This window comes from Tachyglossus aculeatus, chromosome 22 (genome assembly GCF_015852505.1).
Source record: "Tachyglossus aculeatus isolate mTacAcu1 chromosome 22, mTacAcu1.pri, whole genome shotgun sequence".
NCBI classification, from domain to species: Eukaryota; Metazoa; Chordata; class Mammalia; order Monotremata; family Tachyglossidae; genus Tachyglossus; species Tachyglossus aculeatus.
In genome coordinates, this window is record NC_052087.1 from 42,985,524 (window position 1) to 43,129,702 (window position 144,179).

The window sequence follows — 144,179 nt, forward strand, 5'->3', positions numbered from 1 at the left end:
CAGAGACCCCCTCGTGAGACGCCACCTGCATTATTTTGGACTTAATTGCAACACTTTGGTAGTTATTTGTACTTACTTGCCCTGGGGGGTAGAGAATTTCCCCTTTGTGCTTTCTCTCTCAGAGCCGGCTGCCATACCCCAAAAGCACAGGGATGGAGGCCGTGGGATTGAAAGCTTTCGGCGTTCATTCTTCAAGTACGGTACATAATCTCCCGAGATTAGCTCTATGACAAAATTGAAATGTAAACTTAATTTGGTACCTTCTACTTAACTGGTTCCTAGCCCGTGAAAACTGCTTCCTTCAGCTAAGTACTTAAGATGACATTTAATTGGGCCCGAGTATGATTTCACTCGATGTAGAATCGTAGCGCGCCTTAAAAACTTTAATCACCGTTCTTCAAAAAGGAGCATGCGTTTCTATCCCTGGGCTCATGTGTGCAGGCCCGGAAAAGCCATAAACTGGATCTGACCCAAGGACTTGCTTCCGACTATGCGGATGACCTCACGGGGGTCTCGAGAAGGCCTGATTAGAAGCCGCCTTCTCATTTGGAAGGAGTTAGAAGCAACTATCGAGAAATTCTTGCTTTCTAATTAGTTGGTGGGGGAGAGGCGCTCTGCAAATGAACATCTGGAGGAAATAAGGAGTTAGCTCAGTCTTCAAATGGGACCCATTAAAACCGAGGACTGGGTTTTCTCTCCTTCTCTTCAGTGTTGAGCTTGCAAGAGTTCACTGGGGCTGGTGCTCTAACAACAGAAAGAGAGGAGAGCCTTCTTTCCAAGACGTTGTTTAAGAAATAATCTATACTTTACGATTAGTCATTCCGTGGCACTAGATCTTTGAGCCACAATTCAAGAGAGCTTCTCCTCTTCTGCAATCTTGGCAGCCGCGGCCTCCCCGTAACAGTATTTCAGAGCTAGCTGTTGATGGGAAGCTATATTTTACCCATATAATGTTTAATTTGATGAGCCAAAGTATGATTATTTGAATTAATTAAGGGATGTGGAAGAGCTCTGGGTGTAATGCACTTTTGATATTCACCTTTAAATGCACATTTATATCTATTGATCTATAAATATTTGACGCATATTTATGCAGATTTGATCTACTGGCAATGCAGGGCATTATAGGAAATCTGCAAGGGTGTTATGTGTGAATCTCCATTTAGAGCATCAAGCCGCACCCACGACATAAAGATGCGGGTTTTAGGCTGTAAGCTAAGGGGGTGGGGGGGAAAGATGGGTAGTAAGCAGGTTGTAAAATACAGCCCCCCTGCAGGCTTCCAGCCCAGCTCAGCAAAAAGGTGAATCTACTGTCAATCAGCTCTGTGTCCCAGCCCACGCATGCTCGCATTTCCAACAGATGGCTTTCTCTGACTGTGGGTTTCTCCAGTTTTTCCCCCCCGGGGGGTGGGGAGAGAAGGGGATCTGGGCAATGGCAGCTCTAGCAGGGAGCTGTTGAGGTCGGGGTGGGGGTTGGGGACAGGGGCTGCAGGCCCCAGGGACTGTCATGTCCTAAGGAGGCAGACACATCCAAAGTTGTGACAGTGAAAGGGATGCCCCCTCTCCTACTCTGTGGGGGTTGGGTGATGAATAGGGCTTTGGAAATTAAACTTGCTTCTTCTCTCCCCTCCTTGCTCCGGAGGCTTGGAAGGGTTACCCAAATCATTTTAAGGCTGCAGGGTTGAAGGGATTAAGTGAGGTGGACTGCTTTCTCTCTCTCGTTAGGTGAGTTGGGGCTACAGAATAATAATGAGTGGTAGTTGTTAAGGGTGTAGTATGTGCCAAGTGCTGAAGTAGAGACCGAGTCCCACAGTTGAAAATCCCACAAGGGGGGAGTGGAGAATTTGAGAGCAACCAAGTTAATTCCCATTTTACAGATGAGGAAACTGAGGCACAGTAAAGCAAAGTGACTTGCCCAAGGTCCCACAGCAGACAAGCGGTGGAGCCAGGATTAGAAGTCTCCTGAATGCAAGGCCCATCCTGTATCCAGTAGGCCATGCTGTTTCACACAGGTAGGACACCCACACACCTGATGAAATCCTGTCAACAGTCTCAGGAGGGATAGGGCTTTATTGTTTCTTTCTTCTTAAAATCTAGGGGAGCAGCCACTGGCCCAAACTTCGGGTAGCAACGAGACTTGAAGACCCTACGACTTTGACTCTTCCTCTCCCCGCCTCCTGTGGGTGCTCTTGGGATTCCAGAACATTCACTCGAATTTATTGAGCACTTACTGTGTGCAAAGCACCGTACTAAGCACTTGGGAGAGTACAATATAACAACAGATACGTTCCCTGCCCACAACAAGCTCACAGTCTGGAGGGGAAGACAGATATTAATAAAAATAAATACATAAATAAGTAAATTATGGATATATACATATGTGCTGTGGAGATGGGAGGAAGGATGAATGAAGGAACAAGTAAGAGTGGAGTGGAAGGGAGCGGGAGAAGAGGAGAGGAGGGCTTAGTTAGGAAGGCTTCTTGGAGGAGATGTGCCTTCAATGAGACTTTGAAGTGGGAGGACATAGAGGCCAACCACCCCACCCCCCAAACACGCGTGCGTGCGCGCGCGCGCGCGCGCGCGCACACACACACACACACACACACACACACACACACACACACACACACACACACACACACACACACACACACTCTCTTCCAGGAATGGTCCCAGTGCATCCCTGATGGATAGTTTGGGCTCAAAGTTCGGGCCAGTGAGTCATTGGCTGAACAAGATTTTAAGCCACTGAACTGGATCAATCAATCAGCTGTATTTATTGAGTGCTTACTTTGTGCCAAACATTGAACTAAGCACTTGGGAGAGTACAATATACTAATACAACACACACATTTCCTGACTACAGTGAGCTTATAGTCTAGAGGAGGAGACAGACATTAATATAAATTATGGATCTGTACATAGAGAAGCAGTGAGGTTCAGTGGAAAGAGCATGGGCTTGGGAGTCACAGGTCATGGGTTCTAATCCTGGCTCCACTGCTTTTCAGCTGTGTGACTTTGGGCAAGTCACTTCACTTCTTTGTGCCTCAGTTACCTCATCTGTAAAATGGGGATTAAGATTGTGAGCCCCACATGGGACAACCTGATCACCTTGTATCCCCTCCAGTGCTTAGAACAGTGCTTCGCACATAGTAAGCACTTAACAAATGCCATCATTATTATTATTATCATTATTAAGTGCTGTGGGGCTGGGAGGGGGGATAAATAAAGGGAGTGAGTCAGGGTGACACAGAAGGAAGTGGAAGAAAAAGAGAAGATGGCTTAGTCAGGAAAGGCCTCTTAGAGGAGACGTGCCTTCAGTAAGGCTTTGAAGTGGGGGAGAGAAACAGTCTGTTGGATATGAAGAAGAAGGAAGATATAGGCCAGAGTCAGAACGTGGGGGAGAGGTCTGCAGCCAGATAGACAAGATTGTAAACTCTTTAAGGGTAGGGGTCAAGTCTACTAAGACTGTTGTACTTTTCCAAGTAGTAGTACAATGTTCCACACCAGGGAACAAAAGTAGCCAGGTCTGGAGGGCAGGGAGTGCTCTGCACACTGTAAGCGCTCAATAAATATTATTGATTGGTTGACTGATAGGGAGGTCTCTGCCTCTGAAGGAGCCAGGGTGGTGGGAAGGCCCTCTAACTTGGACTGGCTGACAGGGGGCTGGAGAAGCACAAAAGGAAGGGGAGGAGCAGGCTGCAGCCCGAAGAGATGAAAATGTTCCGGAGAGGAGCCGGCTCCTGGGATAAAACCGCTTTCCAAAAGAACTTCCCACACAGACCTCAATCACCATTATCCTCATCTGATTGCACCTATTTTTCATTAGGAAAAGTTGGCAGGGTTTGTGTCGTAATCCTGGTTCTGCAAATGGGAACAGAGGGACCCCGGGCCTTTCCCCCGCCCCCTGTCTCCAGGCAGTCCTGACCTCCCCCAAACCCACCTCCAGTGCCAATGGCTGGGGGCAGTGGTGGGCGGGGGGTGCTGGAGAGGGAGGGAAACATGCCCAGGAAAGGATGCTTGGGCTGTATGGGGATTTTAAGTGGCTGGATAGACAGGAAGGCTTGTGTGACAGTGGGTGATGGGAGTGCTGAAGCCTCAGCACTCAGATAAGCCTCAGATAAGCAGTGTGGCCTAATGGGTAGAGCCCAGGCCTGGGAGTCAGAAGGACCTGGGTTCTAATCCCAGCTCTCCAACCTGTCTTCTGCGTGACCTTGGGCAAGTCACTTCACTTTTCTGGGCCTCAGGTCCCTCATCTATAAAATGGGGATTAAAATGTGGGACAGAGACTGTGTCCAACCTGATTAGCTAGTATTCATTCATTCATTCAATCGTATTTATTGAGCACTTTCTGTGTGCAGAGTACTGTACTAAGCGCTTGTACCTACCCCACTGTTTGCCTGACACACAGTAAGCACTTAACAAATACCATTATGAACACTACTATTTATTACAAACAAATAACCACATGTGTTAGCTTCTGGTCTCTGGCCGAGAAGGCAAAAGCCAGTGGCTTATCCTGGGGACCGCTGGGTAGACCTCGGGAAAACTGTGATTGAATTTCTTGACTTCCTTAAAACCTCATCTCAAGGACCACCTCCTCCAGAAAGCCTTCTCTCCCTTAATCAATCAATCAATCAATCGTATATATTGAACGCTTACTGTGTGCAGAGCACTGTACTAAGCACTTGGGAAGTACAAGTTGGCAACATATAGAGACAGTCCCTACCCAACAGTGGTCTCACAGTCTAGTCTAGTCACAGTCTAGTTATTAACCTTCTTCAATCTGCCAGCTCCTTCCCCTCACTTCTTCACTTATGGTTCTTACTATGTGCCAAACACTGAAACAGATTCAGGATAGTCATCTTATTATTTTAATTACTCATCTCTATGTATCAATATATTCGTCTACAAATTCCCTGTCTATAGTCTACCTTAATGTCTGCTTCCCCCGTAGACTTGTGTGGTCCGGAGGGCAGGGACCTTGGATAACGACTCTGTTATAGTTTCCTTTCCCACGTGCTTGGTACAGTGCTCTGCACATAGTATGTACTCAATAAATGCACTAATTATGCTGATTGGGTGCTGATGTGGTTCCCCTTTTTAGAACGTGAGTTCTTTGAAGGCAAGAGCCATGCTACCTTGTACAGCCCTTCTGGAACAGTTATTAAAGATTTGTTGATTGATGGACATTGATTGACAATTTGGAGGGAAAGCCAGAGGACACATTTAGACTCTTAAGCCAAGATTTCTCTCTTGTTTGGGCATGTCAGAAATCAGCATTCAATCTCCCCAAGCCACATCCATCCCTCTTGGAACAAAGCATTTTTCAGCCCCTCTTCACATCCCTCTTGCTGCAGATTAGAGAAGCAGTGTGGCTCAGTAGAAAGAGCCCGGGCTTTGGAGTCAGAGGTCAGGGGTTCAAATCCTGGCTTCGCTAGTTGTCAGCTGTGTGACTTTGGGTAAGTCACTTCACTTCTCTGGGCCTCAGTTACCTCATCTGTAAAATGGGGATTAAGACTGTGAGCCCCCCGTGGGACAACCTGATCACCTTGTAACCTCACTAGTGCTTAGAACAGTGCTTTGCATATAGTAAGCACTTAATAAATGCCATCATTATTATTACTGGGAGAAGACATGCTTTCCGTGGTCACCAACTGTAGTGTGGGTGAGGGAAAGAACACAGGGGCCTGTCTGAAAGCTCCCTCTGGGTGAAGGGCTGAGAATATAGAAGATCTTTGCTTAATCCCGGTCCTCTCCCATGGCCAATGTCAAGCAAAGTGAAAGTAGGGAGAAAGGACACTTAGCTGCTGCAGGGTCCCTGATCTTCCCACGTGCGTGTGATGAACAAGTGGGCACAGGCAAAATGGGTACTGGACCTCGAAGCTTTAATCAGGCAGTATTGGAGCAGTTCCCTGAGGGACAAAGGGGAATGAGGCCGGAGTTGTGAGGTATAGGGGAGGGGATCAGAATTTTTTTTTATTTGGCATCAAACAATCAATCGTATTTATTAAGTGCTTACTGTGTGCAGAGCACTGGTACTAAGGGCGTGGGAGAGCACACTATAATAAAGCTGGTAGACATGTTCCCTGCATGCTCAATCAATCAATCAATCAATGGTATTTACTGAGCATGTCCTGTGTGCAGAGCACTGTAGTAAACACTTGGGAGAGTATACTATAACAAAATTGGTAGACACATTCTCCGTCCATGGTGGAGATCTTGGCGAGTTAATAATAATGGTATCTGTTAGGTGCTTATTATGTGCTGAACATTGTGGTGGATACAAGCTAATCAGGTTGGACACGGTCCCTGTCCCATACGGGGCTACAGTCTTAATCCCCATTTTATAGATGAGGAAACTGAAGCACAGAGTGCTTTGCACATAGTAAGTGCTTAACAAATACCATTAAAAAAAAAAGTGACTTGTCTGAGGTCACACAGCAGACATGTGGCAGAGTCAGGATTAGAATCCAGGTCCTTCTGACTGCCAGGCACGTGCTCTATCCACTAGGCCATGCTGTTTCTAACTCATGCTTGGCACATAGTAAGCACGTAGCCAATTCTGTTACTATCATCATCTTTAGTATTACACATTTCCCAGATCTCCCCCTTCCTCTCCAACCATATGATCACACCCTGGTCCAGGCCCTCACTATGCCCCAGCTAGAGACCTGTTTGAATACTGCCCTTTGCACTCACACACTATTCATCTAGATCCAGTTCAAATCCACAAAGAAGTTGTACTTCCCTGACACGCATCTGTGAACCACTGACCTGACTTGAGCCTTCGAAGCTCCTAAAAGGAACAATCTATAAATCTATTGTATTTATTGAGTGCTTACTGTATGCAGAGCTCCATACTAAGCGCTTGGGAGAGTGCAATGTAACAGAGTTGGTAGACACGTATCCTGCCCAAATAGGGACCTTCCTTTCCCGAGCCCTCCGGGGAAAAACCTGCACACTTTGGGAACGGGATTTGCTGCTGCTGGGAGACCAGCTGTAGCTTAGAAATTCACAAAGGCCAGAAGCTCACAGCTGGCCTCGCCTCATCTGTGTCCAATGGCCCAGTGTGGGGAAAATGCATCCTGCGGATCTTTAGAAAAGTCATGTTGACTTTGCTCGGGGAGACCTTGAAAGCTACAAACCCTGGGGAGAGTCAAACAAGGGGAAGATCCAGGATTGGCCAAGTTTCTGCTGCCTTGACTCGGGCCTCGGTTGGCCAGTGAGGAGGAAAGTGTTCTGACAAAGCCCTGCCCAAGAACCCCCGCACTTAAATCTGAAAGAGCTCCCTCTTTGCGGTGAAATGATCTTTCTAAGATTACTCTGCCTACACACTTGGAGGATATTAGGGTAATGGAGGACTCGAGGGATTACTTTAGATTCCACAGATTAGACAGACACATGAATGCTGTGTGAGAGAGAAATTTTAAAACATTATTTATAACGTTCTGGGTCCCGTGGCTTAGGCATCTGGGCATAGAAAGAACATGGCATCGGTGGGCTGGATGTCTTGTGCATTCACTTGCCCGGGAGACCCTGAAGTAGCGTGGCTTAATGGATAGAACACGGGCCCGGTGTGTCAGAAGGACCTGGGTTCTAATCCTGACTCTGCCACTTGCCTGCTGGGCAATCTTGAGCAAGTCACTTCACTTCTCTGGGCCTCAGTTAACTCATTTGTAAAACTGGAATTATGACTGTGAGCCCTATGTGGGACAGAGACTGTCCGAACTGATTAACTTGTGTCTACTCCAGCGATTAAAACACTGCTTGGAACTTAGTAATTGCTTAACAAGTACCATAATTATTATAAAGCCCAGTGGGAGCCAAGTCTAGCCCAGCCCAAACCAAGCCCCGATAGGTCTTTATCTAGTCCAACATTTATTTTGGGGAGGGCCTGATCTGGCTCCCAGGGTGAAGGCCAGCAGTCAATCTGTCAGTTGTATTTATTGAGTGCTTACAGTGTGCAGAGCACTGGAATAAGCTCTTGGGAGGGTACAGTCAAACAATAAACAGACACATTCCCTGCCCACAGTGAGCATCCAGTCTAGAGGGGGAGACAGACATTATAGAAATAAATAAATTACAGTTATGTACCTGAGTACCGTGAGGCTGGGAAGGGGGATGAACAGGAGCAAGTCAGGGTGACGCAGAAGGGAGTGGTGGAAGAGGAAAGGGGGACTTAGGGAAGGCCTCTTGGAGGAGATGTGCTTCGAATAAGGCTCTGAAGGAGGGGAGAGTAATTGTCTGTCAGATATGAGGAGGGAGTGGCGTTCCAGGCCAGAGGCAGGATGTGGAAGAAGGGTCGGCAGCGAGTTGATCAAAATAGAGGTACAAGTGAGAAGGCTGGCATTAGAGAGGCAAAGTGTGCAGGCTGAGTTGTAGAAGGAAAGTAGTGAGGTGAGGTAGGAGGGGGCAAAGTGCAGCAGGGTTGTGAGCCTGGGAGATGAGGTCTGGTTCTCTCTAAGCTCTGCTGAAATACAGAAGAGAGGTCACAGAAGTGAAGTGATTGGAGCCAGGATATTTATTGAAAGTCCACTGAGAGCCACACACTGTACTAGGTGTTTCAGGAAATCACAACAGAAGCCAAAGATACAGTCCCTGCTTATGTGGAGTGCAATGTAACCTATAGAAAGTCAAAACTGTATTAGGGTCTGAGAAAATCCCTCAGATGAGTCTCAAATCTTTCTATCACAGTCCATCAGTGGTATTTGTTGAGTGCTTACTGTTTGCAGAGCACAGTACTGTTTGGGAGAGTACAATAAAATAGAGTTGGTAGACACAAATCTCTGCCCTCAAGGAACTTACAGTCTAGTGTGGGAGATGGACATTAAAATCAAGAAGAACCTGGGTTCTAATCCCAGCTCTGGCACTTGCCTCCTGTGTGACCTTGGGCAAGTCACTTAACTTCTCTATGCCTCAGCTACCCTACATCCAAGATGGGGATTAAGACTCTGCACCCCACGTGGGACGTGGACTGTGTCTAACCTGATTAGTTTGTATCATCGCCAGCACCTAGTACAGTGTCTAACATCTAATAAATGCTTAACAGATACCACAAAAAGGTTACAGATAGGGCAACCAACAGAGTATGAGGAGATGTGCACAAGTGCTGTGAGAATGGGATGAATATCAAAGAGCTCAGGTCTCTAAGCTCTATACCCAAGCAGAGTCCTTTTTACAGGCCATGGTTGCCTATGTTGGGCATCAGGCTAAGTCCAAGCCCAGATTCCATGAGAAGCTGCATGGCCTAGTGGAAAGAGCACAAGCCTGACATTCATTCATTCATTCATTCAATCGTATTTATTGAGCACTTACTGTGTGCAGAGCACTGTACTAAGAGCTTGGGAAGTACAAGTTGGCAACATATAGAGATGGTCCCTACCCAACAGTGGGCTCACAGTCTAGAAGGGAGGACCTGGGTTCTAATCCCAACTCCGCCACTTGTTTGCTGTGTGACTTTGGGCAAATCACTTCACTTCTCTGTGCCTCCATTCCCTCATCTGAAAAATAGGGATTCAGTACCCGTCCTCCCTTCTACTTAGACTGTGAGCCCCATGTGGGACAGAGACTGTGCCTGATCTGATAAACTGGTATTTACCCCAGTGCTTAGAACATAATTATTATTCCCACCATTCTCTAGGAGTGATCCCTGCAGACTCGGCCAGAATCAAGAAGCACCACGGACTGGATGACTGGTTTTGTTCCACCAGTTTCTCCACTGCCACCCCTTCTCTGTCAGCTCATCGGTGGCTGTGGCTTAGTGGCTTAGTGAGCCTCATTCATTCATTCATTCAATCGTATTTATTGAGTGCTTGCAGAGCTAGCCGTTCTGGGCACTAAGAAGAGTCACCCAGGACAAGCTATGACCCTCGTCCTGGCCCCCACCACCTCTACCTTCCTCTGCCAGGGGGTGTAGGGTCCTCCTGTTCCCCCTCAATTCCCCCCTCCCATGCCTTTTACCCCCTTGATAATACCTAGAATCGAAGGGCACTTTTATTTTCCTGGAGCATTTTTGCACTGGTTATTGTGCCGTATCTTCTTATTGTTATATTATACTCTCCCAAGCACTTAGTACAGTGTTCTGCACACAAAGCACTCAATAAGCGTTATTGATATTTCCTGAGAAGTTTCCTCGGTTGCTTACTGGGGAAACCGAGGCACAATGAGGCCACATAATTTGTCCAAGATCAAGGAACAGCTCAGTGGCAAAATTGGGACTTAATCCTTGGACTTTAAGGTCCTGGTGAGCAGGTAGTGTGAACTCTACTTCTGTGGTACTCTCCCAAGCAATTAGGACTGTGCTTTGCACCTGATTAGCGTCTATCTACCCCAGCACTCAGTACAATGCCTGGCACGCAGTAAACTCTTAACAAATGCCATATTAATAGCTGCTCCATAAATACTACCAACTGATAGCCCTACCTAGGGCTTTTGTCCAATCAGACCCTTGTGTTTGCCCATTGACTCCACTGTGTCTTTAGGAAGGATTAGGGCAAATTAATGGCAGGCCCTGGTTCAGAACTCTTTTGACCCCTGCGTAGCAAAATACTTTCCCACTCCCCCTCAATCAATCAATCAATCGTTTTTATTGAGCACTTACTGTGTGCAGAGCACCTCCCCACCTCCCTTCCTTTCCTCTGGTCCTGCTTCTCCTGAAAACTGAAATTCACAATTCTCGGGGCGGGGGAGGCGAGGGGCTTGATGAAACAGGTCCCGGTGGGTACAGCACGGGCTGTAAACTCGAAATGAAAAACTGGAAATGAACAGGGCTTGCTACAGTGCAAAGCCAAAAGCCTCTTCATTCTCCTCCCCATCTGCCCCCTTCCCACCCCCAGATACACACACACAAACACAAACACACACACACACACCAACCCCCAGCCCCCAGATTCACCGTAAGGACCTTTTCTGTTCCAATGGACACCACGTCACATTCTGTTTACCTGCAAGAAGGGCGCCTGACCATGGGTTTGCATGGCCGCAGAGGAAGCTCTTTGGGGCCCCTATCTGGAACAGTGCACACCCGAGATCTACTCTGAAGATAATGGAGGAAGAGTTGCCAACCGCACCAGTTTTAATCATGGTAGCTGCAATCTAAACATGAGTCAGTCCAGAGGGTAGGATATGATACATGAATAAAAGCCATGTCGAAGGTTTGACTTCTTCTTTGACTGCACCCAATCTGCTCCCCCAATTCTCCAAACACCAGAAATTGCAACTGCTTTCCACCCTGGGAGGAGACAAGCTGGAAAAGTCATCAATTTATTTTCTTTTTGGACGATGGGGTTGGGTGGGTAGGGTGGCTTGGGGTCAAAATATAAATAAATAAAGCGAGTATGAAAAGAACTAATATTAGTTTCCTGATCTATAAAACCAAATGAATTAATGGATCGGCTCATTCACTGCCTGACGAAACAAAAAAGCAAACCTTCAATACCTTTATGCACATTGAGAAAGGGAACAATAAGGGTCTTTAGAAAGCAGAAACCTAATTTGGGGAAATCAATTTCTCGGGTGAGTGTGTGTGCGCGTGAGTGCGTGTGTGTGTGGGTGTGTGTGTATACGATGGAGGCATCTCCTCTCTCCCCTCGAACCAGAAGGCAAAACTGGGGGACTTTCTCAGTCTAGACACGGAGTGATGGTTGGGGGAGGGAGGTTATTGGAGGATGAAGGGGAGAGAGAGAGAGAGAAAGAGAGAGAGAGAGAGAGAGTGTGTGTGTGTGTGTGTGTGTGTGTAGGGAGGGTGTCTTCAGATTTCCGTTCAGCCTTGTCAGTCCAGTTTGATGATGTAGCTCTGAGGGGTGACTGGGGGTGTGTGTGAAAATGCGGGGGGCGGGAACCTGACCCCTTGAACACCACCCTCTCAACCCGCCTCTCAGCATTTTCAGAAGTGCTGAAATGGGATGGTTAACCCCCCCACAAAAAAGGCTCCCCAAAAACCAGGAGCCCATGGTCAGTACTTTCCCCTACCCTGCTCCCCAACATACATGTATGTCTTCAAGGCAGTTACAACGCCCCCGCCCCGCCGGCCTCCTCCCTTCAACAGTCCTCTTTACAGCCCCCCAAAACGCACGCACACACACACACACACACACACACACACACACACACAGAGCTCCATCCTTTGGCAAAGTTTGAGCGTGGGGGCCGAATGAGATAACTGAATCAGAAAAGACGGGTTGGGGGTGTTTTTTGGGGGGGTTATTTAGAGTTACACGACTGTGTGCTCCGCGCCTGGCTCTCCCCCCCCCCCACTTTCACACACACACACACAGACACACACACACACACGCACGCACACACTAGCTGTGCTTTTGTGTTTTGTCAGAATTAATGAGAAAAGTTCCCTTGCCCTAGGGGTAATTAGTGTCCTTGGAGTTAAATAAGCTAATACTTAGGCACCTCTGGCACAGGCAATTATGTTTGTGTATTGAATAATTGATTCAAAGGGGGGGGGGGAGGGCTGCTAATCAGATCTGAGCATAATGAATTGATTTAATTAACAGGGGAATCTGCGGGTCCCTGGGAAATGCGGGCATTTATTCAGCAGTCGGAGAGTGCAGAGGCACATAAATTGCGAGGGAGCGCGGCGTTGAGGGCGCAGATTCCGCGTCCTGGGGCCGGACTCGGGCTCTCTTCTGCCCACCGCCGCTGCCCCGGCTCTGGCCCCGGTCCTTGCCCGTTTTTTTCTTGCCCCTTTTCTTGCCCAGGTCCCTGCCCCCTCCCCGTCCCCATCGCCAAGCTCTCCGGGCAAGGCGCAGGGGCTCCTTCTCGGGGTCGTCCCCTCCTGGGTGGACGCGGCCGGACCCCCCTCCGGACCCCCCTCCGGACCCCCTGCCCCGCTCCCCGCATCCTTCGGGCATTGAACTCCTTATTGCCCCCCTTTCCCGGGTCGCCCTCTCCTCCCTCCCGCTTTCCTTGGGCGGTCCAGGCGGGGAGGGCCGGGGGCCGGAGCGACCCTCCGAGCCGGGCAGAGCCGGGCAGAGCCGGGCAGAGGGGCCGGGCCGGACTCCGGCAGGGGTCCCAGGAGGGCCGGGCTCCCCGCGGCGTCGAGCCAGCCGGTGTGAGGTGGCACGGGCCGCGCTGCCCAGCTGGAGGAGCCGCGGCCGGCTGAGCTTCCCGGACCCGGCTCTTCTTCCTCCTCCTCCTCCTTTCCCCTTTCTCCTCCTCCTCCTCCTCCTCTCCTCCTCCTCCCTCTCCTCCTCCTCCTCCTCCTCCCCGGAGCGGCTTGAGCGGCTGGACAATGGTTCTGGACAAGGAGGACGGTAGGTGTCCGCTCCCTCCCCCTCCCGGGGCTGGGGGCGGCGGGCGAGGGTCAGCCGGGGTCCGGGGGGCCCCCCGGCGTCCCGGGCCTCCAGTCTCCGCGCCGGGCGGGGCGGCAGGACCGGCTCCGGCTTGGGGGGCCCCCCGGAGGAGGCGGCGGGCGGGGGGCGCGGGGAAGGGGACCCCAAAGTTTGAGCGCGGCCGGACCCGGGCGGGGGGCTGGAGCCATCCCCTCCCCCCCCAACCCCGCAGCCCCCCGGCCCGCCTGAACGCGGGGTCCCCGCGGCGCTGAGCGGTTCCACAAAGGGGACCCCTGGCTGGTCGGGGGCGCAGGGGGGAGAAGGCGGCGGGGGTCCCCTCCTCCCCCCCTTCCCTCCCTTCTCAGGGGCGCGGGTCCCAGGGAACCCCCCCCATCCCAAGGGGGCCGAGCCTTGGCGGGGAGAAAGCTTGGGATCCTGGCCAAATGCGACCACCTGCTGCCCAGGCCAGGGTGGGACCCTTCCTCTCCCCCTCCCCCATCCCTCCACCACACACACAAACCCCTTAACCACCCCCCTCCCACCTCCCCAAATCCCACCCAACCTTCCCCTCCGGCCCACCCGGCCAGTCCCCTGCCAGGTTTGGCCCAGTCCCCCCCTATCCGATCCTCCGGGTCGAACCGTCTGGGTGAGGGATGGAGGGGTAAGGATGCCACCCTTCCTTTCGCCCTTTCTCTCCGAAATCGCCCTTCGTGTGTTCTGGTCTGGGGCTTGGAGATGTTGTGGAGGGGCTCGGGTAACACTTCTGAGCTTTGGGGATGCAAATAGGCAGCTCCAAGCCCTCCGGAGTGGGAGAATTCAGGAGAGAGATGGCCCTACCGGTGGGCTCAGCTCCCAGGCAGAACTCCTGGGGTGTTTGAGGGGTTCAGAAGACGTTCCCCTTCCCCTTCCCCTTGCCTTGCCCCTTCTCTTTTCCCCTTTCCCCTTCCCCTTCCCTTCCCTCTTCTCCTTTCCCCTTCCCCTTGCCTTCCCCTTCTCCTTTCCCCCTTTCCCCTTCCCCTTACCTTCCCCCTTCTCCTTTCCTTTCCCGTTTCCCGTTTCCCCTTCCCCTTCCCCTTTCCCTTACCTTCCCCCTTCTCCTTTCCCCTTTCCCCTTCCCCTTCCCCTTCCCTTCCCTTCCCAGGTATTTTCTCAGTTTGGGCCTTCCTCCCACCCATCAGCCTTGGAAGACTTTGAATACTCTCTGTCTTCCCTAACTCTTGCAAAGTCATGGGCTGGGAATGCATCTGTCACATTGTCCTCTCCCAAACGCTTAGTGCCGTGCTCTGCACACAAGTGAGCGCTCAATAATACGATCGATTGATTGACATTCACTTCTCTCCGTTCCTCTTCTCCCTACTCCCGGGCCACGAAACGGAGCCACGGTTCCCCATTCTATCCTGGAAGGATGGCTCAAGTGCCGGGTCTCAAAAGTGGACAGCCGTGTTCCAGCCCTCGGGATATGGGGTAGAGCAGTACTTTATTTTAGTGCCGGCCTCTCCTGCTAAATGGTAAGATCCTACTCCCCCAAGCACTTAGTACAGTGCGCCACACCTAGCAGGCATCCAATAAATGCCTTTGAAGGATTGTCGGTGAGTGCTATCAGTGTGACATTGGTGGTGGATCGCTGGTAATAGCCATCTACCCCTGCAAACAATTCCTTAATCAATCAATCCATCGTATTTATTGAGCACTTACTGTGCGCAGAGCACTGTGCCAAGCGCTTGGGCGAGTACAATGCAATAATATAACGGAATTGGTAGTTGCATTCCCTTCCTGTTGGAGCTAAAGTGACCGAGTGTTCTGGCCGTGAGAGATTTCACCGCGAGTTTCCCTTGGAGCTCGCTGAGATCCGGGACCTCCGAGCCATGGGGAGTCGGAGAGGGGTCCCGGGAAGCTCGTGACCCTTGGAAATTGTCGCCTCACTGTCGCGATGCAGGAGACATGGGGGGGGCGGGGAGAGGGAAGTAAGGTGGTCCTCAGTTGCTCAAAGTAAGAGCCGGTCCAGCAGCAGGCGGGATCTGGGGCTGACGGGTGTCTGAGACCAGAGGGGCAGAAGCACTGAGCGGGCAGTAGCCTGAGCCTGCAGGTGCCCAAAGATAAGAAATCATCTATGCATGTTCTTTGGAGGTTCCCCCTTCCCTGGGATTAGCTGTGTGTGCATGTGTGTGTGCGTGTGTGCGTGTGTGTGAGTTTGTGCACTCCTAAGAGGGCCTTTCCTTCCTTCCTCTGATATCTATAATTCTATTTATTTATATTGATGCTATTGATGCCTGTCCACTTGTTTTTTTCTGTTGTCTGGCTCCCCACTTCTAGACTGTGAGCCCGTTGTTGGGTAGGGATGGTCTCTAGTTGTTGCCGAATTGTACTTTCCAAGCGCTTAGTACAGAGCTCTGAACACAGTAAGCACTCAATAAATACGATTGAATGAATGAATGAATGAATTAATGAATTGTGCCCTGGGGAGGGGAGGAGATATGTGAAGGGTTAAATGGCAGGGGGATGTAGAAACATTAAAACCTTCTTTCTTATGATGCAGAAACAGGAGGCCGGCAGATATCTACTCCAGCCTCCTGTTTTCTTTTTCTTCTTCTTCTTTTTCTTTCTTTCTTTTATTTTCCTTCCCCTTTCCGACTTTTGGATCAGAAATGAGCTCCGGACCAGACGTGGTGGTTGAAGAGGGTGCCCTCTGAGGTCTGAGCTTTCTACTCGCTCTGAGTGATTTATAATGATAATAATAATGATGGTATTTGTTAAGCGCTTACTATGTGCCAAGCGCTGTTCTAAGCGCTGGAGTAGATACAACGTAATCAGGTTGCCCCAGGTGGGATTCACAGTCTTAATCCCCATTTTACAGATGAGATAACAGGCACAGAGAAGTTAAGTGACTTGCCCAAAGTCACACAGCTGATAAGTGGTGGAGCCGGCATTAGAACCCACGACCTCTGACTCCCAAGCCCGTGCTCTGTCCACTAAGCCACACTGCTTCCCTCTCTCAGGCCGTTTAATAAATGCGCGTTGGGATGCGCCCTATTTATCTTTCCCCCTCCCCTAACTTTTTTTTTTAACCAAAGTGCTTTCCCCCCTGTGCCAGCCCTCCCACAGCTGTTTAAACGAGACTCGATGGGAGGTCGTCTCTGTGGCTGGAGGGAGCAGAGCTCTGAGGGAGGGCGGAGAGCCAAGTGGGGAGGGGGAGCTGCTTTGGGGGCGTTTGGACTTGCTGAAGGATGGCAGATGTGCTCAGTACACGGGTCCGATGAGGGAGGGAAACGCTAACGCCTAGACTGTACAGGCCGTTCTGTCAGCCAGCGCCCCACCGACCCATGGGAATGATTCGGGTGTGTGTTTTTGTGTACGTGGGTGTCTATGTATGTGTGTGGGAGATTTAAAAAGCCCAAGTGAAGAACGCATTGAAATGAGAGCCCACTCAAAAGATGGAGAGACAGGTCCCTTGGAACAGGATGCAGGGTGGAGGGAAGGTGACATTTCACTCCTAAAAGCAGAGAAAAGAAAATCAGGGGCCCAGGGATTATTGGTTAGGCCTGCTAAATAATAATTATGGCATTTACATGCTTGCTATGTGCTAAGCATTATCCCAAGTGCTGGGTTAGAGACAAAATGATCAAATCAGATTATCTCTGCCCCATTATGAGCTTGCACATCAATGGAGAGGGAGAAGAGGGTTTTAATCCCCATTTTACAGATGAGGAGACTGTGGCATAGAGAATTTAAGGCACCTGACCTTGGTCACAGAGCAGGCAGGTAGCGGAGACAGGACTAGAACTCAGGTTTTCTGACTTCCAGTACTGTGCTCTTTAATAATTATGGTATTTGTTAAGTGCATACTGTGTGCCAGGCATTGTACTAAGCACTGGAGTGGATGCAAGCAAATTGGGTTGGACACAGTCCATGTCCCATGTGGGGCTCACAATCTCAATCCCCATTTTACAGATGAGGTAACTGAGGCACAGGAAAGTTAAGTGACTTGCCCAAGGTGACACAGCAGACAAGTGGTGGGGCATCCTACCAGATTAGTTTATGTCTACCCCAGCACTTGTACAGTGCCTGGAACATAATAAGCGCATAACAAATACCATGAAAAAAAAAGGGAGCGAGAGAGAAATGGGGGAGCTTTCCCCATCTTGGGGTACTGGCTATGGTGCCATCTGTGAGGGCCTGAGGTTGTGAGGATGGATCAGGAAGCCTTCAATTAATCAATCAATGGCATCTACTGAGCACATACTTTGTGTAGAACTCTCTACTAATCCCTTGGGAGAGTACAACACAGTGGAGTTGATAGATACGATCCCTGCCCACACGGAACTTACAGTCTATATTGGACCCACATCAATCAATCAATCAGTGGTATTTATTGTGTGCTTAATATGTGCAGAGCACTGTCCTCAGTGTTTAGAGAGTACAATACAATACAGTTGGTAGACACGATCCCTGCCCACAAGGAGCTTTCAATCTATATGGAACCCTTGTCAATCAATCCATGCTATTTATTAAGCACTTACTGTGTGCAGAGCTCTGTTGTCAGCCCTTGGGGAAGTACAATACAGTACAGTTGGTAGGAGAAGCAGGATTTTATTGTGGATAGAGCACGGGCTTGGGAGTCTGGAGGTCATGGGTTCAAATTCCAGCTCTGCGATTTGTCTGCTGGGTGACTTTAGCTAAGTCACTTCTCTTCTCTGGGACTCAGTTACCTCATCTATAAAATGGGGATTGAGACCGTGAGCCCCACGTGGGACAGGGACTGTGTCATTCACCCCAGTGCTCAGTACAGTGCCTGGAACATAATAAGCACTTAACAAATACCACAGAAGCAGCATGGCTAAGTGGAAAGAACGTGGACTTGGGAGTCAGAGGACATGGGTTCTAATCCCGATGCTGCCACTTGTCAGCTGTGTGACCTTGGGCAAGCCATTTCACTTCTCTGTGCCTCAGTTACCTCGTCTGTATAATGGGGATTAAGACTGTGAGCCCCACGAGGGACAACCTGATCACCTTGTATTTATCCCAGCTCTTAGAACAGTGCTTGGCATATAATAAGCTCTTAACAAATGCCATTATTATAACTATTATTACGATCCCTGTCCACAAAGAGCTTAGAGTCTGTATTGGATCCGCCTGTCTCTTGGGGAAAGTTTCTAGGCCAAGCTCCTTTTCATCCAAAGAGCATCGATGACCCAGACCTGGGTTTCTGAAAATGTACTCATGTCTCGGGTCCAGGGGAAGGAAGAAAGGGCCGGAAGAGCCTGTCGGCTGGCTGAATTATGTATTGTGGCACCGTGACGTCAGCTTATGTAAGTAGAGCAGTATCATTTCATGTGCCTGCAGTGACACCAAACAACTCATCTGATGTAACCTAATCATCATCATCATCAATCATATTTATTGAGCGCTTACTATGTGCAGAGCACTGTACTAAGCACTTGGGAAGTACAAATTGGCAACATATAGAGACAGTCCCTACCCAACAGTGGGCTCACAGTCTAAAAGGGGGAGACAGAGAACAAAACCAAACATACTAACAAAATAAAATAAATAGAATAGATATGTACAAGTAAAATAAATAAATAAATAGAGTAACAAATATGTACAAACATATATACAGATATACAGGTGCTGTGGGGAAGGGAAGGAGGTAAGATGGGGGGGATGGAGAGGGGGACGAGTGGGAGAGGAAGGAAGGGGCTCAGTCTGGGAAGGCCTTCTGGAGGAGGTGAGCTCTCAGCAGGGCCTTGAAGGGAGGAAGAGAGCTAGCTTGGCGAATGGGCAGAGAGAGGGCATTCCAGGCCCGGGGGATGACGTGGGCCGGGGGTCGATGGCGGGACAGGCGAGAATGAGGTACGGTGAGGAGATTAGCAGCGGAGGAGCGGAGGGTGTGGGCTGGGCTGTAGAAGGAGAGAAGGGAGGTGAGGTAGGAGGGGGTGAGGTGATGTAGAGCCTTGAAGCCCAGGGTGAGGAGTTTCTGCCTGATGTGCAGATTGATTGATTAGGTCACATTGTAACCTAATGTGGTCATCGGAAATATCAATCCACATCCGAAACTTGCTCCAAGACCCTCTCCCCTCTCCACCAACCCCCTCTCCACACCATCAGAGCTAGGGGAGCTTGGGTGGGAACACGCTCACAGGTGTGCCCACACAGACAGGCCATGAGGCTGAGCACCATCCCAGCAGAGAACCCGCCCCATCTCTGGCAAAAGGAGATGGGCTGTAACCCTTCCTGCCACCACGTATGTTACAACCAGCAAATGAGAACAAACAGGATTTCTGCTCAGAGGGAATCATGAGCGCTCAGATATTCTGCCCAGTTTCGATAGATTAATTATTTTAAATCTAGCTGTTTAACTGCTAATTAGGTGTCTTAAAGATTCTAAGGAAATCTGGGGTGGGAACTCAGTCGTGGAAAGTTGAGTGTGGGAGAAGAATTGAAGGCAAGGAAAGTGAAAGCAGACCAAAATTGAACGATATTTTGTTGAAAGAGGGACCTGCCGTAAAAGGGGAGCAGATGTGCCCGTCTGGGTCTTAATGGGCCTTTGAGACTGTGAGCTTATTGTGGTCAGGGAACGTTTCTACTCTATTGTATTATACTCTCTCAAGCGCTTAGTACAGTGTTCTGCACATGACAAGCACTCAATAAATATGATTTATCGATTGAATAATGAGAATAAAGGGGATTCACTATCGACTGGACATCATTTCATCCTGAAAATCTGAAATTTCTCTCCTTATCCAACTTGCTATGTGCATATCTTTGTACCCTCACCAACTCCGGAGGGGATGGAGTGATGATCTCCAGGAGCAGAGGATACATGCTATGGGGGTGGGTGAGTGAGAGGGGAGGTGTCGGCCTAGTATACTCATTTGAGTGAATATTTCATTTTAAATTATATTTTTTTCAAAGTTTCTATAGATTTCCTAGCTTCATAATTATTTAAAAATGGTATTTGTTGAACACTTACTATGTGCCAAGTACTGTACTAAATGCTGGGATAGATACAGGGTAATTGGGGGGTCCCACGTAGGGTTTACAGTCTTAACCTCTCTTTTCAGATGAGGTAACTGAAGCCCAGAGAAGTGAAGTGACGTGCCCAAGTTCACACAGCAAACAAGTGGTGGAGCTGGGATTAGAACCCACGTCCTTTGACTCTCAGGCCCGTGCTCTTGCCAGAAAATCATGCTGCTTCTCATAATAATGGTCTCATAATAATATTTTCTTCCAGAGTAACAAATTTCAAATAAGTGATTCAGAATAAACCCATCTCCCACTTGACTTTGGCCCCAAGCTTCCATTGACAGGAACCCTCTAGGCTCTAAACTCACTGTGGTCAGGGAATGTATCTGTTTATTGTTATATTGTACTCTCCCAAGCACATAATACAGTGCTGTGCACACCTTAAGCACTCATTAGATGTGAATGGATGAATGAACTCTCGGGTAACATTTGAACTCTCTGGTGACACTTACCGTCTTCTGCAACAACAGGATTCCTGGGGCTTCTTCCAGTCCACATTCAAAATTCTGCCACAGACGGTCTTAAGAAGTAGAACAGGAAGTGAAATCCGTGAAATCCTCTGAAATTCTGGCCCCCACCCTCCCAGGAAATGAAAACTTCCCTGATCTAAGGCAAGAACTCTAGACTGTATGCTCCTTGTGGGCAGGGAACTTGTCTAACAACTCTGTTATCTTATACTCTCCCAAGCACTTTGCACAGTGCTCTGCACACAGTAAGCACTCAATACATATGACTAATTGTCTGCTTAATTGAAGGGCAAATTGTAGAGAGAGAGAGAGAGAGTGTGTGTGTGTGTGTGTATACATTCATATGCCCATGTGTGCTGACATTTTCAGAGCTAAGAACTTTCAAAATAGTGGTAGATCTCAATGGGCTTGTGGAATTATTAAGACAAAAGTTGACTCTGAACAAATGGGATGGTATACAGATGATCGTAAAACTTATGAACCCTGTACTCACTAAGGTGTTAGCTTTTCTGGGGCCTAAACACACTATTACAGTTTGGAGGCCCTATTCATCGGTCGGTTCAAATGCCACTTTAGCATGGTGACGATCTTCACTTCAGAAAAACTTTGGGGTTTCGGGTCTGTTTCAGGATGGTCAGGGAAGGGTGCCTGCAGGCCCTGGGAGGGAAGGAAGCCAGAGACATTGAGTCCTGGATGAAAGCGATTTTGTGCAAAATGATATATTTAACATCAGATATGTTCAAGGACTATTAAGATTAAGCATTCAAAATGAAGGAAAGAAGAAAAGCCGTCTGAGCGGTGGATAAGGAATCTAATTAAAAATCGGTATTAACGATATGTATCCTAAGCCTCCCATCATGGTTTCCAAAAGTCCTGTTTCCCACTGGCCATCGCCGAGGAGATAGGACCCATTAGCAGGGGAACAGAATGTTTCCCTGAATTGGATTATGTGATGATGAGCCTGCAAAAGTCTCATGAGAGAGAGAGAGAGAGAGAGAGAGAGAGAGAGAGAGAGAGAGAGAGAGCGCCATGGCTTTCTTCTCTATAGATCCCCAAGAATAGCCATTTGAGCCTGGAACAGGCCTGAACCATCAGAGTAAAATTATCTCCCTCCACTCTGTGTAGAAAGGGGGTTCTCAGGAAGTAGCATAGAGTAGTAGATAGAACACAGGTCCGGGAATCAGAAGCTTGTGGGTTCTAATCCCAGCTCTGAGACTTGTCTGCTGTGTGGCTTTGGGCAAGTTAATTCCCTTCTCTGTGCCTCAGTTCCCTCATCTGTTAAATAGGGAATAAAACTGTGAGCCTCATGTGGGACAGGGACTGTGTCCAACCTGAGTAGCTCACAGATGAAAGCCTGGGCTTTCAGTGTCTGGCACATAGTAAGCACTCAACAAATATCACAGTTATTGTGATTATCATTATTAGTCAGACTGGGAGTAATGCACAGGGTGATCCCTGACAGCCCTTGTGAATACTGGGCAAGGAGACACATGTGACATCACTCCTCCAGGGGAGCACGCAGGATAATGCAATGATGTCACATGCCATTTTGTGGAATTGCACTGATTTTGTGTGATCCTAGAGTTGTTCTTCAGCGAGGACTCCTGAGCCCCCACACTCGTTCCGGAATCTTTGCATTCTCCTCCCAGGTGTGTATGAACTCTGCTGGCAGGAGGTTTAGTGCCTCAAAAATTCATGCGGGAGTAATCAGTCAGCAGTCAATCGTATTTATTGAGCATTTGCTATGTGCAGAGCACTGTACTTAGTGCTTGGGAGTGTACAGTATAACAATAAACAGACACCTTCCCTGCTTACCATGAGCTTACATTGTTACCAAACAGGGGACAAACCCACTGAAGGCAAACCGTCCTACCTAGACTTTGAGCCCCATGTGGACAGGGACTGTATCTGACCTGATAACCTTGTACCAAACCCCAGCACTTAGAACAGTGCTTGGCACATAATAAGCCCTTAATAAATACCATTAAATAAAAGGGCAAGACTATCCTGTAGAAAACAGAATGAATTGTCACGGGTTCAAATCCTGGCTCTGCTAATTGTCAGCTGTGTGACTATGGGCTAGTCACTTAACTTCTCTGTGCCTCAGTTCCCTCATCTGGAAAATGGGGATTAAGACTGTGAGCCCCACATGGGACAATCTGATCACCTTGTAACCTCCCCAGTGCTTAGAACAGTGCTTTGCACATAGTAAGCACTTAACAAATACCATCATTATTATTATTATAGTAATGAGGGAGAAGGACCTGTGCCTCAGTTACCTCATCTGTAAAATGGGGATTAAGCCTGTCAGCCCTTTGTGGGATAAGGACTGTGTTTAACACGATTATCTCAGATCTACCCCATTGCTGAGCACAATACCTAGTACAAAGTAAGTGCTTAACAAATGGCATTTAAAAAAAAAACGCTGGGGAAAAGCCCTAAAGGACTGGTCTAAGCCACTGATACGGGGAAAGTTGTTTGAACTGTTTGTGAAGAAAACTGAAATTGCCTTTCAGACCATCCTTGTGGCCATGAATGCCGTTCAAGGAGGAAATGGGATGAGAGCAAGGGATGGAAATTCCTTCCAGATGAAGGAAGACCCAATTGAATGCAAGTGGGACAGTACAGAGACAACACAGCACCGGCCCAACTACCATAACGCTTCCAGTTTTCAGGGATCCAGGGTCGTGGGAAGGGGATTTGGGAATAGAAGATGCTTCCTCCTCCCATACTCTAGTGTACAACTTTAACCACAGTGAAGGTGTGGAAGCAACTGAGTGTCATCTGCCCGATCCGTGGGGTTAAAATCACTCCCCTTGAAGGTCACCGACAGGGGTACCCCAGTGAACCTCTTCAAGTTCAAGTTGCCAACTTGTACTTCAAGCGCTTAGTACAGTGCTGTGCATACAGTAAGTGCTCAGTAAATACGATTGAATGAATGAATGAATGAAAGTAAGAGCTGGAGTTGGTTGGGGAGCATGGTTGTTGATTGTATGTATTTGTAGGAATCAGCCTCCCTAAATCAAGAAACGATTATCGAGAAGCAGCGTGGCTCAGTGGCAAGAGCACGGGTATGGGAGTAAGAGGCCATGGGTTCTAATCCCGGCCCCGCTGCTTGTCAGCTCTGTGACTTTGGGCAAGTCACTTAACTTCTTTGGGTCTCAGTTCCCTCATCTGTCAAATGGAGATTAAGACTGTGAGCCCCACGTGCGACAACCTGATCGCCTTGTATCCCCCTCCAGCGCTTAGAACAGTGCTTGGCACATAGTAAGCGCTTAACAAATACTACTATTATTATTATTAAATAGGTTCTGAAATAAAATTTTTAAAAAAACTCATATAGAGTTCCTGAAGGTGGTGCTGGAGAGCCAGGCACATTTCAATTTCCCCATTAAACTCTGTCGAAAGAGAAAGAAAGAGAGAGATAGAGTGTGTATGCATGTGTGCGTTTGCGCGCGTGTTGAAGGAGGGGGGGTCTGTGGGAAATGTGCGCATTTATTCAGTAGCAAGAGTGCAAACCTCATAAATTGAGAGAGAAAGACTGCGGTAGCCAGGCTCAGATATTCTCTCCCCCCCGCCTCCCTTCCGTCTCCCAACTCTTTGAATATAATTTTAGATTTCGATTCAGCTTCAATCCAAGGGGAAAACACTTTATAAGGCTGAAAGCTGTGTAGTTGCAAGAGCCGGGGTTATGAGCTATCAAATGCAATTACATTAAGACAGATTATACTGGGCAAATTGAGCCATTTAGAAGGTGAGAATCAAAGAAACAGCTCTGATCCTGTCTCTTCCCTCCCACCCACCCCCTCTTTTTTTTTCTTTCTAAATTACAGTTCCTAGTTCCTTGCCATTCTGAAGCACAAAAGTAGGTGAGACTGCTTTTGTATCCGCAAAGTGCTTCGCTTCTGAATGTAATTCTAGCTGAGTGCAATCTAGGTTAAAAGCTGGACAACTGGGTAATTAGAGCTCTCTCGCCGCCCAAGGCCCGTCAGCCGCGCCGTAGCTCATCCTCCGAGGGCTCAGAGCCGAGCTGAGCTCTTCTCCCCGGGGTGGCAGCTGCGGGACCCGGCCGGGCAGCCCCCCGGACGCTTCTCACGCTCCCTGAGATGATGGTCTTGGACAAGGAAGACGGTAGGTGTGCAGGGGTCCCGTCACCCCCTTCCAATTCCTCCCTCCCCTCCTGCCCCCGAAGATGCTGGTCCCGGAGCGTTTTGGAGGCCGGAACGGGTGGGACAAAGCTGTGGGTGGGTCTGGGGGCTCGCCCTTCTCGGCTTTAGGGAAAAGTCAGCGAGTCCAAGAGCGGTTTTTACCCCGGGCTTCCTCGACTCCAAGACGCCCCAGCAGAAACCATTTCTCCCCGTTTGAATCTTCTAGCAGGATGACTCACATTTCACCCGCGCGTTATCCGAGATGCTTTTTATAGTGGTGTCTTTTTCACACACCCCCGCCCCCATCTCCTGGAACCCCGGACCTGCCGGGGAGCCCCCCTCCCCTTTCCCCTCCCCCCGGTTTCGGATTATTGTCGTCGTCGCCGTCGTTCGGATTGCAATGTTTTTCTTTTTGCTGCGGCTGTCCGCCTACCGCAGCCATAAAGCGAACGGCGCTGGCTTAATAGGCGCTCTAAACGGCTTCAGCAAATCATGGGCTTGTTGGGGAATTTGAGTCTTGAAAGGGTCGGGGGTGAGCCGGGACGGAGGGGGGACCGTGTCTGCCGGGCCGGGCCGGGGTCGTCTGGGCCCGGGTCTGGGGGTCCGGCCGGAATGGTGGATGGGTCCCAGGTCGGATGCGGACTTGGAGAAACCCGGCAGGGCAGCCTCTCGGGGGGATGGAGGGTCGGGGGGCTGCATGGCACCCATCCCCTTGGCGGGAGCGCTACACTCTGGATCCCACCTCTCTGGTCCCCCTCCACCCGGGTCCCCCCACTCTCTCCACTCCAGGGTCCCCCCCTCCCCCACTGTCTCCCTTCCTGAGTTCCCTCCCTGTCTCCACTCTCGAGTTCCCCCACTCTCTCTCTTCCAGGATCCCCCCACTGTCTCCCCTCCAGAGTCCCCCCCACTCTCTCCCCTCCAGGGTCTCCCCACACTCTCCCCTCCAGGGTCTCCCCACTCTCTCCCCTCCAGGTCCCCCGCACTCTCTCCCCTCTCGAGTTCCCCCCACTGTCTCCCTTCAGGGTCCGTCCCCCCCAACACTATCTCCCCTCCAGGGTCCCCCCAACTCTCTTCCCTGTCGAGTTACCCCCACTCTCTTCCCTCTCAAGTTCCCCCCACTGTCTCCCTTCCCGAGTCCCCCCCCCCCCCCACCTTTCTCTCTCGGCTCCCCCTCTCTTCTCTCCTCCCGGGTTCCCCCACCCCTTTCCCTCTGCTCTTCATTTGGCCTCTGCCCTCCTGCCCTCCCGGGGCGCATCTCTCTCTCTCTCTCTCTCTCTCTCTCTCTCTCTCTCTCTCTCTCTCCACCAGCTCTGGCCGGTAGGTAGGTGGGCAGAGGTCCCGTCACCCCCTTCCATCCTCCCTCTCCCTTTCTGCCCCCAAAGCTGATCATACTATAGCCCTTAAGAGGCGGGACCGTGTGATGCACACCTCTAGGCAGTGGGTGTGTGGGTGAGTGTGAGCGGTCAGGCCGGGATTTCGAGGCGGGGGTCGTTTTAGAGGAGACCCGTCGCCCGCTGACGGAATGGCTCCCAGCTGGCCAAGGGCACAGGGGGTCCCGCACCGCACCGCAACTCACAACACCGTACCGCCAATGGCTGGTTGGGGAAGTTTGCCCCGGACGGCTTTGGGGGCGTAGGGACAGCCAGGCGAGAGTGCCAGCGGGGCCCGAGGACCCGGGCGTCCGAACTCCCAGCCCGGGCCTGGCGGGGAAGGGGCAACCGGCAGATCTGGTGATGCCCAGGCTGGGAGAGTCCGGAGAGGGCTGCTCTCGGGGAGGTTGGAAGGGTTGTTGGTGGAGGAGAGGTGCGAGGGGGCTCTTGCTACCCCCTGCAGCCCCTCCCCGGGCTCTTTTCTGCTTTTACCACAAGTGACCTTACCCAGAGGTGCTTCCCTAGTCCCCCCTCTCACCCCCTTCTCCGTGCCCACCTCCATGGCCAGCCTTGCCAGTTCTTCTGACTTCACACTGACCTTTCTGGGGAATGCCAAGAGGGGCAAAGTCTTAGGTTTTGGGCTCCCTCCTCTTCCCACTTGGATATTCACCCCACCTCCAGTCCCACAGCTCTTCTGTACATATCCATCTGTGATTGATTTATTTTAATGTCTGTCTCCCCCTCTAGTCTGCAGATCCTTGTGGCCAGGGATCGTTTATACCCACTCCTTGGATTCGGAGTTTCCCTAGCACTCAGTACAGTGCTCTGCAAACAGAAAAAGCTCAGTAAATACCACTGAACAGTTGACTAATCTGTCCAGTTCCCAGCCAAACACATCCCCTCTTTGGGGCACGGCAGCAGAGAAGAATAGCCCTAGACTGTGGAGCCCGCTTCCCTTGGAATGCAGTCTGGATTCTAAAGATGCTCTCCAAGGTGTTACAGCTTACTGTATGACAAGCTTTTTTCCTAAGCCCCTTTGTAACTGGGTCTTCTTGACAGTTGCCTCCGGAGTAGCCAGCTCTGCACATAGTAAGCACTCAATAAGTACAATTGACTGACTCTCTGGGTGCCATGGAGCTGCTTAAAAACTGGTCCCAGCAGCGACAATCCTCCCAGCCCTGGAGAGGGAGGGAGTCAGATTGTGAGCCGGTTGTTGGGTAAGGATTGTCTCTATTTGTTGCTGAATTGTACTTTCCAAATGCTTAGTACAGTGCTATGCACACAGTAAGTGCTCAATATGATTTAATTGATGTATGTAAGACAAGGCTCTAAGTGCTGGGTTAGATACAAGTTAATCAGGTTGGGTAAAGTCCATGTCCCACATGGAGCTCACAGTCTTAATCCCCACTTTACAGATGAGGTAACTGAAGCAGAGAAGTGAAGTGACTTGCCTAAGGTCACACAGCAGACAGGCAGTGGAGCTGGAACTAGAGCCCAAGTCCTCCGACTTGCAGGCTAGTGCTCTCTCCTCTAGGCCATGTTGCTTCTCTCAGGGTGTTGTCTGTGTCAGTGCGTCTATGGACCTGTGACCTTTGACATAGCCTAAATTCCCTTTGACTTCAAACCTGGTAATGGCTTTAGTGCGTTCTTCCCTCAGAGAGAGAGAGAAAGAGAGAGAGAGAGAGAGAGAGAGAGAGAGAGAGTGTGTTTGTGTCTAAGCATATGTGACAGAGTACAGGGCATCAGGTAGGCTGCTTCTCACACCCGAAGTCCACCACAGGTTTTTCCGGCCCAGACTCCAGTCTCCAGTTTTGCTGGCAACCCTCAGATCCAGGATAGCTTGACCCAGAACACAGCAATTGGGCTTCACTTCTCCAGGGAAGCCTGGTTCAGCGCCCACCCCGTGTTCAGTCAGTGCCGGAGCTCAGAAAGCACTTCTCTGGCTCCAGCATCAACTTTACAGTTGACTAGACTTTGGAGAAAGGGAGGGAGGGAGGGAAGGCGGTGCGGGCAGGAAAATCAAACTGATCTCACCGACTTCCTAGAACTCTGAGTCGGCGTTCCTCTCCAAGGCGTTTGGCCGCCTTCCTGGGCCCTGCACTCCCGAGCGAGCCAGTTGATTTTTATTAGAGGGTTCGGGCTGCCCTCCCCATGTTTCCTAGGCGGGGCTGGGTTTGCTGACAGCATCTGTCTCTGGACCACACACAGCGTCTGAATGTATTTGGGGTTTGTTCTGTGGCTTTCTAGACGGGCGAGGTCTCCCATGGAGTTAGCACGGGCTCTGCTCGGCTCATCCGCACCGTGTTGCCAGGAGCCTTCTGTGAACGAAAGCGCCGGAGCAAAGTCGAACCCAGTGGCAGTGGCTTTTCTCCTGGGCAAACTGCCAATGAGGCTCTACACTTTTTGACATTTTACCTGAGACCTTCAAGGGCAGGTGCCCTTCCCATATTGGCCTTGCCCCATAAGGCTCATGGGCAGTGAGTAACACTATTCCCTGGCCACTGCTGAGAGAACTCAGAAGTGCAGGGAGATTTATGGTATTCGTTAAGCTCTTACTTTATGCCAGGCACTGAACTAAGCACAGGGGCAGGTACAGGCTAATCAGGTTGGACACAGTACCTGTTCCAATTAGGGCTCACAGTCTCAATCCCCATTTTACAGATAAGATAACTGAGGCCCAGAGAAGTGAAGTGGTCACACATGCGACAAGTGGTGGAGCTGAGATTAGAACCCAGGTCCTCTGACTCCCAGGTCCATGCTCTTTCCACTAGGCCGCCGGTAGTCCACCCAAAGTCACACAGCACAACAGTGACAGTTAGGGAGAGCAAAGGTGTGGATGAAGCACTATGCTAAGTGCTGAGGAAAATGGGAAGAAAACTAATTGGAAACAATCCCCGTTCCACTTGTGGCTCACAGCCCAAATGGGGGTAAACAGGCAGATCAGATTCTAATAGTAGAAAACAAGTCAACAATCAATAAGACACTGATGACGGTGTTCCAGTTTTTCGGCCTTGAGGGTGAGAGTGTCTTGATCTCGAACATATTCGCTGCCTCTTGGAGCATCAGCACGTAACACAACTCGTGCTTTTATCCAGTGGGTAGAGTAGTTTCGAAATAAAGTACCATTTATTACAGGATGTTTCATTCCCCATTCTGGGATGAGAGGTGAGGAAGAAATTGCTGCAACCTCTAAGGCCCCTTTCCCTCTTGCCACCAAAGAGGCCCCTGGGTAGGTGGATATGGGAGGGTAGAGACGTGCAGCATGGGAAAGCGAAACTGTGGCCTGAACACTGGAATTTGTTTTGGTTTGGAGTGCTGTCTATAAAATGGATCTTGAATACAATTTGTGCTGTTAAATATGTCAGTCAATCATATTTATTGAGTGTTTACTGCATGCAGAGCACTGTACTAAGCTTGGGAGAGTGCTAAAACCACACATTCTTTCAAAATAATTTCTAGAACATTTTTTCCTGAGGCAGAGCCGGGTGGAATGGTGCTAACAAGCTAGGCTCAGAGTTCAGCAGCAGGTGGGCTGGGGAAGGACCATCGTGTGGAGTGGGGTGTGGTGACAGGATAACAGCATCAGAGGCGAAGTCCTTAGCTTTAAATATAAAACCATTCCCCCCATGTTTGAAGATGCTGCTGCTGGTGAGCATTCATCTGTGCGCATGAGAGACTGAGCCCAGAAGGATGGTTTTTTCTGCCCTGGGCGGATTAAGAGAGAGAGCACCCTTATCTGACTGAAGAGAATGTGAGCCTTTCTGAATGAGGAAGCGCAGGCCAAGGGTATGCTCTGAAGGGAATCGATGAAGAGGCCCGTGGCTCTGCGTGCCATCTTGGCACAGCCCACACACTCTCTGAAATCCAATCCAAATGTGGGCAGATGAGCAGCGATAACTAGAGAAGATGGTGAAGCAAGGGAGACTGTGACCAACAAGGTGGTCCAGAGAACACAATACAGATCTCTGGTGGTCCACAGAGCAGGCCTTGTGGAGACTGGGAAAGACAGAGAGATAGCCCTCCAAAGGGAAGGAACAACAAAATAATAAAATAGTAATAATTATGGTACTTGTTAAGCACTTACAATATCCCAAGCATTGTTCTAAGCACTGGAGTAGATACAAGTTAATCAGGTTGGACACAGTCCCTGTCCCACATGGGGCTCACACTCTTATCCCCATTTTACAGATGAGGTAACTGAGAAGTGAAGTGTCTGACCCAAGGTCACGCAGCAGACATGAGGCGGAGCTGGGATTAGAACCCAGGTCCTTCTGACTCCCAGGCCCATGCTCTATCCACAAGTCATGCTTCTTCTCGATCAAGACGAGCTAGGTGGGATTGGAGCCCGAGGCAGGGATACTGAAAGCCCAGAATGGCCAGTGTCAAATAGCATCTGGGGCTCTAATGGTTCTGGCCATGGACTGATAATGAGGAGGGGTCTGGGGTGGTCCCCAAATCATTTGAGCCCCTTGCCCTTGGGCCTGACACAGGTGAGGCAGGGGCTGCAGTACCAATAGGGAAGCAGAGTGGCCTAATGAAAAGAGCTCGGACATGGGAGTCAGAGAACCTGAGCTCAAAAGGGCAGGGAAAGTGACAGTGAACTTTGTTATATTGTACTGTCCCAAGCTCTTATTACAGGGTTCTGCACACAGTAAATGTTCAGTATATATGATTGTTTAATCCCAGCCTAGCCACTTTCCTGCTCTGTGTCCTTGGTCAAATCAAGGTCTCTGTACCTTGATTTCCTCATCTGTAGAATGGGGATTCAATAGCAGTCCTCCCCCTACTTAGACCATGAGCCCCATGTGGGACAGGGAATGTATCCAACCTGATTATCTTGTATTTACCCCTTTGCTTAGAAAGCACTTAACAAATACCACTATTATTATTAGACCCAAATACTTTGCCCCGAGAGATGAGTCATGACAGCAAAAATCATCTTTCTCCTGGGCACGCCCAGCACCTAAGTTATCTCCCCAAATAGAACTTGAGTCCCCTGACTGGGGAGGAGGGTAAGAAACCACAAAAATCTCTCTCCCCAGGTGGCCAAGGGGCTTGAGGGAAGCCAGAGAGCTGTACTGTGCTGTCTCCAAGACCACATCCCTCTTTCTCCCACTCTGGCCAACACCCCAGAGTTCCAGTTCGTTCCCAGAGTTTGGCAGCTGCCAGGAGGAAGACCTAAATATGAACAGTTTGATTTCCCTGAGCTTTTCTGTCACAACTGCCCGGTATTTATTGAGTGCTTATTGTAAGCAAAGCACCACTGAACTGAGTGCTTGGGACAGTATAAAAGTTAGTAGAAGTGATTCCTGCCCTCAAGGATCTTACTACCTAGTGGGGAGACAGACAGTAATTTAAAGAGAGGAGGGGAAAAGGGAGATTTGTATTTGAAAGTGCCTCAGTAAGTGGGTATGAAGATAAATTTATAATGGTATTAGTGGTGTTGAAGTGGCACTCGCAGGAGGATATAAACCATGAGAAGCAGCATGGCCTAGTGGATAGAGCGCGAGCCTGGGAGTCCGAAGATCATGACTTCTAATCTCGTCTCTGTCACTTGTCTGCTGTGTGACCTTGGGCAAGTCACTTCACTTCTCTTTGCTTCAGTTACTTCATCTTTAAAGTGGGGATTAAGACTGTGAGCCCCATGTGGGACAGGGAGTGTGTCCAACCTGATTACCTTATATCTACCCCAGTGCTTGGCACGTAGTAAGCACTTAACAAATACCACAATTATTATTATTATCAGAGATGGAGAGATCTGAGACAGTTCAGTCCCACATGGGGCTCACAGTCTTAATACACATTTTACAGATGAAGTAACTGAAGCTCAGAGAAGTGAAGTGACTTGCCCAAGGTCACACAGCAGACAAGTGGCAGAGTTAGGATTAGAACCCAGGTCCTTCCAAGTCGCAGTCTGTGCTCTCCTCACAAGACCACGTGGCTTTTCGATAAATGCCACTGATTGATTGCCGGGTTTACATTCCTGATTACGAGTGATGGGAGTCTATCACTCAGGGGCACCAATATATATTTTCTAGAAAAAACTGGATCGCTTTTTTCATTTTCCTGGTTGGCAAAGAGAGAAGTGATTCTTTTGAAAGATTTTCACATTAGTTTAAGTACAGTTGGCCAGAGGCTCAGAACGTAGGAGGACCAAAGCTGGGGATGCACTGGTGTTGAGCTTTCATGTTGCACTTCTGAGAGATAATAAAATATCAATCAGTTTGCCTGAGCAACAGTTTTAAGAGACTCTTTCTGAAGTATTGAATCTTCAAAAAAAATGGGGCTTTTAAGAGCAGTGCATTATTAATAAAATAATCTATTGCTTGTGAATATTTCAATCGATTGGTCATTTTTATTGAGTGCTTACCATGTGCAGAGCACTGTACTAAGCGCTTGGAGGAGTACAGTTTAACAGAATTGAAAGGCACTTTCTCTGGCCACAGTGTCTGCAGGTCAATCAATCGTATTTATTGAGCACTTACTGTGTGCAATGCACTGTATTCGTCACTTGGGAGAGTACTGTGTAACAGGGCTGGTAGACACATCCTCTGCTCACAAGGAGCTCACAGTCTAGAGGGGGAGGCAAACAGTAAAAGAAATTATTGATATGGACATAAGTGCTATGGGGCTGAGGGTTGGGTGAATGAAGGGTACAGATGATGATTATGGTATTTGTTAAGCGCTTACTATGTGCCAAGCACTGTTCTAAGTGCTGGGATAAATACAAAGTAATCAGGTTGTCCCATGTGGGGCTCACAATCTTCATCCCCATTTTACAGATTCAAGGGTGATGTAGAAAGGGAGGGGAGTAGGGGAAGAAGCGCTTAGTCAGGGAAGGCTTCTTGGAGGAGATGTGATCTTAATAAGGCTTTTCAGGTTGGGAGAGCAGTGATCTGTCCAATATGAAGAGGGTTGGAGCTCCAAGCCAGAATCAGGGCATGGAACAGGGGCCGGCAGAGAAATAGATGAGATCGAGAAACGGTGAATAGGTTGGTGTTAGAGGAGTGAACTGAGGGTGCTGGATTGTAGTAGTCTTTCCCATCAGAATGGAAACTTCTTGGGTCAGGGAACATGCTTTGTGTTTCTGCCATATTTTTCAAGCACTAAGTACCATGCATTGCATTCAGTAGACACTCAATAAACACCACTACAATATTTGTTCTGTAAAGCCTAGAAGTAGAGATCATAGCGGAGATACAGATCTGTTTCTGAAATGGTTAAGCTCTGTGGTTTGTATTAATTATTTTCTAGAACTTCCCACCCCAAATTTACTGGAACTTGGTGTTCAGTGCTTATAAATGTTGTTTGCTTTTTCCATTCAAAAGGTGTGTTTCATTGAGCTCCAGCAGTCAACTTAAATATAACAGACTCCCCACAACACCACCCCTCCCTGACACATACACATATACACCCTTCCTTTTTACCCCAAATCCCCTTCCTCAGGACAGGAACCTCTTACCAAATGGTCCAAGGCACTGAACTTTTAGGATGGGACAGGTCAGGTCTGGGTCACTAAATCTGGGCCACCTAGGGTGAGAAAAGGCTAATCAACATTTAACATTATGAACATATCTATAAATTACATATTAAATTATTTATATTATTGTCGGTCTCCCCCCCTATTCTGTAGGCTCGTGGGCAGAGAACGTATCTACCCCTCTTGAATTATACTCTACCAAGCACTTAGTAGAGTGCTCTAGACTGAGCTCACTGTGGGCAGGGAATGTGTCTGTTTACTGTTGTGTAGTAATAATAGTAGTAATAATGATGGTATTTGTTCAGTGCTTACTGTGTGCCAGGCACTGTACTAAGTGCTGGGGTGGATACAAGCAAATGGAGTTGGACCCAGTGTCTGACCCACAAGGGGCTTCACAGTCTTAAATCACATTTTACAGATGAGGGAACTGAGGTCCAGAAAAGTGAAGTGACTTGCCCCAGGTCACACAGCAGACAAGTGGCAGAATCAAGCTTCGAACCCTTGACCTTCTGACTCCCAGGCCTGTGTTCTATCCAGTCTGCCATGCTGCTCTCCCAAGCTGTTAATACATTGCTTCACACCCAATAAGAGCTCAATAAATATGAATAAACGTTCAGTAAGTGCTCAGGGATGGTCTCTATTGCTGAATTGTACTTTCCAAGCGCTTAGTATGGTGCTCTGTGCACAGTAAGCGCTCAATAAATACGATTGAATGAATGAATAAATACCATCGATGATGATGGGGAAGTTTGGGGAAGGTCTGAGGAAGCTCCCAAAAGCAGAACCCTCGAGAGCCCAGGTTAACTGTCAGCATGGAGGTGTGACCTCACCAGCGGGGGGCGGGGGGGGGGCTGATTTGGGATTGTGGGGATCCCCTTCGAGCTGCAGTCACGTGGTCTTTCCCTTCCCCGGGGCCCTCGGATAACCAAGGCTCTGCTCATTACCTATTTAAAGGCAAGTTGCAGAGAGTGTGAATCCAAATTAAACAAGGTTTGAAAACCGAGCCCAGGCAGTTTAATGGGCCCGGGCCAGAAAGAGTTGCGTGCGAGCAGGCTCGCTCTCATTATGGATTTGAGGTCCCGAAATGTATTCCGGAGTATTTTTAATAAATAAAAAAGCAGAACGAGAATGTAGCTGGGAAGGAAGACAAAAGCAGCCAAGCTGTAAATTGTTAATGATAGCGCCCGTGGCGCCGGCTCTGCCCCAGCTGTTTAAATTGATCTGCGAGGGAAAGTGTTTTGTTTCGGCGCTTCCCCGCGTGGGTGTCTCCTGTTCCTTCCTGCTCCCGACAATTCAGTCAGTCGATCGGATTGATTGAGCGTTTACTGTGTGCTGAGCACTGTACTGAGCGCTTGGGAGAGCACGATAGAGCAGGCGCGCCTTCCCTGCCCACAATGAGAGCAGTGAACCCCCGGAGGAAGCTCCTGGATTTTGGGTGGGAGAGGGGGCACCCAAACAGGGGCTAATAATGATAGTATTTGTTAAGCGCTTACTATGTGCCCAGCACTGCTCTAAGCGCAGGAGCACTGATCTGTGCCTGGTGCCCTCCCCAGGCTCTATCCAGACCCCGGGCCTGGTGTGCATCATTCATTAAATCACATTTACTGAGCCACATCTGTGTGCAGAGTACTGTACTAAGCGCTTGGGAGAGTACAATACAACAATAAACGGACACAATCCCTGCCCACAACGAGCTTGGGATGACCCCCTCCAGCTGAGGCCGGGCCTGCAGGTGGCTTCGTGGCCCAAGGTGAGATGAGTCAGAAGGAGGTCACCCTGGGCCCGCAGCGAGGTGGGAAGCTAGTAGTTATCCAGACACCCCATTTCGGTCCCCAAGCTTGGCCTCTGCCTGATTATGTCGTCATCCAAACTTTTGTTGTTGTTGCTAGACTGTGAGCCCATTGTTGGGTAGGGACCGTCTCTATATGTCGCCAACTTGTACTTCCCAAGTGCTTAGTACAGTGCTCTGCACACAGTAAGCACTCAATAAATGCAATTGAATGAATAAATGAATGCTTGTTTTAGGTATTTGATAAGCGCTTACTATATGTTAAACACTGTTCTAAGCCCTGGGGTAGGTACAGACTCATTCAGTTGTACTTACTGAGTGCTTACTGTGTGCAAAGGACTGTACCAAGGGCTTGAGAGTATGATAGAACAATAAGCAGACATTTTCCCTGCCCACGACGCAGTCACTGTCCTACACGGGGCTCACATTCTAAATAGGAGGGAGAACAGGTACCAAATCCCCAGTTTACAGTTAAGGAGATTGAGGCTCAGAGAAGCGAAGTCACTTGCCCAAGGTCAGACAGCAAGCAAGTGGCAGAGATGGGATTAGAACCCGGTTCCTCCTGACTCCCAGGCATGTACTCTCTCCACGGGGCCTTGCTACTTTTCAGAAATGGCTAGGAGTAGGTCTACGTTTCTTTCTCCCAACTCCTCAAACCAACATAGGTTCCCATAGCCTGTTTTCCATCTGCAAATTTGCTGAATGGGGGTGAAACCCCGGGGTGATGAGGCCTGGGGAATCACGAGGCTGGGAGAGGGACCACCTTTCTGGACCCCAGCACTTTGGGGAATGCTACCCCCGTGGGGAAGGGGAAGGGCCAATCACCACCGGTTAGTAAGACTTAAGCAGTGCCGATAAAGCCCTTATTTCAACCTCCCTCTCCCTTTCAGCAGCTGCCTTACACCCACCAACCTCTGGCTGGAGGTTTAGGAGCGAGAACCTTTCCCTCTCCCTCTCCCTCTTTTTTTTTTCTTCACTCGTGCCCCCTCCATTCATTTGCCTATACAAAGCAATAAAGGATAAAACTAAAGTAACATAAATTGGTCTGTCTTCCTGAATCCATGTCTCACTAATGTACCCAGATTAACTCAACTGTAAATTGTCTCCTTTGGATGTCGTGTCTTGCTAAAAGTTTCCTATATGATTCATGATTTGGATTGCTTTTAACAGCTATTGGCTAAGCAATATGGTAAATGTACAAGGTGATGCAATTGGCATTAGTGAGAGGATGCACAGGAGCGTGTAATGCAGTCAATACTACATTAACTACTGATGCCCAATTACAGAAACTGGGAGAGAGTGGCTTTTAGGAGCATTAGAGGGCTTTGTAGAAAAGCTGAGATCACCTGCTGTTCCATCCCTAAAAGCTTCACCCTTTGTGCGCTGGGTTCAGAGCAAACATTTCAGTTGTTGTTTTTTTGTCGAGGGTGGGGGGGGTGTTTTTTGGAGGTGGGGGGGGAAGTTAGGTGTCACCCCAAAGATGCTTTTAGTGCATGCAAATGTGGAGCACCAGAGGTACAGAGCCTTGTCTCCTGGGGCGAGGCTGTCTTTGAATCGAGAAACGAAACCACCTTTAGACATACTGGCTTTGTAACATCAGGCTGCCTTAGCCAATTCCATTTCATTTAAAGAAGCATTTTAAGTGTAGTTTAGAGTGTCCTATTTGTGTACCCGGCAGAAAGGAATTCTATTTTGGTCTCTCACCCTCCTCTAATCAGAATATGATTGTTTAGGACCCCAGCTGGGAGAAAGTGGAGTAAAATATAGCCAGACGCTGAAGAGAACAGGATATTTGAGAGTCTGACCTCTTAGCAGTTCATGTTCAAATTAAACACACATTGTTCTGCCGGAGCCTATAAAAGCCAAAAGCAATAGTTCTGAATACTGAAGAGAGGCCACATTAGCATAGGCTGAGTGAGGTGCTTGCTTCGAGCAGGGAGTAAAAATCATCTCAGCAAAAAATGACCACATCGGCTGCCCTGGCCGAGGTCCACCTAAATCTACACGCTCAAAAGTCCTTGAGTTAGTCGAGAATGCCGACCGTCATTGAGACATTTGGATTTGATTTTTACTGAGCCTTCCTGATGGATGAGGCAGGGTGTCAATCCCAACTGGAGAATCCTTTGCCTCATAATTTTGGTCTAAATAGACAAAACATATAGGCCACAAAGGGTGCACAGTATTGGACGTGGGGGCGGGGGTTGGGGGTTGGGGAGGCGTAGGAGGTAGGGAGGGGCTACAGATGTCAGGCTACAGATGTCATCAGCAGGCCCTCCACCAGCCTCTCTCCCCACAGATTGGGTTGGAAAGAAGTGCAGAAACTGATGGGATGAGAGGCGAGAGACCCCCAAGGGTTCGGGTTAGTGAGGGAAATGGCAGGGATGGAGAGTTGATCCCATGATTAAGGGAGGGGCAGCCTAGGAATTGTGGGAAAAGCAAGCACCTGACTTCTCCGACAGTGAAGACACCAGATGTCGTCCCACTCAGCCACTCCTGTTGATGTATTTCAGGTCCCCACCTGCCTCTTTTTGGGCAGTTTGCCACTTGAGGCATCTTTGACCCCATGGCCTTGGCCACCTTTCTGAGAGAGCAGGACTAGCTGGAATTCATTACAGCATGTGACTCCCCCATCAAAGTATAAGCTCTCTCGGGGCAGGGGTCATGTCTGCTAACTCTACCATACTCTCCCTAGCTCTTAGTTCAGTGCTTGGCTAAGAGTAACTGCTCCATAAACACATAGAAATTTTGATGGGGCGAGGGTCTCGTTTTGTTCAGGTGGTCACTGGTCGTGGTTCCTGGAACTTTGATGTTGGGGGAGAATAGCAGGTTCTGGACCACCTGAGCCAGAGGTGGATTTGAGAAAGGAGGAGGAGGACCCCTCCTTTCATGCTCAAGAGGAGATGAAGACTGATCAGTGCTCCATTATAGCCTGGGGGGCTCACGATATCCACCTCATGCAGCCCAGCCCTCTTCTCACCTCCTTATCTTCTCCTTCCACCTCCCCAATTCCGTTGTGTGGACACTGAGCCCATGGGCAGGACATCTCTTTCGCAATTTTGGGGGGTGGTCTGGTGGGACCAGTGGATGGGGTGGGGAACTAGGCTGGATTGAGTCACCTAGGCTATTTTGCATTTTAACTTTCCTCTCTCTCCCCTCACCCATCCCTCTTTGAAGAAAATCCCAGTTTAGTTAAAGTGAAAGTACCGGGCGATATGGCATTACCAGAACTGACTTAAAGCACATTAAAAAAGGTATCTATCTGGGTGTAATCAATTCATTGGTTAGCCTTTTGTTTTGTAAATGTGCACCCTTTAAGTGGGCTGCTCAGGGAAATTTGTACATTCATAAAATAGCTGATTGAAAAGCAATATTTCGGATAAATACAAGCCAGCGATCTATCAGCAGTTGTAATAAAACCTGGGCTTCAGGCAGTGATTTTATTTTGAAATAATAAGAATTGCTTTATTCTTTTTACTTGAGTTACCATGGTAATTCTGTCGTGTAGCAGTGTTATATTGATTTAGAAAGTGGACAGTAATATTTCTTTTGTGTTATTCTGTTTCTAGGGGTTGATTTCTAATTTCCACTTGGAGATTACTTTTATAAATTTCTTAAGTCCTTCCACTTTTTTTCTCTAGCAGTGTAATTTTCCTCTCGCACATTGCTATTTTCTGAGCTTATTGGTTTGCTCTTATTTTAAATTAAACTTGCTGGTTTCAAATATTGAAATGACATCTTTGTCTGTGTCTGTACTTCGGTTTAGCAAAATATTACAGTCTGATGTTTTATGCTTAATAATTTAAGGGAGGCGTTATGTCTGTCATCAGTGGCTGTTGGTAACTTATGATTAAACCAACACGGAGCTTAAACTCCTGACATTTTAATATTGTAAGACTGCTGCTTCCACCCCCTCCCACCCCCGACTTGAATCCACTTTTTTTACAGGAGGAAAAATCTACTTGGTCTCCGAGAATATGAGTTTTAATAATTAAACTTGCCAGGTTGGGGCCAACTTACTGGTGGGCAAAAGGTGGAAGACCTGGGTCTTGTGGTGGCCCGGGAGGGGCAGAGCTGGCTCCAGACTTAGGGCAGGTGGGAAGGTGACTGCTCCTCCGCCCTCTAGTTCTCTGCTTCCTCCTCTCTGGAGAAGTCATGCAAACCTTCGGATTTCGAACTCCTGCTCCTCGAATTCTTTGCAAAGCCAAATAGATCGAGAAGCAGTGTGGCCTAATAGATAAAGTCTGGGCCTGGGAGTTAGTAGGACCTGGGTTCTAATCCCCGCTCTGCCAGTTGTCTGCTGTGTGACCTCAGGTGAGTCATTTAACTTCTCCATACTCAGTTACCTCATTCGCAAAATGGGGATTAAGACTGTGAGCTCCATGTGGGACATGGACTGGGTCCAACCTGATGAGCTTGTATCTACCTGCACTTAACAGAGTACCTGACACATAGTAAGTACTTAACAAATACCATTAAAAATGGTAGTCAGTCACCGACTCTCTCTGGTGCCCCCCTGCCAGAACCCTCCTTCTGGAAAGAGGCTGATCCTGAAGCCCTGGGCCTGGGCAGGTGGCGTTTCAGTTGAGCAGGGCACTTCCCAACACAGGGAACCAGTCTCAAACCCTGTTTCCCATATTAACCATCATTCCAGAAAGATGGCTTAGCCCGGGCCCTCTGCCACAGCTCAGTGTCCTGGACTTGGTTCCACTTTCTTCCTATTAATAAAAATAATAATGATAATTATGGCATTTGTTAAGCGCTAACTTTGTGCCAAACACTGTTCAAAGCACTGGGGTGGATACAAGGTAATCAGGTTGTCCTGTGTGGGGCTCATAGTCTTAATCACCATTTTACAGATGAGGTAACCAAGGCCAAGTGAAATGACTTGCCCAGGGTCACACAACAGACCAGTGGTGGAGCTGGGATTAGAACCCACATCCTCTAACTCACAAACCCAACTTCCAGGAGGTGGTGGGCTGGGCCTCTTGACATCTCTATGCCTGAATTTCCTTCCCTGAAGCAGCTCCTCAATGGACGGAGGCCACAATATCTGAGCACCATGCAAGGAAGAGTTCTGGAGGCCGACGCTCTGGTCTGGTTCCCAGCCATGTCTCCAGCCACTGCCCCCTCACCACTTCCCCACCACCCCCGGGCTGTTTACCCACAAGCCAGACCTGCTTTCAGCCTTCTGGGGGACCAGAAGCCCAACAGCTGTCCAGGGCATGGACAGTGGGAGCCCATTGCTCAGCTGACTTTTCAGCCTGACCTGGCTCCCTCCCAACCCTGTTTCTCCCAGACTCCCCAATCCTTCACTTCATCACCAGGCACTTCTTCTCCATAGAGAAGTAATGGCTGCATCCTACTCTTTTCCTGGAAGCCCTTCGCCAAGAGTGGTGATGCAGATGAATCTTGATCCCAGACTCCACATGGAAGACCCGCTTTCAGGTGGGATACACTCTGCCCTCGATCTTACTTATTTTTTAGGGTTTTTTTTGTTTTGTTTTATTTTTATGGCATTTGTTAAGGGCTTACGAGAGCTGTTCTAAGCTCTGGGGTAGAACTGAGTTAATCAGGCCAAATCCATTCATTCAATCATATTTATTGAGTGCTTACTGTGTGCAGAGCACTGTACTAACAACAGGTACAACAGGTAGAGACAATCCCTAAATACAGTCCCTGTCCCACATGGGGCTCACAGTCTTAATCCCCATTTTACAGATGAGGAAACTGAGGCCCAGATAAGTGAAATGAGTTGCCCAAGTTCCCACAGCAGACATGAGAAGCAACATAGCGTAGTAGATAGAGTACGGGCTTGGGAGTCAAGGTCACGGGTTCTAATCCTGTCTCCGCCACTTTTTTGCTGTGTGACCTTGGGCAAGTCACTTCACTTCTCTGGGCCTCAATTTACTATGAACCTCTTGGAGGAGATGTAATTTTAATAAGGGAAGGTGGGGAGAGAGGTGGCCTGTCATATCTGAAAATAGCAGGAGTTTCAGCCTCGAAGAAGGTCTCGGGCAAGGGGTCGGTAGTGAGACAGAAGTACAGTGAGTAGGTTGGTGTTAGAGGAGTGAAGTGTAGGGCCTGAATTGTAATAGAACATCAGTGAGGTAAGGTTGGAGGGGATGAGCTGATTAAGTGTTTTGCCCTTGTGGTCTTTTTTTATGGTATTTGTTGAGTGTTTACGATGTGCCAGACACTGCACTAAGTGCTGGGGTAAATACAAGCTAATCAGGTTGGACACAGTCCTTGTCATTCATTCATTCATTCATTCAATCGTATTTATTGAGTCCTTACTGTGTGCAGAGCACTGTACTAAGCGCTTGGGAAGTACAAGTCAGCAACACATAGAGACGGTCCCTACCCAACAGTGGACTCACAGTCTAGAAGGGGGAGACAGAGAACAAAACAAAACATATTAACAAAATAAAATAAGTAGAATAAATATGTACAAGTAAAATAAATAAATAGAGTAATAAATACGTACAAACATATATACATATATACAGGTGCTGTGGGGAAGGGAAGGAGGTAAGGCAGGGGGCATGGAGAGCGGGAGGAGGGGGAGAGGAAGGAGGGGGCTCAGTTTGGGAAGGCCTCCTGGAGGAGGTGAGCTTTCAGTAGGGCCTTAAAGGGAGGAAGAGAGCTAGCTTGGTGGATGTGGGGAGGGAGGGCATTCCAGGCCAGGGGGGTGGCGTGGGCCGGGGGTCGACAGCGGGACAGGTGAGAAGGAGGAACGGTGTGGAGATTAGCGGCAGAGGAGCGGAGGGGGCGGGCTGGGCTGTAGAAGGAGAGAAGGGAGGTGAGGTAGGAGGGGGCGAGGTGATGGAGAGCCTTGAAGCCGAGGGTGAGGAGTTTCTGCCTGATGCGTAGGTTGATTGCTAGCCACTGGAGATTTTTGAGACTTTTTTTGAGGATTTTTGAGCCCCTTTGGGGCTCACAGTATGAATGAATGAATCCTCATTTTACAGATGAGGTAACTGAGGCACAGAGAAGTGAAGTGACTTGCCCAAGGTCATGCAGCAGACAAATGGAGCTGGAATTAGAAACCAGTTCTTTCAGACTCCTAGGCCCATGCTCTATCCATTAGGCCACACCGCTTCTCTTGTCCCAGGACTGCTTCTGCCATGTCAAGAGCCCAGCAGTCTGACTGCCTCTGGACTGATGAATTCCCAGAACCAGTCTCTGTCATGCCCTACCTCATCTGAATCTGAAGTGTCTCTGCTTGAGACATTCTATCCTATTATCTTGGATCATGGTGAGTCTGGGCGGCCCCCTTTGATTTACTCTGCTTTAGGACTTGCCTGTGATCAATCTCTGCTATTCGAGTGCTAGCTGAGGGCAGAACGCTCTATGCTTAGTGCTCATAAAAGTAAGCTTCTTGAGGTCAGGGATCAGCTTAACAAGTCCTGTTGAACAATGCTCTCCCCATAATAGCTGCTCTACAATTGTTTTGATTGATACTGTAGAGGAAAAACACACATTCACTGCCCTCAAGGAGCTTATAAACAAAGGGGGGAAGACAGATTGATAAAAGTTACTTATCAAAGAGTAGGAGCAGGAGGATGGCCAAGGATAAAATTAGTGTGAAGGTGAAGTTTCAGAATGGGAACAAATACTTGTTAGAGAAGTAGTGTGGCTCAGTGGAAAGAGCCCGGGCTTTGGAGTTAGAGGTCGTGGGCTCTAATCCCGGCTCCGCCACTTGTCAGCTGGGTGACTTTGGGCAAGTCACTTCACTTCTCTGGGTCGCAGTTACCTCATCTGTAAAATGGGGATGAAGACTGTGACCCCCACGTGGGGCAACCTGATTACCTTGTATCCCCCCCAGCGCTTAGAACAGTGCTTGGCACATAGTAAGTGCTTAACAAATGCCATCATTATTATTGTTGGTAAGCTTGGCTTTGGGTTGACACCTCTTTGTCAGTTGGAATTAGGGAAACTCCTGGAGGGAGTTTCAGTCCCCTAGAAGCCAAATGAGGATCTCTGGGGACTTGGAGGCTGCAAAGAGGAGATGCAGAGGTGGGCCCACAGACAGAGGAGGGAAACCATGTTCTTGCGGATCCTTCTCAGCCCTCCCCTGCTCCCCAACCCTGGACTCCCTCTCTCCCAGAAATCAGCTGAGGTTGAGGATGGAGAAATTGAAAGCAGAGCAGAGAAGCTGCTAGGCCAGTTCCCCCCCACCTCTCAATGCCCCATGGAGGTGGATTTCATCAGCCAGTCATGGCATCCAGGGGAACAAAAGCTGGCTCACTCAAGCCTCAGAGAAATCAGACTTTGGGTTGGAGGAAGCCTCAGGGCCTGGCCCTGTGACACACTTCCTATACTCTTCTTCTCTTTTGGGTCTTTTCTGGGGCTCCTGCCTAGGGAGGGGCCTGGTGTGTTGGGGGGTTGGGAGGTCCCCCCTACTGGAGTTCTCCCAATCCAAGTCCAGACCAAGCAAAGGCCAAGAGAAAGGGGGTAAACAGGAAATGCCCATTCGGCTCCTAAAGAGGATTTCTGTGGCCTGAACGGTGTTTGAAAATGACAGTGTCCGGGAGGCTCTGTCCTCTGAACGGGAACTCACCTTTGCCTACCAGCTGCTCTGCCCAATCATTCCTTCATTCAATCGTATTTATTGAGCACTTAATGTGTGCAGAGCACTGTACTAAGCGTTTGGGAAGTACAAGTTGGCAACATATAGAGACGGTCCCTACCCAACAGTGGGCTCACAGGGACCAGGAGCTGGGGGCAGGCGGCTTGGGGTTTCAGGAGGAGTGAACCCATCAAGGGGAGGATGAATACCCAAAGTGGCAGATCGAATGAGGGAGCCACAGAGAGAGTGGATCCTTGCCCCTTCCCTCTGGAAATGCAAACAGCTGAAGATATTAAGTCCTGGCAGCTTCCACCTGAGGAGCAAACACGGCAGCTTAAGAGCAGTGGATTTTGAGATCCTGTCTTTGGCGGAGACAGCTCGTGTGCCAGCGGCTCTGCCTTTTATGCTCCCTTTGTGCTCCACTTTTTGGAAGTTGGCGTCTGTGGCCTGTGCACCATTCCTGTCTGTGCCACCCCTAGCTTTCAGTTAATTGTCTCAATAATCACCAGCTCCCAGCCCTTAACCTGGCCTTCCACACCCCCACAATCCCTCAACTAACTCCCTCCCTCGCCTTTCCCCTCGCTTGATTTTTAAAAGCCTTTTTGTGCCATTTAAAAAAGAAACAGAGCTTGTTTTTCATCTAGCTAAATTATGCCAAAGCAATGAAAGAAATCCACATAGCAAGGTCAAAAGCTTTATCTCTAAGCTGCCTGTTTGGGTAACGCATTTTAATAAGAGGAGCCGCTTGTCCTGGAAGGGCAGGACGCTGGCGGAAGGTGCCAGAAAGGATGTTTTCCTCTTGGAGTGGGCAGGACCCTCCGCGTACTGGAGGTGGGTGGGCTAGCCCAAGCCTGTGGGCTGCTGGGAATGTGTGCCCATGGTCTCCAGCCCCATTAAGTTGAGGAGCAGGGAGAGCTGTGGGGCAGAATTCAGAGGAGATGAGAGTAAATGTAGGCGAGGTTCTGATCCCCTTCGCCATATCCTGCAGTTCTGCGGAGTGCGATTCTCCTTAGGGCCTAGACTTCTCTCTGGCCCTCAGGGACCTGTTGGAGAGGACTGTGTGCCTCTCCAACTGCCTGGGAGATCCTTTAAACTGTAAGCTCATTGTTGGCAGGGAATGTGTCAGAAGATCACAGGTTCTAATTCTAGCTCTGCCATATGACTGCTGTGTGACCTCAGGCAAGTCACTTCACTTTTCTAGGCCTCAGTTATTTCATCTGTAAAATGGGACTTGAGACTGTGAGCCCGCGTGGGACTGGGACTGAGTCCAATCCAATTTGCTTGTATCCACCCCAGTGCTTCGTACAGTGCTTGGCACAAAGTAAGCGCTTAATGAATACCATCATTATTATTATTGGATTCTCCCAAGCACTTAGTACGGTGTTCCGCACACAGTAAGCACTCAGTAAATACCACCGATTGATTGCATGCCTCCTTCCAGGCTCCTGAAGCAAGAATTTTCATCTTGAGGGCTGTTCAACTAGAATCCGTATTCCCTCCCCCCAGCCCCGGCGCCGGGGCCCTGAATCCCAGCTGTAAAATGATGCGCGGGTGAGAAGCAATCGTTTCTTCAAACGTCTCTATTTACCTCAGAGTTTGGACAGAGCCTTATTGTTCCTTCCTTCCCATGCCTCCAAAAAAGGGTTTTTGAGACTAGTCCAGCTCTGGCAAATAGTCCATATCTGTCCCGGTAAGAAAGCATCCCCTATCCGAAAATTGCGCTCTTTGGTCGGATGAATTTCTTGCCATTTGGGGAAGCCACCTTCCCTGGTCCAGCCCCTCCCCACCTCCCTTCCCTCCCTAACCATTTGCAGGCCTGTGTCTGGTTTAATGTAATGGGTGCTTGCATGAATGCCTTAGTTAGCCCGTGTGGTAATAAAACACTTTAAATTTATTGTGACATTTGGATTTAATTAAAAAGTACACACTTAGGAAAGTAAAACATAATGGGAAGAGAGTCAGGGTGGCTTTTCCCCCCCTTTCTTCCAAAAAACTAATTAGAGTTGTATTTTAAATTGTTTATGTGCTGCTAATCATTGTAATAAATCATTTATACTGAAAAAGACACACTCTAATGTGCCTGGGTAACTGTTTATGCTCTCAAGTTTCTATCGTGAACAAATTGATCTGGAAGTGAATTTATTAACCACTAGGGAAGAAATCATTAGTGCTTTCTCTAAATATTCCCCAGGTACACTTTTATTATAGTAGTTTACTGCTTTAACTAAAAGTAGCATTACCCAGCCTCAGTTGTAATTATGATCCAGATTGACTTTCCATCACTTGAAAGAGGAAGCTGCCCTGTTCGCAATTCCCCTTTGCAGGTCCTGAACTAGGGGTGGTCTGTCTGGGCAACCCCTTCAAAACCATCTGTGTTAGCAGGTTAAAGTAAACGGTGTGTCCCTCATGGCTGGGGTTGGGGGGCAGGGTGCGGGGTTGGGTACCCTCTAGGGAAGGGGTTTCCTACGGGGAGATGAGTCTCCCAGCAGAAACGACAGAGGAACCAGAATAACTTTTTATTTATTTATTGTGGTATTTATTCAGAGCTTGCTATATGTCAAGAACTGTTCTAAGTGCTGGGGTGGATACAATTTATTAGATCAGGGCCACATCCTGTCCCACATGGGGCTCATAGACTAAGGGAGAACAGGTATTGAGTCCTCAGTTTTTCAGTTGAGGAAATTGAGGCACAGAGAAGTGAAGTGACTTGCCCAAGGTCACACAACAGACATATGGCAGAGTCAGGATTAGAATCCAGATCCTTTGACTCCCAGGCCCCAGTTCTTTCAGTTAGGCCATTCTGCTTCCCTATTGATTGTAGCAATGGTGCTCTCCCGAGGTGGTCCTTCCCCAATGTAGCAGCAAAAGCAGCCTCTTCATTCATTCATTCATTCATTCATATGTATTGAGCACTTACTGAGTGTAGAGTGCTGTACTAAGCATTTGGGAGAGTATAATATAACAAGAAACAGACACATTCCCTGGCTACAGTGAGCTTAAGGTCTAAAGCGCAAGGTCAAGGGGGTAATGGCTGAATTTTGTTTGAAAAATTCATAACTGGAGTTACACAGCTCTCACGTAGTGCCTGAAGTAATGGGGACCTTGGAGATGAGGGGTGCAGTTGCTCTGGAGCAAGGACAGGTGGTCCCACCAGAAAAAAGTTTGAGGTTTGGATGGACTTCCATATGATGTCATTACACTAAGCTACATGTCTGGCGTAGCTAACATGAAGTCACATGGGTCTGGGTATCTGCTATCCACAACCTGCAGGAAGCGACAATTTTTGTCTGCCTCAGGATCACCTCAGGACGGCCTCTCATCTGAAGCCGGCCCTGAGTGCTTCCTGGTCGTTGGGTACTTTTGGGGTTTTGATTCTGAGTCTTCTCATCCTTCTGTCAATCACAATCAATTAATGGTATTTATTATTAATAATAATAATAGTGGTATTTGTTAAGCACTTACTATGTGCAAAGCACTGTTCTAAGTGCTGGGAGGGATACAAGGTGATCAGGTTGTCCCACGGGGTGCTCACAGTCTTAATCTCCATTTTACAGATGAGGTAACTGAGGCACAGAGAAGGTAAGTGACTCGTCCAAAGTCACACAGCTGACAATTGGTGGAGCCGGGGTTAGAACCCATGACCTCTGTCTCCCAAGCCCATGCTTTTTTCACTGAGCCACGCTGCTTCTTATTGTGTTCTTACTATGTGCAGAGCACTGTACTAAGCACTTTGGGAGAGTACAGTACAATATAATTATCAGACATGTTCCCTGTCCATAAGAAGCTTATAGTATAATAATAATAATAATAATAATAATAATAATAATAATAATAATAATAATAATAATAATAATTGTGGTATTTGTTAAACATTTACTATGTGCCAGGAGTAGATACAAGGTAATCTGGTTGGCCACTGTCCCTGTCCTACATAGGGCTCCCAGTCTTAGTCACCAATTTACAGATGAAGGAACCGAGGCACAGAGAAGTTAAGTAACTTGCCCAAGGTCACACAGTCAATAAGTTGCACAGCCAGGATTGGAACCCAGGTCCTCTGACTCCCAGGCCCGTGCTCTATCCACTAGACTAGGCTGCTTCTCAAGAGTAAGTCATCCTTCAAGTTGTTCCTCCTCCCACTTAACCATGAGCCTTGTGAGGGATAGGGATTGGGTCTGATCTGATTGTACTCCAGTCAGATCTACTCCAGTGATTTGCTCAGTGCTTGGCACATAGTAAGCACTTGACAATGCCACTATTATGAAAGGCACTATGGCCTAATGGATAGAGCATGGGCCTGGGAGTCATAAGGGCCTGGGTTCTAATCCCAGCCCCGCCACTTGTCTAGTCTGTGACCCTGAGCAAATCACTTCACTTTTCTGTGCCTTAGTTGCCTCATATGTAAAATGGGAATTAATAATAAAATAATAATTTTGGTATTTGTTAAACGCTTACTATGTGCCAGGCTCTTTACTAAGCGCTGGGGTGGATACAAACAAATCAGGTTGGACACAGTCCCTATCATTCAATCAACCATATTTATTGGGTGCTTACTGTGTGCAGAGCACTGTACTAAGTCCACATGGGGCTCACAGTCTCAATCCCCATTTTACAGGTGAGGTAACTAAGGCACAGATAAGTGAAGTGACTTGCCCAAGGTCACACAGCAGACAAGTGGCAGAGTCACATGTGGGACATGGAGTGTCTCCAACCTGATTAGCTTGTACTGATCTCTGTGGTTAGCTCAGTACATAATATGCGCTCAGTAAATACTATTGAATGAATGAATGAATAACACATAGTAAACGCTTACAAATGCCACCAAAACTATTATTATTATCATTACCATTATTATTCTGGCATCAGTATATTCCGGCATCTGAATTCCTTGTCAACAAGCTAACTCCCCTCTCACCCTCCTGTTTCCCTAGTTCTGTTTGTATATACTCGCCCTGCACACACTGAGATATTGTGTCCTTTCCAGGACTCTCGATTGTCAGCCTTGGTTTCTCTCCACCCTCTCTTCAGAAACCTGAGTGTGATGTAACCTCCTTAGTGTCAAGGCATGCTGTGTGGGTGTGTAAATTACACAATTCTCTTCCCCCCCAAAAAAGAAAAAAACGAAGCCATCTTCCCAAGGGTTCATTGTAAGTGCTTTTCTTGACGTTCAAGCTGGAGTCACTTTTCTAGTCATTATCCTCATCGCCATCAAGTCCACTGGGATGATAATTCTGGACTAGGTTCTGAAGTCCAGATTAGAGGGCGACATGCTCTCTGCCCTCAAGGAGTTGTCAATCTAAAGAGGAGGTCATGCAAGCAGCACTCGCGTATTCATGTTCGTGTTAAGAGAGAGCCTTCGTATTTCCAGCATGTTATCTGTGGACCGTTCTTTGTTCATCTGCTTTGGTTGATGGTTCACTAAGCAACTTAAGGCTGACGCTCTTTTCGGTGCCCGACCCCAGGTAGTTAGAAGGACCCGGGTTCTAACCTTAGCTCTGCGACATGCGTGCTGCGTGACCTTGGGCAAATCACTGCACTTCTCTGTGCCTCAGTTTCCTCATCTATAAAATGGGAATTAGGTCTGTGAGCACCACGTGGGACAGGTACTGCATCCAAACGGATTAGCTTGTAAGGACCCCAGGGGTTGGTACAGTGTCTGGCATATACTAAGCACTTAAAAAACAAAAAAGGATCAAACAATGACCAGTCTCTTCCCAGCCCCCTCCTGCCTCTCCTCCTCCCCATCCCCCCCACCCTACCTCCTTCCCCTGCCCACATCACCTGTATATATGTTTGTACAGATTTATTACTCTATTTATTTTACCTATACATATTGACTGTTCTATTTATTTTGTTAATGATATGCAATTAGCTTTAATTCTATTTATGCTGATGACTTGACACCTGTCCACATGTTTTGTTTTGTTGTCTGCCTTCCCCTTCTAGACTGTGAGCCTGTTGTTGGGTAGGGACCGCCTCTATATTTTGCCAACTTGGACTTCCCTAGCGCTTAATACAGTGCTCTGCACACAGTAAGCGCTCAATAAATATGATTGATTGAATGAATGAATGAATTAACATTAATTCCAACAGCACCTACGCGGGTGTGTGTGTGGGTGTGTGTGTGTGTCTGATTTTAATTCTGAGAATGAGTTGAAGACTTGAAGTCGGAGAGTATGAGTTGAGAATGAGTCAGGACCTGGGCTGATTGGGAGCAAGGGATTGAAGAAGGCCGCTTGGAGGAGATGCTTTGAGAAGCCATAAATTGGGTCCTCGGAGTTGGGAACCATTCATTCATTCATTCATTCAATCGTATTTATTGAGCGCTTACTGTGTGCAGAGCACTGTACTAAGCACTTGGGAAGTACAAGTCGGCAACGTATAGAGACGGTCCCTACCCAACAACGGGCTCACAGTCTAGAAGTGGGAGACAGACAACAAAACAAAACATGTAGACAGGTGTCAAAGTAGTCAGAACAAATAGAATTAAAGCTATATGCACATCATTAAGGTGGGGCATTCTGGGAAAGATGTGTCCACGGCACCGCTATGGATCAGAGATGATTCGACAGCATAAGACAAGGTGGGACCCTCCTTGGGGAGACCAGAACCTCCTAGGGAGACAGCAATGTCCTTTGGGGTCATCTTACTCTGAGCATCTGGTCTGATGTCTCGAGGGAGCTGGTAGGGTAAGTGCCCAGTTCACCCCAGAGGACGGAATGGGGGTTGGGGTGCCAGGCTGGGGGAGGCAAAGCCCGCTCACCCCCTGGGCATGATTGATTGATTGATTAATTGATTGCACAGAGCAGATTTTTAGCAAGTTCAGATGCTGCCTCTTGGAGCCATTTGTCCCTGAAAACCAAAGGGCCGGGAAAAGGAAACCATGCTGAAGGAAGGGAGGCTGGGATTCATGGAAATGGATAGCGCTCACCCCAGGGACCTTCCCATGTACTCTAAGTAACTTCTTCGCTGCTTTGCTCATTACTTTGACATCATCATGTGAAGTTGCCGGTTTTTCATTTTCAGGAGATGTCTGTGTCAGATGTTCACGCCTCAGAGGGCTCTCCCCTCCAAACACTAGACAGCAATTGCTTTTCTCTCCTCTCCCTCTCTCCCACCCCCTCACCTAGACTGGTCAGTGGCTCGAGGGTCTGTGGGAAGGAGCGGTTTGACCCTTGAATGGTGGGGAAAGAGTAACATGGGCAGGGAACTTGTCCGCCAAGTCTGTTATATTGTCCTCTCCCAAGCGCTCAGTGCCCTGCAACACAGTGAGCACTCAATAAATACAATTGATTGGTTGATTGATTGAGTGGGACTTTCCCGGCTTGTGCCAAGTCCTGCCTGCCTGGGAAGCAGAGTGGAATAGCACAGTTCTTGTCTTCAGGGAGAAAAGAAAGGTTTCTAGATGCCACTTTTCCCGACTCTTGGAAGTGGCTTCCTCTTCTTTATCAACTGGCTTGGCTGCTGCAAATCCCAGCTTCTCTCTAGCATCCCATCTGGCTCCATGATCAGAGGAGGGCATCTCATGGCCAAAAGCAGGTTGGGGTCAGGGGCCAAGACCATTTGAAAGTGGTTGGGGCGTGTTCCTTGCCTGCAATTTTTTATTTGTTAAAAAATACCATTTAAAAACTATTAAAATCTGCAGTTTTATGGGCTTATTAATTATGGTATTTAAGTGCTTACTCTGTGCCAAGCACTCTTCTAAGCACTGAGGTAGATACAACGCAATCAGGTTGTCCCCACGTGGGGCTCACAGTCAATCCCCATTTTACAGATGAGGTAACTGAGGCACAGAGAAGTTAAGTGGCTTGCCCAAAGTCACACAGCAGACATGTGGTGGAGGCAGGATTTGAACCCTCATCCTCTGACCCCCAAGCCCATGCTCTTTCCACTAAGCCAAGCTGCTTTAAGCTCACTGTCTTACCAATTCTGTTATACTATACTCTCTCAACTGCTTGATGCAGTGCTTTGCTCACAGTAAGTGCTCAATAAATGCCATTGATGGATGGATTGATTAAGAAGTTTAGTACAGTGCTCTGCACATAGTAAGTGCTCAATAAATACGATTGAATGAATGAGGTGTAGGAGAAGCAGCATGGGCTAGCAGAAAGAGCACAAGCTTGGGAGCTTGGAGGACTTGGGTTCTAATTCTGGCTCTGCCACTTGTCTGCTGTGTGACCTTGGGCAAGTCACTTCACTTTTGTATCTGTTACCTCATCTGTAGAATGGGAATTAAGAATGTGAGCCCCATGTGGGTGGGCTGTGTCCAATCTTCTACCTACAGTAGTGCTTAGTACAGTGCCTGGCACATAAATGCTTAACAAACACCATTTCTAGACTGTGAGCCCATTGTTGGGTAGGGAACATCTCTATATGTTGCCAACTTGTACTTCCCAAGCACTTAGTACAGTGCTCTGCACATAGTAAGCACTCAATAAATATGATTGAATGAATTAATTAATTAAAAAAAATTGAGTTCTGCAGTAAGTAGAGGAGAGTGGGTTTGAGAGGGAGGTCCCAGATCTTCCAAGAGAACATTGTTAGTGGTGATCTGTCCCACCACATTCATTGGAGTTTGCAGAAGGGACATGGGGAAGAGGGTTGAGGTGGGAGATAGGCGAGAGTTGGGGACCCAGGAGGGGACAGTTCAGGAGGAGGGATAGGGTGGGCGGCTCTTCAGAGCATCTGAAGTAAGAAAGAGAGACTTGGCTTCATCCCTTCTTAGTCCTTGGTAGGACTTTCCTCAACTGGATGCAGCTAACTCCCATCTAAAGAATCAGTAGACCAATCAGTGGTATCTACTGAATGCTTATTGTGTGCAGAGCACTGCACTCAATGCTTGGGAATGAACAATACAATAGAGTTGGTAGAAAAGGTCTAGCCTAGAGAAGGCAAGAACAAGGTGTTCAGAGTGTTTATTGAACACCCACTTGGTATGGAGTTACTATGTGCCAAACACTCTTCTAAGCCCTTGGGAAGAGTAACCAATTGATACTTTCCCTGACTTAAAGGATGAACCTCACTTGGGGACAAGAGGAGGGTGAAGTCTTGGAGTCCACCTTGGGAATTCAAGCACATAATGCTTCAGAGGGGCCACCTGTTTGGGAGCTGGTCCTCATTGAGAGCTAGTGTGGCTGCCGAGGCCATCTGGAATACCGGACGGCCCTTCACTGATTGCCCCACCACCTTCGTAGTTCTGGACCAGAGATGGGCCCACTGTAAATTACACTGTCCTGTATCGCTACAGATTAATGGCCACCTTCTTGAGAGAAGCAGCATGGCCCAGAGGAAAGAGCACAGGCCTGAGAGTAGGGAGACGTGGGTTCTAATTCCGGCTCCACCACTTTGCTGTGTGACCTTGGGCAAGTCACTTCTCTGTGCCTCATTTTAAAATGGGGAATTAGACTTTGAGACCCTCGTTAGACTTGGGGTGGATCCAATCTGATTAGCTTGTATCTACTCCAGTGCTTAGTACAATGCTTGACACAATAAGCACTTAACAAATATCGTGGCTCAGGGGAAAGAGCATGGGCTTTGGAGTCAGAAGTCATGGGTTCAAATCCCAGCTCTGCCAATTGTCAGCTGTGTGACTTTGGGCAAGTCACTTAACTTCTCTGTGCCTCAGTTACCTCATCTGTTAAATGGGGATTAAGACTATGAGCCCCCTGTAGGACAACCTGATCACCTTGTAACCTCCCCAGCGCTTAGAACAGTGCTTTGCTCATAGTAAGTACTTAATAAATGCCATTATTATTATTATTATTATTTAAGAAAAAAAAACAGCGTTCTCCTGCTTCTCCGATGCCCAGCCCAGCCCAGAGAAAGGCTGTAGCCCCAGCCCCTAATCCCCACTACAGATTCCTTGAAAATAAATCAAGGAATTCTTTTCAGATTCCTTAAAAAGAAAAGGGAGCTGCCTGGGGAGATTCCTCAGTTTGGAGACCATTTTATGGCTGGTTATATGGGGTTTTGTGCTGGGTTTTTGAAACTTTTAGTTCACCCAGTTCCAGATATTTAAAATGTTTCAGCAGTGGAAAAATACAGGGACAGTCAGTAACTGGTTGATGCATTATTATGGCATTTATTACATTATGACTATGTGCTAGGCCCTAGGGTAGATACCAGATTATGAGATCAGACACAGTTCCTGTCCTACATGGGGCTCACATTCTACTTTAACCTCATTTTACAGATGAAGAAACTAAGGTCCAGAGAGGTTAAGTGACTTGCCTAAGGTCACCCAGTGGGATAATGGCAGAGCTGGGGCTCGAACCTGGGCCTCCTGCCTCCCAGCCCTGTACTCTTTCCAATCAATTAATGGTATTTATTGAGAACTTATTGTACTAAACCCTTGGGAGAGTACAAATCAAGAGTTGGTAATCATATTCCCTGCTCACAACAATCAACCAGCGGTATTCATTAATCTTTTTGTGTGCAGAGCACTGTATACTAGGCATTTATACTAGGCTCTGCCACTTGTCAGCTGTGTGACTGTGGGCAAGTCACTTAACTTCTCTGGGCTTCAGTTACCTCATCTGTAAAGTGGGGATGAAGACTGTGAGCTCTCTGTGGGACAACCTGATCACCTTGTATACCCCCAGCATTTAGAACAGTGCCTTGCACATAGTAAGTGCTTAATAAATGCCATTATTATAATATTTTAGAGAAGCAGCATGGCTCAGTGGAAAGAGCACGGGCTTTGGACTCAGAGGTCATGGGTTCAAGTCCCGGCTCCGGCAATTGTCAGCTGTGTGACTTTGGGCAAGTCACTTAACTTCTCTGGGCCTCAGTTCCCTCATCTGGAAAATGGGGATTAAGACTGTGAGCCCTCCGGGGGACAACCTGATCACCTTGTAACCTCCCCAGAGCTTAGAACAGTGCTTTGCACATAGTAAGCACTTAATAAATGCCATTATTATTATTATTATTATTATTTAGGAGAGTACAATGGAGTTGGTAGACATGATCCCTGCCCACAGAGAGATTACAGTCTAGTGGAGGAGCTGACAAATTATCTCATTTCTTGATTGCAACTAGTGGAGTTACAGATGTTAATTCTTTCTTGTCCAGGTACAACCAAGGTCACTTTTTAGCTCTTTGTTAGTCAGTCAGTCATATTTATTGAGAGCTTACTGTGTGCAAAGCACTGTACTAAGCGCTTTGGAGAGTACAATATAACAATGCCCACAATGACCTTACAGTCTAGCGGGTCTGATTAAGGTTAAGTTCACTGTTCTTAGTTCACTTTTGAAGTGCAGCCTACCTCCCACAATTCCTTCCACCTATCATTTCTGCCTTGGATCAACCCTGCTTTAGTTTCAACCAAGGAAGGGATGATGTGGTGAAGCTACTTTCCAACAAGGTTAGTGGCTTGGGCCCTAGAAGCAGGTGCCCTCCCTGGGCATCCGAGAGAGGAGCCTCCTTTTGCAGATTGGGAATGGTTCAACTTGGAGAAAGCTGTAAGGAAACAATTCTCGATCCATCTATTCCCGCTTTCCCAAATGCTTAGTACACTGCTCTGTGCACAGTAAGTTCTCAATAGCTATGACTGATTGATTGATCCATCAGTCGTATTTTTTGGGTGCCCAAGCTGTGCAGTTTGGGAGAGAATGAAAGACTTTTAGAAGACCCAATCCCTTCCCTCAAGGAGGTTCCAGTCGAGCTGGAGGAGAGAGCCTGGATGAATTCTGTGGGTAATCCACTCATGGACAATTGAGCAGGGACCATTTGAGAATGGAAATGAGTGGGCTTGAGAGGGAGGCCCCAGATCCTGCAAGAAAGTGCTGTTAGTGGCACTCTGCCCTCCCTGCCTTGCCCTCTCCTGACTTTGGGCCCCTGACTATGTTCAACCCCTCTTCTGATCTCACAGTTTGACTTTCAACCAATCTATGGTATTTATTGAGTGCTTACTGAGTGCAGAACACTGTCCTAAGCACTTAGCCATAGAGGGTAGAAGCACAGACAAAAGGCAAATACCCAAGTTTCCAAGGTGCTGCAGAGGAAGTAGGAGGCAGATTTAAGGTGGGTAGGGAGATCAGATCGGGCACTGGTGGGGTGTGGGTGGAGCAGACATGGTCCCTCTGAAAAGTCTCCTGGGCTGCTGCCCTTCTCAATTCCCAAGCGGAATCCACTGCTACTCTTTTTATGGTATTAAGCACTTAATATGTGTCAAACACTGTTCTAAGCTAGGTACAGGTTAATTAAGTCTGACAAAGTCCCTGTTCCGCACAGGGCTCACAGTCCAAGTAGGAGGGAAAACAGGTTTTTCATCCCCATTTTACAGTTGAGGAATCTGAAGCACAGAGAAGTGAAGTGACTTGCCCAAGATCACACAGCCAGCAATTGGCAGAGCCAGGATTAGAACCCTGGTCCTCCAACTCTTTCCTCTGGGCCTCACTGCGTCCTTAGACCTTCTCAGGTAGCCTTCCCTCAGAGGCTCGGACTCTGTGAAATGGGGGTCTCTGTGACCCAACAGTGCTTCAGGAGGTTTGGAAACTAGCTCAACCAGGCCTCAGAACCAATGCAGTGCCCAGAGTACCCAGCCAGGCACCTGTAGCAAAGGACGAGCTGCCCCTGGGTGGACCAGAAGGCCGCTCCCATCCTCGCCGAGACCCACAAAGTCGCGGGAGGGTGGGAGAGGGGGGAAGAAGAGGAGGAGAGGCCTCCTTGGCTTGAAGAAGAGTGAGCTGTGTCTCAGCCCGAGAGCCAGCACAGCCTCTCTGGCAGGTTTCAGAGAGTGCATTTAAAAGTTTGAATTCAAAATTGATTTTGAAGTGCTCTAATCTAAAATAACCCTGATGTTAGCAGTGTGTCTCTAACTCCTGCTAGACTCTAGTTTTCTGGTTCAGTGCATTGGCACACAGTTCCCTGATGCTGTGAAATTGAGACTCATCTGGAGATTCAGGCTTTTTTCGACAGAGACCGCAGGGCACTAAAACTCGGATTTCATTAGGCTCATGGGGAGAGTCGTCCTCAGCGGCCCAGGGACAGGCAGGGAGCGAGTCTTCTGCAGTCAGTAGCCCCAAATCCAAGGCTTTCTGCCACCTTGGGGGACTACTGACATGGATACGGCAGACCCGTGGGTGAGGACGGCTAGCGAGGTCTGGGATCAGTGTTATTCCCAGGCAGCAAAGGTGACTGTGGAACCAGGACTTGATGAACAAGGCGCACGGTGGCCTAGTGGGTAGAGCCCAGGCCTGGGAGCCAGAAGAACCTGGGTTCTAATCCCGGCTCTGTCACTAGTCTGCTGTGTGACCTTGGGTAAGTCACTTCACTTTTCTGTGCCTCAATTCCCTCATATGTAAAATTCATTCCATCATATTTATTGAGTGTTTACTGTGCGCAGAGCACTGTACTAAGTGCTTGGAAAGTACAATTTGGCAACAGATAGAGACAATCCCTACCCAATTAGGACAGTGAGCCCCATGTCGGATATGGACTAGCGCTTAGTACAGTGCTCTGCACACAGTAAGCGCTCAATAAATATGATTGAATGAATGAATATGGACTGTGTCCGGCCTGATTATCTTGTATCTACCCTTGTGCTTAATAAAGCGCCTGGCACATAGTAAGTGATTAACAACTACCATTAAAAAAAAAAAGGCTCAGATGGGCCTGGGGCAGAGGACATCCAGTGGCCCACCCAGATCAAAGTTGAATACCTCCCAGCTCCCCAGAGCCTGTGTATCCCATCTCTGAGCAGGGCTGAGCATGGTGGATGGTCTGAAAAGTGTTGTCCAGAGGATTCCTTTTCTTCTGGGCCCCAGGCCTCAGGGTCCCCAAAAGGGATGTTCCTTTGATTCTTGAGGGGGGTCCAGGATTGGCAGGTAAAGCGGAAGCCCCAAGGACAGGACATTTGGGGATTGGGATATAGATGGGGCCTCATCATCATTCCAGGCTCAAGTTCTACTGCCCTCTCCCGAGAGCTTAGTACAGTGCTCTGCACACAGTAAGTACTCCATAAGTTCCATTGATGGATTGATAGTACAAATTCTTGACATTTCTCCTGGGTTCCTGTCTTCCCCATAACCTGGAAACTCAGCATGACCTAATGCAAGAGCACAGGCTTGGGAATCAGAGGATGTGGGCTCTAATCCCAGCTCCGCCACTTGTCTGCTGTGTGACTTTGGGCAAGTCACTTAGCTTCTCTATGGATCTGTTACCTCATCTATGAATTGGGGTTTAAGACTGTGAGCCCCATATGGGACAACCTGATTACCTTGTATGTACCCCAGAGCTTAGAACAGTGTTTGACACATAGTAAGCGCTTAACAAATACCATCATTATTATTAACTCCTTGAGGACTGGGTCCAGGATCATTCATTCTAGAGAGCTAACTTCCCAAGTGGCTCCTCCTGAGCAATGAGCGAAGGGGACACATCATTGATAATCCATTGATGTCACTGGGACCTGGGGGACATTAAAAGGACCATGATCAATTAGTGATGTGTACTGAGCACTTAATATGTGCAGACTATACTTAGTGCTTGAGAGAGTACAGGAGAGCTGGTAGAGACATTGACCCTCTGGGGTTAAGAGACTCCCTTACACAGGGCAGGGAGACCCACACCTCCCAGCTCCACCAACTGTCAGCTGTGTGACTTTGGGCAAGTCATTTCACTTCTCTGTGCCTCAGTTACTTCATCTATAGAATGGGGATTAAGACTGTGAGCCCCCCATGGGACAACCTGATCACTTTGTAACCTTCCCAGCGCTTAGAACAGTGCTTTGCACATAGTAAGCACTTAATAAATGCCATCATTATTATTATTATTATTTATTAGGTCCCTACCGAGTGCAGAGCACTGTACTAGACACATGAGAGAGTACAATAGAAGTCAAAGTTGCAGGATGAAGACTGCATCTCATGCTTCTATTGTACCTTATTCATCCATTCATTCAATTGTATTTATTGAGTACTTACTGTGTACAGAGCACTCTACTAAGCACTTGGGAGAGTACACTATAACAATAAGCAATAATATAACAATAAGCTCAGAAGGGGCTTACTTTCCCAAGTCTTAATAATCAGTCAATCAAAAGTTTCTATTGATCACTTACCACATGCAGAGCAATGTAGTAATAATAATAATAATAATAATGATGATGGCATTTGTTAAGCACTTACTATGTGCAAAGCACTGTTCTAAGCGCTGGGGTAGATACAAGGTAATCAGGGTGTCCCACGTAGGGCTTACAGGCTTCATCTCCATTTTACAGAAGAGGGAACTGAGACCCAGAGAAGTTAAGTGACTTACCCAAAGTCACACAGCTGACAAGTGGCAGAAGCGGGATTAGAACCAACGATCTCTGACTCCCAAGCCCAGGCTCTTTCCACTAAGCCACACTGCTTCTCCAAGTGCTTGGGAGAATACAATACAATAGATCAGGTATTCTCTGCCCACAAGGAGCTTACAGACCAGAGAGGAGTTTGTAAACTCATAGTCTAGACTCGTAGGCAGGGAGTATGTCTGCCAATTCTGTATTGTATTCTCCTGAGCACTTAACACAGGGCTTTGCACGTAAGAAGCACTCGATAAATTCCAGCGATTGATTGATTTTGACCACTCACATTGGGAATAATTTCATTTGTCTCTCCTGTTAGAGGATAAACTCCTTGTGGCAAGGAAAGTTCACTGTCCCCTTCTTCAAAGCCTTACTGAAGGCACATCTCGTCCAAGAGGCCTTCCCTGACTAAGCCCCCTCTTCTCCCATCTCTGTCACCCTTACTTGCTCCCTTTGTTCTTCCCCCTCCCAGCCCCACAGCACTTATGTACAGATCTGTAATTTATTTAATGTAATTTATTTGTTTGTATTATTGTCTGTCTCCCCCCACTCCAGACTCTGCTCGTTTTGGGCAGGGAATGTGTCTTTTTATTATCGTATTGTACTCTCCAAAGAGCTTAATACAGTGTTCTGCACCCAGTAAGTGCTCAATAAATATGAATGAATGACGTTACGTTGAACTTTCCAAGCGTCTAGTACAGTGCACCCCACTGAGTGGGTGCTCAGTAAGTACTACTGCTACTACCAAAACTTGACCCACAAACAAATAACCCTGGAGGTAGGGATGGCAAAAACAGCACTCTTTCCTCCTCCGTGGGTGTGACCCTCAGGGTGAACAGTAAAGTCAGTAGAGGATTGGGAGCGTGGGAATTAATGAGCACTTTAGGCGGGAGCAGCAGAAACAAATTTAAACACTTGTTCTAGGTGGCTTTTGATTCCCAGCGAGTAGGAAATGCCATTAGTTCTGGCCTCACTGTACCGCGAGCCGGGACCCTCTGATAGGAATGCACTCAGACGAAAAATTGTGGAGATAAAACTGGTGTGAAATGTGGAATTTCTCATAAGGCTGGATGTGTTCGTGTGAAATGAAGTTACTTCTGAGAAAACCAGATTTAAAGAGATTCTGCAGAATTAGATTAGACTTTCAAATTTTCTTATTAAACATGATTGATGCCTAAAAAAAAAAGGCCTCAGCACCTGTCCGAACCAGCTTCTGTCATGGCCCAAAAGCCCCCCTTTGGAGACCTCAGCCCCACATCTGAAGCTGGATCTCACAGAGACCTGAGCAGTCAGTGGGTGGATTGTTGCTCGCCTCCCTGAGGTCCAGAGTCTGGCAGTGGGGAGAGGGACTTGGGCTCCCTGGGGCAGCCAGAGCCTGTGAAGAGTGACCGTGGACCCCCATCCCCATTTTCCACCCTGTGTTGTTCCCCCAGCCCTGGCCCTGCAGCTGCCGGCATAAGAAACTGCTCAGACATAGGGACTGGACTCTTCTCCAGGCCTGATCTGCCTTTGAGGGAGTCTGCAGAAGAAAAACCAGGAATCCAACTGTGCGTTCACCTCTGGTGTGGCCCAAGGGCTCTGGACAGCTGGACACCACTTGAGGAAACGTGGACCAGCACAAGTATAAAAGGCAGCCTCAGAGACCAAAATGGTGGGTGAGGAGGCAAACCTGCTGATCATCAGCCTGCTTGACTGCCAGCCCAAGGAGCTACTAACAGCTCATTCTGGGGCCGGTCTTTCCCCGAGCCTCACCCGGGAGAGGGGAGTGGGGAGATGGGAGATGGGGAAAGGAGTGAGGGGTGATGTGAGAGGGGAGACGGGAGATGAGGAGAGGATAGAGGAGAGGAGTGAGGGGAGAGAGGAGACAGATGGGAGGGGGAGAGGGGAAATGGGTAGAGGAGAGAGGAGGGGGTGACGGAAGAGGGGAGATGGAAGAGGGGAGACAGATAAGAGAGAGGAGAAGGGAGACAGAGGGGAGAGGAGGGAGGTGACAGAAGATGGGAGACAGAGACAGGAGGGGGAGACAGAGGTGGGAGAGGGGAGACAGAGGTGGGAGAGGGGCACGAGAGGGGAGGCAGAGGATCATTGATGTGTGAAGGGAGAGAGAAGACAAGATGGGTGAAGGGAGAGGGGAGAGGGACATCACCATTGATCCCTTACTGACTGTCCTCACTGGGATGTGCCCAGCTTGGGTTCCCCTCCCACATTCCAGATGGGAGTCTAGCAGACTCCCTCCTCCACTCTGGCAGTCCACAGAGGGGGTCGGAAAAGAGCGGGTATTTTCAAGGTTGACCAGAAATTCCCAGAGAATGTTTCCAAACTTTTTCTGGAGGAACATAAAGCAGTTTTTTTTTTTAACAGTGAAGAGGACAGTAGAGAAATTAGCCTTAGATTTGATTTTTCGGTAAAGCTAACATAGATCCCGAAAGAACTCCTGTGGAGGGATTCAATCTGTGATGGACAGCATTTGTGCTCTGCAGCTCACCCCATGCTGGGCTGAGGGTCTGCCTACTTCTGTGTGGGGAGTGAGCCAGGCGGGCGGAAGGGTTAGAAACTCACCCTCAGACTTGAGATGGTGCTGAGTCCCTGCTCATTGTAGGCAGGAAATGTATCTTCCAACTCTGTTACATTGCACTCTCCCAAACACTTACTACAGTGCTGTGCACACAGTAAGTCCTCAGTAAATACCTCAGATTGATTCCCTTCCAGGGTTGGTGGTTGGTTGTTGAAAACAGGACTGCAAGTAAGAATGAAAAGCATGCCCACCCATCAAACTTACCCCTCCTCAAAGGAGGTAACAAGGAGGAACATTATGCAAACCTTCCATCCCCTCTCCCTGCTTGACAATTGATTGCAGTTGGGCACAGTTACAGAAGCAACGTGGCCTAGCAGAAAACACAGGCCTGGAAACCATGGGACCAGAGTTCTAATTCCATCTCTGCCGCAGGCCTTTTGTGTGACTTGAGGCAAGGCAATTAATTTCAGTGTGGCTTAGTGGAAAAAGTACATGCTTGGGAGTCAGAGGTCGTGGATTCTTATCCCGGCTTCACCACTTATCAGCTGTGTGACTCTGGGCAATCACTTAACTTCTCTATGGCTCAGTTACCTCATCTGTAAAATGGGGATTAAAACTGTGAGCCCCACATGGGACAACCTGATTACCTTGTATCTACCCCAGTGCTTAGAACAATGCTTGGCACAGAGTAAGCACTTAACAGATACCATCATTATTATTATTATTCTCTGGGCCTTAGTCTTCTCATCAGTAAAATGGGGATTCAATACCTATTCTCCCTCCCCCTTAGATTTGCAAGCCTCATGTTGGACAGGGACTGTGTCTGACCGGATTATCTTGTATCAATCCCAGCTGTTAGTATAGTGCTTGGCACTTAGTAAGTGCTTAACAAATTCCACAATTAACACTATTACACAGCCCAGATTGGTAGTTATTCACCAGGCAGATTTAAATGGATAATCCTTCAACTCAGCCATGGCTGCTTGTTTCTCCTCCTCTTAAACTTCAGCAGAGCATGGGGTTGGAGGAGCCAAGAGGGGATTTTGCCAGAGCCCTGTTTCTGACAGACTCCAAAACTCTTGAGAAATTTCTAGTGACATGTAAAAGCTTTGGGGCCCAGACGCATCATTGCCTGCATTAAGGCTTGTGACAGATTAGGTTTGATCTCTGTATACAGCAGAGAACATCAAATGGCCATTTGGCAATGGACATTGAAATTCTATTAAGGTTACCAAAAGCCTGGGCTGACATTGTATATGCTAGACTGGAAGAGAGAGGAGTGGGGTTCCGGGGGGAGGCAGGCGGGAGAGGGAAGCTATTAAATAATAATATCATACACTGGTAGCATGCTTTTCATTTTGAAGGTTCCCAAAGCACTTTACAAATGTTAGATTTATATCTGCCTGTAATATAAAAATGTGTGTGCATTATCCAAACTAATTGGTATCATTTCACCTCCCACTGAAATGCAGCTGCCTCTAGGGCAGAACCCAGCAGCTGGGCTGTTTCAACCAACTGGGTGACGTCAGAATTCGGGTAAACACGAGAGTGACATTCACCAGCCCAGGAGCAGGCTAGGAATTGGTTGCCACTGGGTGCCAGGTACCGTGTTGGGGTACTGGGTGGGCCTGATGCACCCCAACTTCCTCCAGGGGTGGTCCTGGCCTCAGAACTCCGTGTTGAGTTTCCCCCTGGGAAGGGCCAGGGCTGTGACTCTCAGAGTCCTGGAAGCTCTGTGGAATTGTGGTTTGTGAGGTAGAGAGGGCTTCCTGTAGGGTGGGCGAGGCGAGGACAGAACTCTCACACTCGGTTGGGGTTGGTGGTCCAGCTATGTGACTTGGATTCATCCATTCAATTGTATTTATTGAGCGCTTACTGTGTTCTGAGCACTGTGCTAAACACTTGGGAAGTACAAGTTGGCAACATATAGAGATGGTCCCTACCCAACAACGGGCTCACAGTCTAGATGAGGGAGACAGACATCAGTCAGTCAGTCATATCTATTGAGAGCTTGGGAGAGTAGAATATAACAACAAATGGACATATTCCCTGCCCACAATGAGCTTACAGTCTTTAGGGGGAGACAGACATTAATATGAACAAATAAATTGCAGATACAGACATAAGTGCTGTGGGGCTGGGAGCAGGGGGGATTGTCCAAGAAGGCCTCTGGCTTTTTTCCCAGATCTCCAGGAAAATGGGTTGCCTTCTGGGAGGAACTCTGGTCTGGAAACTGCCTACCAGCCGAGCTGGACACTCACCTTCCACAGGGAGGGTTCTTGCCAGGAGGCAGAGCCCAGGCCCAGTCAGGAGGCCAAGAAGTCTTCGATGAGCTCTTAGTGGGCAGCCCTGTTCTAGGCGCCGGCAGCCATGTTGAAGAACAACAATACTCACTGTGGTATTTGTTAAGGGCTTCCTGTGTGCCAAACCCTGGGGTAGATCCACCATAAAGAGATGGGATCTAATCCTTGTCTCACCAGGGGCTCACAGTCTAAGTAATTTATTTATATTAATGTCTGTCTCCCCCTCTAGACTGCAAGCTCTACAGGGAATGTGTCTGTTATATTATTAGATTGTACTTTCCCAAGTGCTTTCCCAAGTACAGTAAGCTTTCAATAATTATGATTGACTAACAATTGACTGACAGGGAGAACAGCTATTTAATCCCCATTTTACAGATGAGGAAACCGATTAATTGATTGGGTGCTCGCTTGCTCAGGAATTCTTGGCACAAGATCCCCTCTCCCTATGGTTTACACCCCACTCAGCCTGACTGACTTCAAAGACTTTAGACTGTAAACTCACTGTAGGCAGGAAAAGTATCTATCAACTTTGTTATATTGCCCTCTAGACTGTACGTTCGTTATGGGCAGGGAACATGCCAGCTAATTCTGTTGTATTGTACTCTCTCAAATGCTTAGTACAGGGCTTTGTACATAGTAAACATTCAATAAATACTATTCATTGAGCTGGTTACGGGCAAGGAAAACGACCACTAATTCTGTTATATTGTGCTCTCCCAAGTGTTTATTCATTCAGTCAGTCAGTCAGTCATATTTATTGAGCGCTCACTATGTGTAGAACACTGTACTAAGCACTTGGAAAGTGCAATTCATCAACAAATAGAGACAGTCTGTACCCAACAACGGGCTCACAGTCTAGAAATACAGAATGCTTAGTACAGTACACTCAGTAAGCACTCAATACAACTGATAGATTGATTGCACTCTACCAAGCATTTACTTCAGTCAGTCAATATTTATTGAACACTTACTATATGCAGAGCACTGTACTAAGCGTTTGGGAGAGTACAATATAATGATAGATACAGTCCCTGTCCTGTAAGCACTCAAGTACCATCAACTGATTTCCTTCCAGGGATGGGGTTTGGATGTTGGATGTTGAAAACAGTCAGTTACAAACAGGCTGGCAAATAAGAATAGAAAGTGAGGCGACTTGCCCAAGATCCACAATTCCAGCACTGCCTGGGAGCAGCGGTCATTTGAGCAGGACGCCCTTCCATGAGAAAGGCCTGAGGTCCACAATGGGCCTATACCAACAGGAAGCCAGTACAGAGTCCCCAGTTCCTGGGTGGCCCATAGTCTTGCTTCCCATGATGTTCTTTTTTGTAGTGAATTTAAATTATACCAGAACATCAGATGGGGTTTTTATTCCCATCAAATTATTTATTTTTAAACTTTTTAGTTGAAAGAGCTGCTCTGCTCTTACAAGCTGTCAATCAGATCACTGCACATTGTCAGAGCACAAGAGCATAAAAGTACTGGGGGGCAGGGAGAGAGGAGGAGGGCTCTCTGAATTTTATCCCCACTGGGCCTCACTGTTTCCCTGGCTAGGCCAAGCTGAGTTGCTGGAGAAGAAGTCCCTAAATCCAGCTCCCTTTGCTTTCCTTTCCTGTTCTTCTAGGGAGACCTGTTACCTAACTTCACTGAGGCTTTACCTCTTACCTCCATGACCCCCCGGATCTGTGGAAGGTGGGGTGGGTGGGAAGAGCTGGTGGGAAAGTGTGGCTTCTACCTGCTTTTCTCCCTTAGACAGGACAGAGACTGTGTCTGGTCTAATTATTTTGTCAGATCTGTAAAATGATTAAGATCATGAGCTCCATGTGGGACAGGGACTGTGTCCAATTTAATTTGTTTGTGTCTTCCCCAGCACTTAATATAATATCAATCAATCCATCAATCGTATTTATTGAGTGCTAGCTGTGTGCAGAGCACTATACTAAGCGCTTGGGAAGTACAAGTTGGCAACATATAGAGACAGTCCCTACCCAACAGTGGGCTCACAGTCTAGAAGGGGCCATAATACCTGGCATATAGTAAGTGCTTAATAAATAGTATTGTTGTTGTTATTATTATTATTTTAGCATCTGTTAGGCACTTAGGCTGGGCCAAGCACTGCACTAAGCACCAGGATATGATACAAAATAATCAGACCCGACACAGTCTCTGTCCAGTGTAAGGGAGAAAAAGTATTGAATCTCTCTTTTACTGATGAAGAAACCAAGGCCCAGAGAAGTTAAACGACTCACCTGAGTCAGGAAAGTGGCAGAGCTGGCATTAGAACCCAGGTCTCCAGACTCCCAGTCATGTGCTCTTTCTGTTAGGTGGCACAGTACCCAGCTGATCTCCAAGGCCGGAGCCCTTGGGAGCTCCTTTCCCACCCCTGCAACTCTCTTGGTCATCTGGAATTTGTTGTTGCACCAGGAGCAGAGTTGTAGAGCTGGAGTGGACAGTTGAGTTCTCCCAAACCCAGAAGAGCCTGAGGCACTGGAATGGGGGTCACCAGAGAAGCCCTCCAAGCCTGGGATGTGTTCTCAACATGACTCCCCTCTCAGGGGGAACAGGCTCTGGTCAGGAATCCCAACCCCTACTTGCTCTATTTCTCCTAAGAGGCTGGGCTGAAGGTGCCTCTACTCCAGCACAGCAGAGACTGTCAATGGGGTATAGGACATGAGCCCTTCCTCCTAACTTCAAGCTCTTTGAGTCAGGAAGGGCAAGAGGTCATCTGTTCCAACCCCCTGACTCCGGGCAGGTGAATGCCTTAGCCATCTAGAACAATCATCAGTTTGGTCGGGAGGGCGGTTTTACTAGACCTCCCCCTGAATTGATGTTGCCCCAACTTTCCTTCCAGGCTGATCCAGAGTTTACTCACCTCTAGGAGACAGAAGTTCCCCTCCTCAGATTTCCAGCCAACCTCTTTGGCTTTGCCACTTGAGTTGGATTGGTGGAGGGAACGGTGAAGCTGGAGCCTTCGGGGGCCCAAACAGCTGCCTGTGGCCACCCTCTTATTGCACTGCAGAGACGTGGACGAGTGCTCAGTACAGTGCCCTGCACAGAACAGCACTCAAATACCAATGACTGAGTGGTTAAGGGCCGGGAGGCCAGTCTAGTCTGCCTCCCCGCTCAAGGCCAGCCAAGGCCTCAGACCTGAGGTCCAGAGTGGCTGGGAGGGGAGGAAAGAAAGAGTTAAAGCCGACCAGGACTTGTAAACCTCCCCCCCCATACCTGCACACACACACACACACACACACACACACACACACACACACACACAGAGAAAAAAATCTCTCACAGGCGTGCGCGTGCGCGCACACACACACACACACACACACACACGATGTTGGGGAAATAAGCCAATTATGTGGGCTTCACAGGAGGTGGAGAACTGACCTTTGTGTATAATTAGTTCCTTTATTTAAAGCAAAGATTTTGAATAGAATAACTAATTAGCTGTCATAAATGGCAAATTGAAGATTTTGGCCAGATCCCTAAGGGAACGTGGGGGCCCGTCCCCCCATCCCTCCTCCCCTCAGCCCCGCGTTGGAGGGTCTGAGTGTCTCCAGGCCAGCACTGCCTCTCTCTCTCTCTGTCTCTGTCTCTCTTTCTCTGTCCTCATTAGGCCTGTTTTTAGTCCTCAGCAGCCGTAATGAGCAGATCTGCACTGATCCCCTTCTAACAAGGCATGAAATGCAGGTGGAGCCGAACTGCCTGCAGCGACTGCAGCTTTCAGAGGGAGCTTTTTAGCGGGATTGGGGAGGTGGGGGCCGGGTGAGAGGCTGGGGAAGTGGCAGCACTCTCTGCTGGGCATTGTGCTCTGGACTTGATTGTATAAAACAGAGGAAATCAGGGGAAGCCTGCAGGCATATATCATTAGCGCGGCAGTCCCACATTACTCTTTCAGACCAATTAACCTTTAGAGTTGCATTAAAGAAATTAGGTAGTGAACTTCCACGCTTTCAGACAGGCCCTGTCGAGAGGAAGAGGACGAGAGGGATGGAGAGGGGGAGAGGGAGAGCTACGGTCTCCTCTCAGCTCAGCCGAGAGGCTGCTAAGCATGACCATTGAACAGCCTGGATGGGGAGGCCTCTGACCCACCTAGTTCTGCAGATCTGGGGAGTAGCATGGCCTGATGGAAAGGATGGAAAGGAGCCACCGGCCTGGGAGTCAGAGGACCTGGCTTCTCCTCAACACACTATCCAACCTTGGCTTCACAGACTCTGTCCTCTCCTGGTTCTCCTCTTATCTCTCCAGCCGTTCATTCTCAGTCTCTTTTGCGGGCTCCTCCTCCCCCTTTCATCCCCTTACCGTAGGGGTTCCTCAAGGGTCAGTTCTTGGTCCCCTTCTGTTCTCTATCTACACTCTCTCCCTTGGTGAACTCATTCACTCCCATGGCTTCAACTATCATCTCTACGCTGATGACACGCAAATCTACATCTCTGCCCCTGCTCCCTCTCCCTCTCTCCCTCCAGGCTCGTATCTCCTCCTGCCTTCAGGACATCTCCATCCGGATGTCTGACCGCCATCTAAAACTCAACATGTCCAAGACTGAACTGCTTATCTTCCCTCCTAAACCCTGCCCTCTCCCTGACTTTCCCATCACTGTTGATGGCACTACCATCCTTCCCGTCTCACAAGCCCACAACCTTGTTTGTACATATTTATTACTCTATTTATTTATTTATTTTACTTGTACATATCAATTCTATTTATTTTATTTTGTTAGTATGTTTGGTTTTGTTCTCTGTCTCCCCCTTTTAGACTGTGAGCCCACTGTTGGGTAGGGACTGTCTTTATATATTGCCAACTTGTACTTCCCAAGCGCTTAGTACAGTGCTCTGCACACAGTAAGCGCTCAATAAATACAATTGATTGATTGATTGATTGATTGATACTCGACTCCGCTCTCTCGTTCACCCCTCACATCCAATCTGTCACCAGAACCTGCCGGTCTCACCTCCACAACATCGCCAAGATCTGCCCTTTCCTCTCCATCCAAACTGCTACCCTGCTCGTTCAATCTCTCATCTTATCCCGACTGGATTACTGCATCAGCCTCCTCTCTGATCTCTCAACCTCCTGTCTCTCCCCACTTCAATTCATACTACACGCCGCTGCCCGGATTGTCTTTGTGCAGAAATGCTCTGGGCATGTTACTCCCCTCCTCAAAAATCTCCAGTGGCTACCAATCAACCTATGCATCAGGCAAAATCTCCTCACCCTCGGCTTCAAGGCTCTCCATCACCTCGCCCCCTCCTACCTCACCTCCCTTCTCTCCTTCTACAGCCCAGCCCGCACCCTCCGCTCCTCTGCCGCTGATCTCCTCACTGTGCCTTGTTCTCACCTGTCCTGCCGTCGACCCCCAGCCCACGTCATCCCCCTGGCCTGGAATGCCCTCCCTCCACCCATCCGCCAAGCTAGCTCTCTTCCTCCCTTCAAAGCCCTACTGAGAGCTCACCTCCTCCAGGAGGCCTTCCCAGACTGAGCCCCCTCCTTCCTCTCCCCCTTGTCCCTCTCCCCATCCCCCCTGCCTAGCCTCCTTTCCCTCCCCACAGCACCTGTATATATGTGTATATGTTTGTACATATTTATTACTCTATTTATTTATTCATTTATTTTACTTTACATGTTTATTCTATTTATTTTATTTTGTTAGTATGTTTTGTTTTGTTCTCTGTCTCCCCCATCTAGACTGTGAGCCCACTGTTGGGTAGGGACTGTCTCTCTATGTTGCCAACTTGTACTTCCCTAGCACTTAGTACAGTGTTCTGCACACAGTAAGTACTCAATAAATACAATTGAATGAATGAATGAATGATCCCGGTTCCGGTGCTTGTCCGCTGTGCGACCTAGAAAAAGTCATTTAATGTCTCTGTTGCCTTCTCTGCAAAATAGAGATTCAATACCTACTTAGACTGTGAGCCCCCTGTGGGAATGGAACCAGGTGTACAACTTGGTTATCTTGTATTTGCCCCCGTGTTTAGCACATGGCACATACTATGATCGTTATTACCATGCACACCCTCGGCATTGAGTAGCATCCCCTTCCTTGGAGAACATTTCTGGCAGAGCAGGAGAAACCTACTAATTTTCCAGTAGAAAAAGCACCATCCACCAGTGGCATTTATTGAGCACCTGCTGTGTAACAAACACTGTACTAAGTGCTTGGAAAACTACAATGGAGTTGGTCAGTCAATCTGTCAGTTGTAATTATTGAGCGCTTACTGTGTGCAGAGTACTGTACTAAGTGCTCGAGAGAGTACAGCAATAAACAGACATATTCCCTGCCCACAGAGAGCTTACAGTCTAGAGGGGGAAACAGATATTAATATAAATAAAGGAAAGGAGAAAAGGAGGGAAGTTTGTAGACTTGATCCCTGCCCTCAAGGGGCTTACAATCTCTACCGGGCTTTTCCTGGCACTTTGCAAATCTTGCAAACAGTACTATGCATTGAGTGCAGACAGAGTGCAGAGGACAGTACTAAGCTCTCAAGAGAGTTCAACAGAAATAAAACACATGTTCCTTGCTTTCCAGGAGTTTGCAGTCTAATCGAGAAGACAGGTAGATGACATCTCCATCTGGATGTCTGCCCGCCATCTAAAACTCAATATGTCCAAGACTGAACTCCTTATCTTCTCTCCCTCTGTGTCCTCTCTCTGACTTTCCCGTCACTGTAGACGGCACTACCATCCTTCCCATCTCACAAGCCCGCAACCTTGGTGTCATCCTCAACTCCGCTCTCTAATTCACTCCACGCATCCTGTCCATCACCAAAACCTGCCCGTCTCACCTCCACAACATCGCCAAGATCCGCCCTTTCCTCTGCATCCAAACCACTACCTTGCTGGCTCAATCTCATCCTATCCCGACTGGATTACTGCATCAGCCTCCTCTCTGATCTCCCATCCTTCTGCCTCTCCCCGCTTCAGTCTATACTCCACTCTGCTACCTGGATTATCTCTGTGCAGAAATGCTCTGGGCATGTCACTTCCCTCCTCAAAAATCTCCAGTGGTTGCCTGTCAACCTACGAATCAAGCAAAAACTCCTCACCCATGGCTTCAAGGCTCTCCATCACCACACCCCCTCCTACCTCACCTCCCTTCTGTCCTTCTCCAGTCCAGCCCGCACCCTCCACTCCTCTGTCACTAACTTCCTCACTGTGCCTCATTCTTGCCTGTCTCACCATCGAGCCCTGGCCCACATCCCTTCCCTGACCTGGAATGCCCTCCCTCCACACATCTGCCAAACTAGCTCTCTTCCTCCCTTCAAAGCCCTACTGAGAGCTCACCTCCTCCAAGAAGCTTTCCCAGACTGAGCCCCCTTTTTCCTCTCCTCCTCCCCATCACCCCCTCTGCCCTACCTCCATCCACTCCCCACAGCACTTGTATATATTTGTACAGATTTATTACTCCATTTTACTTGTACATATTTGCACGTACAATATGTTGCCAACTTGTACTTCCCAAGTGCCTAGTTCAGTGCTCTGCACACAGTAAGTGCTCAATAAATACGATTGAATGAATGAATGAATGAATTCTATTAATTTTGTTAATGATGTGCACATAGCTATAATTCTATTTATTCTGACGATTTTGACACCTGTCTACATGTTTTGTTTTGTTGTCTGTCTCCCCCTTCTAGACTGTGAGCCCGTTGTTGGGTAGGGACCATCTCTATATGTTGCCGACTTGTACCTCCCAAGCGCTTAGTACAGTGCTCTGCACACAGTAAGCACTCAATAAATACGATTGAATGAATGAATCTCCTTGAGCATAGGGAATGTGGCTATCAACTCTGTTATATTGTACTCTCCCAAACGCTTAGTTCAGTGCTCTGCACACAAAAAGCGGTCAATAGATATCATTAGTTGATAAATTGTGGACAAGTAGCAGTAGAAAGAATGAAGATAAAATACTAGTGCAGATATGTTGAGATAAAATAGCAGAATAAATAATCAAAGGTATAATTGAGTACACAGACATATAATGATGAGGGCAGGTATAAATTCCTCAATCAATGGTGCTGATTGAGCATTTACTGTATGCTGAGCACTGAGCTGATGCTTGTGGAGGGTACAATACACTAGCTTTGGTAGACACATTCCCTACCTCCAAAGAGCTTACAGTCTCAACTTGGGATGTTAAGAATAAATCAGGGGAGGATTCTTGGAGAGAGAGGGAATTTTAAGAGGGCTTTGAAGAGGTTGGGTGTCTATGGATTTCCATTTCCAACAGGATGGGAGGATGCTCCTTATCCTGGTCTTTCTATTTTACAAGGAAGACTTCTAGACTGAGAGCCCACTGTTGGGTAGGGACCGTCTCTATATGTTGCCAACTTGTACTTCCCAAGCGCTTAGCACAGTGCTCTGCACACAGTCAGCACTCAATAAATATGATTGAATGAATGAATGAATGAAAGACCTTCTGCCATCTCCATCAGCCTTGCAGAAGCATGCAAAAAACTTATCAGGTCACCCAATAGCAGGGGAATACAGTAAATGAAACTCACATTTTATGATGATCATTATGTTATTTTATTATAATAATTGTTAATATTAATTATCAGTAATATTATCCATCATTAAACATTAACATTAATTATCAATGATAAATAATAAGGGCTTAGTACAGTGCTTTGCACACAGTAAGTGCTCATTAAATACGATTGAATGAATGAATGAATAATATACAGTATTATATTATTATTTTATTTTTTATTATTTCATTTATTGGGAAGCAGCATGGCATATTGGCTAGAGCACAGACCTGGGAGTCAGAAGGTCATGGGTTCTAATCCCTGCTCTGCCACATGTCTGCTGTGTGGCCTTGGGCAAGTCACTTTACTTCTCTGAACCTCAGTTACCTCATCTGTAAAACGGGGATTGAGACTGTGAGCCCACGTGGGACTGGGACTGAGTCCAATCTAATTTGCTTATATCTACCCAGTGCTTAGTACAGTGCCTGGCACATAGTAAGCACTTAACAAATACCATTATTACTGTTATTATTATTACTCTGCTGGTTTCTCTAGCCCTAGGCTCTGTCACACTCTTCTTGAGCCTAAGGGAATCAGAATTCAGAAATCCAGGAGAAATGGGGGTGGCTGTTGTGCTGTGGTTGTGGTGATGCAACCAGCCTTATAATGACGATATTTATTAAGTGCCTATTATGTTGCTCTTCTATGAATAGACGCCTTATCACGGCCAGGACTTTGCATACTCTGATGCAGCTTAGAGCTATGCCACATAGGACTAGCCAGAATGGAAAGGTCTAAGCCGAAGCAGCAGACAAAATTGATTCACCTGTGCTGGGCAGCAGCGGCATGGGAAAGAGTCAAAGGCGGATGATCAACCAATCAAAATATTGATCAAAGACAATGGCAGAGACTCAGGTTTTTACTATGTGGAAGAAGGCAAGGGTAAACCACTTCCATATCTTTGCCAAGAAAATTCTATGGATACACATACCAGGATAACTTTATGACAGAAGACGGGATGTTCTGAAGAGGGTGTGTCTATTGAGTCACTATGGGTTGGAAACGACTCAGTGGCATTTGAAGAAGATTATGGATTGAGTGATTGGGTAGGCACAAGATCACCAGATGGGACAGAGACCCTGTGTCACATGGGGATCACAGTCTAAGAGGGAGGGAGAATTGGGATTGAACCCCCAATTTTCCCAGGAAGAAACTGAGGCACAGGGGTGTGAAGTGACTTGCCCAAGGCTACTCAACAGGGCAGTGGTGGAGCTGGCATTAGAATTTAAATCTGATGAGCAGCCCCGAACTCCTTCCATCTTTCTCCTGGTGGTCTTCCCTGCTGCCTCAGTCATCTCTAATAATAATAATGAAGGTATTTGTTAAGTGTTTACTATGTGCCAAGCACTGTTCTAAGCACTGGGTTACATACAAGGTAATCAGATTGACCCACGCGGGGCTACAGTCTCAATCCCCATTTTACAGATGAGGTAATTGAGTCACAGAGAGATTAAGTGACTTGCCCAAAGTCACACAGCTGATAAGTGGCAGAGCTGGGATTAGAACCCATGACCTCTGACGCCCTAGCCCATGCTCTTTCCACTAAGCCATGCCGTTTCCTGAGGGTCCCTGTTTGACAACCCTGGCCAAAAGTGGGATTCTAGTGGGTCCGGGGACAGGCCGGAGTGGTCCTGTGGGACAGCCCCAGGGCATGGATCAGTGAGACCTGGCCCAGGGTCCAAGGAAATGTGGGCTGGTGGGGAGGAGCCAGGTGGCCAGGAGAGGAGCTGGGCAGAGACGGGGAGGAGTTGGGTGGTGTGGGGAGGAGCTGGGAGTCTTCTTTAAATGACATCCAGTCATTTCCGATCCACAGCGACTCCATGGACACACCCTCCTCAGAACATCCCATCTTCTGTCCCAGAGTCATTCTGGTATGTGCAACCATAGAGTTTTCTTGGTAAAAAAATAATTATGGCATTCCTTAAGCACTTAGTATGTGCCAGGGACTTTTCTAAGCGCTGGGGTAGATAGAAGTTAATTGGAGTGGACACAGTCCCTGTCCCACACAGGGCTCACAAGTCTTAATTCCCATTTTACAGATGAGGGAACTGAGGCCCAGAGAAATGAAACGACTCTCCCAAGGTCACCCAGTGGACAAATGGCAGAGCCGGGTTTGGAGCCCATGACCTTCTGCCTCCCAAGCTGTGCTCTCCCAAACCCCTGCGCCTGCCCCATGCAGCCTGACCTTGCTTGGTATTTGAGTAGAACCAGCCATTCTGAACCTGACTCAGGTTCTGAAGCCCATTGTCTTTTGAATTCTTTTCATCATTATGGGCGGGGACATTGCTAACTCTGTTATATTGTCCTCTCCCAAGCACTTAGTATGGTACTCTGCACACAGTAAGCACTCAATAAATACCACTGATTGATTGGCTGATTGAGACCCCTGCTGCAAACTGACCTATTGGTGTTTTTTGGTTTGTTTGTTTTTTCTCCCTTTCCCTCTTCCTGAGATACAGTACCAGATCTTTACCCCGGAGCTGCTGGTTATTAGCTAGAGATACCGGAAATTAGTCCTGGATTTCCCACCACCACCCCGCCCCAAGTCAGTGGAATCATCAGAGCCCCGAACCCAGGGCACAAGCCACTGTGCAGAACATCTGGGGCCAGAGAGGGGTCTTGAGTCTGGTCCCTGGTAGAGATCTGGAGAGACTGAGAAGCAGCATGGCTTAGTGACAAGAGCCCAGGCTTGGAAGTCAGAGGACATGGGTTCTCATCCTGCCTCTGCCACTTGTCTGCTCTGTGACCTTGGGCAAGCACCTTAACTTCTCTGTGCCTCAGTTACCTCAACTGTAAAATGGGTATTAAGACTGTGAGCCCCATGTGGGACAACCTGCTTATCTAGTATCTACACCAGTGTTTAGAACAGTGCTTGGCACATAGTAAGCACTTAACAAATGCCATAATTCTTATTATAATTATTATTTCTTCCAATCAATCAATCATATTTACTGTCCACTGTGTGCAGAGCACTGTAGAGAACCAGTTTGGCTTTGTAGAAAGAGCAAATGCTTGGGTTTCAGAGGACCGCATTCTATTCCAGGCTCTGCCTCTTTCCTGCCGTTCCACCTTGGGCATATCACTTAACTTCTCTGGGCCCATTTCCTCATCCGTAAAATGGAGATTAAATTCCTGCCCTTCCTCATACATACACTGTGAGCCTCATATGGGACAAAATCTGTGTCTGATCTGATGACATTGTGTTTTCCCTAGTGCTTAGTACAGTGCTATTGCCACCAGTGTACTAAGCGCTTGGGAGAGTGCAATACAGTAGTGTTGGTAGACATGATGCCTGCCCTCAAGGAGCAGACAGGCTACTGGGGAGACAGATGGTAAAGTTGAAATAAATTACGGAAGTCAAGGTGATAATACACACAAGTGATAGTATACACACAAGTACTGCATAACTGTAATTTATCTATGTTAAATGTCTGTCTCCCCCTCTAGTCTGTAACCTCATTGTGAGAAGGGAATGTGTCTATTATGTTGTACTCTCCCAAGTACTTAATACAGTGCTTTTCACACAGTAAGTACTCAATAAATACAATTGATTGACAGTGATCGGAGTGTTTATTGAGCACCCACTTGGTGTAGTACACTGTACTGGGCAGCTGGAAAATGCAGAACAAAGGAGCTGAGCCTTTAATGGGGGAGCCAGGCATACAACTATTTACCAATAGAGTACAATAGGGTACATACAACACAATCAGATTGGACACAGTCCCTGTCCCACATAGGGCTCACCATCCTAGAGTAAGAACAGGTATTTTGTTACCACTTTGCAGATAGAGTAACTGAGATGCAGAGAAGTGGAATGACTTCCCCAAGGTCACAGCAGACAAAGATGATGTGTAAATAAATGAATATCCAGTTGAATGAATGTATTCACAAAAGTGCTGAAAATGGGGATAAATAACTTCATAAGGGGCAGAACTGGCTGATGGGTGAACAGGAATGAATCAAGGAAGAGGAGGGATTTTAAGAGGGTTCTGAATTGGGGGAGAGCTGGGGTCTGTTGGATCTGAGGGAGGTGAGTTGGGGAAAGAAAGGTGGACAATGGGAAGGGTCGCTTGTGTTTCTAATACATTCTAATACACACACACGTTTTCCCGCAAGTTTGGAATGGGCCACAAGTTTGGGACTTAGTTTGTGTCTGTGAGTGTCTGATGAGACTTCATGGGACAGTGCAGACTCTCTCGATGGGCAGTTTTCCCAGCTAAAGCAGCAACCCCCTGAGGCAGGGTTGCTAAGTGGTGAGAGCCCTGCCTTCGGTGGTGGAAACTCAAATGAAGACCTTTCATGGGCAGCCTCAAATTCCTCAGCCGACGCCGGGCCTGCCTTAAGCCCTCTCTGAGCCTCAGTTTCCCTCCCCAGAGACGAAGCAGGATCATGGAGGAGGATATCTACATGATTATGCTGAATAGACTGGAAGAGAACAGCAGGATGATTGGAGAGGGAATTGGATTTTTCTCTTGGTTTCTAAGTTTTTACAGGCGTGGGGCTGGCGTCGGCTCCGCTGCTTGTCCCCAGAATTCACCAGTTATCGAGACTATTGTTGCCTAGAGCAGGAGGGAATCAAAGAAGCCTTTCTCTAAAGCCTTAAGAGTTTTTGAATGTTCCTTGACCTGTCTCCTCAGGACTGAGACTACTTTATCAAATGGATCGATACCTCACTGTTTGTGTTGAAGTGCCTTAAGTGCTGTTGTCATATGCTTGCAGCTCTGACAAAGCAATTATTACTGTAAAGAAGTGGTGGGGTATATGTGTGTGTGTGTGTGTGTGTGTGCGCCATCTGCCTTCAGGTGTACAGGTGTGTGTGTGTGTGGCCTGTGTGGCATGTGCTAGGCAACCTCAGGTGGCTACTGCCTCTAGCAGGGGATGGGAGGAGAGTGTTGCTTGGTCAAAGATCCCAGTTTTTCCTCTCTCCCCTCAGCCCTCCAGCTGGCTTGCCCCTTTACTCTCCCCTCTATGGACTTTTATCTCTGTTGTTGAACTAAGGACTCAGGACCTTATACTGAGAAGCAGCATGGCCTAATGAAAATAGTTCCATCCTGGGAGTGAGTAGTCCCGGATTCTAAGCCCGGCTCCCCCACTTGCCTGCTGGGTGACTCTGGGCAAGTCACTTCACTTCTCTGCACCTCAGTTTCCTCACCAGTAAAATGTGTTTTCAGTACCTGTTCTCCCTCCTACTTAGACTGTGCACCCCATGAGATACAGGGACTGCATCTGATTTGATTATCCTGAGTCTACCACAGTGCTTAACAACTAGCACAATGATTATTATTTTTATTCGATCTCTGCTGGAGTTTCCTGTGCTGCCCGGCCCCATCCAGAACTTCTTCCTTCCATGCTCTCCCCCGTCCTGTCCTCCCCTCCTCGCCTAACTCTCTGCCTTAGTCCAAGTCCAGTTCAGGGCTGAAGCCAACAGGGACAGGCAAGGGGTTTGTGGACCTGAAGGGGTGACTGGACCGGGGCTGCTCTATCATCATCACTAACAAGATTTCCTGGGAGCCTGCCGAGGGCTAAGCACTGTGCTGAGCCATTGGGAACAGTCAGCTCCAGCTCCAGGCCTGTATTTCCGTCATCTAGTGCTCTGTCTCCCCTCGGCACTCCCCTCAGTTTTCCCCAAAACTTTCATCAAAGCTCTCCCCCAAGCTTTTCCCCCAACTCTTCCTGCAGCTCTCCCCTAGCTCTCCACACAGCTCTCCTTGCAGCTCTCCTCCTCACAGATCTCCTCACAGATCTCCCTGCAGGTCACATCTCCTTCAGGAGGCCTCCCCTGATTAAACCCCCTTTTCCTGACTCCCTCTCCCTTTTGTGTCCCCCTGTAAACTTCCCCACAGGGCCCCTCTGGGCCTTTATGTCTACCTCAGTCACTGCCCCATGAACAGTAACTCCTGGGCCTTTGTCTCCCCAAGACCAATAACACCTGAGCCTGTGAGTCCCCATGAACAATAACCCCTGGGTCTGCGTCTCACCACCAAGAATAATGCTGTGTCTCCTGCCCCGGCCACCTCGACACACAATAAGGCCCGGGCCTTTGTCTCTGCCCGCACAGGTGTGCCGATGCTCTCCGTGCAGCCCAAGGGGAAGCAGAAGGGCTGTGCGGGCTGTAACAGGAAGATCAAGGACCGCTACCTCCTGAAGGCCCTGGACAAGTACTGGCACGAGGACTGCCTGAAGTGCGCCTGCTGCGACTGCCGGCTCGGGGAGGTCGGGTCCACGCTGTACACGAAAGCCAATCTCATCCTCTGCCGCCGAGATTACCTGAGGTAAATGCAGCCAGGTATTGGAGGCTTTACCTTTTCTGTCCCCTTCTGTCTTTTTCCCTTTCCCGCAACCCCTCCTCTCATTCATTCATTCATTCAATCGTATTTATTGAGCGCTTACTGTGTGCAGAGCACTGTACTAAGCGCTTGGGAAGTACAAGTTGGCAACATATAGAGACGGTCCCTACCCAACAACGGGCTCACAGTCTAGAAGCGGGGAGACAGACAACAAAACAAAACATGTGGTCAGGTGTCAAGTCATCAGAATAAATAGAAGTAAAGCTAGATGCACATCATTGACAAAATAAATAGAATTTGTTGAGGCCCGGTGGGCCCTGGGGCTGATAGCCTGGGTGAGGTGGACCATTTAGAACCTAAGACTCCTACAGCTGGAAACGACCTCACGGCCATCTGGTCCAGTCCCCTGTGCCCAAGCAAGTGAATGCCCAACTCACCCATGACAAGTGGTGCTTATCTGTTTTGTTCTTAGGGAAACTCAGATCTGTTTGAGGGAGAGGGGGACTGAGAGGGAAGGCGAGGGGGCAGCATTGTATCTACCCCAGTGCTTGGCATGTAGTAAGCACTTAGCAAATATCATTAGAAGTGCTTAGTACAGTGCTCTGCACACAGTAAGCACTCAATAAATACAATTGAATTGAATGAATGTGTTCACTACCTCATGCTGCTTCTCCCCCTGCCTCAAGTCCCATACCCACCTGCTTGGGGATTATTTTAATTTTTTTTATTTTGCTGGGGAGGAGGGTCTGGACAGAAGGAGCGTGGCTCAGTGGAAAGAGGATGGGCTTGGGAGTCAGAGTTCATGGGTTCTAATCCCGGCTCCACCACATGTCTGCTGTGTGACCTTGGGCAAGTCACTTAACTTCCCTAAGCCTCAGTTACCTCATCTGTAAAATGGGGATTAAGACTGTGGGACGTGATCACCTTGTATCTTTCCCAGCACTTAGAACAGTGCTTTGCACATAGTAAGTGCTTAACAAATGCCATCATTATTATTAGTAGTAGTAGTATCATCATCAATCGTATTTATTGAGCGCTTACTATGTGCAGAGCACTGTACTAAGCGCTTGGGAAGTACAAATTGGCAACATATAGAGACAGTCCTTACCCAACAGTGGGCTCACAGTCTAAAAGGGGGAGACAGAGAACAAAACCAAACATACTAACAAAATAAAATAAATAGAATAGATATGTACAAATAAATTAAATAAATAAATAGAGTAAAAAAAATATGTACAAACATATATACATATATACAGGTGCTGTGGGGAAGGGAGGGAGGTAAGATGGGGGATGGAGAGGGGGACGAGGGGGAGAGGAAGGAAGGGGCTCAGTCTGGGAAGGCCTCCTGGAGGAGGTGAGCTCTCAGCAGGGCCTTGAAGGGAGGAAGAGAGCTAGCTTGGCGGATGGGCAGAGGGAGGGCATTCCAGGCCCGGGGGATGACGTGGGCCGGGGGTCGATGGCGGGACAGGCGAGAGCGAGGTACGGTGAGGAGATCAGCGGTGGAGGAGCGGAGGGTGCGGACTGGGCTGTAGAAGGAGAGAAGGGAGGTGAGGTAGGAGGGGGCAAGGTGATGGAGAGCCTTGAAGCCGAGGGTGAGGAGTTTCTGCCTGATGCGCAGATTGATTGGTAGTAGTAGTAGTAACAGTAAAGTTTTTATTGAGTGCCCTCTGGGTGCAATGTATTGTTCTAGGTGCCCAGATTTTGGGCTTACCTCACTTGTTCCAGCCTACCTCTTCTCCAGGAGAGAGTGACAGAGGGGCAGCATCTACATTGACAGCATTTGTTTGTTTCTGTCTGAACGTTCGTCTCCTTGGAATCAGCCCACCTTCAGTGTTGGGGGTTAGGGGAGAGCATCCAGGGTGGGTTATTCCTTTACTTCCCCTCCTTCATCCACTTCTCCTCTTCCTTCTACCTCTTCCTGCTCCTTTCCCCCTCCTCTACTGCCCTCTCTCCCTCCTCCTTTTCCTCTTCCCCTCTCTCTTTTCCTCCTCCTCCCTCTCTTCCTCCTCCTCCTTATCTCTGTCTTCCATTTCCTCCTCTCTATTTTCCCTCTTCCTCCTCCTCTTCCCACTTCCCCCCCACTGTTCTCTAAGCACCTGCTGAGGGCAGAGATCTGGGCTAGACTGTAGACTTAAAGTCTCTAGATAGAAAGCTCATTTTGGGCAGGAAGCATGTCTACCAACTCTGTTATAGTGTGCTCTCCCAAGAACTGAGTACAGTGGTCTGCACACAGTAAGCGCTCAATTCATTCATTCATTCAATCGTATTTATTGAGCGCTTACTGTGTGCACAGCACTGTACTAAGCACTTGGGAAGTACAAGTTGGCAACATATAGAGATGGTCCCTACCCAACAATAGGCTCACAGTCTAGAAGGGGGAGACAGACAACAAAACAAAACATGCGGACAGGTGTCAAGTCGTCAGAACAAATGACGACTCAATTCTCAACAAATAGCTCAATGAATACAATTGATTGATTGGCGTGTGCTTGGAAGACTCCAAAGGAAGCATAGCCCCTGTCTAACTTCCTCCAGCTCCCCGCTCACTGGCTCCTACCCTGGAGTGAGGGATCACTGGAGCAGCAGCAGGAAGAGGAGAGGGATGGGAAGGAAAGTGTTCTTTCTGCCCCAAGGGGCAGCTCTGGGGACAGGACCTCGAGCTGGTGGAGGAGGGAGAGACTCAAGGCTAAAACAGTTCTTTGGGGTTTCCAGAGGATTCTGGCTTCTGTCGCCAGCAGGATCCAAAGCACCATCTGCTGACCAAGACCCTCCCCAAACCCTCTACCTTGACCCTCCCCTCTGGGAAATCACCATCCCCAGGGTGGGTGGGTGAGTGATTTTGCCGGATGTGGCATCCTGGTGCCAGGTTTGAGGCCACTCAACCATAGGGGCCTGAATACAGTTACTGACCAGTACGGGGAGAAAGAGTAAACCAGGGCTTGCTTCCCTTAAGCAGCTAAAGGTTGTGTGTGGAGGTTTGTGTCTGGCTGGGGAGAGAAGTCGAAAAGAAGATTTCTTCTCCTCACTCCTCACTCTGAAAGCTAGGGTTTGGGGGAGAGGAGTGTTTTGGGGGTCTGTGGTGTTGTGTGTTGCTTAGGAGAATAGCAGCAGTCTGGATGCACCCTCTGGACTTATGGACCTTAATAATTGTGGTATTTGTTGAGCACTATCACCGTGAGCCCCAAGTAGTACAACATGATTCCCTTGTATCTACCCCAGTGTTTAGAATAGTGCTTGTCACATAGTAGGTGCTTAACAAATACCATCATTATTATTATTATTCTCTGTGCCTCAGTTATCTCATTCATGTATTCATTAATTCAGTCATATTTATGGAGCACTTACTGTGTGCAAAGCACTGTACTAAGCGCTTGGGAGAGTACAATGCAACAAAAAACAGACATTTCCTGCTCACAACGAACCTCATCTGTAAAATGGGAATCAAGACTGTGAGCCCCACATGGGACAGGGACTGTGTCCAATTTGTACTTACCCCATTGCTTAGAACAGTGTTTGATACATAATAAGCACTTAACAAGTACTAAGCACTTGGGAGAGTACAATATAGCAGACCATCCCCAACGTGCTACCCACCCCCCTCCTCATTAACCTGGCTTTGGACCTTCCAGAGATTTCAAAAACCAACTGGATTCCCAGGATGGCCTCCCAGGATGCTTCCAAACCAGGGGAAGTGGTCCATGGCTAGGAACCACAACTAGACTGGCTGCCAGCAATAGAAGTGGCTAAATTCAGGGGAAGAGCCATTAACTCTAATTGTCACCACAGGGTAAAAGTTTAATTGTGCTAAATTTTAAATCTGTGTGTGGTGGCTTTATTTACCAGCTGGTTATCTCCTGCTGTGGCATAAAGGGAGAAAATTTACACTTCCCCTGTTCTCTGCTAGGTTAGTGCCCATTTTTTAAGTGACAAAAACACCTCCCTCTCTTGCCTGTGACTCATTCCTTCTGGAGGAGATGGTGCCAGCGAGGCTCATCAAAGTGCTGAGGACCCAGTGAAATATGGCACTAATATGTCTCGGTCTTCCCAGTGGGTGAGGGGCACGATAGCATTGACTGGGGAAAAATGATCCAAGGGAAGGAAGGGAACCCATTCTGGTTAGAATGGGGGAAGACCAGGGGACAGGGAGGGAGCCTGATTATTATTATTATTATTATTATTATCATTATTATTATTATGGTATTTGTTAAGCACTTACTATGTGCCGAGCACTGTTCTAAGTGCTGGGGTAGATGCAAGGGAATCAAGTTAAGCCGACAAGTGGGGCTCACAGTTTTAATTCCCATTTTACAGATGAGGTAACTGAGGCACAGAGAAGTTAAGCGGCTTGCCCAAGGTCACACAGCAGACAAGTGGCAAAGCCGGGATTTTAGAACCCACATCCTCTGACCCCCAAGCCCGTTTCCTTTCTGCTAAGCCATGCTGCTTCCCCAGATAATTTCCAGTGGGACAGGTGAGGTAGGGTAGGTGGGACACTTTTGCTGCAGCGTGAAAAGAGCACGGGCCTGGAAGTTGGGTTCCTGGACCTGGGTTCCAAACCTGGCTTCACCTGCTGAGTGACCCTGGGCAAGTCATTAAACTGTGCCTTGGTTACCTCATCTGTAAAATGGAGATTAAACACTTGTCCTCCCTCCCCCTTACTTGTGGTTTAGTGGAAAGGACACAGGCTTGGGAGTCAGAGGTCATGGGTTCTAATCCCGGCTCTGCCACTTGTCAGCTGTGTGATCTTGGGCAAGTAACTTAACTTCTCTGAGCCTCAGTTACCTCATCTGTAAAATGGGGATTAACACTGTGAGCCCCACACAGGACAACCTGATTACCTTGTATCTTCCCCCGTGCTTAGAACAGCATGTAGCACATAGTTAGTGCTTAACAAATCCCATTATTATTATCATTATTGGGACTGGGGCAGGAATGGTGACTGATTTGATTGTACTGTTCCTTCCCAAGCACTTAGTACAGTGATTGTCCCATAGTAGACACTTAAACAAATACCATAATTATTATTATTATTTGAGTGAAGCCTGGTGCCGATAGAGAAGGTAGAGTTTGGGGGCCTTGGGGCAACCAGCAACATAGCAACCAGCCAGGACCCTTCTCCCCATTCTCCACGCCTCCCACGCCCCAGATTTCAGAGAAGCAGCGATGCAGCTTAGTGGATAGAGCACGGACCTGCGAGTCAGAAGGATTCTAATACCAGCTCCACTATGTGTCTGCTGTGTGACCTTGGGCAAGTCACATCACTTCTCTGGGCCTAAGTTACCTCACCTGTAATATGGGGATTAAGAGTGTGAGCCCCATACGGGACAGGGACTGTGTCCAACTTGATTAACTTGGATCTACCGCAGCGCTTAGAACAGTGCTTTGCACATAGTAAGTGCTTAACAAGTACAATTATTGTTATTATTATTATTAGCTCTGATAAGGGTGGGAGCTCCAGGTAGTTGGGTTTAGAACACTGTTCACAGATGTGTTGGAGCACCTGGAACAAGGTGGGAGAGAAGGAGTTTGGCCCAGGGAAAGCTAGGAAGCCTCTTAGAATGACAGGGAAAGGCAGTGTGGTGTCTATCATACTCTCCCAAAAGCTGAGTGCAGTGCTCTGCACACAGGAAGGACTTGTCGATTGATTGCCATAAACGCTTCGGCACATTCAAAGATGCCTACTCCTCACGTCCTCCAGAGATCTTGAAAGGACACAGGGGAGTAACGGACAAAAGCTTGGCCTAGTGGAAAGATCACGGGCCTGGGAGTCAGAGGACCTGGGTTCTAATCCCGGCTCTGCCACCTGTCTGCTGTGTGACCTTATTCATTCATTCATTCAATCGTATTTATTGAGCGCTTACTGTGTGCAGAGCACTTTACTAAGCGCTTGGGAAGTACAAGTCTGCAACATATAGAGATGGTCCCTACCCAACAACAGGCTCACTGTCTAGAAAGTCACTCAACTTCTCGGTACCTCCAATCCCTCATCTGCAAAATGGGGATTCAATTCCTGTTCTCCCTCTTACTTAGGCTGTGAGCCCCATATGGAATCTGATTATTTTGCATCTACCCCAGCGCTCAGTGCTTGGCACTTAGTAAATATAGGCTAGGATTGCATCTACCAACTCTCTTGTACTCTCCCAAGTGCTTAGTACAGTGCTCTAAATAGCGTTCAGTAAATACTGTTTATTGATTCCTTAACTAATATCAAAATTATTATTATTACCAAAGAGATCGGTTTTTTCCCATTTCTTTAACTGACTGTTTAGTTAAGTGAACATCTGTCCCAACTTCTACGTCATTAATTTGCAATCTTTATTTGAAAGGGAGAAGAAAAGAGGCGATTTTAAAAATGCACATGGGGCAGACTGAGGCCCCTTTGTTTTGTTTAATCTGGATTGAGCTCACCGCAACTGGGCTGCTAATGAATAATGGATCTTGTCCTCTCTAACACACATGTACACAGGGTATTGAGCTCTGGACAAATCTGGGATTAGCATTCCTTATTTCCTCTGCTTGATGGAGCAGGCTGTTAATTCTTGTTTAAAGTGAGTAGCCCATAAAAACAGGTTTTATTTTTTGCAAGAAGGCAGTGTAGACCTGCTGATTTCGTGCAGAGAGAAGGGCTGGTAGAGAGTCACTCTCCAGGAGGGCAGGCAAGGAGATGTGAAGTAGGTTGGATTGGAAGGAGGCATAGAGGAAAAGGGTCCATTCGAAGGAAATGAGAAAGGGAAGAATTTAAGGAAGCTGCATGGCGTGGAGGAAAGAGCCCGGGCCGGGGAATCGGAGGACCTGGGTTCTAATCTCAGCTCTGTCACTTGCCTTGGGCAAGTCACTTCACTTCTCCGGCCACAGCTTCCTCACAAGCACTTAGTACAGTGCTCTGCACACAGTAAGTGCTCAATAAATAAGATTTAATGAATCCGTAAAATCGGGGTTCTTACCTGCTCTCCCTCCTTCTTTGTCTGTGAACTCCACGTAGGTCAGGGACAGTGTCTGACTTAATTATCTTGGTTCACTGGCACTTAGTGCAGTGCTTAGCACATAGTAAACATTGAAAAAACACTGTTATTTTTATTATTAGGCTGAACTTTGGTGGCGTGCGCAGAGGGGCTTGAGGGGAAAGGAAGGAAAGACAAACCTCCGATGATGACTCCCGGCCTCTGTGATATGGCAGGAATCGGGATTGCTCAAGAATGGCCCTCATCCTCACATTATTATTATTATTATAATTAATAATAATATTTATAATGACCGTGGGTTTTGTTAAGCACTTACTATGTGTCAGACTCTGAACTAAGTCCTGGGGAAGATACAAGACAATCTGGTCCAAAATGGGGCTCACAGACTAATTAGAAGGAAGAACAGGGGTTGAATCCCCATTTTTACAGATGTAAAATCCCCACTGTTACATGGCACTTCTCTGGGTGGGTCCAAACAATCAATCATTAAATCGTATTTATTGAGAACTTAGTGCAGAATACTGTACTAAGCTCTTGGGAGAGTACAATATTACAGAGTTGGAAGATACCTTGCCTTGCCCAAAGCAAGTTTACAGTCTAGAGGGGGAGATGGACATTAGTATAAACAAATAAATCACAGATATGTACATAAGTGCTGTGGGGCTGAGGGAGGGGTGAAAAAGGGAGCAAATCCAATTGCAAGGGTGATGCAGAAGGGAATGAGAGAAGAGGAAATGAGGGCTTAGTTAGAAAAGGCCTCTTCAATTAGGCTTTGAAGGTGGGGAGAGTAATTGTCTGTCCAATATGAAAAGGGATGGCATTCCAAGGCTGTGTCTCTAAGGATCTTCAATCCAAGGAGGACTGAATAGGCTAAGAAGCTCCTCTGACACTCCTGTTTTCTTCCTTGCTTTCTTGCTCATTACCCCCCGCAAAATCAGGTTTTTAAGCTTTCTCCAGGAGCCCCAATATTAATTGTACTTGTGGTATTTTGTAAGCATTTTACTAGGTGCCAAGGTCTTCTAAGCTGGGGTTAGACCCAAGATAATCAAACCTATCCTACACAGGCCTCACATCTGAAGAGGTACAGAAGGTATTTAATAATTGTGGTACTTGTTAAGCACTTACTATGTACTAAGCACTGGGGTGGATATAAGCAAATCAGGTTGGACACAGTCCCTGTCCCATGTGGGGCTCCCAGTGTCAATCCCCATTTTACAGATGAGGTAACTGAGGGACAGAGAAGTGTAGTGACTTTGTCTAAGGTCACCCAGCAGACAAGTGGCAGAGTCGGGATTAGAACCCATGACCTTCTGATTCCCAGGTCCATGATCTATCTACTAGGCCATGCTGCTTCTCATCTACCCCAGTGTTTAGAACAGTGCTCAACACCTAATAAGAACTTAACAAATATCATCACTAAAATTTAACCCCAGAGCTGCTCATTATACTGGTTAGTCAATCAATCAATCATATTTTTTGAGTGCTTACTGAGTACAGAGCCCTGTACTAAGCCCCGGGGAAAGTACCGTATAACAATATAACAGACACGTTCCCTGCCCACAATGAGCTTACAGTCTAGAGGAGGAGACAGACATTAATAGAAATAAATAAAATTACAATGGTCAGTGCCCGAACCCTCCAAGACTGAGGTAGCCTCCAAACCAGAGCTCCAGAGCCATTCCTGATGTGCAATCTTGGGCTAGATCAATGTGAGCAAGTTGTCCTTGGAAACCAAACCTCAAACCAGGCAGCATGGCCTTAATTAGAGAGCTTGGGGCTGGGAATTGGAAGACCTGGGTTCTAGTCCTAGCTCTGTCCCGGGCCTGCTGGCTGATTATGGGCAAGTCACTTAACCTTTCTGGGCCTTGTCCATCTTTAAAATGGGAACTGCCTCTTCGAGAGTGAACGCCGTGAGGAGCAGAGACTGTGTCCCACCTGATTATCTTCTATTTACTCCAGCACCTAGCACAGTGCCTGGAGACTCTTAGTCATTTAATCAATACTGCCTTTATTAAAATTGTTTTTATTCCCAGAGTCTTAATATCTCAAACGTCAGGTAAAAAGGTGTGTTTTTTTAATTGAGGCCTCGGTTATATAATATATGTACGTGTTGCTTAGTGTGTGGCCCCAGGACGAGCCAAGTACAAGCTGGTCAGTGGCCATGGGCCTGGGCTGGTTTAGACTGGGCTGGGTTGAACTGGGCTGGGCTAGTTTGGACTGGGCTGGGTTAGACTGAGATGTGCTGTGCTGGGTCAGATTAGACTGGGATGACCTGGGCTGGGCTGGGTTAGATGGGGCTGGGGTGGAGGTCTTGGCTGGGGTTAAGCAAAGCCAAGAGAGTCTCTGAGAGAGGGGCCTGGCTCACTGAGCAGCAGAAGTCCCTCTCAGTGTGGGGCGAGGGGTCTGTCATTGCCTGGCAGGTTGGCCACTGTTTAGGCAGGCCTCACCTTCAGACATCCGGAAGAGCTATCTCCAGATGCCTTTGGGTCTGGAGGCCTTAATTCCAGACTTCCCTGCCAGGGAAGGCCTATGGCCTGAGAGGGGAGGGGAAACAAGAGGAGGGGAGGGGACACAAGAGGAGGGGAGGGGACACAAGAGGAGGAGAGGGGAAACAAGAGGAGGGGAGGCTCACCTGCACAGCTCCCGACCGGCTTGGGTAGGGGTGAGGGCAAGAGAACAGTCAGACCCCTCAACCTCAAATGGCTCAAGCTGGTAGGAGGCAGTGCTACAGCCCTGGGAGGGGGTGGGTGATGATATGACCAGGATGATATGGATGATATGACCAGATGCCCACCCGACCCCTGCCAGAGTGGGCCAGTTGCAGAGGAGGCCCGAGCCCAAGGGGAATCCCAAACCTAACGCTCTTTCCTGGAGTCCCTCGGACTCCAACCCCATTTTGGCCTCAGAGCACAGCCAGGGTGTCTTCGATCCTACCCGCTGGTGGTCCCTTGGGCCAGTTGTGGTCCCTGAGCCTGCTGCCTCAGGATCATGAGGAGGCCACAGAGGTTTGGTTCACCTTCGGCCTGGCCCGACCAGAGGGAAAAATCCGAAGAAAACTCAGCTTCCCTGGGCTGCGGTCTCCCCTGAGTATGCCCCCCTTGGCCTTGCTGGTCAGCAAAATGGAGGCTGCGAGTCCTGTGATTGGCTCAATACTGTATCTGATACCACTAATTACATTTAATTAGTCCTTCCACCATTTAATTAAAATGGCCCCTAATGCCCATGCTTCCTTGGCAGGCTGTTTGGCACCACGGGGAATTGTGCAGCCTGCAGTAAGCTGATCCCCGCCTTTGAGATGGTGATGAGAGCCAGGGAGAACGTTTACCACTTGGACTGCTTCGCCTGCCAACTCTGCAACCAGAGGTGAGACCCACGGGGCCGACCCCAAGTGGGGGTGCCCGGCCCGCCGCCCACCCAACGCTCCAAGGGGCACTGGGCCCTGGAATCTGCTGCTCCAGAAGAGCCTCAGAAAGGTCTGGGATATGTGGCTGACTCCATGGCCACTAGCCCCCTTATCAACAGTCCCCTGCCCACTGGTCCCCTGCCCTCTGGTCTCCTATCCACCGTTCCCCTGCCCACCAGATTCCCTGCTCGCCAGTCTCCTGCCCACTGGTCCCTTGCCCACTAACGCCTCGCCCACTAGTCTCCTGCCTGCGCTACTAAGCACGTGGAAAGTACAATACAGCAATAAAGAGAGACAATCCCTACCCACAACGGGCTCAAAGTCTAGAATAGGGGTAGGCAGACATCAATACAAATAATCAGGCATCAATATAAATAAATAGAATTATAAATGTGTACATAAGTGCTGTGGGGCGGGAAGTGGCAGGGGGAGACCAAAGGGAGTGAGTCAGGGTGACACGGAAGGGAGTGGGAGATGAGGAAAAGTAGGGCTTAGTCTGGGGGTCCCTTCCAGTCTACTGCCCACTGGCCCCCTACCCACCAGTCCCTTGCCTACCAGTTCCTGGCCCATTGGACCCCTGCCCATCAGCATCCTGCCCACCGGTTCCCTACTAGCCTCCTGTCCACTGGTCCCTTGCCCACCAGTCCCAGTCCACCAGTTTTCTGCCCACTGGGCCCCTCCCCACCAGCCTACTGACCCATCTGGACCACCTCCCTGGGCCCCAGACACGCTGCTGCTCAGAGAGCTGGGACCAAAGCCTGACCAGGTGGGAAATCTTGCTGGAGATAGGGGCAGGGCTTGAGAAAAAGAATCAGGGGTGTACAGGAGCACAAAGTGATCTGTCTTGGCCGTGGATGGAAAGAAATCTGAGTCGGTGGGTCTTGAGTCAATCAGTCCATCAATCGATCAATCTCCACAGAAGACCCTCCTTCAATTCCTTGAAGAGGATCCCAGAGCTCTGTGGAACCTGCTGATGTGTCTGTTATGTTGTTGTGCTGTACTTTCCCAAGTGCTTAGTACAGTGCTCTACACCCAGTAAGTGCTCATTAAATACCACGTGGGACAGGGACTGTGTCCAACCCGATTTGCTTGTATCCACCCCAGCACTTTGTACAGTGCCTGGCACATAGTAAGCGCTTAACAAATACCACTGTTATTATTATTATTTATTGATTGATTGTCAAAAGTCCCGGGGAGGGGAGTCTTTCGCCATCACTATTTACCTCCCAAAGGATCATTGGTAATTACTGAGTGCTTACAGGGGGAAGAGAGTAGTGAAAGCATAGTATTAAGTGCTTTGGAGAGTCTAGTAGAGTAGGGGCTCTCTGGGCCAGTGATCGGGGCTGGGGGAGAAGAGAAAGGAGAAGGGATTTAACTTCTTCCTACCCAGAGGCCTTCAGAGCCCAAGTCTGTGTGCACCTACACAACTTCTCTTGATCATTGAGGCCTCCAAATGCACTTTGACCTCTATTACCTTGATATTCCAGGCCAAACGGGACCACGAGCCTGAACTATTTAGATTTTAGAGGCCCAAGGGCACCTTGCTTTTGGAGGCCAAATTATGTAGATGATTTGCAGAGGTGGACGCAACCTGGGAAGGTTTTTGGAGGTTAATGAGAAATATTAAAAGATTTCAGTCTGCAGGAAAGCAGGAGATACTTGTAAACTTGAAAATAGCCTGAGAACAGAGTGTGTGGCCCAAGGCGGCCTACGCAAATTCTGCATGGAACATATGCAAATCCACCGGGGACTCTCCTTCCCTCTAGTACTTTCATCCTGCTGGAGAGTCCTAGAGGATTCTGGGAAATCCTGGACCACACCTCAGTTTTAAAATCTCTTTCTCTCTCATCACAGGGAAATGGGAATTTGCAATAGCTGGGGAAAGGGACACTTATACCTGTAGTCAATCAATGGCATTTACTAAGAGCTTACGGTGCACAGAGCAATAATAATAATTCAGCATGGTCAAGCGGAAAGAGTACAGGCTTGGGAGTCAGAGGACCTGGATTCCAATCCCAGTTCTTCTATTTGCTGTGTGACCTTGGGCAAGTTATTTCACTTTTCTGTGCCCCAATTTCCTCAAAATGTGGATCCTATACCTGTTCTTCCTTCTAGTTAGACTGTAAGCCCCATGTGGGACAAGAACTGTGACCAATCTGATTAACTTGTATCTACCCCAGCACACAGAATGATAATAATAATAAAGATTAAGCCCTTACTATGTGCCAAAGGCTGGGCGAGCGATGCAGATAAGACACAGGCTCCGCCTCTCACGAGAGAGCAGATACCTTATCCTGAAGGAACTGAGGCTCAGAAAGGGTAAGTGACTTGCCCAAGCTCACCCAGCAGGCCAGTGACTAAGCTGGGACTAGAACCCGGACCCCTGATTCACTGACCCAGGCTCTTTCCATGAGGCTGTGCTACCCCTCTATGTAGTTTTCCCAGAATCCCCCAGACCTATATGCCAAGAAGCTACTTTCTTTCACCTGGGGTGGGACCATTTGGCTGGAAGACAGGCTTGACCCAAGTGCACATGAAGCCCAAGGGGTGGGCTTCAGAGAACAAGGTGCTAGGTAAGAGGCCAGATAGAAGAAAAGCCTTCTCCCTGGGATGTGAGGAATGCCTATAGCTGTCCAGGACAGGGCCCCTCCTGGGTTGGAAAGCATATCTCCTCCAAGAGGCCTTCCCTGACTAAGCCCCCTTATCCTCTTCTTCCACACCCTTCTGGGTTGCCCTAACTTGCTCCCTTTTTCATCCTCCCTCCCAGCCCCACAGCGCTTATGTACATATCTATCATTTATTTATATTAATATCTGTCTCCCCCTCTAAAAAATAATAGTAATAATAATGATGGTATTTGTTAAGCGCTTACTATGTGCAAAGCACTGTTCTAAGCACTGAGGGATACAAGGTGATCAGCTTGTCCCACACGGGGCTCACAGTCTTTATCCCCATTTTACAGACGAGGGAACTGAGGCACAGAGAAGTTGAGTGATGTGCCCAAAGTCACACAGCTGACAAGTGGCGGAGCTGGGATTAGAACTCATGACCTCTGACTCTGAAGCCCGTGTTCTTTCCACTGAGCCACGCTGCTTCTCAGGGTCACAGGGTTAGCGAGGTCGTTGAGTGGGGCTCTAGACTCTAAGCTCGCTGAGGGCAAGGGAATGTGTCTGTTTATTGTTACATTGGACTCTCCCAAGGGCATAGTTCAGTAAGTGCTCGATAAGTATGATTGAATGAGTGAATAGTGAGGTCGTTGAGTGGGGCTGTAGACTCTAAGCTCGCTGAGGGCAAGAGAATGTGTCTGTTTATTGTTACATTGGACTCTCCCAAGGGCATAGTTCAGTAAGTGCTCGATAAGTATGATTGAATGAGTGAATAGAGGAGGGAAGATGAGACAGATTTTGTTGTAAGTCCCACACGCCCTGGAGTCCCGGTGTTGAGGAGGGGGGAATCCTGGCCCAGGCCTCGGTCCTGGTTCCGGTGGCATCCTCCGGAAGTCAGGCGCTTAGTACAGTGCTCTGCACACAGTAAGCGCTCAATAAATACGATTGATTGATTGATCCTCCGGCCTCTCGTGGGCCACCGAGGCGGCATCGCCATCTAGTGGTCACTCAGGAACCCAACAGAAGTGATTGCATCCTGGAGGTGATGGCTGGCATCAATTATTATTAAGAACAATAATAATAATGGTAATTGTTAAGCGCTTATTATGTGCCAAGCACTGTTCTAAGCGATGGGGTAGATACAAGATAATCAGGTTGTCCCATGTGGGGCTCACAGGCTTAATCCTCATTTTACAGATGAGGGAACTGAGGCACGGAGAAGTGAAGTAATAATTATTATTATTACGGTATTTGTTAAGCGCTTACTATGTGCCATATTACTCTGGGGTAGATGCACGGTAATCAGGTTGTCCCATGTGGGGCTCACAGCCTTACTCCCCATTTTATAGACGAGGTAATGGAGGCACAGAGACATGAAGTGATAATAATAATAATAACTCTGGTATTTGTAAAGGGTTTACTATGTGCCGAGCACTGTTCTATGCCCTGGGGTAGATGCAAGGTAATCAGATTGCCCCACGTGGGGCTCACAGCCTTAATCCCCATTTTACAGTTGAGGTAAATGAGGCACAGAGAAGTGAAGTAATAATAATAATAATTCTGGTATTTGTAAAGGGTTTACTATGTGCCAAGCACTGTTCTATGCATTCGGGTAGATGCAAGGTAATCAGATTGCCCTACGTGGGGCTCACAGCCTTAATCCCCGTTTTACAGATGAGGTAACTGAAGCACAGAGAAGTGAAGTGAATTGCCCAAGGTCACACAGCAGACAAGTGGCCAAGCCAGGATTAGAACCCACATCCACTAGGCCACACTGCTTTGGCAGGGGAGATGGGTCCCGGGGTCTAATGGCAATTAGTACAGTGCTCTGCACAGAGTAAGCGCTCAATAAATATGATTGAATGAATTATTGCCTCTGTCCTAAGCAGGGTTCACAGTCTAAGAGGGAGGGAGAGTTGGGGCCCATTTCAAACCTCAGGAAACCAAGACCCAAAGGCATTGTATAATTTTTCTCAAGGTCACCCAGCAGGTGGAACAGGGACTAGAACCTAGGGCTCCTGACCTCCAGTCTTGTGTTCCTTCCGCTATCTCCTTCTGCCTTCCACATCATGCTGTTCTGCTGCCCAGCCTGGGCCTTGGGAAGAAAGGGGCGGACACAGAGCAGGGAGCAGAAGCAAACTTTCCTGGAGGTGGGGCGGGCAGAGGCCTCAGGAGTCCTTTCTCATTACCCCCTTTTTTCGGGAGGAGTGGGTATTTGTTATATGCTTATTATATGACAAGCACTGTCCTAAGTGCTGGGGTAGACATAAATTAGTCAGGCCAGATACAGTCCCCATCCTATATGGGACTCACAGACAAGTAGGAGGAAGAAGATAATGAATCCCAATTTTTTGCAATTGAGGAAACTGAGGCACAGAGCAGGTGGCTGAGGGAAGGCTCAAGACCATGAGGCTGTAAGCCTTCTTCCTTTAACACACCAGCCTCTCCCCTCCTGTGAAACATTTCCATTAACGACTTCCCTAAGCACCCGTTAACGTTGCTTTAATTCCTGGGAAGCAGGCTCTAGACCTCAGCTACTAAATCTTTCATCTGCACTTTATACAGTCGACAAATTAAAGTTATAAAGTGTTTCAGCATATGGGGGTGGGTGAGTGGGTGTGTGTGTGTGGTCATCTCTGTATCCAGCCCCTGTCCCTTTCCCATCCTGCTGACAGCCCATTGACTCAGCATGGTGACATGCTGTGGGCTGCTGTGATTCCAGGATGGAATACCAGGACCAGAGGTCATCCTGTCCAGCCTCTTCCCGAGAAGATTTAGCCTTTACATTTAATTTCTGTTCCCTGGATGGAGGTGGGGAACGAGGGAGGAGGCTCCAAGCCCAAACCTTGGCTTACTTACTGGCTGGCCAGGTAAGGGGGAGAAGTGGCTCTTTGGAGGAATTGTTAGCCAGGCTTTGCTGGCTGCCCCAAGGTAGGGTGGAAATTCATTCATTCAATCATATTTATTGGGCACTCACTGTGTGCAGAGCACTGTACTAAGCGCTTTGGAAAGTACAATACAACAATAAACAGTGGAAATGCAAAGGGGACTTCCAGACCTGCTTTTCTGGGTAGGGCAGAAGCAGCAGCTATCAATCATTTATTTATTTATTGATCACTTACTGTGGACAGAGCACTGTACTAAGAGCTTAGGAGCGTGCAGTAGAACAATATATCAGGTACATTCCCTGCCCACAGTGAGCTTACAGTCTAGAGGGGGGGACAGAAATTAATATAAATGTCCCTTTACACCCCTTCCTGACCCACGCAGCCCTCCTCCTTTCCTAGGCATTTGAGTCAGGGCCACAAATTCCCCTCCACTCTCTCTCCCCAGCTCTGATGGTCACCTGGCGATTGTGGACGGGAGAGGCCTACCGGCAGGGCAGGAAAAGAGGGTGGGGTGTGGAGGATGCCACCCAAGTGTGGAGGTTGCCTCAGAGGCAGGGAGGGTCAAGAGGCCAGGGAAGCCAGGAGATCCTGGAAGCCATAATAATAATAATAATAATAATAAAAATAATAATAATAATAATAATAATAATAGTATTTGTTAAGCACTTACTATGTGCCAGGCACTGTTCTAATCGTTAGGATAGATACAAGATATAGGCCTCACACTCTTAATCTCCATTTTACAGATGAGGGAACTGAGGCACAGAGAAGTGAAGTGACTTGCCCAAGGTCATACAGCAGACAAGTGGCAGAGCCAGAATTAGAACCCATGACCTTCCAACTCCCAGGCCTGTGCTTTATCCACTAGGCCATGCTGCTTCAGAATGCTCAGGGGAGCAACAGAGCCAGGAGCTCCATGCCCATAAACACAGCTCCGCAGAAAACTTCTGTGGACCTTTTCAGTGTTGTGGCCCCCAGACTAGCATTAGCCTTGCAGACATGCTGTGCACCCCTGTGGCAGGGCTGACCCCAGGGGGGGGCGGGGCCAGAACCCCTCATCCTCAGGAGGCAGGGCCCCTCTGCATCCTGGATTCCCGGCTGTGGTCTGTCCCACCCAAGGAAGTGGCTCATTTGCACATTCCCATCCCAGGCACACACGCACACACTCAGATATATATGAAATATAGGACTTGAGTCAGACACTCCAATTCACCATACCTTGAGGACATTCCTTTTTTGCATGGCATTTGTTAAGTGCTTACTATGAGTCAGGCATTGTTCCAAGCGCTGGGTGAATACAAGCAAATCCGGTCAGACACATTACCCATCCCACATGTGGCTCCCAGCCTAAGTAGGAGGGAGAACGGGTATTGAATTCCCATTTTGCAGGTGAGGACGCTGAGGCACAACCCCTGTCCCTGGGCCAGAGCCGGATCCAGGGTAGGACTGGGCGGTCAGCCCCCTGCCCAGGACCACCCGTGAGAGCCGACCCTAAGGATAACATGATCTCCTCTTCGGCTTTGCAGATTTTGCGTAGGAGACAAATTTTTCCTGAAGAACAACATGATCTTGTGTCAGATGGACTATGAGGAGGGGCAGTTGAATGGAAGCTTCGAGTCCCAGGTTCAGTAGCCCCCCGCCCCGCTCCCCGCGGCTTCGAAGCACAGTGGACCCGGCGTCCAGTCTCTTCCGCGGCCAGGACGGCCGGCCAGCTTGCCTGCAATATTTTTTTAATTCTCAGTCCACAGAGGGCTCTTCATTGTAGTCCCGTTTCCCTGCACCCAACACAAAGCAGTTACAATTTTAGATGTACAGTTGTGCTGACTTAACTGAGCACTGCATTGCCTGTATGTTCGTGAGTTTCCACGGGGCTGGGGAGGGGTCTGTACAGTCTGTTTTCTGTATATAAACTGGAACATTTATTTTATGAGAAATGTAATGCAATTTTATTACTGGTGTGAATTAAAATTATGAATGTTTCCTGCAAAGCCTGCGTGTCGTTTGTGTGTCACGTGGGCCGGGGGCCGAGGGGTTGGGCTCTTTCCTCAGACTGTCTTTGGAGAGAAGGGAAAAAATGTTTTATGTTAATACTCTTGGAAAAGCCACATCCTTCCTCTGATTTAAACATAGTGTGGATCTGCCATTCAGTCGGCTTTAGACTCATGGATCTGGAAAGGCTGGGTGTGAGGGGAGACAGGGAGAGAAATAGTCTCTAATAATAATAATGATGGTATTTAGTAAGCACTTACATGGGCCAAACATTCTTCTAAGCTCTGGGGTAGATACAAGGTAATCAGGTTGTCCCACATGGGCTCACAGTCAATCCCCATTTTACAGTTGAGGTAACTGAGGCACAGAGAAGTTAAGTGACTTGCCCAAAGTCACATAGCTGACAAGTGGCGGAGCCAGGATTAGAACCCATGAACTCTGACTCCCAAGCCCGTGCTCTTTCCACTAAGCCACACTGCTTTTCCTTCACCTGCTTCTCTATCTCCAAAGCCCATTGTGGAGGGGATGGGGGGAGAGGGGAGATGCAGGTCCTGCTGTTTGTTAATGGTATTTATTAAGTGCTTACTATGTGCCAGGCACTGTACTAAGCACTGGGGTAAATAAAAGCTAATCAGGTTGAACATAGTCCATGCCTCTCATGGGGCTCACAGTCTTAGAACAGTGCTTGACACATAGTGAGCGCTTAACAAATACCACCATTATTAATCCCCATTTTACAGATGAGGGAACTGAGGCAAAGAGGAAGTGAAGTGACTTGCCCAAGGTCACGCAGCACTCAAGTGGCAGAGCTGAGATTAGAACCCAGGTCTGTCTGACTCCCTGGCCCGTGGTGTATCCACTACGCCACACTGCTTCTCTTGCTTCTGTGTCCTGGAGCCCAAAGGGAACCCACTGTGTAATATCCAAGTCCCTCATCAGAACTCTGACTCCGTTCAGATTCTAGTTCTGAACAACAACCTCTCTCCTCGAGGGCCCTGGCTCACCTTTCCATAGTTGTTCGGTCCCGTGGCTACCACCCCTCGTCTCCCAGAAATGACCCTTATTCTCCTAACCCAGACCTAACACCCGGATCTCTGGTTGCTGCCCTGAGACAGCCAGAAGCTACACTATCAAAATGGTAGCTGCCAGGTCTTGAGATGGGCATTGTTACTGGAGACTGGCAGTGCTGAATGGGTCATTCTCTGGCCAGGTAGAGCCATGCTCCTGCACCCTGGAAGGGTGGCCTGCCCTGGGCTCTGAACCCTGGGGTTTGGGCCCTTCTGGAATGGTGGTTTCCCTGGATTCTGAACCTTGGGGTTTGGGCTCCCTTGGAATTGCCTGTCTCCCCAAGCTCTGAACCTTGGGCTCCCTGCCCATTGCAGAGGCCCCGGCAGGTTCTGGAGAGTGCTGGAGCACACATAGAACACAGTTCAGAACCTAAGGAACATGGAGAAATCCAGGTATGCCCTGATCCATCTTCCTGACTCCTAAGAGCACAGCTGCTTGCTATTTAACTGTATTGACCCAGATGGATCGTGGCATGAGAAGACATTTGGTGGGAAGCAATGTAACAGCCAGCCATTGTACAATGACAAGACTGGCCCCCACCAATTTCCTCCCACTGGACTTCCCAGTTCCTCTCCCTTTCTCCTGTTTTCCAGATTTCCTAGTGACCACTAGACTGCTGGCTTCCACTGCTGTGGGAGGGTGGGAGAGGACAGACTCAAATGAGCATCGCTCTGAGGAGTTCCAGAAGAAGATCCAATTGTGGGGAGAAGGGCATGAAAATGACAATTAAGATGAGCCTTGGGAATGTGGATTTCATTCCTCCTTAGTCTCTCTGTGCCCCCACCCCACCAAACACGGAGCATGGATCAAAGGAATTTTTCTGTCCTGTCAGTCCCAGTCAAAATGACTAATTTGCAGGTCCCTTGGACTCTCTGACCACTAAGTACTATTCCTTGGGGGACACTGGAGGGAACCAGTCAAATATAACGGGCAAGAGTGTGGATTGTGTGTCAATATTGTGTTCCTCAGGCCAACAGGACACTCTAATGAAAGCAGTTCTGCTTCAGGGGAGACCGATGAACTGGGGAAGATTCTTGAAATCCAGGTGTCGTGGATGTTGTCCACAGGAGCTGGGAAGAAATGTATTCTGCTGCAGCATTGTGTGGCTCTGGTTTTGCTTTGTGTGTGTTTTGCCTCCACTTGGCAGTTGCGGGGGGGTCATGGTTTGCCAACCATCACCACTAGTATCTACCACCAAGCAAAAGGGAAGAAAGGTCCTAGGGAAATGGCTATTTGAAGGTTCTGAGTCTGAGAAGTTAAAAAGAAAAAAAATTGCAGTTGATCTTTGTTGGGAAACAGCATGGCCTAACGGAAAGAGTACAGGCCTGGGATTCAGAGGTCCTTGGTTCTAAATCCAGCTCCTCCATTTACATGCTGTGTGACCTTGGCCAAATCACTCAACTTCTCTGTGCCTCAGTTCCTTCGTCTGCAAAATGGGGATTCAATACCTGTTCTTCCTCCTGCTTAGACTGAGGGTTCCAGTTGGGACTTGATTATTTGATATCTGCCCCAGCACTTAGTACAACGCTTGGTACATAGTAAGCACTTAACAAAAGCAACTATTATTATCATCATTATTAATTGGGGGAGTGCTGAGTATAGCGCCCAGAGGCCTCATAATAATAATAAAATAATAATAGTAATAATTGTGGTATTTGTTAGATGGTTACTATGTGCCAAGCACTGTTCTAAGCACTGGGGTAGATAAAATGTAATCAGGTTGGATATGGTCCCTGTAACACATGGGGCTCACAGTCTTAATCCTCATTTTACAGATGAGGTAATTGAAGCACAGGGAAGTTAAGTGACTTGCCCTAAATCACACAGCAGACATGCTTGGTACTGATGATTTCCTGAACTCCTGGGATTGAAACAAACCTTCAGGAGGATTGGGTAAAATGAGCAGGGCCCCACTCAGTGCAGTCGCTGGGAACTATATAAATCAGACGCTTCTTCGAGAAGCAGCATGGCTTAGTGGAAAGACCATGAGCTTGGGGGTCAGAAGTCGTGGGTTCCAATCGCGGCTCTGCCACTTATCAGCTGAGTGACTTTGGGCAAGTCACTTGACTTCTCTGTGCCTCAGTTACCTCATCTGTAAAGTCACTTGACTTCTCTGTGCCTCAATTACCTCATCTGTAAAATGGGGATTAAGACTGAGCCCCATGTGGGACAGCCTGATTACTTTAAATTTACACCAGTGCTTAGAACAGTGCTTGGAAAATAGTAAGTGCTTAACAAATACCATCATCATTATTATTATTTGAAAGGTAAAATCCACCTGACCAGAAGAAACCAACCTGGCCACAAGGACTCAGGGGCCCATTCTCCCTCCCCCTTAGATTTAGAGTCCCGTTCGAGATCAGGACTGGTCTGGTCAGATTATTCTGTTTCCACCCCACAATGCTTAGCACAGAATTAGTACTTAACAAACACCACAATTATTAATATTACTCAGATAAATGAGGCCAGCACTAAAAGAAATCACTCTCACAGACTTGTAGAGATCCATCTAAGGACACATATATGCCTAGAAGCAGTATGGTCTAGCAGAAAGAGCATGGGGCAGGGTGTCAAAGGACCTGGGTTCTAATTCTGGCTGTGCCACTTGGTTGCTGTGTGACCTTGAGAAAGTTGCTTCACTTCTCTGGGCCTCAGTTTCTTTAACTGCAAAATGGGTATTCAATATCTTCAATTCAATTCAATTGTAGAAGCAGCGTGGCTCAGTGGAAAGAGCACGGGCTTGGGCGTCAGAGGTCATGGGTTCAAATCCCAACTCCACTGTTTGTCAGCTGTGTGACTTTGGGCAAGTAACTTAACTTCTCTGGGCCTCAGTTCCCTCATCTGTAAAATGGGGATTAAGATTGTGAGCCCCATGTGGGACAACATGATCACCTTGTATCCTCCCTAGCACTTAGAACAGTGCTTTGCACATAATAAGTGCTTAACAAATACCAAAATTATTATTATTATTATTACTATATCTGGTCTCCCTTCTACTTAGACTGTGAGCCCCATGTGGGCCAGGGTCTGTGCCTAACCTGATTGTTTTATATGTACTCCAGTGCTTAGAATGGCACTTGACACATAGTAAGCGCTTAAGAAATGCCATCCTAGACCTCCTCATAAACACAGATGCAGCACAGCCCCACACAAGAAGCAATATGGCCTAGCGGATCAGCCTGGGAGTCCATCAGAAGGACCTGGATTCTAATCCCAGTTTCACCACTTGTTTGCTGTGTGACCTTGGGAAAGTCACTTCACATCTCTGCGCCTCAGCTACCTCATCTGTAAAATGGGGATTAAGACTGGAAGTCCCATGTGGGACATGGATTCTGTCCAACCTGATTACCTTGTCTCTACTCCAGTGCTTAGAAGAGTGCCTGGCACATAGTAAGTGCTTAACAAATACCATAAAAAACATACACCTGCACACAAGTACTCAATATCACCCAGCCAAAGTCACTGGGGAGGCTTGTGACTCTTATATAAGAAGAAGAAGCAGTGTGGCTCAGTGGAAAGAGCACAGGCTTTGGAGTCAGATGTCAGGGGTTCAAATCCCGGCTCCATCAATTGTCAGCTGGATGACTTTGGGCAAGTCACTTAACTTCTCTGTGCCTCAGTTACCTCATCTGTAAAATGGGGATTAAGACTGTGAGCCCCCGTGGGACAACCTGATCACCTTGTAACCTCCCCAGTGCTTAGAACAGTGCTTTGCACATAGTAAGCACTTAATAAATGCCATCATTATTATTATACAGTGCCGGCTGATACCCTGTGCCCTGTGGAAACCTGCACCTCCCACACAAACTTAGAGAGGAGTTTCATTCATTCATTCATTCAATAATATTTATTGAGTGCTTACTGTGTGCAGAACACTGTACTAAGTGTTTGGGAGAGTACAATATGACAATAAACAGACACATTCTCTGCCCACAACAAGCTCACAGTCTACTGGGTACCTCTGTGAGAACAGAGAGGCCGTGGCCTAGGGTCCGGGGGTCCTGGACATTGATGTGAGGTGGAGAGGGGGTCTTTCTCTTGGGCCCATCAGGAACCAGAGTGTCTCCCAGCCCCCTTCATCGGCCCCTGGCTGATGGCCAAGACAGAGACTGAAGAATTGGCCGTGGGACCTAAGGGGATGGTGGAAAGGTTAGGAAAATTAGAGTCCTGTTTTCCTAATGAGGATAAATCTAGGGAGGGACGTGATTCGAGGCTTAGAAAATGCGATAGGTGCAGGGAAGACAGATGCCACCGCTCGGCCGGAAGGTAATAAGCTGTGAGCCTAGAGGACAGGAATTGAAGTTAAGAAATGACTGAACATTAAGGAAATTAGGAGGAATCTCTTAGCCAGAGAGTAATTAATGCATGGGGAGCACTGCAGGCTGGCACACCACATGTCTGCTGACTTTATAGCTGGCTCTGAGTGGGATGAAGGGGGAGAAGGGGTGGGATGAGGATGCAGGGGTCTCTGGGCTGGGTTTCCACCAAGTTGCCCCTACAGCCATCCCAGGTTCAATGGGGAAGCCCCTCAGGAGCAGTGTTAGATAAAATTACCCAGCTGGCACGATGCATTCTTCCCCAAGGCTACATTTGGGGAGGGCACAGGAGGAGCCAGAGAAGGGGTGCTGAGTTGGTCCCAGAGACCCTTCCCCCATGCTGGTGGGGGTCAGTCCCCTTTTCTGGATGCCCCTTCAAGGAGGAGGCTGGTTTTGTGTCCCCTTCTTCACCCCTATTTCATTCCCTTCCCATCGTCCTGCTAGGACTTCCCCCCAGAGCGGGCCCCAATGCCCACGCATGTGGGCAAAATTCTTCCCTCATCCACCCAGCCGCCCCAGGAAAGTGGGAAAGAGGGAAGGGCTGAACCCCTACACAAGCAGGATGTGCAATCATAGCATTTGCATCAGGATAGACATTGCCTCTCCCCCAAACTTGGTTGGCGGGACCGCGCGCCTCTTGCCCCCTGGGAGTCCCCAACCATTGCCATGAGGCACACTTATTCATGGCAGGAATCTGGGCAGGGCAACATGGAATGGCACCCCGTTGGATGGGCATCAGCCATACCCGTGGCCTGCTTGGCTTCAGGGCACCCTCCCAGCCCCCACCAGGAGATGCTGGACCAACAGAGCCCTGGTGGGCACGGTGCCCCTTTAAATCCACCCAGTGCTCTCTCCTCTGGTCTCCGGCCTGATGCCGCACACGTCAGACAGGGGAGATACAAGAAGGTCATTGTGGAAAACCAAGCCGGGCTTCCTTCCCATGCATCTTTAATGGCCCCAGTAATGGGTCCGGCTGGCCCTCTCCATACTGCTCCGGCTCCACAGTGAGAGCTGCTTCTCTGACAGCCCCAGACCTCACCTGCCCTGATGCTTTAGCTGGATCGAACACCCCAACCCACCACATTTCCCAGCTCCCAAAACTATTACTCCAACATTAGCCCCCGCCCCCTTCTTATACCACTGGGACAGGCCAGGATCAAGTGGGTCAGGCCTCTCTTGACCCTGACCCAATACCCCCCGCTGCCTCCAGGAGTGTGCACTGGGGCTGGACAGATCCCCTCATTCTCTAGACTGCGAGCTCGTTGTGGGCAGGGCATCAGGCAAAAACTCCTCACTCTCGGCTTCAAGGCTCTCCTACCTCACCTCCCTTCTTTCCTTCTACAGCCCAACCCACACCCTACGCACCTCTGCCGCTAACCTCCTTGCTGGGTCTTGTTCACGCCTGTCCCGCCATCGACCCCCAGCCCATGTCCTCCCCCTGGTCTGGAATGCCCTCCCTCCACACATCCACCAAGCTAGCTCTCTTCCTCCCTTCAAAGCCCTACTGAGAGCTCACCTCCTCCAGAAGGCCTTCCCAGACTGAGCCCCCTCCTTCCTCTCCCCCTCCTCCCCCTCCCCATCCCCCCACCCTACCTCCTTCCGCTCCCCGCAGCACCTGTACATATGTCTGTACAGATTTATTACTCTACTTATTTACATATTTACTATTCTATTTATTTTATTTTGTTAATATGTGTTTTGTTGTCTGTCTCCCCCTTCTAGACTGTGAGCCCTCTGTTGGGTAGGGACCATCTCTATATATTGCCAACTTGTACTTCCCAAGCACTTAGTACAGTGCTCTGCACACAGTAAGCACTCAATAAATACGACAATGAATGAATGAATGTTCTTTTGAGCTCTCCCATTTATTCATTCATTCAATCGCATTTATTCAATTGCATTTAATTGCAGCTGAACGCTCAATCAATTAATTAATTAATGGTATTTATTGAGTGCTTACCATGTGTGGAGCACTGTATTAAGAACTTGGGAGAGTACAATATAAGAGAATTGGTAGATACGGTCCCTGTCCATTTAATCAGTGGTATTCATTGAGCGCTTCCTGTGTGCGGAGCACTGTATTAAGCGGTTGTGAGAGTACAGTATAACAGAGTTGGTAGACATGTTTCCTACCCACAAGGAGTTTGAAGTCTAGATAACTTACTGCACAATTCAGTTGAAGCCCCCACCGGTTGCCCAGGTAAGCCTCTCAGTACATGCTTTGCATATAGTAAGTACTTACCAAATGCCATCACTATTATTATTATTATGTTCATAGCTGTAACTTTATTTGTATTGATGTCTGTCTCCTCTGCTCTAGACTGTAAGCTCGTTGTGAGCAGGGAATGTCACTGTTTAATGTTGTATTGTACTTTCCCAAGTGCTTAGTACAGTGCTCTGCAAACACTAAGCATTCAGTAAATACAATCGAATCGTATCAAAAGCCGTTTTACTTACTGATGGTCTTTCATCACTTCTACCCTGCCCAACCCACACTCACCGTGCTCTCCTTTAATCTTAAACCTGCTACTCCTGCCATCAAGGTCTCTCCCTTCCTCTCCCTACCCAAACTGCCCTCTTATTGATCAATTGCTGTGGGCAGATCACTGAACTAAGCACATGGGAGAGTACAGTACAACAATAAAAAGGCACATCCCCTGCCCACAATGAACTTACAGTGTAGAGGTGAGGAGTCAGAAATGAATAAAACAGTCATGTCCAAGATTGAGCTCCTTATCTTCCCTCCCAAACCCTGTCCTCTCCCTGACTTCCTGTCACTGTGGACAGCACTACCATCCTTCCCTTCTCACAAGCCTGCAACCTTGGTGTCATCCTCGGAAGCACTTAGTACAGTGCTCTGCACACAGTAAGCGCTCAATAAATACGATTGATGATGATGGTGATGATGACTCCGCTCTCTCATTCACCCCACACATCTCTTATTCACTCCACAAGATCGCCAAGATCCGCCCTTTCCTCTCCATCCAAACCGCTACCTTGCTGGTTCAATCTCTCACCCTATTCTGACTGGATTACTGTATCAACCTCCTTTCTGATCTCCCATCCTCCTTTCTCTCCCCACTTCAGTCTATACTTCACCCTGCTGCCCGGATTATCTTTGTACAGAAACACTCTGGGCATGTCACTCCCCTCCTCAAAAATCTCCAGTGGTTGCCTATCAACCTTCGAATCATGCAAAAACTCCTCACTCCCAGCTTCAAGGCTGTCCATCCCCTCCCCCTTCCTGCCTCACCTCCCTTCTCTCCTTCTCCAGCCCAGCCCACACCCTCCGCTCCTCTGCCGCTGCTAACCACCTCACTGGGCCTCATTCTCGCCTGCCCCACCATCGACCCCTGACCCACGTCCTACCTCTGGCCTGGAATGCCCTCCCTCCACACATCCACCAAACTAGCTCTCTTCCCCCCTTCAAAGCCCTACTGAGAGCTCACATCCTTCAGGAGGCCTTCCCAGACTGAGCCCCCCTTTTCCTCTCCTTCTCCTCCCCTCCCCATCACCCACCTCGCTCCCTCTGCCCTACTCCCCTCCCCTTCTCCACAGAACTTGTATATATTTGTACATATTTATTACTCTATATTATTTGTACATATTTATTACTCTATTTTATTTGTACATATTTATTACTCTATTTATTTTATTAATTCATTCATTCAATTGTATTTATTGAGTGCTTACTGTGTACAGAGCACTGTACTATGCGCTTGGGAAGTCAGCAACGTATAGAGATGGTCCCTACCCAACAACGGGCTCACAGTCCAGAAGGGAGAGACAGACAACAAAACAAAACATGTAGAAAGGTGTCAAAACCGTCAGAACAAATAGAATTACAGCTATATGCACATCATTAACAAAATAAATAGAATAGTAAATATGTACAAGTAAAATGAATAGAGTAATAAATCTGTACAAATATATACAAGTGCTGTGGGGAGGGGAAGGAGGAGGGGAGGATGGGGAGGAGGAGAGAAAAAAGGGGACTCAGTCTGGGAAGGCCTCTTGGAGGAGGTGAGCTCTCAGTAGGGCTTTGAAGGGAGAAAGAGAGCTAGTTTGGTGGATGTGTGGAGGGAGGGCATTCCAGACCAGGGGAAGGACGTGGGCTGGGGGTCAATGGCAGGACAGGCGAGAATGAGGTACAGTGAGGAGGTTAGCGGCAGAGGAGCAGAGGGTGTGGGCTGGGCTGTAGAAGGAAAGAAGGGAGGTGAGGTAGGAGGGGGCGAGGTGATGGACAGCCTTGAAGCCGAGAGTGAGGAGTTTTTGCTTGATTTGTAGGTTGACAGGCAGCCACTGGAGATTTTTGAGGAGGGGAGTAACATGCCCAGAGTGTTTCTGTACAAAGATAATCCAGGCAGTGGAGTGAAGTATAGACTGAAGTGGAGATGTGTAATGATGTGTATATAGCTATAATTCTATTTATTCTGATGGTACTGATGCCTGTCTACTTGTTCTGTTGTCTGTCTCCCCCTTCTAGACTGTGAGCCCATTGTTGGGTAGGGACCCTGTCTTTATGTTGATGATTTGTACTTCCCAAGCGCTTAGTACAGTGCTCTGCACATAGTAAGTGCTCAATAAATACGATTGAATGAATGAATGAATGAATGAATATTTTTTAGAAAATCATCTGGTCCCCGGGCTAGAATGTGTGAAAGGAAGGAGAATCCCCTGTGACAGTCACTTCCTGGAAACTGCATGGGCGGCCGACTGATCCCATCCCGTCTGGTCCGCTGGTTGGCCTTGGGGCAGGAGAAGCCGTTGAGAGACAGGGATCGGCAGAAGTTCCCACCTGGGCCCCCTGAATGTCCAGGAAGTGGTGAGGGCTCCTCCTCTGCGGTAGCTTGAATCCCTTTCCCTCAGCGCTTAGCACAGTGCTTTGGGACAGAGCAAGTGCTTAGAGAAGCAGCATGACCTAGTGGATGGAGCATGGGCCTCGGAATCGGAAGGACCTGAGTTCTAATACCTGCCCTGCCGCTTGTCTGCCCTGTGACTCTGGGTAAGTCACTTCTCTGTGCCTCAGTTATCTACTCTGTAAAATGAGGACTAAGACTCTGAGTCCAAGTGAGACTGGGACTGTGTGCCCAAACTGATTATCTTATACCTGCCCCAATGTTTAAAACAGTGCCTGTCACACAGTAAGCACATAATAATAATAATAATAATAATAATAGCATTTGTTAAGTGCTTACTATGTGCCAAGCACTGTTGGCAGGGGGATACAAGGTAATCAGGTTGTCCCATGTGGGGCTCACAGTCTTAATCCCCATTTTACGGATGAGGTAACTGAGGCACAGAGAAATGAAGTGACTTGCCCAAAGTCACAAAGGTGACAAGTGACGGAGCTGGGATTAGAACCCATGACCTCTGACTCCTAAGCCCAGGCTCTTTCCACTGAGCCATGCTGCTTCGTGTCAAGCACTGCTTGAAGTGCTGGGGTAAATACAAGATAACCATTCATTCATTCAGTAGTATTGATTGAGATTTTACTGTGCACAAAGCACTTGGAAGAGTACAATCTAACAGTAAAAAGACATATTCCCTGCCCACAGGGAGCAATCAGATCTGACAGAGTCCCTGTTCCATAGGGGACTCATCATCTAAGTAGGAGGAGAGAGAAGATACTTAGTCTCTGTTTTACAAATGTGGAAATTGAAGCACAGAGACGTGACTTGTCCAAGGCCACACAGCAGGCACACGGCAGGGCTGGGATTAGAACTCAGGGCCCCTGACTTCTTAATCTGTAATTGGTAGAATTGGATTGGTTCTCCATTTTGGGCCCGCCACTAGGGCTGCTAAGAGGAGGTGTCGGAGCAGGGTTGGTTGGTGAGGAGCAGAGAGGGCTGGAGAGGGCAGATACTTCTCACTCATACTCCATTGCCTCACTGATGTTTGGGTCAGGATAATAATAATGATAATAATAAAAATAACTGTGGTCTTTGTTAAGTGCTTACTATGTTCCAGGCACTGTACTAAACACTGGAGTGGATACATGCAAATTGGGATGGACACGGTCCCTGTCCCACATGGGGATCACAGTATTAATCCCCATTTTACCAAAGAGGTAACTGAAGCACAGAGAAGTGAAGTGACTTGACTAGGGTCACAAAAGCAGGCATGTGGCAGAGTCGGGATTAGAACCCAGGGCCTTCTGACTCCATGACCCAGGCTCTACCCATTAGACCACACTGCTTCTCAGCTCATAGCCGGAGTTCCTCTGCTCTCTGACCTGGAAAGAGCCACCACTCTGCATATAACCTGGAGGGGTAGCTGGGTGGGAGGGGGCAGGAGTGGAAAACAGAGTGGTGGGCTCCATGAAGGCAAGGAACCACCTTATATTGGGAAATCATTGCCAGGGGTGGGGGTGGGAGGGCTCTCCTTGAAGCCAGGGGAAGGAACACCGACCCAGTAGACTTAGCGGCGCTGATTTGATTTACAGTGTGCTCAAGTAAAGGAGAAACGAAGGCAGGAGGATGAAGAAGTGGAAACGGTAGAGGGAAGAGGGAAGGGGGGTGGGGATGGGGGGTGAGGGTTGTTCCTAACAGTCAGTGGTTGACAAGTCTTTCTTCCTGTTTCTGAAATGGAGTGTAAAGTACAGTCAAACACCACCAACTAGCAGTGATTTCCTGGCTCCGATCAGGGACTTGTCATTCCACTTGGTTTTCATCTATCATTTCCATGGAGTCACGGACCCATACGGGCAGGCAGGAGAGGCGGAAGGAAGCTGTGGCGTTTCTGTGGACAGCTTCTGTCGGGCCCGTCTCCTACACACTTAATTTGCCTCAGTCACAACAGAGCGAGTGAGCGGCTACCTCTGCCAGCATCTTGTAATTTGGGTTCCCTGACTCATTTTCTTTTTATTCTCTCCTCTTTCCACACTTGAGTGGAAGTCTCATTTCTCCGGCCCACTGCTATAGGCTGCTGGTCTGTAATGGAGCTTGGTCTCAGAAATGTCAGACACAAATGGAAATGGGAAAATGGAATACCAGCCCCCTCTCACCAGAGGCACTGAGCGGACACCCTTCTCCCTCAACGGACAAGCAGGAGTGAGCAAGCTCAGATACCACTATGGTGTCTCCGGTCTACCCCTGGCAGAGGTTAGTAGACTCCTCCAAGCTGGAGGAGACCTGGAGAGGTTAATCAATCAATCAATCGTATTTATTGAGCGCTTACTGTGTGCAGAGCACTGTACTAAGTGCTTGGGAAGTACAAGTTGGCAACATATAGAGACAGTCCCTACCCAACAGTGGGCTCACAGTCTAGAAGAGGTCTAGAAGAGTCTAGAAGAGGTTAACTGGACCAACCCCCTGCCTCCAAGTGGAGGGCTGCCCAAGCCCACCTGGGCTATCCATCAATCAATAGTATTTATTGAGCACTTACTGTGTGCAGAGAGAGCACTGTACTAATCACTTGTGAGAGTACAACGGAATTGGTAGACAGGTTCCCTGCCCACGATGAACTTACAGTCTTAACGGGGAGACAGACATGACTCCAAATAAATAATGTACAGATTGGTACACACGTACATATAGGCAGAGGGCTGCTGCTCTTTTTATAAAGATTGAGAAGCAGCGTGGCTCAGTGGAAAGAGCACGGGCTTTGGAGTCAGAGGTCATGTGTTCAAATCCCGGATCTGCCAATTATCAGCTCTGTGACTTTAAGCAAGTCACTTAACTTCTCTGTGCCTCAGTTCCCTCATCTGTAAAAAAATGGGGGTTAAGACTGTGAGCCCCCCTTGGGACAACTTGATCCCTTTGTAACCTCCTCAACACTTAGAACAGTGTCTGCACATAGTAAGTGCTTAATAAATGCCATCATTATTATTATTATTATTATAAAGGTTTTTGGGACTGGGGGTCAGCCTCAGCCAGGCAGGGACCCTGAGGTAATAGTAAAAATAATGGTATTTATTAAGCACTTACTATAGGCCCAGCACTGTACTAAGCTCTGGGGTAGATACAACAAATCAAGTTGAACACATGGGACTCACAGTTTCAATCCTTATTTTACAGATGAGGTAACTGAGGCCCAGAGAAGTGCAGTGACTTACACAAAGTCACACAGCAGACAAGTGGTAGAGCAGGGATTAGAACTCACAACCTTCTGACTCCCTGTGCTCTATCCACTATGCCATGCTGCTTCTTCTAAGATGAGAGTTGGGTTCTCTCTGATCCTCTCTGGGCCTCAGATTCCTCATCTGTAAAATGGGGATAAGATACCTGTTCTCCCTCCCACTTAGACTGTGTACACTGCGTGGACTGCATCCTATCTGACTGTCATCTGGCTATCCTTGTTCTTAGCCCAGAGTAAGCATTTAATAAGTATCAGAAAAAAAAACCCCTCAAACCTAAGAGCGTTTGAGTGAAGCCTATGGTATTGTGTAAAAGAAAACAAGCAAAAAAGAAGGAGAGAGAAAAAGAGGCACCTTTGGAAATTTGGTATTCACCCCAAACCCACAGCACTTAAGTCCATATCTTTAAATTATATATTATCAATTATTTATTAATATTAATGCCTGTCTCCCCCTCTAGACTGTAAGCTAGCTATGGGCAGGGAATGTGTCTGTTAATTCTGTTGTATTGTTCTCTCTCAAGAGCTTTGTATGGTGCTCTGCACATAGTAATCACTCAATAAATACCATTGACTGATTGATTGATCCATTAGACTCAGAAAGACCCATAAGGCTAGTCAACAGATAAAGGCATAGTCAACGGATAAAGGTAGTGTGAGAATAATAATAATAATGGCATTTATTACGTGCTTACTATGTGCAAAGCACTGTTCTAAGCACTGGGGAGGTTACAAGGTGATCAGGTTGTCCCACGGGGGGCTCACAGTCTTAATCCCCATTTTACAGATGAGGGAACTGAGGCACAGAGAAGTGAAGTAACTTGCCCAAAGTCACAGAGCTGACAATTGGCAGAGCTGGGATTTGAACCCATGAACTCTGACTCCAAAGCCCGGGCTGTTTCCACTGAGCTACGCAGCAGGGCATAGAGGAAAGAGTTTGGACTTGGGGATCAGAGCACCTAGGTTTCAATCCCAGCTCTGCCACTTGTCTGCTGTGTAACTTCAGGCAAGTCCCTTCACTTCTCTGTGCCTCTGTTTCCTATTCTGTTAAATGTGGATTCAAACCTCCCTTCTACTTAGACTGTGAGCTCCAGTAGGGGACAGAAACTGTGTCCAAACTGATTACCTTGTACCTATCAAAGTGCTTGGCACATAGTAAGTGCTTAACAAACACTATAATTATTATCATTACTATTATTTGTTAAGCATTAACTATGTGTCAGCACCATTCTAAGCACTGGGTGCTTAGAAACTAATCAGGTAAGATACAGTCCCTGTCCCATGTGGGGCTCACAGTCTAAGGAGGAGGGTGAGCTGGTATTTAATCCCCATTTTTTGCCGTTGAGGAAACTGAGATTCAGAGAAGTTAAGTGGCTTTCCTAATGTCACAGAGCAAGCAATTTACATAATTGGGATTAGAACCCAAGTCCTCTGACTTGCAGGCCAATGCTCTTTCCACTAGGTCCTGCTGCCTCTCATTATTATCATTATTAATATTATTATTAATTGTTATTATTATTGATCACATTTATTGATCACTTACTGTGTTGAGAGCACTGTACTAAGCATTTGGGACAGTACATTATTATCATTACTTCTATGATTATTATGAGGATTATGATTATGATGATGACGATGATTAAGAAACCCAAAGCTAGTCATGAGCTCAGGTCTCAGTCTTTCCTTTAAGGAGATGTCAGCCATCTTTCACAGTTCTCAGTGGCCCAGCTCAGCACCCCAGATGGCTTGGCAAGAATCCAAGTGGTTAGTATAGTGCTCTGCACATAGTAAGCACTCAATGAATACGATTGAATGATCAAGACTCATCTTCACCTCCAAGGGCTGGGAATCTTAGGATAGGATGGGGGTACCACACTCCCCCTCCTCCCTTTCTCCTCACTCTCACTGGCAGAAAAATATCTCAAGTCCCTGAGGACACTCTGACAGCAGCAGAAGGCTCCCTCCTCCTCCCTCCCTCCCCACGATCCATCCCATCAAAGCAACCGCTCTTCTTGGAGTGAAGTCCCTTCAAACTCGGAGTCTAAAAACATCAGAAAAAACAAGCCTCTCTCTCTCCCTGCAGCCTTCCTCCCTCCCCACACCCCTCTCCAACTGTCTCCCCCAGGCTCTGTGGATGGGGGTTCTGGGTGCTAGCAGGCCATGGCCAAAGCGGTGTCTTCCCTGGGAGGGGCCCAACACCCCAGGGTCAGCACTTGCACAGGAGCAAAAAAAGGGAAACACATAATCTGCTTAACTAGTAAGTCTTTGAGCCCGATGTCGCTCAGTTGCTGTATAATCAAAAAGAATGTTATGCAGCCCTTTGCAGGAGAGAAATCTGAGCAGACACCCAATCATAACATTTCAAGGACAATAAAGTTGGTCGTCTGGGAGCCTCGGCCAAGCGAAGAAAAACAAAACTGCACAAAAAATGTCTACATCCTTCCCCCTCCCATTCTCTGCTGCCCGCTAGTTACTTTCTGAGGGCAGAGATTGTGTGTATCTACTAAACTGTACTTTTCTGAGCACTTTGTACAATGCCCCGTGCATGGTAAGTGGTCAAAATTATTGATTGAATGGTTGCTGTCCCTGCAGGATGGAAGGGACCCAGGCTTCTATCAGGCAGAGCCTCCTCAGGCCCCTCCTTTCACCCCCCCCCCGCCCCAACCTATTAACTTGGGTCCTTACCATTAGCTATAAAGCAGTCCACCATCTCTCCTACTACAGCCCAGCCCACACAGTCTGCTCCTCTAGCACCATCTTATTTATTGGGCCCCAATCTCATCTAATTCGCTGCTGACCCCTTTCCCCCATCTTCCCCTGACCTGGAACCTCCGCACCCCCAGCCCCCAACCCCCTTCATATACACCAGACCACCATTCTCCCCACCTTCCAAACATTGTTAAGGGCACATCTCCTCCAAGAGGCTTTCCCCAATTAGGCCCTTTCTTCTCATTATCCCTTCTGCGTCATCTATGACTTGGATCTGTGACCTTTGGACATTTGACATTCACCCCACCACCAACCCCCTTACACTAATGTAATAAATCAGATAGGCAGAGAGAGTGCCTGGTAAGTATGAACCGTTTAGAGCATGCCAACTCTTAGTCTTATTCCCCGTTTTCTTTATCCCAATTGGAGTGTATCACATGTCGGTTGAGGGGAGCTGGGGGTCCCTTCAGCTTTCTCCCCACAAGGGTGAATGGTGTCTCTCTCAATCAATCAATTGTATTTATTGAGCACTTACTGTGTGCAGAGCACTCCCTCCCCTTCCAATAGAACTGCCCCCTCCCCAGCCTGTCACTCACTCCCGCAGGGCTCTTATGAAAGGGATAACATGCCTAGTCCAGATTACCTGAGTAGAAGGGAAAAGAGTTGACTATCCCTTGCTTGATGAGGTGGGTTTTGATTTGAGCCCAGTTCTGTGAATTTGGCTAACAGACACACACACACACACACCTTCACTCACCTCCACTTCTCCCCACCCATGCACACACCCCTTCACCTCTCTCTCCCTCCCCCCTTACACCAACCCACCTCAGTTCAGAAGAGTAGTCCTCCCACAACTCCTCAGGAATGTTTAGCCTCCCTCTGACATTTCATATTTGCACAGTGCTTTATTAGTCATTAGTGAATTAATTAGCCAATTAGATTATTTATGACTTATGGATACATAAAGTTCCTCCACCCCATCACTTTCCCTCCTTCTGAGCTTTTTATGGCCCTCCAGGCCTTTCGGGCTTCTGGGAAAAAGCCGATTGTTAAAAGTGGAAATGCAGGGCTGGGACTGTGGTCCCTGAGTTCAGGCCGTGTTTGGAGAACACTGTGTTATTACAGGAATATTTTCTTTCTGGAGAAACCAGGGCAGCCAGCTGCTTTCTGGCCTTCTCCTTGATCAAGGTAAGCAGCAGCACTTCAACTGTTTACCAAAGTTTGCCCATTAACTCGTAGCTTTTAGCAGGGAGAAGGGGTGAGCCCTTTGGAAAGATCTTGCCCACTTCAAGGGGGCACAGATGGACTCAGCTGACTGCAGACTCAAGCCAGTGGCCTTAGGCTCTCCTCTCAAGGTAAAATGCTCTTTCCTGGAGAGAGTCTCTAAGGGTCTCTAGAAGCAACTTGGAATCTCCTTGTGGCTGAAGTAACCACTCTCCTTCACCCGGAGAAGCAGCCAAGTGTCGAGGAAGGCGGGTTTCTTTTCCCAGTGGCTTTCTCGGGGAGGAGCATGGGCACATTTTCTTTAAAAGATAACAACCCTGATAGGCGGAGGAAAAATACATCTAACCCAGTCTGTGCTCTACTTTTATCCACCCTGCGTCATCTCAGACCTTGGGATGTGATTAAGCCCAAACCTCTGTAACCTCCAAATTTTGTTTTGAGGAAGGGCCTGGGAGGGCTAACTAACCAGATGTCAGGCAGAAAGTCTGGGTTTTTTTTTTAAGTTTCTCTCACCAAGAATTTTTCAAATCCCTGACCAGCCACTCTCCTCTCACAACCATGGTCTAGAGGAAAGATCATAGGCTCGGGAGTCAGAAGACCTGGGCTCTAATCCTGACTCTGCCACTTGCCTGCTGCGTGACTTGGGCAAGTCATTTAAATTCTCTGGGACTCAGTTACTTCATCTGTAAAATGAGTATCATCACCTGTTATCATCATCAACAGTATTTGAGTGCTTACTGTGTGCAGAACACTATACTAAATGCTTGGAAGAGCAGAATAAACAGAGTTGGTAAATACATTCCTTGCCCAAAAGGAGCTAACAGTCTAGAGGGGCTGGTTCTTTTTACTCCCACTTAGAGTGGTGGCCCTGAATCAATCCATGGTATTTACTGAGTGTTAACTTGCACGTTCTGGGAGACATGCGTCCATGGCGTCGCTCTGGGTCAGAGATGACTCGACAGCATGAGACAAGACAAGAATTTTGTGTAGAGCACTGTACCAGGTGGTTAAGAGAGTACAATGCAATAGGTAAGAAGCAGCATGGCCTAGTGGTCAGAGCACAGCCTTGGGAGTCATAGGACGTGGGTTCTAATCCCGCCTCCACTGTGTGTCTGCTGTGTGACCTTGGGGAAGTCATTTCACTTCTCCATGCTTCAGTTCCCTCATCTGTAAAATGGAGATTAAGACAGTGAGCCCCATGCAGGACAACCTGATTACTTTGTATCTCCCCCAGCGCTTAGAACAGTGGTTGGCATTTAGCTTAACAAATACCATAATTAGTATTAATTAGTATTAGGTAGATTTGGTCCCTACCCAGAAGGAGCTTAAAGACTAGAAGTTGAGACAGTCATCAAAATGAATTTACAGATGGGTATGCACATAAGCACTCTGGGACTGAAGGAGGGATGCTTGTTATGTCTTCTATTTCTCTTGCATTGTGCTCTCCCAAGTGCTTAGAACAGTGTTCTGCACATAGTAAGTGCTCAGCAAACTTTATTGCCAGATGAATATCGACGTGCTTAAAGGGAATGGACCCAAATGAATAGGCAAAGCCAAAGTGAGGCCTTAGATAGGGAAGTGAGGGTTTGGTCAAAGAAAACCTCTTGGAGGAGATGTGACTTTTGTAGAACTTTGAAGGTGGAGAGAGTGGTGGTCTGTCAGGGAAAACGGGCAAGGGGTCGGCAGCAAGGAAGACGAGATCGGCATTCACCGAGTTGGTGGGCGTTAGAGGAGCGAAGCATGTGGGTTGGATTGTAGTAGGCGACCAGCCCCTACTACCGTAATTATTATTATTGCTATTATTTAATGAGGTCAACGGGGAACCTTATCCCCTGCCTCAGAGGGAAAGGATTTCTGTTTAGGCTAAACAGAGAAGCAGAGTGGCTTAGTGGAAAGAGCCTGGGCTTGGGAGTCAGAGGCTGTGGGTTCTAATCCCGGCTCAGCCACTTTACCTGCTATGTGACCTTGGGCTTAACTTCTCTGTGCCTCAGTCCCCTCATCTGTAAAATGGGGTTTAAGAGTGTGAGCCCCAAGTGGGACAACCTGACTACCTCGTATCCACCCTGGTGCTTAGAACAGTGCTTGGCACCTAGTAAGCGCTTAACAAAAACCATAATTATTATTATTATTATTAAATTGTGGAACTGGACCTGCCTCTTAACTATCTGACCACAGGCAGTTGTTGCTGCATGGTGGGTGAGGTAGGCGTGACTCGGGGACCAGGACTTTGGCAGGTTTTATGCAGCCTACCTGGCCGCTGCCCACAGAAGCAGCATGGCACAGTGGATAGAGCCTGGGCCTGGAAGTCAGAAGGTCATGGTTTCTAATCCTGGCTCTGCTACCTGTCTGCTGTGTGACCTTGGGCAAGTCACTTCACTTCTCTGTGCCTCAGTTACCTAATCTGTGAAGTGGGGATTGAGATTGTGAACCTCTTTGGGGCCGGGACTGCTTCCAACCCGATTAGCTTGTATCCACCCTAGCGCTTAGTACAGTGCTTGGCACATGAAAAGTGCTTAACAAATACTACAGAGACAGCTACACTGTCCCCATGGGATGTGTGCTTGGAACATTGCTGGAGGACACATTAGGAAATTTACTCCCCTTAGACACTAAAAACAACTCATCCTTTTCCTTTTAAGGATCTCATTAAAAGGCTCTTGTATCTTACTCTAAACCAGCTGGACCCAGGCACTATCCTCCCCTCTTTTCCCTCCCTCCCCTCTGGCCTTCCACCCCAATCCTTCCTCCTACCCCTCTGACCAAACTTTTTTTAGTTTGCAGGGCAGATAAAGTTGTAGCACAAGTTAATTATGTGGTTATCAAGAGATAACAAAGTCAGAGTAATGTGAGTTTCTGGGCAATTACAATTGTTTCCAACAGAGTTACCATATTGTATTCCATGAAATAACATGTCATTTTGCTGTAATTATGTAATTAACTTGTCTCACCACTCTAGGTTGCACAACAATTAATCCATTCACAATGAGCTGAGACTCCAAGTCAGGTTTCCAGACTTGGAAACTCCTAAAAACAGTAAGGCGTCTTGAAAAAGTTAGGGCTGTGGTTCTTTAGAAGCAGCATGGCTTAGGAGTAGAAACAGTGTGGCTTAGTGGACAGAGCACGTGCCTGAGAGGCAGAAGTACCTGGGTTCTAATCCTGGCTCTGCCACTTGTCTGCTTTGTGATATTGGGCAAGTCACTTAACTTTTTTGGGCCTCAGTTCCCTCATCTGTAAAATGGGGATAAAGTGTGAGCCTCATGTGGGTCAGGGATTGGGTCCAACTTGATCTAACTTATATCTACCTCGCTGCTTAGAACAGTGCTTGGCACATAGTAAGCGCTTAAAAGTGCCATAATTATTATTATTTGCCTGCCTCAAGATCCTGGTTCTGGATCTGAGCAGAGGCTTCCCAAGGTGAGGATGGGTCACTCCAGCCCCCATCCCATCCTCCGTTGGTGCCTCCTCACAGATGGTCTCTGGGAGCTGAGTCAGTCAATTGTATGTATTGAACACTTAGGTGCAGGGCATTTCATTCACTCATTCATTCAATCGTATTTATTGAGCCCTCACTGTGTGCAGAGCACTGTACTAAGCGCTTGAAGAGTCCAATTCAGCTTTATAAAGCTTTATTCAGCTATAAAGAGAGTCAATCAATCCCTGCCCACACCAGGCTTACAGTCCAGAAGGGGGGAAGACAGACATCAAAACAAGTAAATGGGCATCAATATAAATAAATAGAATTATAGATATATACACATCAAAACAAGTAAACAGGCATTAATATAAATAAATATACGCACAAGTGCTGTGGGGCGGGGAGGGGGGTAGAGCAAAGGGAGTGAGTTGGGAGGAGGAGCTGAGGAAAAGGGGGGCTTAGTTTGGGAAGGCCTCTTTTAAGGAGGTGAGCCTTCGGTAGGGCTTCGAAGGGGGAAGCACTGTACTAAGCGCTTGGGAGAGTACAATGCAACAATAAACAGACACATTCCCTGCCCACTACAAGAGAGCCTGTCTTCCCTGAGAAGCAGCATGGCTCAGTGGAAAGAGTCCGGGCTTGGGAGTCAGAGGTCATGGGTTCTAATCCCGGCTCCGCCACTTGTCAGCTGTGTGACTTTGAGCAAGCCACTTCACTTCTCCATGCCACATTTACCTCATCTGTAAAATGGGGATGAAGACTCTGAGCCCCATGTGGGACAACCTGATAACCTTGTATCTCTCCCAGTGCTTAGAACAGTGCTTGGCATATAATAAGTGCTTAACAAATACTATTATTATTATTATTATTCCCATCCCCAGGAAAACATCAGCATGGGCAGACTTCACTACTAGCTCCCCTCTCTGCTGCCTTGAAAACCTTGAAATCTTGGTGATTGGCAGTGCCTGTGTTAGCCATCTATGTCACCATCAAAGGGGCACTGCCTGAGCTGGCTCTGGGGTGGGAAATGGGGGAGGGAGGAGTGACCAGCTGCCTTCAATATAACCAGAGAAAAGGGCCATGATGGGAGCAGGGGAGAGCTACACCAGGTTCCTGGAGGAACAGGGTGAGAAGCAGTGTGGGCTAGTGGATAGCACCCAGGCCTGGGCATCAGAAGGACCTAGGTTCTAATCCCGGCTTTGTAGCTTGTCTGCAGTTTCTTGGGCAAGTTTCTTAACTTCTTGGTGACTGTTACCTTATTTGTAAAATGAGGATTTAAGACCATGAGCTCCAATGTGGGGCTGGGATTGGGTCCAACCTTATTAGCTTGTATCTACCCCAGCGCTTAGTACAGGGCCTGATATAGAGTAAGTGCTTAACAGATAGGTTAAAATAAGGGCTGTGAGGCTGAGGAATAGGCTTTCCATGGGGATTCAGGAGGGATGGGCAGAGGAGTGGTGAAACAAGAGGGGGGAAGGGGTTCTGAAGGGAAAGGCCCCTTGCCACGGTGGCAATACAACCCTAGTACTGTACCTATCTAACTCGGTCCTACCTTATTTGCTTATATCCACCCCAGTGCTTAGTACAATGCGTGGTACATAGTAAGTACTTAAGAGATGTTACAGATAATAATTCTTATTGTTATTACATATTTGGTGATCTTCCTTCACCCCAAGGCCACCTCAGGTGTTCAGTCACTAGGGTGCCCAGTCACTGTGGAGCTGGGAATCCCTGGCCTAGTGGATAGAGCATGGGACTGAGAGTCAGAAAGTCCTGGGTTCTCATCCTGGCTCCACCCCTTGTCTGCTGTATGACCTTGGGCTAGTCATTTCACTTCTTACTTCATCTGTAAAATGGGGATTAAGACTATGAGCCCTATGTGGGGCAAAAACTGGGCCCAACTTGCTTAACTTGTCTCTACTCCAGTGGCTCTGGGGCTCCGCCACTTGTCTGCTGTGTGACCTTGTGAAAGTCACTTCACTTCTCTGTACCTCATTTGGAAAATGGGGATTAAGGCCATGAGCCCTATGTGGGACAGGGACTGTGTTTAACCTGATTAACCTATCTACCCTAGGGCATAGTACAGTGCCTGGCACATAGTAATCACGTAAAAAAAAGATCATTTAAACAAAAAAAAAAAAGCAACAATCGATCTGTGCCTTAATGTTTACCACTCTAGGCCTGTAGCCTCTCCAGCAGCAGTGGTAGCCACGGCCAGTACCACAGTGCCCAGCAGGCCCTTAGAGGCTCATCCAGCCCAGGGCTACTTCTCACGGTGTGTGTCTGTTTGTAGCCCTAGGAGCTTGGCCCCCTCATTCCCCACTGCCATTGCCTGTCTCCAGGAGAACATCTATAATCCTCCCCCATCTTCCCCTGCTCCCCTCTTATTGATAATGGTGCTTACTATGTGCCCAGCATGGAACTAAGCCCTGGGGTAAATATCATCATCACCATCAATAACGGTATTTTCTGAGCACTTATTACTGTGTGCAGAACACTGTTCTAAGTGCCTGGGAGAGTACAGTACAACAGAGTTGGTAGACATGTTCCCTGCCCACAGTGACCTTACAGTTTAGGGAGGAGACAGACATTAATATAAATAAAAAATGTATAGATATGGACATAAGTGATGAGGGGCAAATATCAAATGTGCAATGGTCATAGATGCAAGTGCAAATCAGTTATTTATTGAGCGCTTATTGTGTGCAGGGCACTGTACGAAAGACTTGAGAGAGTACAATTTAACAGAGTGCATCTAACATAGATAACACAGCAGAGGGAGAGAGCCGGGGAAGCAGTGTGGCCTAGTAGAAAGATCACAGGCCTAGAAGTCAGAGGACCTGAGTTCTAATCCCAGCTCCGCCACTTATTTGCTGTATGTGACCTTGGGCAAGTCACTTAACTTATCTGGGCCTCAGTCTCTCCAACTGTAAAATGGGAATTAAAACCTACTCCCTCCTTCTTAGACTGTGAGCCCACACAGGGACGGGGAATGTGTCCAACCTGATTAACTTGTATCTACCTCAGTGCTTAGAACAGTGCTTGACACATAGTGAGTGCTTAACAAGTACCATTTTAAAAAGTCAAAAAATAGGGTTTAAAAGGGGAAGGCTTTTTAGAGGAGATGTGATGGCAATAAGGCTTTGAATGTGGATAGAATGGTGGTCTGGCACCTGTGAAAGGGCAGAGAGTTCCAGGCCAGAGATTGGAAGTGGTAAAGGGGTTGGCAGTGAGATAGATGAGATTGGGGCACAATGAGTAAACTGAACTAGAGGAGTAAAGTGTGTGGATAATCAGATACAAAATAATCAGATTGTACAGACTCCCTGTCCCACATGGGACTCACAGGGTAAGTAAGAGGTGTAGGATTTCATTCCCATTTTATTCATTTTGCCAATGAGGAAACTAGGCACAGGAGAAGTGTAGTGACTTGCTGAAGGTCACACGGCTGGCAAATGGTGGAGTCGGAATTAGAACCCAGGTCTTCTGACTCCCCAGACCCATGCTCTGTCCACTAGGCCACACTGCTATTCCTTCTGTCCTTCTACCTCTTTCCTGAACTCCCCCTTAACTTCTCCCCCTTTTCCATTTCTTCCTCTCCTCCTCTTTTCCCTTTCTTCCTCCCCTCCTCTTTTCCCTTTCTCCTCTTGAGTGCTCCCCACCCCCCAATTCTGATCACCCCCAAAGAGCTCCCTTTTACCCTTCTAACCACTGGAGACTGGAGAGATGACGAAGGAGCTAATCAAGGGGCCAGTTGTCTCCGTTCTCACAGCTGAGCAGAAAGGGAAGAGTCATCGTGGGGACTGTCAATGTGGCTCTAATTCAGCGTGAGCAGTGAGCCCGGCTGGGTGGGTTTCTTTTCTGGCACACGTGGGGCATGGTCTCGCTCATCGCATAACACATCTTGGCATCTGAGGTCAGTGGCGTGTTAGGGTTATCGGGTTGCATCAGTGTGGTTGAGCTTTCTCTCTTGGGCTTCAGGATGAGCAAGAGGAACAAAGACCATTTTCGACAAGGAGAAAATTAGTGAAGGAAAGCAAACGAAACAAAACATGTGGACAGGTGTTAAGTCATCAGAACAAAAAGAATTAAAGTTAAATAATAATAATAATAATAATGGCATTTATTAAGTGCGTACTATGTGCAAAGCACTGTTCTAAACTCTGGGGAGGTTACGAGGTGATCAAGTTGTCCCACAGGGGGCTCACAGTCTGAATCCTCATTTTACAGATGAGGTAACTGAGACACAGAGAAGTTAAGTGACTTGCCCAAAGTCACACAGCTGACAGTTGGTGGTTCTGGGATTTGAACCCATGACCTATGACTCCAAAGCCCGTGCTATTTCCACTGACCCACACTGCTTATCAAAATAAATAGAATAGTAAATATGTATGAGTAAAATAAATAGAGTACATGGTGCTTAAGCATTGTCTACATGCCAGGCTCCATGCTACCACTACTAATATTTGTATTACTGAGGTATTTGTAAAGTTACTGAGGTATTTGTAAAGTGCTTACTATGTGTCAAGCACTATATTAAATGGTGAGATAGACATAAAATTAGGTCCCACATGGGACTCACAGTCTAGGTAAGAGGAAGAACAGGAATTGAATTCCCATTTTGCAGATGAGAGAACTGAGGCACAGAAAAGTTGTGACATGCCCAAAGTCATACAGCAGGTATGTGGCGGATCCAGGAGTAGAACCCAGGTCCTCCGACTCCTAGGTGGTGTAGAGGATAGAGCATGGGCCTAGGAGTTAAAAGGTCATGGATTTTAATCCTGACTCTGCTACCTGTCTGCTGGGTGACCTTGGGCAAGTTACTACACTTCTTTGGGCCTCAGTTCCCTCATCTATAAAATGGGGATTAAGACTGTGAGCCTTATGTGGGACTGGGACTGTGTCCAACCCAATTATCTGGTATCTACCTCAGCATTTAGAACAGTGCCTGGCATATAGTAAGTGCTTAACAAATAATGTAATTATTGTTATTATTAAGGTCGTGGGTTTTAATCCTGACTCTGCTACTTGTCTGCTGTGTGACCTTGGACAAGTCACTTCACTTGAGAAGCAGCATGGCTCAGTGGAAAAAGCCTGGACTTGGGAGTCAGAGGTTGTGGGTTCTAATCATGGCTCTGCCACTTGTCTGCTGTGTGACCTTGGGCAAATCACTTCACTTCTCATTGCCTCAGTTCCCTCCTCTGTAAAACGGGGATTAAGACTGTGAGCCCCAAGTGGGACAACCTGATTACCTTGTATCTACCCCAGCGCTTAGAACAGTGCTTGGCACATAGTAAGTGCTTAACAAATACCAACATTATTATTCACTTCTCTATGCCTCAGCTACCTCATCTGTACAGTGGGGATTGAGACTGTAAACCCCATGTGGGACAGGGACTGTGTCCAACCCGATTTGTTTGTATCCAACCCAGCGCTTGGAGTGTATGGCACATAGTAAACACTTAACAAATACCATAATAATAATCATTATTATTTCCACTAGGGCTTGCGGCTTCTCTGAGTACTGGGGTAGATACAGGTTAATCAGGTTGGACACAGTCCCTGTCCCACATGGCGCACAGAGTCTAAATAGGAGGGAGAGCAGGTACATAATCCCAATTTTACAAGTGAGGAAACTAAGGCACAGAGAAGTGAAGTGACTTCCACAAAGTCACACAGCAGGCAAGTGATGGAGCTTGGATTAGAACCCAGATCCTCTAGTCCCAGCTCAGTTCTCTCTCCACTGGGCCATCCTGCTTCTCCAGGGGGCCCAGCCGCGTTGAAGAGCCTTGTTGCGCAGGGCTCTGGAGGCTGACACTCAGTTATAAGAAAGCAAAAAGGAGATAAAACAAGATGGGCTGTCTAGATAGATTGAGTAGGTGCTAGAGAGGGAACAACCTCCAGGAACATAAAACTACCCAGCAGATTGAGGAAAAGAGAATGGACTCTCTCCTAGCCTCTTGGCAAGGGGAGTTTTCCCTCTGGAAGGACGTTTTTATAGCAGTGTTGTAAACGCCTATAGCTAAGAGCTCATTGCAAAGGGGCTGGGCAGAACTCCCCTGACTAATTTCCTCTCCTCTCCCAGGCCCGGGATGCTACTGTAGATCAATCAATCAATCGTATTTATTGAGTGCTTACTGTGTGCAGAGCACTGTACTAAGCGCTTGGAAAGTACAAGTTGGCAACATGTAGAGACAGTCCCTACACAACAGTGGGCTCACAGTCTAGAAATGACTTGCTTGTGAGGTGTGAAGGATGGCAGTGTGGCCTAGTGGAAAGAACGTGGGCCTGGGAGTTAGGGGACCTGGATTTTAATCCTGCCTCTGCCATTTGCCTCCTGTATGGCCTTGGGTAAGTCACTTAACTTCTCTGTGCCTCAGTTTGTCAGTAAAATAGGGATTAATTTCACTTCTCTGGACCACAGTAAAATAGGGATTAAATATGTGTTCTCCCTCTCTCTTCGACTGTGAGCCCATGTGGGACAGGGACTGTTATCTTTTTGTATCACATCTATCCTAGGCACAAAGTAGGTGCTGAAAAATAGTACTGTGATTATTATTCATTCATTCATTTAATCATATTTATTGAGCGCTTACTATGTGCAGAGCACTGTACTAAGCACTTGGGAAGTACAAGTTGGCAACATATAGAGACGGTCCCTACCCAACAACGGGCTCACAGTCTAGAAGGGGGAGACAGACAACAAAACATATTAACAAAATAAAATAAATAGAATAAATATGTACAAATAAAATAGAGTAATAAATATGTACAAACATATATACATATACAGGTGCTGTGGGGAGGGGAAGGAGGTAAGGTGGGGGGTTGGGGGAGAAAGGGAGAGGAAGGAGGGGGCTCAGTCTGATAATAATAATTATTATTAATAATGATAATAAATGTTATTAAGGAACAGGCGTCCGCATAGCCGGATGGGTGTCAGTGACCCAAACCGGTTGGCACTACTAAATAATCCTGGCCCAGGGAATCATCCACTCATTTGTTCAACCTCCACACACCCAAGTCGTTCTACACGTGGTCAGGACTTTTCTCCTTTTATTATCAAATTAACTCTACGTGTTAATGGAAATTTTATTCCTTACAAAACCAAGAAGATTTTTTCCTCCTCTGAAGTGTTGCGAATAATCTTCTGATCCTTGTAATTTCAACATTTGCCCTCCTTCTGCTCACCTATGCACTCGGACCTGTAATCCTGAAGCACTGGATATTTACCCCAACCTTATCCCCGCAACACTTCTGTAGTTATTACTAATGATAATGCTGGTATTTGTTGAATGCTTACTCCGTGCCAGGCACTGTGCTAAGCGCTGGGATAGATTGGACACAATCCCTGTCCCACACGGGGCTCACACTCTTAATCCCCATTTTACAGATGAAGTAACTGAGTCCCCGAGAAGTGAAGGTCACACAGCAGGCAAGCGTGGGAGTCAGGATTAGAACCCAGGTCCTCCTGACTCCCAGGCCTATGCTCTATCCACTGTGTGATGCTGCTTCTCCTTACACTCTGCTGTTTCGCCCACCTGTAATTTATTTTAATGTCTGGACTTCTCACCCCACCCTTACAGTCTGTAAACTCTTTGTGGTCAGGGGTAGTGTCGACCGACTCAATTGTACTGTTCTCTCCTAAGCACTTAGTACAATGCTCTACTCACAATAAGCACTCGATGAGTACCATAAATCGATTGATCGATCTGTAACTATGAATTCCACCTGAAAAGATGATCATTTGGAGGTGATGGTTGGGAAGTCTTTAATGGAGACCACTCCCACAGAGAGATAGTTAGACAATAGACAAATAAATATAAAATGGAGCTTCTAGAGAGATTTTTGCATAAGCAGTTGCCCCAAGAAAAAATGGATTCTCAATAAATGACAGGTTTTGGGGTTGTTGTTTTTTTTGGATCTCTATACTGCCGCATAAAAGCATGGGTAGATTATTTCAACCCTTCATTTCTATTTTACCGTTTCTGGACCATTTCCTCTAACATTTTATCTTTTGCCTCTGTCAGATAAATTCTCATATATTTTGGTCCCTGTGGATTTGAGGAAGTTTTCCCTCTGGAAGAAGCGGGAATCTGCGTGAGAGCCTCAGGCTTTGGGCTCTCTAGCAAAGAGGTCTGGCTTCCTCCTGGCAGATGCAGAGCCTTTTGATGAAGGGCCCAGCCTTGCCTGGGGACCTTGAATAATAATAATAATTATTATTATTATTATTATGGCATTTATTAAGTGCTTACTATGTGCAAAGCACTGTTCTAAGTGCTCGGGAGGTTACAAGGTGATCAGGTTGTCCCACGGGGGGCTCACAGTCTTAATCCCCATTTGACAGATGAGGTAACTGAGGCACCAAGAAGTGAAGTGACTTGCCCAAAGTCACACAGCTGACAATTGGTGGAGCCGGGATTTGAACCCATGGCCTCTGACTCCAGAGCCCATGCTCTTTCCCCCCAGCCACGCTGCTTCTCTTCTCTTGGGATAAGAGTGGGAGTGGGATAATTGTAGAAGAAGTCATGGTATTTATTGAGCAGCTATTGAGTGCACTGCACTGTATTAAGCACTTAAGAAATATTTGAATAGCAGTATTGCCTAGTGGAAAGAGCAGGGACCTGGGAGTCAGAAGACCGAGTTCCTAATCCTCATTCTGCCACGTGTCTGTGTCACTTCACTTCTCTGTGCCTCCATTCCCTCATCCAGAAAATGGGGATTAAATCCTACTCCCTCCTACTTAGACTGTGAATCCCAGGTGGGACAGGGACTTTGTCCAACCTGATTAACTTATATATATCCCAGTGCTTAGAACAGAGATTGGCATATAGTAAGCGCTTAACAAGAACCATATCATTATTATTAGTATTAAACAAGACCTGTTCCTGCCCCACAAAGATCTGCTGATCTATTACAGGGAACAGAAGTAAGTTTCTGAGCCTCTGGGTTTCGTCTCCTTGTCCCTCCTGGCTAGAAACCAGCCTTCCCTGAGGGGTTCAAGAGGCCAAAGCAAAGGGGAGAGACTTGTAGGGTGGAAGAAGGGAGGGCCAAGATTAACCCCAGAAGCAGTGTGGCCTAGTTTAAAGAGTAACAACCTAACAATAATAATTATTATTATTATGGTATTTAAGTGCTTTCTATGTGCCAAGCACTGTTCTAAGCACCACGGTAGATACAAGGTAATCAGGTTGTCCCACATGGGGCTCATAGTCTTAATCCCCATTTTACAGATGAGGTAACTGAGGCACAGAGAAGTTAAATGACTTGCCCATTTTAATCCCCAGATCCACTGTTATTGGGTAGGGACCGTCTCTATATGTTGCCGACTTGTACTTCTCAAGCGCTTAGTACAGTGCTCTGCACACAGTAAGCACTCAATAAATATGATTGAATGAAAATGAATCCACAATTTGTCTCCTTCATGACCTTGGGCAAGTCACTTAACTTTTCTATGTCTCAGTTACCTTATCTGTAAAACTGGGATTGAGTTCTGTTTCCTCTTACTTAGACTGTGAGCCCATGTGGAACGGGGACTGTGTTAACTTGCTTAACTGATTAACTGATTAACTTGCTTCTACCCCACTGCTTTGAACAGTGTTTAACACATAGTAAGCACTCAACAAATGCTATAGTTTTTTTTTTAATTATTATTAAAGAATCACAAGCTGTTCCAGGCCCAAAACAGCTGCTGATCTTAAGAGGGGACAGGAAACCTGAGCCTCTAGGTTTTTGTCTCCTCACCCCTTCTGGCTTGAACCAGCCTTCCCTGAGGTGTCCAAGAGGTGGATGCAAAGGGGAGAGACCCATAGGATGGAAGAAGGGGAGCCAAAGTGAATCCCACAAGCAGTGTGGCCTAGTGGAAAGAGCAACAACTGGCTTCTAATCCCCAGCTCCGTCACTTTTCCGCTGTGTGACCTCAGCCAAATCACTTCACTTCTCTGTGCCTGTTTCCTCATCACCTGTATAAAGGTAATTAGATACCCATTCTCCCTCTCCTTTAGTCTGGGAGTGCCACACAGGACATGGACTGTGTCTGATCTGATTGTACTCTATCTACTCCAGTGCTTAGTACAGTGCTTGGCACAAAGTAATCACTGAACAAATCCCACAGTCATTATTATTATTCACCAGAAATCCTCCCTGATGGAATGTGGGGCTCTTGATAGGGACATAACGGTGAGAATTCTCTCCTCTTGGTTTGGCAGAGCTGAAAATGAGGTGTCTTGAGCCGTGAGCGGGTGGCTGGGCGTGACTAAGTGGATTCATCATTGGCCTGGCAGAAGCGGAGAAGGAAACCTGAGTGGGTAAGAGGAGTATTTGGGGACTGAACTGTGCGGGCCCACTCCCCATTAATAAAACTGCTGAATAAATACATTCCCTCTGACTCCCTAGTGAATTTACAGTCTTGGGGACTGTGACGAGCCCTTGTGATAGAAATGTGGAGATTTCTGCCCGCCTGGTGGGAGGAGGGGGGGAGGAGGCTGGCCCAGCAGAGTGGACCATCGATCTCCTAGGATCTGAACGATGATCCAGCCGTGTGGTGAGTTCCGTCCGAATCAGTGGTTTATTACTGCCTCGTATCTCTGTATTAACCACCTCATTATCATCTCGGATAGGATGTAAATCACATAGTGTCCAGTTGCTTTTAATCTGCATGATAGCATTTTCCCCACTCTTTGATAAATCTCACGGGGAGAGGGCCACAGGGAGACTTCCAAGTTGAGGAGGATGAGGTATTCGGCGGGTGAGCTTCCTGGCTCTCATTCATTCGATCGTATTTACTGAGTGCTTACTGTGTGCAGAGCACTGTACTAAGTTTGAGGGAGAGTACAATGCAACAATAAGCAGACACATTCCCTGCCCACAACGAGTTTACAGTCTAGAGGCTCTTTGCTCCGTACAGAAGCAGTGGCCTAGTGGAAAGAGCAAGAGGAGTCAGAGGACCTGGGTTCTGATCCTGGATCCACCGCTTGTCTGGTCTGTGACCTTGGGGAGGTCACTTAACTTCTCTGGCCCTAAGTTAACTCATCACCTGTAAAATGGCAATAAGATACCCATTCTCCCTCACTCTTAGATTGGGAGCCTCATGTGGAACAGGAACTCTGACCTGATAATCTTATGTCTAGTCCCGCGCTTGACACACATAGTAAGAGCTTAACAAATACCACAGTTATTATTAGGAAGTTCGGGCATCGAATCTGTATTTTATTTATGAGGAAACTGAGGCACAGGGAAGGGAAGTGACTTGCACAGGATCACTCAACAGGCCAGTGGCAGAACGAGATTATAATCCACATTCTCTGACACCCAGGCCCGGTCTCTTTCTGCTAGGCCATGCTGCTTCTCATCTTGGGAACTGCATGAGACAAGAGAAGCAGCATGGCTCTGTGGAAAGAACATGGGCTTTAGAGTCAGAGGTCATGGGTTCAAATCCTGGCTCCACCACATGTCTGCTGTGTGACCTTGGGCAAGTCACTTAACTTCTCAGAGCCTCAAAATGGGGATTAAGACTGTGAGCCCCACATGGGACAACCTGATCACCTTGTATCCCCCCAGCACTTAGAACAGTGCTTTGCACATAGTAAGCGCTTAACAAATGCCATCGAAAAAAAAAAAGGTCCCAGAGATAGCATGTCTAATCGCCATTTTCCAGATGATGAGTTAACTGAGGGCCAGAAAAGTTAAGTGACTTGCCCAGGGTCACATAGCAGACATGTGGCAGAGCCATGGCTAGAACCCGGTCCCTTGACTAGCAGGACCGTGTTCTTTCTACTATGCCACTGCTCCTGTAATGGAGCAAAGCGCTGGGAAGTTCTCACCCTCATGAGGAATGCCTCATCCTCCTAAACTTGGAAGTCTCCTGGGTGCCCTCTCCCCATGAGATTTATCAGAGAAGAGAGGGGAAAATGGTAGCCTCTCACCGCCAACCCCTCATCCCCATCCTGCCTCTCCCTCTTCAAATCCGACAGACAATGACTCTCCCCACCTTCAAAGCCTTACTGAAGGCACATCTCCTTCAAGAGGCCTTCCCTGACTAAGCCTTCCTTCCCTCTTCTCCCACTCCCTTTTGGTTGCCCTGACTTGCTCCCTTTATTCAACCCCCCTCCCAGCCCCACAGCACTTCTGTATATTTCTGTAATTCATTAATTTATATTAAAGTCTGTCTTCCCCTCTAGACTGTAAGCTCGTTGTGGGCAGGGAATGTCTGTTTACTGTTACTTTGTACTCTCCCAAGCACTTAGTTCAGTGCTCTGCACACAGTAATCCCTCAGTGAATATGACTGAATGAATTAAAGTAGTAGGCCGGGCCCACCCAGCCTCAGGCCTCCTGCCCTTCTGCTTGGGATTGTGGGCAGGGAATGTGTCTGTTTATTATTGTACTGTACTTTCCCAAACGCTTAGTACAGTGCACTGCATACAGTAAGCACTCAATAAATATGACTGAATGAATGAATGAAGTCTGCTATAATTCCAAAAGGTTTTTTAGGCCATCCCTTCTCCCATCCTTCTGCTTTCATTAGAGAAGACCTAACCTCTTTCATAAGAGAGCTAAATCTCAAAACCACTTCTCCAGAGCAATTTCAAATCTGCAGCAGCACTTAAAAGTGTGTTTGAAATATCTGTTTCCCCTCAATGAAATGTGCTGCATTTCCCCTCTCATTCATGCAAATTATCAAAAATTCACGTCTAAATAGGGGCTTTGTTCTTATGTCCTTCCCACCTTTTCACTCCATGTTTGCATCACTGCAGTCTGATGCTGGGAAAATGAATGTAAATTTGCAGGTAGAGGACATTAACTTGACCACTGTAAAGTGTGAGGGGAGTGGGTAGACAGTGGAGGAAAAGGTTTTGTTTGAATAATGATCCCCCTATTTCCAGAATAAGGAAAAAACAGGTGGGGGATATTGGAAGTGTCAGATACATGAATGCTTTTGCGGGGAGGGTGAAACATCTATTCCAATCAATCAATCAGTCAATCCTTCTTCAAGGTAACTGCGAACTCCATCACTTGCCTGCTGCCTTGGACAAGTCACTTCACTTCTCTGTGCCTCAGTTCTCTTATCAGCAAAATGGGGATTCAATACCTGTTCTTTCTCCTACTTAGGCTGCACGCCTCATGTGGGACGGACTGTGTCCAACCTGAATAACTTGTATCTACTCCAGCAGTTAGAACAGTGCCAGACTCATAGTAAGTGCTTAACAAATATAATGATGATGATGATGATGATAGAGATTATACATCCATTCTCCCTCCTACTTAGACACTGAGCCCCATGTGGCACTGGGGCTGTGTCTGATCTGATTAACGTGTATATACCCCAGTGCTTCCCTTCTCAGGGTTGCACCTGAAGAGTTTCCAGTACTTTACCAGTCGACTATGGTAGGAAGAGTGAAGCAGAGGCCTACACTTTCCATTCCTAGCTTGGCCAGTGGCTAGCGAGTGGAAGGCAATCTGCCTTGTATTTACTGAGTGCCTACTGTATGCACTGCACTGCACTAAGCGTTTGGGAAAGTACAATACAATAATAAACTGACACATTTCCTGCCCACAATCCCAAGCAGAAGGGCAGGAGGCCTGAAGCTGGATGGGCCTGGCCTATTACTTTAATTCATTCAGTCATATTTATTGAGGGCTTACTGTGTGCAGAGCACTGTACTAAGTGCTTGGGAGAGTACAAAGTAAAAAGGTGAGTCAAAACTCACCTGTGCTAGGCAGTGGCAGCATGGGAGAGAGTTGAGGGTGGAGACTCAAATTTATTGCATGGAAGGAGGCAATGGTAAACCTCTTCCAGATGGAGGTGGGGTGTTCTGGGAGAGATGTGTCCATGATGTCGGTGTAGGTCGGTGATTACCCAACAGCATAAAACAGGAGAAGATTCTGGCACTTAGTATAGAGCTTGACACTTAGGAAGAGCTTTACAAATATTACAGTCATGATTATTAAGCCCTAGCCTGGGTGGCGTATCTGAATACTTCAATCTCTTTGGGCCCCATGGGCCAGGACCTAGAAGCCAGGCCAGGACTGGCCATGGAACATTTGTTTATGTGCTTTCAACAGGGCTCATCCTGTAAGCTACATCCTTCTGGGGGACAGAAGACTGGAAGCAACCACCCCCTAGAATGGCCACCCTTAGAAAATCAGTCATTCAATTCAATTATATTCATTGAGCGCATACTGTGTGCAGAGTACTGTATTAAGTGCTTGGGAGAGTATGCTATGACAGAGTTGAAATCGACCCACCGAAAGATCTCATTGCTTTTCAAGAAACAGTGGCCCTCAGGCTGCAGTTGTTTCTCTCATAATTGCTCTGTTCTTTATCTCCACCAAGAGGTCTTCCCTGACTAAGCCCTCCTTTCCTCTTCTCCCATTCCTTTCTGCATTGCCCTGACTTGCTTCCTTTATTCATCTCCCCGCTCCCAGCCCTACAAGCACTAATATACATAACTGCAATTTATTTATTTCTATTAATGGCTCTCCCACTCTAGACTGTTAACTCCTTGTGGGCATGTGTCTGTTATATTGCACTCTACTAAGCACTTAGTACAGGGTTCAAATCCTGGCTCCACCAATTGTCAGCTGTGTGACTTTGGGCAAGTCACTTAACTTCTCCGTGCCTCAGTTACATCATCTGTAAAATGGGGATTAAGACTGTAAGCCCCCGGTGGGACAACCTGATCACCTTGTAACTTCCCCAACACTTAGAACAGTGCTTTGCACATAGTAAGTGCCTAATAAATGCTATTATTATTATTATTATTATTATTATTATTATTATTATTATTATTACATTGCTCAATAAATACAATTAACTGACTGACCTGGCAGAAGAGATTTTTCACCTTATTTGCTCAGGTGACAGGAGTCTGCCGCTTCCAGATCCTGGTTCTTCTGCTCCCAGTTTGCCCAGGGCAGCCTCTAAACTGGGCCCCTGCTTCCCCTGCACTGTAATCACCCTGAGGGCAGGAATCATGTCTACAGTGCTCTGCAGAGAGTGGGTGCTCTAGGAATACTAATTTTATTATTTACTTATTGTAGTACTGGTTATGCACTTACTGTGTGTCCAGTACTGCCATGGAGAAGTAGCGTGGCTCAGTGGAAAGGGAGCAGGCTTGGGAGTCAGAGGTCATGGGTTCTAATCCCGGCTCCACCACTTATCAGCTGTGTGACTTTGGGCAAGTCACTTAACTTCTCTGTGCCTCAGTTACCTCATCTGGAAAATGGGGATTAAGACTTTGAGCCCCATTGGGACAACCTGATTACCTTGTATCTCCCCCAGCACTTAGAACAATGCTTGGCACAGAGTAAGTGCTTAACAAATATAATAATTATTAGTATAATAATTATTATTACTGTTCTAAGCCCTGGGGTAGATACAAATTAACTCATACTCTAAGAAGGAAGGAGACCAGGTATTGAATCCCCGTTTTACAGTTGAGGAAACTGAGGCCCAGAGAAGTCAAGGGTCTTGCGCAGGCAGACAACTGGCAGAGTTTTGATTAGAACGCAGGCCGTTTGATTGCCAGGCCCATGCCTCTTCCAGTAGGCCATGTTGTTTCCCAATCAATTGATTGATTATTGAACTTTCCCAAGGACTTAGTACTCTGCTCTGCACAAAGTGCTCAGTGATACTACTGATTGATTACTGTATTTTACCAAGGGCTTAGTACAGTGTTCTACACAGAGTCAGTCAGTCAGTCATATTTATTGAGCACTTACTGCATACAGATCACTGTACTAAGCCCTTGGCGGAGTACAATATAACAATATAAAGACTCATTCCCTGCCCACAGTGACTTTGCATCCTAGAGGAGCAAGTGCTCAGTAAATACTATTAATTGATAATAATAGTAATGATGGTATTTGTTGTGTTTACCATGTGCCAAATGCTGTTCAAAATGCTGAAGTAGATACAAGATTGTCAGGTTGTCCCACGTGGGGCTCATAGTCTTAATCCCCATTTAACAGATGAGGTAACTGAGGCTCAGAGAAGTTAAGTGACTTGCCCAAAGTCACAGAGCTGATAAGTGGCAGAGCAGGGATTAGAACCCATGACCTCTGACTCCCAAGCCTGTGCTCTTGCCACTAAGTCACACTGCTTCTTGATAGAAAATCTTTGCCACTCTCCCCATCATCCTTTCCCAAAAGGAATGGGGATCATCTCTATATGTTGCCAACTTGTACTTCCTAAGCACTTAGTACGGTGCTCTGCACAAAGTAAGCACTCAATAAATGCTATTGAATGAATCTTCATCAAGCAGAGACTCCACTCTACTGCTCCCAGACTGAGGGATTCGCAAGCCCTTATTAGTGCCTGGGAGTTCTTTGCTTCAACAAGACAGGAGACAGGAACAGGGATGCAGGGGGAAGGCATTCAAATTGAAATGATTTTGTTCTGCATCTTTTCATTGGATAGGGACCGTCTCTATATGTTGCCGACTTGTACTTCCCAAGCGCTTAGTACAGTGCTCTGCACACAGTAAGCACTCAATACTATTGAATGAATGAATCTAAGGCTTGAGACCCAGCATTCTCCTCCGCTCACCCCATCCCAGGTATAATGCAGTAAATCAAAGGGACAACAGGGGGTCTGATAGACTTGGATACACTGGGGTCTTTAACTGGTTTTTGGAAAAGTTAGAGCAGGGAAAGGCTGGTAGGTGCAGTGTGTGTGCAAATCAAGTGAACTTCAAAGCTACTGGATCAGGAAGCAGTTTTCATAATAACATTGCCTTGATGGCATGCTTTTTCTATTGATAAATTCGTTGTGCTATTTATCCTCAAAATATCTCTGAGGCAGGGAAGTCTGCCAGGAGTCTGTTGCAGTAAACAAGGTGGATAGGATAAGTGCTTGGATTATCGTGGTAGCAATAGTTTGAAGCTCCTTGAATGCAGGGGCTGTGTTTTTTGGCTGTCTTCAAGACAGTGAGCTCATAGTGGGCAGAGAACATGTCTAACAACTCTGCTATATATTGTACTCTCTCCAGCACTTAGTATCACAGCTATTACCACATCACCCTTGCACAGGGATTTGCACCCTTTTTTCACCCCCTCCCTCAGCTCTACAGCCCTTACATACATATCTGTAATTTATATTTAACATCTGCCTCCCCCTCTAGACTGTAAGCTCATTGTGAGCAGGGAATGTATCTACCACCTCTGTTCTTTTGTGCTCTCCCAAGCACTTGGTTCAGTGCTCTGCATAAAGTAAATGCTCAATAAATATGATTGATTGATTGATTGAAATGAGAGGCATGTGACATATTATCTCTAAGGGAAACTGAGGCCCACAGAGGTTAAGTAACTTTCCCATGGTCACCCAGAGGATCAGGGGAAGTGCTGGGGATGCAATCCAGGCCTGCTAGCTCCCATCTCCACTGTCTCCACTCCACTGCTACACTGTCTTACTCTGAATTCTCTGGAAAGAGCTGGAATTATAAGAGAAGCATCAGCAGTTCCCTTCCCTTTAGTAGTAGTAGTAGAGGAGTAGTTAGTAGAGAATAGAGCACGAACCTGGAAGTCAGAAGGTCATGGGTTCTAATCCTGGCTCTACCACTTGTCAGCTGTGTGACCTTGGGCAAGTCACTTCAATAGGCCTTAGTTCTTTCATCTGTAAAATGGGGATTGGGACTGTGAGCCCCATGTGGGACAGGGACTGTGTCCAACTCAATTTGCTTATATCCACCCCAGTGCTTAGTAAAGTACTTAAGTTCCATAATTATTATCAGCAGTAGTAGTAGTATTTATTAAACACTTACTGGGTGCAGAGCCTTGGACTGTGAACTCCTAATGGGACAAAGACTCATAATGGCATTTGTTAAGTGCTTACTCTATGTCAGACACTGTAGCACATAGTGCTTGCCATGTACAGAGCACTGTACTAAGAACTTGGGAGAGTACAAAATAACAGAGTTCGTAGACACGTTTCCTGCTCACATTGAGCTTACAGTCTAGATGGGAAGTCAGACATTAATATAAATAAAACAATTACGGTTGTGGACATAGGAGCTGTAGAGCTGAGGAAGGGGTTAAAAAAGCAGTCCAAATCCCAGTGTAAGAGCAACGTGGATGGTAGTGGAAGAGGAAATGAAGGCTTAGTTGGGGAAGGTCTCTTAGAGGAGACAAGCTTTTAATAAGGCTTTGAATGAGGGGAGAGTAATCATCTGTTGGATATAATAATAATAATGGCATTTATTAAGCACTTACTATGTGTAAAGCACTGTTCTAAATGCTGGAGAGGTTACAAGATTATCAGGTTGTCCCCCGGGGGGCTCACAGTCTTAATCCCTATTTTACTGATGAGGTAACTGGGGCTCAGAGAAGTTAAGTGATTTGCCCAAAGTCACACAGCTGACAATTGGAGGAGCTGGGATTTGAACCCATGATTTCTGACTCCACAGCCCGTGCTCGTTCCATTGAGCCACGCTGCGCGCGCACACACACACACACACACACACACACACACACACACACACACACACACACCTACCTTCTCCCAGAGACTGCCCAAGGAACCTGGGGGGGCTAAGCCAAGGTCCAGGACTACCCAAGCCCCAGCTACTTTGAGGGTCCCCCTCCCCGGGGCTGAGGCTGCTGGGGTCACTTGGTCCGGAGGAGGAGGAGGGGAGAGGCTGGGTCCAGGGGGGTGGATATGAAGAGGGAAGGTGTTCAAGACCCACCCCATGGGCAGGAAATAGGCAAGAGGTCAGGACAAGATAGAGGTAATCTAGGTACAGTGAGTATATTGGCACTAGAGGAGTGAAGCATGCGGGCTGGGTTGTAGTTGGAAATCAAGGAGGTAAGGTAGGAGAGGGCAAAGTGATTGAAGACATTGAGTGCTTTAAAACTGATGGTAAGGACTTTCTGTTTGATACAGAGGTAGATGGGAAACCACTGGAGGTTCTTGAGAAGTGGGGAAATACAGACTGAACATTTCTGTAGAAAAATGATCCGAGCAGCAGAGTGAAGTTTGGAAAGGAGTGGGAAGAGACAGGAGGCCAGGAGGTCAGTGAGGAGGTTGATGCAACAATCAAGGCGGGATAGGAAAAGTGCTTGGCTTAACATGGTAGCATTAGATTGAAGCTCCTCGAAGGTAGGGGCTGTGTTTTTGACTTCTCTTGTCACTATCACTATAATCAGTTTCTTCACACAGGCAATAATGAAATGATATTTCTTGTGTGCCTACTGAGGAAAACACACTGTACTAAGCACTTGGGGAAGTGCAACAGAAGGAGAGTCTCAATCATGAAATCTCCGGGCCAGGGCTTATCTTTCGTTCTCAATTTGAGATGCCATTACAGTCCCAAGTGCCTAGCACAGTGCTCTGCATAAGGTAGGTGTTCGATGAACACTGTTGAAGAGGATGAAGATGGGATCTGACCAGTTGACTATTGCTTTGTGTGAGTTTGTAGTCTCTGTCCATCTATAAAAGAGCACATCACAAACTGGAGTATGGTTATTACTAAATTACCAAATGGGTGTCATTCCTGATAAAAGCCCAAAAACAGAACTCTATTAAAATATGCACAGAAGAGATACATACTCTTCTGAAAAAAAAGCTCATTCATGCATCTTGATTAGAAGCTGACCTGCTTTTCCTCAAAGTGAGAATTAGCCTGATCTCCTACAGAAAGCAACATAGATACATCACTTATAATGTAAATGTAATCACAGATCCATGAGTTGAGAATTGGGGCTTTTTTCTATGTTTAAAAATATAGAGTGCAGGCAAGAAAAATGGGTTGAAAAATAAGCACCTAAAATAAAAGAGAATTGATTATTGTATATTTTTTATCATTAGTTAAATTGTCTGCAAACAGTGGAGGTACTTTTGGTAATAGAATTGCAAAGACCACTCTCAATTTTCAATGATTTATTAGGTTTAGACTGTTCACTGTAGAACAGCTCTCTGTATAGAAAAACAGGCTGGTTCTGGTTTCAACTTATCTTCAATGAAGTAGCTAAGGAAACATACATATTGCCCTTAAAAAGAACATAAAGTTTAATTAAGACTCCATCTGGAGAGAATTATATATTCTGTACCACTCCATCACCTTGTCAGAATAATCCGAATCTCCTAGCAGAACAACAGTAGTCTTAAATCACAGTCAGTGATGGATTATCTGGGAATGGCATTTAACGTTTCCTTTAAAGATTACAGTATAAGTTATCAGCAAATTGGGGCAGACACATATTGAGTTCTATTTGATCTCCGAGAGTATCATAGCACAAATAAACTAACCTACATTCACCCTGAAAGAGCCGCAGTTAAAATAAAGTGACACCTGGCACTTTATAAAGACAAAATGTGAAATGAGGCAGTGTATTCTGCAGCTCCACGCCTCTGGTTATTGAAATTCGAGGAGCATGACATTCAAACGTTGGAGGAGGACATGGAGAAGAGAGACTGAAACTCTGCTGTGGTCAGAGTGTGTCTGACCTCTGACCGCACCAGCACACTTCCCACTCTTCAAAGCCCTACTGAAAGCTCACCTCCTCCAGGAGGCCTTCCTGGTCTAAGCCCTGCTTTTCCTCTGCTCCCCCTCCCCTTCCTTTCACCCCCACTCTCTCCCTCTGCTCTACCCCCCTCCCCACCCCACAGCACTTGTGTGTATATATGCAAAAATTTATAATTCTATTTATTTCATTAATGATGTGTATATGTCTATAATTCTATTTATTTATATTGATGCTATTGATGCCTGTTTACTTGTTTCAATGTCTGTCTCCCCCATTCTAGACTGTGAGCCCACTGTGGGCAGGGACTGTCCCTATTTGTTGCCAAATTGTACTTTCCAAGCGCTTAGTACAGTGGTTTTGCACACAGTAAGTGCTCAATACATACGATTGAATGAATGAATGACCTGATTATCATGTATCTTCCCCAGTGCTTAGAACAGTGCTTGACACATAGTAAGTGCTTAACAAATACCATTATTATCATTAATATATTATTATTATTATCAGTCGTTATTTTCTTTTAAATATTCTCCCAAGATCAGTTAATCAGTCAATCAGTTGTATTCATTCAGCTCTTACAATGTGCAGAACACTGTACAAAGCACTTGGACTCACTACCTCATTTCCCATAGATCCATATTATCCAGAACACCTTATAAGAGACAGCTCCTTTGACATTACAGAGAGAAGGAAAAGAAATAGGGCATTTAGCCCAGAGAACAGAAGGCTGAGGACTGCTTTTTTAAAAAAAAAATGTTATTTGTTCAGTGCTTACTATTTACCCAGGCGCCAGGGTAGATAGACGCTAATCACGGAGCTCACAGTCTTAATCCCCATTTTACAGAAGAGGTAACCGAGGTGCTGACAAGTTGAGTGACTAGTCCCAGATCACACAGCAGACAGGTAGTGGAGCCGGGACTTAGAGGTCTCTGAAATCCACATGAGGATTTCAGGAGAAAGAGGGCCCTACACCAGTGGTTTTCTTCCCCACAGAGGTCCAGGTAAGAGGCAGGAAAGAGGTTTCAGTCAGAGGAAATGGCTTCAGCTACTGACTGTCCTCAGGTGTGTTTGTTGTGGAAGACAGAAAGCTTTGAAGAGAGGTTAAGAAAGGACCTGAGACGGGGGGGAAAGCTGGTGATATGGGCAAGTGGGCCTGGGAAGGCCATGGCCCAGTGGCCGTGTTTCACTGTCAGAACCAGGGTGGGATCCAGATCCCTGCATTCCCTGGTCAACACTACTTTAGGAATGTGTTACTGCTCTGATAATGGAACCAGACATCCCAGATTTTTCAGAATGAAAATAATAGGTTTGCTGCTACAGATAATCACACTCAGGTAATAATAATAATAAGAAGAAGAAGAAGAATGATATTACTAGGTACCATGCCCTGTGCTAAGCACTGGAATAGATACAATCCAATCAGATCGGACACGGTCCCTGTCCCACATGATGCTCACAGTCTACGCAGGAGGGTGAACAGCTATTTAAGCCCTTACTATGTGCTAAATCCTGGGTAGATCTATACCATCAGATTAGACCCAATCCCTGTCCCACATGGGGCTCCTAGTTGACTTAGTCTTTCCAATCTTCTCCAATTTATCTTCTGAATGCATCTGACTCTTTCCTGTTTTCTTCAGCTTTGTGTTGGCATTATTTCTCATGTTTTCACCCATATGCCAAGATTGGGGGACATACTCCCAGACTGTGAACTCCATATAGGATTAGGATCATATATATATTTTGTATCTGCCTCAACACTTAGCACAAAATAAATCCTTAAAAAATGTCATTATTAATCAATAGTATTTATTCAGCACTTACTGTGGGATAGAAGAGGCTATTAAGCAGTTGGGAGGATACAGTAGATTGAATAGACAACATCTCTGCCTTCAGAAAGCTTACAGTTTAGCAGAGGAGGCAGGCACTAGAATAAATTAAAAACTGAAAGGAAGCATTAGAGTATAAGGGCATAAATGGAATAGGGAGGTGTTGATCATCCAAATGTTTAGGTGATGTCTAAGTGCTGAAGTAATAGCTGGGTGCTACAGCTTGGAGAGATGAGAGATTAATCAGGGAAGGACTTCTGAAGGAGATGGGGTTTCAGAGTTTCTTAAAGAGGAGAGGGCAGTGGTTTGCTGGATATGAAGGGAAAGGGAGTTCCAACCAGAAGGGAAAATCGGAGCAAAGGGTTGTGGCGACAGAGGCAAGAACAAGGCATGGTGAGCAGGCTGGCTTGTGAGGAGTGAAGAGGGAGAGATGTGGGGTAGTGAGAGGGGAGCAGCATGGTGTACTTGATAGAACATGGGGTTGGGAGTCATGAGTTCTAATCCCAGCTCTGCCACTTGTCTGCTGAGTGACTTTGGGCAAGTCACTTAACTTCTCTGCATCTCAGTTTACTCATCAGTAAAATGGGGATTAAGACTGTGAGTCCACTGTGGTACAGGGCTTTTGTCCAACTTGTATCTAGCTTGTATCTACCCCAGCACTTAAGGCAGTGCTTGACACATAATAAGTGCTTAACAAATACCATTATTATTATTATATGTAGTGGGGACAGAGTTCTTTTAGTAGTATTTGCTAAGCACTTATTATGCACCAGGCACTGAACTAAACACTGGAATAGATACAAGTTACTCAGGTTGGACACAGTCCCTGCCCCACATAGGGTTCCCATTCTTAAATCCCATTTCACAGATGAGGTAACTGAGGTACAGATTGAGCATATTAAAAGACTATAACAATTATTATCATTGCTAATAATAATTATATATCTTCCTCATCTCCAATGTACCCTTTTTTTTCCTAAACAGCATAAGTTATGCCTGTGGTCATATTCTCTCTAATTGGCAGTAGTTGAAAATGTTTCCCGTTCCTTCTGTAAATCTGCTTCTTTTCCATTTCAACCTCACCCAACCCTGGAGCGCCTCCAGATAGCAACAACCTTATTCTCCCACTGTTCCCCCACGAACAACCTAACTCCATAATTCATCTTTCTGCAAGCCAACAACGAGAACTCCCATCACACTCCATCATTTCTTTTTGCTTGCCCGTCACCCTGTCGCTATGGAACTTTCTCTTCTCCTCCGGTTTCATTTCCAGATTTGTCACCAGTCCCTTTCCCGATTTTCCTTTCCAAAAAATGACTGTGGCCAGTGACCATCCCATCATCCCATCTCAAAGAGAGTGGCTGGGTGATTTAAAGTCATTTCCATTCTCAGTGTATTGTGGTGTTTTCTCATTAGGCCCGCCTCCTCCAAATTCTGGCTCCCAGCCACGGCCTCTTGCCGCATGGTTTCCTATCACCTGCACACGAAATGAATTAGCTTCAGCGGCATGACATATTTTAATGGATTTGTCTAAATCCAGTTCATCCGCTTCCAGGAGGTTTTCCATCTGTCCACATTTCTTACTCCAATCACCACTGGATCGGTGATGAAAGACCCTGCTTGAGTTTTACAATTGTAGCATTGGCTCGAATTCTTTAACAGTGGTCGTAGGAGGCCAAAGTTTCATCTTCTGCCTCACATATTATATGACAATTTAACCTTTCAGCTATTTATTGTTCTTTGGTCAACAGGCCTGGAAACCTAAATAAGCAGGTTTTAGTTTTAACCATTTTAACCAAATAAAATAAATACAGATTCTCCCTCCTACTTAGACTGTGAGCCTCGTATGGGACAGGGACTTTGTCCAACCTGATTATTTTGTATTTACCTCGTTGCTCAGTACACTACTTGGCACACAGTAAGCACTTGAGCACGGGCCTGGGAGTCAGAAGGACGTGGGTTCTAATTCCAGCCCCACCACATGCCTGGCTGGGTGACCTTGGGCAAGCCATTTCACTTTTCTGGGCCTCAGTTACCTCTTCTGTAAAATGGGGTTTAAGAATGTGAGCCCCATGTGGGATAGGGACTGTGTCCAAACTGATTTATTTGTATCTACCCCAGTGCTCCGAACAGTGGTTGGCACATAGTAGGCACTTAACAAGTACCACTATTATTATCAAAATTATTGAAATTATTGAATAGCGAGACAATGTCATCCCCTGCTCCATTTTAGGACTATTGCAACTTTCCAAAGATTCTCATTTAGTTTTAGTTCATGAGCGCTCAGAACCAAGTCAATTCAATCAATCATATCAACCCATGCTATTTATTGAGCACTTATTGTGTACAGAGCACTGTACGAAGAACTTGGGAGAGTTCAATGGTTGACACAATTCCTGCCCTTAAGGAGCTTACAATCAAGTGGGGAGTTTACCCCCCAGATCCACAGCACTTCTGTACATACCTGTAATTTTATTTATTATATTAATGTCTTTCTTTCCTTATAGACTGTAATTTTGTTGTGGGCAGGGAATATGCTGGTCATATTAACTGTGGTATTTGTTAAGCGCTTATTACCTTCCAGGCACTGTACTAGGTGCTGGGGTACAAGCAAATCAGATTGAACACAGTCCCTATCCCGCCTGCAGCTCACATTCTTAATCCCCATTTGACAGACAAGGTAACTGAGGCACAGAGAAGTTAAGTAACTTGCCCAAGGCCACAGAGCAGACAACTGGCAGAGCTGGGATTTGAATCTGACTCCCAGGCCTATGCTCTATCCCCTAATGGACTAATTGACTAATAACTGATTGACTGGTAATGATAATAATAATAATACCAGTGATATTTGCTAAGTGCTTCCTTTGTGCCAAACATTATACCAAGCAATGGAGTTGATACAAGATCATCAGGTCAAACAGTCTCTGCCCAACAAAGGGCTCATCCCCCACCTTACCGCCCCCACCCCCCCAAAACTGTAAACTCGTTGTGGGCAAGGAATATGTTCATTTATTGTTTTATTGTACTCTCCCAAGTGCTTAGTACAGTGCTCTGCACGGAGTAAGTGCTCAATAAATACAATTGAATTGAATTGATTCCCCATTTAACAGAGAAAACTGAGGCCCAGAGCAGTTAAGCACAGCAGGCAGATGGTGGGGACAAGATTAGAATCCAAGTCCTCTGACTCCCAAGTCCTTCTTCTTTCCACTAGACCACACTGCTTCATACACTGAGTGGGAAAGGCTCTCACATTGTCTCTCCCTCCAACCCAGTCTTCCCTGCATTGTAGTAGTAGTAGTATTTACTGAGCACCCATTGAACACAATGCACTGTACAAAGCACTTGGGAGCAAATGAAATAAAGAAGTGACATATCCCCTGCCCAGAAAGAGCTTCCACTCTCACAGAGGAGTGGAGTGGCATCTAACTTTTGTTTCCTGCAGCTCTTGACTTCCTCCTCTGCCTTCCCTACCCCTGTACTCCCTCCCCACCACTACTCTCTACTGCCCATACAACTCGTCCGGCGCATCTGTGGGAAGGGAACATGTCAACCAGTGTTATTGTATTGTATCAATCAATGGTATTTATTGAGTGCTTACCACTGCAGAGCACTGTACTAAGCACTTGGGACAGGACAATACGACAGAGTTCGTAGACCCATTCCCTGCCCACAACAGAAGCAGCATAACCTACTGGAAAGAGCATGGCCCTGAGAGTCAGAAGACCTAGGTTTTAATCCTGGCTCGGCCACATTTCTGCTGTGTGGCCTTGGGCAACTCACTTAACTTCTCTGTGCCTCAATTTCCTCATCTGTAAAATAAGGATTAAGACTCTGAACCCCTGGGGGACATGGACCTAATTACCTTGTATCTACCTCAGTGCTTAGAACAGTGCTTGGCACATAGTAAGTGCTTAACAAATACTATTATTATTATTGCTCTCCCAAGCGCTTCCCACAGTGCTCTGCACTTAGTAAATGCTCAATAAATACCACCGATTGACTGATCCCATCCACCCAGCAGCTTTAACTGCTGCTCCTGATCTGGCCTGAATGTTGAGCTGTCCCAGGGGAGACCCAGCCCCCACCTCTGGACCTGGGAGACCAGACTGGGGAAACAAGGGAGAGCAGGGTGATTGCATCAGGCAATCAGCACCTGGAAAAATGCCCCTATTCCAGGTGGGCAGG

General features: G+C 47.5%; 1 protein-coding gene across 3 annotated transcripts; it reads left to right on the plus strand.

Moving 5' to 3' along the window:
- Nucleotides 1-13,218: 13,218 nt before the first annotated feature.
- Nucleotides 13,219-96,894, plus strand: LMO1 (LIM domain only 1). 3 transcript variants are annotated; one of them, XM_038764722.1, is made up of 4 exons: nt 13,219-13,268; nt 78,823-79,036; nt 89,254-89,379; nt 96,440-96,894. In XM_038764722.1, exons 1-4 carry the CDS (start codon nt 13,247-13,249, stop codon nt 96,543-96,545), a joined length of 468 nt encoding a protein of 155 aa, XP_038620650.1. In that variant the 5' UTR covers nt 13,219-13,246; the 3' UTR covers nt 96,546-96,894. The 3 variants fall into 3 exon arrangements, with proteins under 3 accessions (XP_038620650.1, XP_038620651.1, XP_038620649.1); XM_038764723.1 differs by lacking the exon at nt 13,219-13,268 and adding an exon at nt 14,758-14,794; XM_038764721.1 differs by lacking the exon at nt 13,219-13,268 and adding an exon at nt 24,639-24,907.
- Nucleotides 96,895-144,179: the final 47,285 nt, after the last annotated feature.

What these genes read in the sequence shown, in the direction of transcription:
- LMO1 (XM_038764721.1), top strand. Translation starts at nt 24,883, where the DNA reads ATGATGGTCTTGGACAAGGAAGACG. An exon ending in GGTCTTGGACAAGGAAGACG is followed by an intron (nt 24,908 to 78,822) that starts GTAGGTGTGCAG and finishes CTGCCCGCACAG; the next exon opens with GTGTGCCGATGCTCTCCGTG. An exon ending in TGCCAACTCTGCAACCAGAG is followed by an intron (nt 89,380 to 96,439) that starts GTGAGACCCACG and finishes TCGGCTTTGCAG; the next exon opens with ATTTTGCGTAGGAGACAAAT.